The sequence below is a fragment of the Odocoileus virginianus genome, chromosome 26, assembly GCF_023699985.2.
Source record: "Odocoileus virginianus isolate 20LAN1187 ecotype Illinois chromosome 26, Ovbor_1.2, whole genome shotgun sequence".
In the NCBI taxonomy this organism is placed as follows: Eukaryota; Metazoa; Chordata; class Mammalia; order Artiodactyla; family Cervidae; genus Odocoileus; species Odocoileus virginianus.
The window spans coordinates 6258690-6392572 of NC_069699.1; the positions used below are offsets into that span (position 1 = coordinate 6258690).

Here is a 133883-nt window from a genome sequence, read left to right on the forward strand (position 1 = left end):
TTTCCCTTCTTCGATTTTCTTGTCTCTGTTGGTTGCTCTCTAGACGCTCTGTACTACCATTACCCTAGGACTTTCTTCTGTCAGTCTTGGAATTCTCTTTGTTTTTCTTCTGGGTTAGATTCCCTCGGCCCTTGATCTGTATTTCTATATTTAGATTTATTCTCTGTTTAGCGAAGTAGGTCCTCTAGAAGTTTCATCAATTTAAAAGTTACATTGGCAGAACCATGGTGAGGACCACCATTGATCCACCTGTCTCTCCTGTCATTGTGCCAATAGGTCCCTTGTGCTCTTATCTGGACATTGTGGCTTCATCTTCATCATGGAGACTCCTTTCCTTTGCTCTCCTCTGCTGAATCTATTTTCTGTATTCCATGTCTCCCTCTTTCCCAGATTACTCCCTCATTTTAGTGGAGGAAACAAGGTGATTGGTATAGTAGACAGAATAATGCTCCTCCTTCCCAGATGACCATATTCTTATTATATATAAATGGAATGTTACTCAGACATATAAAAGAAAGAAATCTTGCCATTTGTGACAATATGGATGGACCTCGAGGACATTATCCTAAGCGAGGCAACTCAGACTGAAAAGGACAAATACTGCATGGAACCACTTACATGTAGAATCTAATGCTGCTCTTCTCACCATGTCCTTTTGGTACGAGGAGTTTGAAGGTTGAAGAGAAAGGGTCAGCAAATTTCCCCAAAGACTAAGGAGTCTTCTGGGGAGGAAGTTATTGAAATCCTGACACTGATTCTTTGGGAGGATCACTTTTACTGTTTCACCTCCAATGTCCTGAAGCATCGCTGACCTGGGATGGCAGCAAAAGACACCAGGGCCTACTCAGAAGAAATTCACCATGAAGGATGGGGAACCTGGGCCACTCACCTGTGCTTAACGTTGCTGGCTAGGAGGACAGGTGCTAGCTGTCCTTATAAACGTTGCTAGCTCAGCCCTTATAAATTTCCCTGAAGCATCAGAGGTGTGTCCTAGGAAAAAGAGTCCTTTGAGTTTGCAACCTCAAACTATCAGAGCAAGTTAGGTTTTAGTAACTCCATCCTGTGTTATAGCAGATCGTCTGTGTTTCAGTAGTGACACCTTATGGGCAGAGGTAGGAAACTGGGGTCTGTGGGCACTGCGGCAATTTTCTTTTCTTCTGTCCTTTTACAGACTTAAAAAAAAAAAATTATTTTTGGCTTCGCTGAGTCTCTGCTGCTGCGCAGGCTTTTCCCCAGGTGCGGTGTGTGGGCCTCTCTCGATGCTGAGCCCGGGCTCTCGGGTGCCCAGGCTTCCGCACTTGCAGCACGTGGGCTCAGGCGCAGCTCGGCTCCAGAGCACAGGCTCAGCAGTGTGGCGCAGAGGCTTAGCTGCTCCGTGGCATGTGGGATCTTCAATGGCCAGGGGTCAAACCCGTGTCTCCTGCATTGGCAGGCAGATACTTTACCACTGAGCCACCGGGGGAGCCCAATTCTGTCCTTTTCTTATCTCTTACTTTTCAGTGTTTCCAGCCTTATTGAAAAATAATGACAAAATTGTAGTATTTTTAAAGTGTACAGTTTGATACACACATACACTGTGAGAAGTTTTTCACCGTCTAGTTAATGAACAGTCGTCCTTTTTTGCAGGGGGTGGAGGAGGGGTGCGGCGTGAACACCTTAAGTTTTACCCTCTTGACAGATTTCAATCATACAATACCATACAATTAACTATAGTCACCATGCTGCACATGAGACCCTCAGGCCTTACTTTATAACTGAAATTTGCACCCTTTATCAACCTGTTCCTACTATTCCCTTCTCTCTTAGCAACCACCATTCTATTTTATGAGCCCAACTCTTGTTAAATTTTTTAAATTTATATTTCACATAGAAGTGGTACCATGTAGTATTTGTGTTTGTCTGGCTTATTTCACCCTGCTTGGCTATTCAGGGCCTTTTGTGGTTCCAAATTTTAGGATTTTCTATTTCTGTGAAAAATGCCACTGGAATTTTGATAGGAATTGCACTGAATCTATATCTTACTTTAGGCAGCATGGGCATTTAGCAATATTAATTTTCCAACCCATGAACACCAAATAGCTTTCCATTTATTTGTGTCTTCCTAAGCTTCTCTTATCAAGGTTTAGTAGTTTTTAGTGTACAGATTGTTCATCTCGTTCATTAAATTTATCTCCTAAGTGTTTGTCTTTATGATAATCCTAAAATGAGATTCTTAACTCATAGTTCATTGTTAGTGTACAGAAATGCAACTGATTCTTATATAGCTATTTTGTATATTGCAACTTTACTGAATCAACCCATCTTTCATTATTAAAGCCTGTGAGAAGCAAGACGAAACGTTCGGACCCCCTTCCTGAGCCTACCGTGAGAGTGAAAGTGAAAGCCACTCGAGTGTCTGACTCTTTGCGGCCCCATGGACTGTAGACTGCCAGGCTGCTCTGTCCATGCCATTTTCTAGGCAAGAATACTGTGGGTTGCCAGTGGGTTGCCATTTCCTTCTTCAGGGGATCTTCCCAACCCAGGGATCAAACCCAGGTCTCCTGCATTGCAGGAGGATTCTTTACCATCTGTGACACCAGTGCACATAATTACTGTGTACATCTGTTTTATATGTATACTGATAAAGACCACAGTACCAGGCTTCCCTGGTGGCTGATTGGTAAAGAGTCTGCCTGTCAATGCAGGAGACCAGGTTCAATCCCTGGTCTGGGAAGATCCTGAGGAGCAGCTAAGCCTGTGTGCCACATCTACTGAGCCTTTGCTTTAGAGCCTGGGAGTCGAAACTCCTGAGTGCACGGGCTGCAACCGAAGCCCACACGCTCTAGGGCCCACGCTCTGCAACAAGAGAAGCCACCACAATGAGAAGCCCACCACGGCAACTAGAGATAGCCCTTGCTCACTGCAACTCGAGAAAAGCCCATGAAGCAACGAAGGCCCAGCACAGTCAATAAAAAAATACAAGTATCAAAAAAAAAAATCTATAGTACCAGACATGCCCATGCATGAAGTAACCAGGTCCAACCCTGCTTAGCTTCTGAGATCAGGTGCATTCAGGGTGGTGTGGCCAAAGACACACCTGTTTAATTTGAATATTAAAAAGATATACATACCAAATATACAGATACACATACCAAAAGACAAAATGATAATGCAAAACACACAACAAAAAAAATGACTTTCTTAATAATTTCTTTATTCTTAAAATAAAGAATAATTATAAGTCAATAATAAAAAGATGAATAATCTAATAAAAAATGGCCAAAGGATAAAAATCAGTATCTAACTTAGTTTTAATTTTACTTATTAAACATAAAGACTAAAAGTGTAATGAATGAATGCTACTTTTCACTTAACAGGTTAATAAACATTTAAAAGGAGGATAAACCTTAGTGTTAGTGATGGTGTGAAGAAATTCTCATAAACTGCTAGTGGAAATAAACATTAATGTAAAATTTTGGAAGGTAATTTATTAACATATATCCAAATGTAAAATGCACATACCCTGCAATCTAGTAATTCCATTGTTAAGAATTTAGGAATATTTTCCAATTGTTTCTGTTTATACATCATTTTGGATGCATTTCTTTGTTAAGTAACATGAAATTCAGTTTAAAGAATCCTGGGGGTTTACTAGGCTATGAACCTAGATCTCAAGACATAGGGTGGGCTTAGTTCTGGTTTGATTCAGCACCTCAGTGACATCGCTGTTGACTCAGTTTCCCTCTAGCTCTCCTTTCTGACTTCTGGCAGGTCAGTTTCATCTGAAGATGGATCCTCCATCAAGGCCGTAAGAATGGTTGCCAACAGCTTCCAAGGTATAGTGGACATATGCATTCTTATTGGCTGCAAGGCACCTTTGAAACCTTTCCTGGGTTTGGAAGGAATTTCTCCATCTCTTGATTCCTGCTTCACCAATGCAGAATTCAGAAATTCTGTTTCCCAGCCTTTCTTGTAGCTCTGTCAATATATTCAAATGGTTCTTGGTGACATGAAGATGCAAAACCATGCAGAGACTCTTCTGGCAGAGGTGACAGTACTACCTTCAGAGGCAGCAGTGGGGGGGTTGAGGTGGAATCCCTAATGGACCCACATTCTCTACCAGCAGGGCTGTGCACAGTGGGGAAGCAGTAGTGTTTTCTCTGGAGCAATAGGACATATTCTGCCTTCTGTCCTAGGATTCTCTGGCTTTCGCAGAGATTCCATGAAGGTCCTGATATTCTTTAAAAAAAAAATTTTATGTATTTGGCTGCACTGTGTCTTAGCTGCGGCATGTTCAGTCCCAACGAAGGACTGAACCCAGGCCCCCTGCATTGGGAGCTCGGAGTGTTAGCCACTGGATATATCCTTCAATATATGTGGTAGAAAACAATAGAATGGGAAAGACTAGAGATCTCTTCAAGAAAATTAGAGATACCAAGGGAACATTTCATGCAAAGATGGGCTCAATTAAGGACAGAAATGGTATGGACCTAACATAAGTAGAAGATATTAAGAGGTGGCAAGAATACACAGAAGAACTGTACAGAAAAGATCTTCAAGACCCAGATAATCACGATAGTGTGATCACTCACTTAGAGCCATATATCCTAGAATGTGAAGTCAAGTGGGCCTTAGGAAGCATCACTATGAACAAAGCTGGTGGAGGTGATGGAATTCCAGTTGAGCTATTTCAAATCCTAAAAGATGATGCTGCACTCAATATGTCAGCAAATTTAGAAAACTCAGCAGAGGCCACAGGACTGGAAAAGGTCACTTTTCATTCCAATCTCAAAGAAAGGCAATGCCAAAAAATGCTCAAATTACTGCACAATTGTACTCATCTCATACACTAGTAAAGTAATGCTCAAAATTCTCTAAGCTAGGCTTCAGCAATACGTGAACCATGAACTTTCCAAACTTTCTGGTTTTGGAAAAGGTAGAGGAACCAGAGATCAAATTGCCAACATCCGCTGGATCATCAAAAAAGCAAGAGAGTTCCAGAAAAATATCTATTTCAGCTTTATTGACTATGCCAAAGCCTTTGACTGTGTGGATCACAATAAACTGTGGAAAATTCTGAAAGAGATGGGAATAACAGACCACCTGACTTGCCTCTTGAGAAACCTGTATGCAGGTCAGGAAGCAGCAGTTAGAACTGGACATGGAACAAAAGACTGGTTCCAAATAGGAAAAGGAGTCCGTCAAGGCTGTATATTGTCACCCTGCTTATTTAACTTATATGCAGAGTACATCATGAGAAACGCTGGGCTGGAAAAAGCACAAGCTGGAATCAAGATTGCCGGGAGAAATATCAATAACCTCAGATACGCAGATGACACCACCCTTATGGCAGAAAGTGAAGAGGAACTAAAGAGCCTCTTGATGAAAGTGAAAGAGGAAAGTGAAAAAGTTGGCTTAAAGCTCAACATTCAGAAAACTAAGATCATGGCATCTGGTCCCGTCACTCCACGGCAAATAGATGGGGAAACAGTGGCTGACTTTATTTTTTGGCACTGCAAAATCACTGCAGATGGTAACTGTAACCATGAAATTAAAAGATGCTTACTCCTTGGAAGGAAAGTTATGAACAACCTAGACAGCATATTAAAAAGCAGAGACATTACTTTGCCAACAAAGGTCCATCTAGTCAAGGTTATGGTTTTTCCAGTAGTCATGTATGGATGTGAGAGTTGGGACTATAAAGAAAGATGAGCACCAAAGAATTGATGCTTTTGAACTGTGGTGTTGGAGAAGACTCTTGAGAGTCCCTTGGACTGCAAGGAGATCCAGCCAGTCCATCCTAAAGGATCAGTCCTGTGTGTTCATTGGAAGAACTGATGCTGAAGCTGAAACTACAATAGTTTGGCCACCTCATGTGGAGAGCTGACTCATTTGGAAAGACCCTGATGCTGGGAAAGATTGAGGGCAGGAGGAGAAGGGGATGACAGAGGATGAGATGGTTGGATGGCATCACCAGCTCAATGGACATGTGTTTGAGTAAAGTCTAGGAGTTTGTGATGGACAGGGAGGCCCGGCATGCTGCGGTTCATGGGGTTGCAAAGAGTTGGACACAATGAGTGACTGAACTGAACTGAACTGATATCCAGTTTAAAACTAAATATTAAAAAAACTAAGATCACGGCATCCAACTCCATTACTTCATGGCAAATAGAGGGGGAAAAGGTGGAAGCAGTGACAGATTTCCTCTTCTTGGGCTCTAAAATCACTTTGGACGGTGACTGCAGCCATGAAATCAGAAGATGTTTGCTTCTTGGCAGGAAAGTGATGACAAACGTAGACAGGGTGCTGAAACGCAGAGACATTACCCTGCTGACAAAGGTCCGTACTGTCAAGGCTATGGTCCTCCCAGTGGTCATGTAGGGTTGTGAGAGCTGGACTGCAAGGATGTCAGAGTGCCAAAGAATTGATGCCTTCAAACTTTAGTAATGGAGAAGATTCCTGAGAGTTCCTTGCAGAGCAAGGAAATCAAACCAGTCAATCTTAAGGGAAACCAACACTGAATACTCATTGGAAGGACTGATGCTGAAGTTGAAACTTCAGTAGTTTGGTCATCTGATGCTAACAGTTGACTCATTGGAAAAGTCTCTGATGCTGGGAAAGACTGAAGGCAGAAGGAGAAGAGGGTGTCAGAAGATGAGATGGCTGGATTGCATCACCAATGCAATGGACATGAACTTCGGCAAACTTCAAGAGATGAGGAGGGACAGAGAGGCCTGGCGTGCTGCAGTCCATGGGGTCACAAAGAGCCGAACATGACTGGGCGGCGGAACAACAACTACATATCCTTCAATACATTCTTTTCTGCCGAAACTATAGACAGTTGATTTCTGTTGTGCACAAGAACCCTGACGTACAGAAACATGCTCCCTCATCCACATCTAGGGAAAGAACAGTCACTTTCAGAAATCTCTCAAAATAGCCAAGAAATTTCCTTCTCTGAGACCTCTGACAAACCTCTTTATATGTCAGCAGCCAGAATTGGGTCAATTTTTTTTTTCTGAATCACTGGGGCTTGAGGATGGGATTGCGCTAATGAGCTAAGGCCTGAGCCTTATCCGTTAAGGCTTAAGACAAAGGACAAAAGAAAAAAAGGACATAGAGAGAAGTGAGGATACCCAGGTGAGGACCACGATACTTAGAGAAGGGGAATGGGTGAAGGTATATGAAAAGTAGGATGACCGCAAAGTCCACCAGATTACAGTGGTCTCTCAGTATCCATGGAGAATTGGTTCCAGGACCCCCATGTATATAAAAATCCAGAGATGATCAAGTACCTCATCTAAAATGGTATAGATTTACATATATCCTATGCACATCCTACCATATACTTTATTTTTTAAAAATATTATTTAATATTATTTAAAAAATTTAAAATGTACTTATTTGGCATCAGGTCTTATTTGCAGCATGTGGGATCTTCTTTGGGGCATGCGGGATCATTCCAGTTTCGGCATGTGAACTCTTAGTTAATGGCATGTGGACTCTAATTCCCTGCCAGGACTCAAACCTGGACGCTCTGCACTGGAGCACAGTCTTAGCCACTGGGCCACCAGAGAAGTCCCCTCCCATATATTTTAAGTCATCTCTGGATTATTTATAACGCCTAATACAACGTAAACACTATGTAAACAGTGGCCATGGTGGTAAATTCCAGTTTTGCTTTTTGGAACTTTCTGGGGAATTTTTTCCAAATATTTTCAATCTACTATTGGCTGAATCCATAGACGAGGAACGCACACATACAGAGGGTTGACGGCATGACCACACGCTTCTCAAGAGTGACTCTCACCCTGGGTACAACGGACGTTTTGGGCAGGACACCTCTTTGTTGTGTGGGGCTGTCTTGGGTCATTGGAGGTAACATCCCTGGCCTCTACCCACTACTGACAGTAGCACTCCCCTAACCTGAAAGTTGTGACAACCAGAAATGTGTCCAGACATGGCTAAACGTCTCCTGGGGGCAAAGTTACCCGAAGTTGAGAACCACAGGGATAGAGAAAGACCCTGGGAGGGAGTGTGGTGGGTGAGGGCAGGGTGGGGAACTGGGACTATTCAGATCCTACAAAGTACAAGGTAGGGGAATTAACTTGAGGTTACTCTGAGTTGTATATGAGATTCTTTTTGTTTCTATGAAAGGTGCTACAGGGGACTGTTGAATCACCATCTCCCAAAGGCAAATATTACTTTTTATGGAGAATACAGCCTAACCACAAAGTGGAAAACATATACTTTTTCATCTGCCCTATAATATTCAAGGCCACATCTCTTATAATGAGGTTACTTTACATTACATAGTATTACATATTATTCAGAGAGGATTTAACTCACCTACCTTGCTTTCAAATGTATCTTTTCCTTTTAATTCTCTTAGCTACTCAAGCGTTTGACCAAGAGATTGAAATTAGTTCGATACATAGATATTTTGGGCTCCTGATACATAGGTATTAAAAAGCTATACTGGCTTTTCAGTCCGGCACTGAGTGGTTCTTCGGATCATGTCTGGTGGCTCCGCGGATTATAACAGAGAACATGGCGGCCCAGAGGGAATGGACCCCGATGGTGTCATCAAGAGCAACTGGAATGAGATTGTTGATAACTTTGATGATATGAACTTAAAGGAGTCTCTTCTTCGGGGCATCTATGCTTATGGTTTTGAGAAGCCATCAGCTATTCAGCAGAGAGCTATTATTCCATGTATTAAAGGGTATGATGTGATTGCTCAAGCTCAGTCAGGTACTGGCAAGACAGCCACATTTGCTATTTCCATCCTGCAACAGTTGGAGATTGAGTTCAAGGAGACCCAAGCACTAGTATTGGCCCCCACCAGAGAACTGGCTCAACAGATCCAAAAGGTAATTCTGGCACTTGGAGATTATATGGGAGCAACTTGTCATGCCTGCATTGGTGGAACAAATGTTCGAAATGAAATGCAAAAACTGCAGGCTGAAGCACCACATATTGTTGTTGGAATACCAGGGAGAGTGTTTGATATGTTAAACAGAAGATATCTCTCTCCAAAATGGATCAAAATGTTCGTTTTGGATGAAGCAGATGAAATGCTGAGCCGAGGGTTTAAGGATCAAATCTATGAGATTTTCCAAAAATTAAATACTAGTATTCAGGTGGTGTTGCTTTCTGCCACAATGCCAACAGATGTGTTGGAAGTGACCAAAAAATTCATGAGAGATCCAATTCGAATTTTGGTGAAAAAGGAAGAATTGACCCTTGAAGGAATCAAACAGTTTTATATTAATGTTGAAAGAGAGGAATGGAAGTTGGATACACTTTGTGACTTGTACGAGACACTGACAATTACACAGGCTGTCATTTTTCTCAATACAAGGCGCAAGGTGGACTGGCTCACAGAGAAAATGCATGCCAGGGACTTCACAGTTTCTGCCCTGCATGGTGACATGGACCAGAAAGAAAGAGATGTTATTATGAGGGAATTTCGATCAGGGTCAAGCCGTGTTTTGATCACTACTGACTTGTTGGCTCGTGGAATTGATGTGCAACAAGTGTCATTGGTTATAAACTATGATCTACCTACCAATCGTGAAAACTATATTCACAGGAGTCGATAGCAGCAGTTGATGACGAGATGGCACTCAGAAACGGCGTTGACGTAATTTAGGACGTGGAATCATAAGCGAAACAGCACACTGTTTGAATAAAGAGCGAAATTGGCAGAGGGGGTCGATTTGGGAGGAAAGGTGTGGCTATAAACTTTGTTACTGAAGAAGACAAGAGGATTCTTCGTGACATTGAGACTTTCTACAATACTACAGTGGAGGAAATGCCAATGAATGTGGCCGACCTTATTTAATTCCTGGGATGAGATAGTTTTGAATGCAGTGCTCGCTGTTGCTGAATAGGCGATCACAACGTGCATTGTGCTTCTTTCTTTGGGAATATTTGAATCTTGTCTCAATGCTCATAACGGATCAGAAATACAGATTTTGATAGCAAAGCGACATTAGTCGTGAGCTCTTGTGAGGAAAGTCATTGGCTTTATCCTCTTTAGAGTTAGACTGTTGGGGTGGGTATAAAAGATGGGGTCTGTAAAATCTTTCTTTCTTAGAAATTTATTTCCTAGTTCTGTAGAAATGGTTGTATTAGATGTTCTCTATCATTTAATAATATACTTGTGGACTAAAAGATATAAGTGCTGTATAAAATCAGCCAATTATGTTAAACTAGCGTATCTGCCTTTATTGTGTTTGTCATTAGCCTGAATAGAAAGGCCTTTAAAATTGATTTTTTTTTAGCATTTGAATGCATTTTGTTTGGTATTATATTTATTCAATAAAGTATTTAATTAGTGCTAAGTGTGAACTGGACCCTGTTGCTAAGCCCCAGCAAGCAATCATCCTAGGTAGGGTTAAACCCCCAGTAAAATTGCCATATTGCACATGTCTTAATGAAGTTTGAATGTTAAATAAATTGTATATTCACTTTAAAAAAAAAAAAAAGCTATACTGTAGTTTTAGGTACCTTTTTTTTTTCTGGACAATTTTATCCTTTAGCATTATGAAGTGTCCTTAATCATATTTAAATCTGTTTTTTTTTTTGGCTTCAATTATCTGATATCAAGATAAGAACTTCTGCATTCTTATTGTTTCCATGTGGCTGGTGTATCTTTGTCTATCTATCCTTTCTGAACCACTTTACGTGTATTGCTTGTATGTGGCATGTTGGTGTATCAGTTAGCTTTTGCTGCACAACAAACTGCAACGAAACTTGGGGGCTTAAAAGAAGAGTCATTTGTTTAGCTCATGGTTCTGTGGGTTGGGCATTTGCTGTCTAGGCTGGCTCAGCAAAACTGATGGGCTTGGTCATGTAACTAACGTCAGCTGGGGGTTGGCTGGTGGCCAAATGATCTAAAATACCCTAATTTACTACATGGCGCTAATTGTAAAGAACCTGACTGCCAATGCAGGAGATGTAAGAGACTTGGGTAAGATCCCTGGGTTGGGAAGATCCCCTGGAGGAGGAAAGGGCAACCGACTTCAGTACTATTGCCTGGAGAATCCTATGGTTTGACCTCTGGGTCGGGAAGATCCCCTGGAGGGGAAAATGGTAACTCACTTCAGTATTCTTGCCTGGAGAACCCCATGGACAGAGGAGTTTGGCAGGTTACAGTCCATGGGGTAGCAGAGTCAGACACAACTGAACTGACTTAGCACACCACACCTGATGATTAGCACACCACTTGTGAGGGCTAGGGGGATGACTCGGAGAAGGCAATAGCACCCCACTCCAGTACTCTTGCCTGGAAACTCCCATGGACGGAGGAGCCTGGTAGGCTGCAGTCCATGGGGTTGCTAAGAGTCGGACATGACTGAGTCACTTCATTTTCACTTTTTTTTTTCTTTTTTCTTCACTTTTCACTTTCATGCATTGGAGAAGGAAATGGCAACACACTCCAGTATTCTTGCCTGGAGAATCCCAGAGACAGGGGAGCCTGGTGGGCTGCCGTCTATGGGGTTGCACAGAGTCGGACACGGCTGAAGCGACTTAGCAGCAGCAGCAGCAGGGGGATGACTGGGCCATTCTTCCCTAATCCAGCGGCTTAGCTACACACAGGGAGGACACAGTTTCTAGTACGTCAGAAAAGACAAGGTCTGAGGGCGGAAGTATCTGTTGGCATCCCAATTACTAATGCTCTATTGGCTGAAGCAATTTATAACAACCCAGACTTAAGGATAGAGAAGTGAAGTGAAAGTCTCTCAGTCGTGTCCGACTCTTTACAACCCCAGGGACTATACACAGTCCATGGAATTCTCCAGGCCAGAATACGGGAGTGGGCAGCCTTTTCCTTCTCCAGAAGGATGGAGAAGCAGACTCCAGTTCTTGATGAGATGATCTATAACATCACACTGCAAAGTTATAGCCGAAGGGAGAAGTTGTAGCCAGTTTTTACAATCTATCACATATGGGTTTTCCTTTTGATTCAGTCTAAAAGTTTTTTCTTTCAATGTTGATTTAAACCCAATTACATTTATTACATGACTATTAGGTTTGATCTCAATTTGCCCTATCATTCTGTGCTATATTTATTCTGTTGTTATTTTTATTATGTTTCTGCTTGTGTGGTCGGTTTGCTCTTTTAAGTTACTAATTTTTTTGGCTTTAGGGGAAAACAAAATATATATACATACATATATATATACATATATATATATTTGGTCATGCCATGGGGCTTGTGGGATCTTAGTTCCCTGACCAGGGATTGAACTCATGCCCCATGAAGTGGAAGTGACAAATCTTTACCTCCAGATTGCCAGGGAAGTTCCCTCCATCCTTAATGTTACTCATTTCAGCAAGCCTATTTGAACATTTCTACTCCATGCCTCCTTCCCTTTAAGTCACCTCCTGTGACCCCATGCAACACTTTTAAGTTTACCCTGAGAGTGCTGAGTAAGGAAGTGAGGACACCTCCTTTGCCTTCTGTCCTTCACTTTCTTAGACCCTTCCTCTCAGCAACAAAAAGGGCTTTCTCTTTCTTGCATTGCATGGACTTTGCTTACATCAAATCCTTGTCTTGTCTACTCTCTCATTTAGTATAAAAACTCTTTCTTATGTCTTCTGGGCTTGGCTTTTACAAGCTTCTTTTCTCCTCCACAAGGCTTCCACTTCTTCCAAAAACCACAAGCACTTACTTCCAGGCTGTTGTTTCAACATGGACTTGAAAGACTCTATTTTGAAACTCAAAGCTTTTTTCACCAGGATTCTGTGTATCCAAAGAGGATGCTTTCCATTAGTTCAGCAGTAGGGATAATGACGGGCCAGACCAGAACCAGGGATTATCAGGGAGGAAAAATTTATTGATTTAATATTCCCCAAAATGTTACACTGTGGATACACTGTAAGAAATTTTATGGAGTTTCATTACACAGAGGGCTTTCCAGGTGACACTAGTGGTAAAGAACCTGCCTGCCAATGCAGGCAACATTAGAGACAACGGGTTCGATCCCTGGGTTGGGAAGATCCCCTGGATGAGGGCATGGCAACCCACTCTAGTATTCTTGCCTGGAGAATCCCATGGACAGAGGAGCCTGGCGGGCTACAGTCCAGTGGGTGGCCAAGAGTCGGACATGACTGAAGTGACCTAGCATTACACAGATGGAAAATCAATGTTATCATCAGTGAGTCTGGAAGCAGTGAAACATCTTTGGAAAGCATCACCAGGGCTCCCTAACATTCTCTGGGCCCTCATGGGCATACAAAAGACCATCGCTCCTGGTGCGATGGAGTCATGTGAGGAGTTCTAGCCAATGAAAGGTAATGGAAGTGAAAGGGCTGAGGCAGTGAACAGCTGCTGATGTGACAGGTTCCCTCTGCCCTTTTGAAACTGGAGTTTCATGATGAGATGGATGAGCTGAAGGATCAAACTAGTCTGAACTATAGAGACACTGCTTAGAGGACAACTATCTGCCCTGGAGAGTTGCTGGTCCCACAGAAGACTCCACATGAGCAAGGAACAAATGCTTATTATGTTAAGATGCTGAGAGTTTTGAAATTGCTTATTATTAGACCCTGAGCTGGCTTATCCTTATATACCCTCCTTCTTTGGCCACTGGCCTAAGGCCTAATAAATGAGGGTACAAGCTATTGAGGGGAAAGTGTGTACGTGTGTGTGTGTGTGTTTAATATGGGCCATTTTCTAAGTCTTCATTGAATTTGTTAAAATACTGTTTCTGTTTTATGTTCTGGTTCTTTGGCCAAGAGGCATGTGAGAATCTTAGTTCCCAGATCAGGGATCAAACTTGAACCCCTTGCATTGGAAGATGAAGTCCCAAACACTGAAGGGAGGTCCATGGAAAGTGTGTTATTTTGATAGTTGACTTTTTCTTTCTTTTTTGCAAGCAGTGAAACTCATTCACTCATTCAAAAATATTCACTGAGTTGCCTACGAAGTGCTAAGAGCTGGAGATTAATAGTACACAAACAAACACAAAAATTTTTTGCCCTTAAAGAGCTTATATAATAGTCAGAAAAAATTAAATCAAGGAACAAAATATTTGCTATGAGGTAAGTGTTATGAAGCAAATAAACAATGGCTGAGTTGGACCTTAACAAGAGGTGGGGGTTCTACTTTAGATGGTGTGCTGGAGAGGAGACATTTCTTCCAGCATATGAAGAAAGGGGTCAAGTGTTCCAGGTCATATGAGGAAAGAACGATCTTAGAGTTTGAGGAACTAAGACCGATGTGACTAGGAAGGAATAAATGAGGAACAAGAAGCAAACATGAAGTTGGAGAGATATACGGAGATAGATCAGGTTCTGTCAGATAAGATCATCTTAATCTCCCGGGGATCAATGCCACACTTAACCGCACCAATGTTCATTTCCTTTTTCCCTCCATCTGCCTCAACGAAGGACACATCCCTCATCTTTCTGACAGTTAATCCGTCTTCTTAGACCATCCCTGCTCTGGTCACACTTTCCTCTCCTCTTTTCAGGCACTTGGCTCCTTTGGTTATCCTCAGCTCTTCTGAATCTTCATCCTCTTCCCAGTGCATCAGTCCTGTCAGCCAGCGTACAAAATTCTCTATTTCTGTCTTAAGAAAAACATAATCTGGTATTATATTTCCTGAAAGCTTCTGATCTATTTTGATTTCTTTTGTGTTCCTTCCTGGGCTTGCCTGGTGGCTCAGACAGTAAAGAATCCACCTGCAATGCAGGATACCTGGGTTCAATCCCTGGGTTGGGGAGATCCCCTGGAGGAGGGCATAGCAACCCACTCCAGTGTTCTTGGCTGGAGAATTCCCATGACACAGGAGCGTATAAAGCTACAGTCCATGGGTTCTCAAAGAGTCGGACACGACTGAGCGACTAAGCACATCCCAGCATAGCTTCCGATCAATTTCGATTTCTTTGTGTTCCTTTCTAGTCTCAGAGGTTTATAATTAATTTGTATGCTCGCTGTTGATTCCCAAATAAGACCTCTTCTTGGAGCTTGAATCTCATATACCCAATTGTCAGTTTAGGGACTCCATTTGAAGGCTTGGTATAAACACTTCCCATCTTCTGAGCCCATCGGTGGATTATCCATCAGTTTTTCGTTTGTTTTTCTTTTTGGTCATGTCATGCGGCTTCTGGGATCTTCCTTCTCCAACCAGGGAATGAACCCAGGACCTAGGCAGTAAGAGCAGGGTCCTAACCAAGGGACTGCCAAGAAATTTCTCATTTGTTTTTTGTTTTTTAATATATCAGGCAATGATCCCACTGACAGCTCAGAGGTTCAGGCCCCAAATCTGGGAGCCTGGCTCGCTGCTGCTAATGCCAGTTTTCATGATCTCTTGCCTGAATTTCTGAAATGGTCTTATGGTTTGGCTCCCTGCTTCTACCGTGCCTTCCTCTAATGCATTCTCTACATGGCTATTTTATTTTAACCTGGAACATTTTAACTGAAATAAACTTTAAAAAATTAAAGAAACTGTGGCCAAATTTCCATAACAAAAGCAGTATATATGCTGTAAAACTTACACAAAAAGGGACTTCCCTGGTGGTACAGTGACTGGAAGGAAAATTTCCTTGGAAGGAAAGTTATGGCCAACCTAGACAGCATATTAAAAAGCAGAGACATTACTTTGTCAACAAAGGTCCGTCTAGTCAAGGCTATGGTTTTTCCAGTAGTCATGTATGGATGTGAGAGTTGGACTATAAAGAAAGCTGAGCGCCGAAGAATTGATGCTTTTGAACTGTGGTGTTGGAGAAGACTCTTGAGAGTCCCTTGGACTGCAAGGAGATCCAAGCAGTCCATCCTAAAGGAGATCAGTCCTGGGTGTTCATTGGAAGGACTGATGTTGATGCTGAAACTCCAACACTTTGGCCACATGATGCGGAGAGCTGACTCATTTGAAAAGACCTGATGCTGGCAAAGATTGAGGGCAGGAGGAGAAGGGGATGACAGAGGATGAAATGGTCGGAAACCATCACCGACTCAATGGACATGAGTTTGGGTAAACTCTGGGAGTTGGTGATGGACAGGGAGGCCTGGAGTGCCGTGGCTCATGGGGTCGCAAAGAGTCGGACACGACTGAGTGACTGAACTGAACTGAACTGAACAGTGACTGGAACTCTGTGCTTCCAGCGCATGGCACCCAGGTTTGATCCCTGGTCAGGGAACTAGATCCCACATGTCACAACTAAAACTATGCATGCCACAACTAAGGATCCCAAAACTAAGATGCAGCACAGTCATATAAATCAATGAATTTAAAAATATTACACAAAAAGAAAGGCAAAAATAAAGGAAATAAAAAATAAACAAAAATATATATACATTTTCACTTCCAAAGAGTACAGCTGCTAATGAAATCGTGTACAAGCCCCTGCATCATTTTCTTTTGAAGTAAAAGGCTGACTCAAGAGTTAATGATTGGGAAATGTGAAGATGTAGAAACAAAGAACAGCTACTGGGCTGGGGAACTGGTAACAATTTAGACTATAATTCAGCCACATGGCAGAATCACTCAACTCACAGTTTCCTGAAAGATATAGATAAAGGCCTGACACATATTCCTAAATTTTGTAACAGGAAGCCGACCCCCTCCAGATGGAAACTGCTGACCATAAGAACAGGGGCTCTAGACTGAACTGATGATGCTTGAAATTTCACCTTGACGTCAACTAGTCCAAGAACTGTCCATGAACTGAGCACACCCTGCTCCCTGACTAGTATAAAACTCCTCACTACCCCCTCACAGTGGGTCACACAGTCTTGATGGCAGAAACCCGCTGTGGCTCCCTTTGCCAGGCAAAGCAATAAAAGCTACTCTTTCTACCTCACCCAAAACTCTTCCCCCCTCTCTGTGAAGAGATGGGCCAAGTTTTGGCAACACTAACAACTTAGGTGAAATCCTTCTTGGTCTGTTCTCACACTCGGTAAATATACATATGTGCATTTTGTAATCAAAATGAGATACTGTAACATACATATTGTTTTGTGACTTGCCTTTCAGTTAACGAACTCCACCTTTCCATGGCGCTTTGGTTCCATTTCACATTCAGCCCATCTATATTCAAATTTCTTCAGTTGTCCTGAGAAGGCATTTCAAAGGTAGTCTGTTCAAATTGGGATTCAATCCAGACTCCATGTCCCTCAAATTTCTTTTTATAGAGCAGGAGCTTTTCCCCCTCAACTCTAAATTTTTAAAGAGATGGGACCAGTTTTTCTGCACAGTGTTCCACCGTCCGGATTTGCTTGGTTACTTTGTATGGTATCATTTAATTTGCTCTTTTATGCCCTGCATTTCTCATAAATTGTGTTAGATGCAAACAACTGACAAGAGTCAAGTTAAACATTTTTGACTGGACTAGATAACAGATGATGATATTGTAGACTTCATATGACACCAAGGTTGATGCACAGGGTGGTCTTTTAAACATTAAGGGTATCATGTCACCATTGCTTAAATGCTATTTATAGCTTCTTTTCTATTTATGCTACATTACCAACTCTTCAACTTGGCTTACAGTGTTCTGAAAGATTTGATGCCTTACTCTTCCAATTTAATTTCATCCAATCTCTACTTGCTTTTTAAAATTTTTGCCAGGCTGCTTCCACTCCCTGAACATGGGAAGTGAAAGTGCTTGCCTTCTAGGGCCTTTGCCCCTTGGTCTGGGAGACTCTCCCCAGCCACTGCTTTCTCTTCTTCTCTTCCTTTCTCTTAAGGTCAAGCATCTTATCAAACTACAGGCCTTTTATTTTATTTTTTTTTAATGTACTTTATGTAACTATTAGTAACTTTTTTTGCCACTTGGCTTGGCATCTTCCATCCAACCTGAGCCCTCTGCAGTGGAAGCATGCAGTCTTAACCACTGGCCCACCAGGCAAGTCCCTCAAACTGCAGGTCTTTTAAAGTTCACTTCCTTGTAAAGTAATTAGCCTCCAACTAATAAAAAAAAAAAAAAAAGAAAGAAAAAAAAATAAACACAAGGGGAATAGGATAAAAAAAAAGTTCACTTCCTCCGAAAAGCTGTCTCTATTTAATAATTGTAATTATTTAAACTAGCTTCGTTGGAGGGACCCTCATACCCTACATCCCAAGCACCCTGCTTTTTGTACCAAGATATGTTTCGCATTGGCAGGTGATTCTTTGCCACTAGCGCCACCTGGGAAGACCCCCAAGATACTCTTTTTGGTCCACCTTAGCATCTGTGTCCATACCTGACAGTAAGCTGCACAAGAGCAAGGGCCTGGTGTGTTCGACTCACTGTGAACACAGCATGTGTGCACAGCACCCCGCCGAATCAATCACCATAGGTCACAATAACCCTGAAGCAGCCAAGTCTTGGGCAGGAGGCCGCTAACTCGCGCCAGTGCCAGTGACAGGAGTACTTCCCTGGGACATTGTTCAAGGGCAGGAAGTTATTTTTACGCAAGTGCTCAGCCCAACTGCCGAAGCAGTAGAAGGAAAGAGAAAATTCCACAGAGTGGAGCTGGCTAGCACCTCAAGGTTTAGCCCAGGATGAATGGGGCCCAGGTGAGCAGCGCCGGCTCCTCGACTCCCTCACGTGACCCCGGGCGGCGCGCCGAGTGCGCCTGCGCCGGAGCTCCCGGAAGTGGCCGGACCCGAAGCGCAAGCGGAGCGCACGTCCGTCAGCCCCTCAGTCCGCCCGTCCGCCGGCTCGGTACTCCGCGCGCCTCGGCCCTCGTCGCCGTCCCGTGGTGTCTTTGGCCCGAAGGGCGGCCGAGGCGCTCGCCATGGCGGCGTTCATCTCAGTACAGCTGAAAAAGACCTCAGAGGTGGACCTGGCCAAGCCGCTGGTGAAGTTCATCCAGCAGACGTACCCGAGCGGCGGGGAGGAGCAGGCCCAGTACTGCCGCGCGGCGGAGGAGCTCAGCAAGCTGCGGCGCGCCGCGCTCGGCCGCCCGCTGGACAAGCACGAGGGCGCGCTCGAGACGCTGCTGAGGTGGGCCTGGGGCCGGGTGGGGGAGGCTGGCGGCGGCCTGCCGCTTGCCTTGCTTCCTTCGCCCTTCCTGACTCCTTCACACCCACGGCCGGGCCGGCCGCCCCACCCCGGCTTGGCCCAGCGCGTAGGTGTGGCCTGCATTCCTTCCTGCTGCAGGCCCCGGTGACCCTACCCGCTTCCCCTGGCTGCCCGCCGCCGTCCTCCGGGGCCCGGTCGACCGGCCACCTGGTAGGAACGGCCCACCACGTATTCGATCTCTTACCTCATTTACCCAGAACTAGTTTTCTTCACTTTTTTTTTTTTTTTTGAGAGGGGGGGCAGTCTGTGAGACTCCTCCCTTCTTCAATTTTTGCATCACCGCAAAACTTTGTTGGCCAGGTTGGGATTTCATAGTAGTAATTGCTTGAGGGAAGTGGCAGAATTGGGGTCCTGGAACTCATGTTTAGTACTTACTCCATACGGTCCACTTTGAAATGAGCCGTCTTCCTAAGTTCATCGCAACCTAACGACAGACAGGTGGAGAATTCCATTGGTTTAGGAGCTGCCATTATTTAAAATTAAACTTGAGTGACAGAATGTTCCAGATAGGTTGCTTTTAATCAGTTTGTTTACAAACAGGTATGTACATAATGGAGTAAATTTGTTGTCTTAGTAAATGTTTATTGAACTCAGGATGTATTTAATGAGAGTTTCTTCTGTAGTACTTTCCAGTTAGGATGGCAGGACATTTTTATAGCACTCTATAGTTAAAACTTCTTTCGCCCACCTTTTTAATCACATTTCCTGTGTCTAACGTAGTCTCGTTTCATAGGAAAAACAGTTATATTAGGACACAAGTAGGAGCTGCTCAGGTTAAACTCAGTAACTGAAAAGGCAATGAATATTGCTTCTTTAGCGTTAGGCATTTCTGGAGATGATTCTGCCTCCAGGATGTTTCCATTGTAGGAGAGCTTTGTTCCTGTAATCGGGAGAGGTGGCCACTGGCTCTCCTGTAATTACAGTGGTCTTAACAGTCAGGATCTTAACACAAGAGTGCTTTTCTCCTGCGCCCTGGCAAAAGTCCATGGAAGCCTCTGATTGGATTGGCCTGTGCCCATGTGCAGTGGTGAGAAATGGCCTAATTGCCCTCCTCTGAGTCACTCTGCTGGTTTAACTTTCCCGTGCAGCATGGATTAAAGTAGTATTAGTATGGAATCAGTTTTCCAGAAGGAGGGTGCTGAATAGATCACTTAGATTACGACCCCTTGGTGTAAATTTTAAAAATACGACTTGGGTTTCGAAGATCATTAGGTGGATACTTACTTTAAGCTTTTTAAAAAGTTAACCTATGAATACTTAGACATTCTTTAGAATTAACGTACTTAAAATTATTTCCAAAGCAGTTCTTACGTAGACCTGAGTAGCGTTCAGTGAGGATTTTTCACTAGTAGTATTAAAAAAGCATGGGTTATGGTATAATGAAAACAAGAGTACATTAGGTTTGGTCTCAACACTTAAGGAGCAGTGGAGGCTTGAGACTTGGAAGAATAATGAATATCGGTAATGTGAGTAGTGTTAGTATTAAAAAAGTTTAAAACATTTTTCATTTGTTCATTATTTTAGTAGTTTCCCAGGCTTAAATGTGAGAAGTGTTCCTAGGTTTTAGGGCTCTTTGAGAGATAGTTTCTTTGAAACGGTTTCTTTAGGCATCTCTGCATTATCCTCACATTAGCAGATTCTTGCCTTTGAAGTTAGGGTAAGCTGATAGTAGTACAGTGTATTACATTTTATAATGGAGGTGTGTACAAAAGTATCTTTGGTATGCCTCCTGTTAATGGGGGGTTCATTCAATTACGCAGAATATTTTACTTTTAATAGTTATATTTCTGTAATTGTATAAACTGAACATGAATTTACATATTTTAACTTAATAAACTTTTTGAAAAAGAAGATTTAAATTAATTCCTAAAGAATAGAAACTAGCTTGGTAAGTACTGGCACACAGCTCTACATATGTAGGTCCAGTGATGGACTTGCTTTTTTGTTTTTAGACGAACTCTTAAAATTTCCTAAAATACACGTTTATGGGTTGTAATATTAAAAGTGAATGTTATCCTTTGTAAAGTGACTTTAAGTACAAATTGGTTAGGAGAGCCTCAGTAAGTATTGAATCTTACACTAGGTGATCAGATGGGATGGTTTTTTGGGCAGGGAAGCTCCAGATAACCAGCTTATACCAGTCTTTTGTGGTGATTAATTTCTTTGTAGAGAAAGCTTACAGTCTCCTTCCATGAAAAAGCCTGGTTGTCAGCTTTCTGAAATTTGATTGAAAAAATGGAGGGTGGGCAGCATTCATGTATGGAGTTTTCTGTATCAGCCTATTGTAGCTTTAATAGCATCTGTGTTGCTGTATGAGGGTTGAATTCAGCTGTATGTGGGAGATCTCAGATTATCAGTGAGTTAAGTTATGATTTTAGTCTTCTGTAAAAAGTTGGTAGAGGGGTAGTTTAGATAGCTTAGGGATGGTATGGGCTTCCCGGGTAGCTCAGCAATGCAGGAGACCCCGGTTTGATTCCTGGGTCGGGAAGATCCCCTGGAGAAGGGATCGGCTGCCCACTCCAGTATTCATGGGCTCCCCTGGTGGCTCAGACAGTACAGAATCCGCCTGCAGTGCAGGAGGCTTGGTTTTGATTCCTGGGTTGGGAAGATCCCGCGGAGGAGGGCATGGCAGCCTACTCCAGTATTCTTGTGTGGAGAATCCCCTGGCAGGCTACAGTCCATGGGGTCACAAAGAGTCGGACACAACTGAACGACTAAGTATAGCACAGCAAAGGGATGGCGCTGTGAAATTCATCAGGCTCAGGCTCCTTTCAGCTATCTTTTCTGTAAAAGCTAGAGTCCTCGTTCCCAGGGTCCAGATAGCAGTTAAACTCAACTTTTAGACAGAATGGATGGAGGGAGAGGAGAGGTAGAAGGCTCAGCCTTTAGGATGTTACCTGAAAACAGCCCCACAACACCCTGCTCATGTTATTAGCCATTATGTATGTCCACATCTCAGAAGGGTAGGAGAGGTAAAGGAATTTTTATTAAGGGCATGCATATACCCAGCTAAAATGCGTGATTTCCTTAGGAGGGAGAGGTCATGATGTGGGTGATCAGCACCGTCAGTAGGCTTAGCTGGTAAAGACTCTGCCTGCAACATGGGAGACCTGGGTTCAGTCTGTGGTCAGGAAGATCCCCTGGAGAAGGGAATGGCAACCCACTCCAGTATTTTTGCCTGGAGAATCCCATAGGCAGAGAATCTCAGAGTTAGACATTTCTGAGAAACTAACTCTTTGACTTCACTTTCAATAGGCTCTCAGTTCCCTTTGTCCCCACTCAGCTGTGCTCATTGCCCACCTGAGCTGTGCTTGCTGTCCTGAACATTTTCCTGAGGGTGAGCCTGTCCTCATAGTGGAGGATCTGGGAGCCCCAAAATTTCTTCCAAAGATCTTCAAATGACCAGGAATGGAACCCACATCCCCTGCAGTGGAGGCAAAGTCTTAACCACTGGACCACCAGGGAAGTCCCCTCAAGTTTCCTGTCTGGCTTCTTTGCGCAGTTTGCCTGCTTTCTCTCTAGTCAGTTAGATTTTCACCTTTTTCTGCTTTATTTATTCACTTTTCTTTCACCTTTTAGAAACTTTCATTGGAACTTCTTGTATGCTGTTGTGCTCTTTCCCATTCTTTTTGTCCTAGGGCAGTTATATCTTTTTAATTTTTATTGTCTTTCCAGTGGAAGTTTGAGAGAGGAAACAGAGAAGAAGGTTTATTCAGATCTCTTTGTTTAACAAATAGGGTATTTGCATTTTCAGCTTTCTTCTGTTTTTATATTAGTTTGCATTCTCTTTGGCAAGTAATTTTTTTTCCTCCACATCCTCATACTCACTGATTAATAATTTCAATAAGTTCCTTTTTGCCGAATTGATGGGTGCGAGATGGTACCCAGTTTTAGGTTGCATTGCCTTGATATCTCTGAGGTCCAGCATTTTTTGTTTGCTGGCTGGCCACTTTCTTTTTCTGTAAATTGCATGGCCTTTTTTTTTTTTTTTGCCTCTTTTCTACATTGTGTTTTCCTTACTGATTTTTAAGAGTTCTGTACCTTTTCTGGCAATTTATCCTTTTTTCTGTTATTTATAGTACAAATATCATCTTTAAATCTGTTTTTTGTCTCTTATGTTTATGGTATATTTTGTCACACAAAACTCCTTGCAATTTTTTTTTTTTTGGCTTTGCCTCCTGTCACGTGGGATCTTAGTTCCCCATATTGGGATCAACCCTCACCCACTGCAGTGGAAGCTCAAGAGTTTTTAACGAGTAACGAAATCTCGGAAAGTGTTTTATTCTCAAAATCTGTTGTTACAATTTTTTTCTTATTTCTGATGTTGCATATGATTACGCCCAACCCCCCAACCAGATCTCTTGAAAGTTCAGAGCCATCTTTTTTTTTTAAAAAACCAAGTCTGCTTAATTTTTTGGTTTTCTGCTGTCATTCACTTGTTTCTTTTTCCTCTTTTTGTACAGAATGATTAGCTTCTCATCTTTTTTTGTTTTTCTAATACATTTATTTTAGGACTATGTTTTCTCTGAATTTGCTTTCAGTTGCATCCAACTGGTTTTGGTATTTGGTATGTAGTATTCTTGTTGAGATTTTAAAAATAATTTGTGATTTTAGTTTTCTTTAACATGAGTCTTTAATATAGATTTTGTAAAATTTCTAAATTTGTATGTCACTTTTTTGTTGGTGAATATTTAGTTTGCTGCCTTATGGTACTGTCTTTTTCTTTGTAAAATAAAGTTGATGGAACTAGTTTCATAATTTCTGGAAATTTTCCCAAGCACTAGTGTTTTATAAATCAAGAAAGAAAATATTGCTGTTCCATTTACTTCTCAGCTGTTGCTTACATTCTGATTGGTGGTGAAGATATTGAGATAATATTAGCCCTAATGACATTGCTACAGTTTGTTAATCAAAAGAGTATGGTGGATATAAAGATAATTAATACTTGACCTTTGATCTCAAGGAGTACCTGTAGTTGCCAGACCTTAGTTTGGCTGAGTTAATTTTATTTATTCTACATAAATGAATAAACAGATTTAACAGGAAGAGTTAAAATCTTTGTTTGATAAATAAAATGGCTTGTCAGGACTTGTCAGGTCTTCATTCTTTGTAATCCTAGAGGGAATTTGCTGCCATACTCTACTGCAGCTTTGCCTCTGTGAGTGATTCTTCATGAGATAGATTGGGCAAAGAAGAAAGTGTGAAAATCAGGTGCAGGAGGCATCTACTGACTCTCATCAATATCTGGCCCAGCTCTCTGGTCTTCTGTATCTTTGGTTGGTGGGCTTGGAGTTGACCAGCCCTAGTACTGACTGGAACTGGATGGCTTATGTGAGTTTGTGTTGCAGTATCACTTTCCTAATGTGGATTGGTTGTTCTTGGTCTCCATACCATCCCCCTAAAAATTTTTTTTTAATTAGAGATTTTGGAGAAGACTCTTGAGGGTCCCTTGGCCTGCAAGGAGATTCAACCAGTCCATCCTAAAGGAGATCAGTCCTGGGTGTTCATTGGAAGGACTGATGTTGAAGCTGAAACTCCAATACTTTGGCCACCTGATGCGAAGAGCTGACTCATTGGAAAAGACCCTGATGCTGGCAAAGATTGAAGGCAGGAGGAGAAGGGGAATAACAGATGAGATGGTTGGATGGCATCACTGACTCAATGGACATGAGTTTGAGTAAACTCCAGAAGTTGGTGATGGACGGGGAGGCCTGGTGTGCTGCAGTCAATGGGGTCGCAAAGAGTCAGACACGACTGAGCAACTGAACTAAACTGAATGGAAATTTGTTTTATCTTTGGTATATTAAAAGAAATATATTTGTTTGCTATTTTTTCCCCCATGAGATTTAAAAAGTTCTTAGATATTTGCTCTAAGCCATTGAGTTTTTAAAGTCCTGGAGAATATAAAAACACTTCTGCATGTTTGCAAAATAAGAATCCATAGCTCCTGTTTTTCCAACGTTTGCTGTCTGTCTGGAACTGTTTGTTTCAGGCCGGGACTGGAACCCGTGTGCTGGGCCTTGAACCCAGCCAGAATCCACACTGCCTGGTGTCAGTGCCTGATGAAGCTGAGAGAATACAGTGAGAGACAGAGTGATCGGTAAGAGATGGACTCACTGGGATTCAGAGAGAAACACACTCCACAGACAGAGTGTGGGCCATGGACGAGAGCAAGTGCTGCAAAATGTGGCGTGGTTAGTTTTTATAGGCTGGGTGATTTCATATCCTCAAAGATGATGCTGTCAAAGTGCTGCACTCAATATGCCAGCAAATTTGGAAAACTCAGCAGTGGCCACAGGACTGGAAAAGGTCAGTTTTCATTCCAATCCCAAAGAAAGGCAGTGCCAAATAATGCTCAGACTAACACACATTTGCACTCATCTCACACGCTAGCAAAGTAACACTCAAAATTCTCCAAGCGAGGCTCCAACAATACGTGAACTGAGAACTTCCAGACGTTCAAGTTGAATTTAGAAAAGGCAGAGGAACCAGAGATCAAATTGCCAACATCCATTGGATCATAGAAGAAGCAAAGGAATTCCAAAAAAATATGTACTTCTGCATTATTGACTACACCAAAATCTTTGTGTGGAGCACAACAAACTCTGGAAAATTCTTCAAGAGATGGGAATACCAGGTCACGTTACCTGCCTCCTGAGAAATCTGTATACAGGTCAAGAAGCAACAGTTAGAACTGGACATGGAACAACAGACTGGTTCCAAATAGGGAAGGGAATACATCAAGGCTGTATATTGTCACCCTGCTTATTTAACTTATACATCATTTAACTTTTACATCATGAGAAATGCTCAACTGAATGAAGCACAAGCTGGAATCAAGATTGCTGGGAGAAATCAGTAACCTCAGATATGCACATGACACCACCCTTATGGCAGAAAGTGAAGAAAAACTTTAGAGCCTCTTGATGAAAATGAACAGGGAGAGTGAAAAAGTTGGCTTGAAACTCAACATTCAGAAAACTAAGATCATGGCATTCAGTCCCATCACTTCATGGCAAATAGATGGGGAAACAATGGAAACAGAGATTGTATTTTTTTGGGCTCCAAAATCACTGCAGATGGTGACTGCAGCCATGAAATTAAAAGACACTTACACCTTGGAAGAAAAGTTATGACCAACCTAGATAGCATATTAGAAAGCAGAGACATTACTTTGCCAACAAAGGTCCGTCTAGTCAAAGCTATGTCCAAAGAGTCGGACATGACTGAGCAACTGAACTGAACCTGTGGTTAGCAATGTCTCCTTTCTTTTGAAAAGAGTTAGTTTCTTTGTGTAGTTTACTCCATACTATGAAATCAGGTATTAATGATTTCCAGTGAGTACTGTACTTATGTTTCAGTTTTTCATACTTATATTTCATGTTACCTAACCTAATCCTAAAGTGAAAGTTGCTCAGTCATGTCCGACTCTTTGACCCCATGGACTATACAGTCCATGGAATTCTCCAGGCCAGAATACTGAAGTGGGTAGATCTCCAGGGGATCTCCCCAACCCAGGGATTGAACCCAGGTCTCTGCATTACAGGTGGATTCTTTATCAGCTGAGCCGCTAGGGAAGCCCTTCCTCCCTTGCCAGAGAGTCCAGCCATCTCAACCTGGACAGCTGGCAGGAGATAAGGCAACTTTCTGAGTCACCAGTTCCTGGTTTGTGTCAGAGTCATGTCACTCTTTGCGACACCATGGACTGTATCTCGCCAGGCTTCTCTGTCCGTGAATTCTCTAAACAGGAAAACTGGAGTGGATTGTCATTTCCTTCTCCCGGGGATCTTCCTGACCCAAGGATCGAACCTGGGTCTCCTGTATTGCAGGCAGATTCTTTACCATCTCAATCACAAAGGAAGCCAACCTATCCTAAGACACTTTATTTTGAGAATTGCATCACGTAGCTTTTAGACATTTAAATGTAGGATATAAATATACTGTTACCCACACAAGTCAAATTTTGAGAGTTAACCCCAAAAGCTTTGGAGTAAATAGGATAGATATTAAAAAATTTGGTACGTTCTGTATAGCCTTTCTTTTTTCCTTGATCCATTTGCAGAGCTAGTATTTTCATCTACTTCCTTCTGGTTTAGAGCAGAGGTCAGCAAACGAAGGCCTGTCCAGCTGCCTGTTTCTGTATGGTCTGGGGCACTCTCCAGCGGGTTGGCGCTGGGAGCCTTGGAGAGCTGGCTAGGGTGCTTCCCTCTGCCCCATCTTCCCTTTTATTTTCTGTGTCTGCCTCACTGGCCAGTAGCCAGGCCTCACTGCTGCTCAGGACTTGCTTAGGTGTCACTACACATTGGGTGTTCTGCTTGCCAGTGACTTGGCAGTGAACGATATAATCTTGAACCAGGAACTGGTGACTCAGCAAGTTGCCTTATCTCTTGCCAGCTGTCCAGGTTGAGATGGCTGGACTCTCTGGCAAGGGAGCAAGGCGTGCCGGAATTTGAGTGTCACTGGGGCAGAGAGCGAAACTGACTGCATTGACCACCGCCCACCTCTGCCTCTTGGGCTTCTCACCTCCTGACTGAATAATCTTCCTTCAAAGAACTTCAGCTGATGGTAGTTAGATAACTGTCCCTAGAGTTCCCATCATCTGAGGTAAGAAGGGTGCAGGGTAGGGCAGATGTTTTCTCTTTTGTTAGGCTATAAGAGGTACTTGCATGTTATCCTTGATTTTTGCCTTTTTCTGGCAAGGCCTAGGATGTGCTCAGTCATGTCCAACTCTTTGCAACCCCGTGGACTGTAGCCCGCCACATTCCTCTGTGGAATTCTCCAGGCAAGAATACCAGAGAGGGTTGCCATTTCCTCCTCCAGGGGATCTTCCCGCCCCAGGGATGGAACCCACGTCCCCTGCACTGGCAGGTAGATTCCTCACCACTGAGCCACCTGGGAAGCCCAGAGACCAAGTGTGGGAGTCCCGGCTCTGGAGCCCTGTGACCCCCTTGCCATGCTGGCTCGCCTTTAGGGGCTCTGTGGCCTCAGAGTCTCTGTACTTGCTTGTCTCTCTTTATGGACACTTTCTTTAGTAGTTCCTATTTGTTCTCAAAACAGAATCTCAGCTTTTACTTTTCTGAGATAAAAAAGCTGCTTTTTAAAAACTTTGCATTTTGCTGATTCGTTTGTTTGGAGCTAGCAGTGAAGCTTAGCATATAAGACCCAGTTCCTGCTCTCAGGGAGTTTAGAACCAGCTAATACATGACTGACTGTGGTAAGTTGTGAAGGGAAAATCAGGGGCCTAAGAGATTGTAAATGGAGAGGCATTTAGAAAAGGCATAATATTGCCTGCTGCTGTACCTTGTGCCACCGCCGTGCATCACCTCCTGACTGGATCCGTGTAGTAGCTTTCTGACTTCTCTGGACTTCTGCCCTTTGCACACCTGTGAGTCAGTTTTCTGCAGAGCATCCGAGGTGACTCTGAAAATAGTTTCGCTCGTGTTAGTCTTGTCCAGACCCTTTGGTGCTTCCTCCTCTTGCTCAGTACTGGAAGCCGCAAGTCTCACAGATTGCACTTGAGGCATCTTTACTTCCTTGATTTCATCTCCTGCTGTTTTCTGCTATGCTTGCTCTCCAGCCACATCCTCCTTATTGTGCAGAGGTATTTTCAGGCATACATTTGTCTCGGATTCCTGGCACTTGTTCTCCCCTTGACTGGTGATGCTTTTCCACACATCCCATCACTTCCTTCATGCTCTCTCTATTATACATGACATTAAATTTTTTTTTGTTTGTTTTACTTTCATGTAGTCCAATGACCATGTTATTAAAAAAAAACAAAAAAAACTATGCCTTTTCACATCACCCCATACACATGACCTTATCCCTCTCACCTCTATATTTCCCATTGCATTTAGCACTATCTCCTATTCTGCATTTTTACTTAATCTTGTTTTGCCTCCACCTCTAAAAGTAAGCTTGACAAGCGTGCAGATTTTTTAACGTTTATATACTGCTGAATTCCTAGGTTGTAGAACAGTGTTTGTTGCATAGCATACTGTTAGTATGGGCTTCCCAGGTAATGCTAGTGGTAAAGAACCCGCTTGCCAATACAGGTGTCATAAGAGATTCGGGTTTGGTCCCTGGGTTGGGAAGATCCCCTAGAGGAGGGCATGGCAATCCACTCAAGGATTCTTGCCTGGGAAATCTCACGGACAGAGGAGTCTGGCAGGTTAGCGTCCTTAGCGTTGCAAAGAGTTGGACATGACTCAAGCGACTTAGCATGCATGCAAACCATTAGTATGTCTTTGTTGAAAGAGTAAACGAATATGACCCAGCAATCCCACTCCTGGGCATACACACTGAGGAAACCAAATCTGAAAGAGACACGTTGCACCCCAATGTTCATTGGAGCACTGTTTGCAATAGCCAGGATATGGAAGCAACCTAGATGCCCATCAGCAGACAAAGGGATAAGAAAGCTGTGGTACATATACACCATGGAATATTACTCAGCCATTAAAAAGAATTCATTTGAATCAGTTCTAATGAGGTGAATGAAACTGGAGCCCATTATACAGAGTGAAGTAAGCCAGAGAGATAAACACCAATACAGTGTACTAATGCATGTATATGGAATTTAGAAAGATGGTAACGATAACCCTATATGCAAGACAGAAAAAGAGACACAAATGTATAGAACAGACTTTTGGACTCTATGGGAGAAGGCGAGGGTGGGATGATCTGAGAGAACAGCATCAAAACATGTATATTACCAAGTGTGAAACAGATCGCCAGTCCAGGTTGGATGCATGAGACAAATGCTCAGGGCTGGTGCACTGGGATGACCCAGAGGGATCAGGCGGAGAGGGAGGTGGGAGGGGGGATCAGGATGGGGAACACATGTAAATCCATGGCTGATTCATGTCAATGTATGACAAAAACCACTACAATATTGTAAAGTAATTAGCCTCCAACTAATAAAAATAATTGGGGAAAAAAAATCAGTACATACATTAAAAAAAAAAGTAAAAAAAAAAGTAAATGAATGAGGACAAGAAAAATGGGAAATTTTGGTGGGAAAGTTTCTGGGTGAAGGAGAAAAAAATGGGTGAATGCCCTGAGCCAGGAGAGAGCACAGAATCTTAATGCCTACAGTGTGTAGTGAATATTAGTTGAGGCTGGAAAATTGGGTAATGAATGATATCACAATTTTTGGATGGAATTATAAGTATAGTGGACATCCAAGAATACTCTCCTACATAACCACAGTACAGCTTTCAAAGTCAGGAAATTGACATTGACTAAATATTACCATTTAATCTGTTCTACTCATTCAAATTTTGCTGACTTTCCCATTAATGTTTACAGGTCCAGTATCTAATCCGAGATCTTGCATTGCATTTAATTGCCTTTTTAGTCTCCTTCAATCTGGAACAGTTCATCGGTTTTTCAAGACTTTGGCAGTTTTGAAGTGTAGGTACAGGCTGCTTACTTTGTAGAATGTCCCTTAGTAAAAGGGCTTGCCTCTATTTTCTTGGATTTTATGCATCTTGGGGCTGTAGTACCAACCCAAGTGAATGCTGTGTTCTTTTTAATGCACATTAAGAAAAGCATGAGGTTGATTTGTCCCATTGCTGGTAATATTTGATGTCTGTCAGTTTGTTAAGATGGTTTCTGCCAAAGTTTTTGACCTTACAGTTAATAAGTTATACTAAATAGTAAGTATTTTGTGGGGAGATACTTTGAGATTCTGTAATATCCTCATTCCATCAAACTTATGTTATAGCTTCCGTTAATGATTTTACCTGAATCAGATACTATATTATGAAAGGGGCCACATTGTGACTTCCCTCACTTCATTGTTTCTTCTATATTCATTAGTTGGCATCGTATATTAGGGTAGAGTTTTCCCTGTTAGCTTGTTTGTTTTGTTTACTTTAGAATGATCTTACTTTCCTCAGTGGATTATGACTTGCTATTTATTTGAATTATTCTGGACTTGGCTAGTGGGAGCTGCTTTCAGCTAGTTCCTGTATACTTTTGACATTTCCTCCTCATGTTTTAAGTACTTCCTTAACTTTCTGGGATAGCTGGATGTTTAGGCTTGACTTGAATTTTCACATTGTCAGCTGTGGGGTCCGTCATTTCTCTAAGGAGCACTGACTCTGTTTGTTTATTATTAATTAATTCATTTATTTAGTGGCTATACCACACAGCTTATGGGATCTTAGTTCCTGGACCAGGGATGGAACCTGTGCCCCCTGCAGTTTCATGCAGAGTCCTAACCACTGGCCCACCAGGGAAGTCCCAACACTGGCTCCATTTAATGCAGAGCATTATTTATCTGGACTCTAGGTGTGCTTTTTGCTATTTAGTATTATTATTGCTAGAACCTCTCAGCATATACATTTAGGAAATACGCATGCACATTTATACCACTTTTTGTATCTCTATTACACTGTGTTAAAAATGAGTTCACACTGATACCTCCAGTTCCAGTCCAAAGCCAGTTCTTCTAGCTGTCCACCATCCCATATTTGTAACTCTTTTTTTTCCAAGATAGTTAGAAACCTGACTCCCATTATTTTCAGTGTGTGTATTTATTGTTCTGTTCTTCCTGTTTGTAACCAAACTTGTAGCCATGGCAGCCATAAACTTGACCTCTGATTTGTCCTGTTGTGCCCACCCCTCCGGAAAACTAGGCTTCAGAAATAACAATTGGAATTAGCCCTGATGACTTGTGGGAGGGGATGGGCAGGGAGGTGATAAGGGGAGGAAGAAAGATTAGAGGCCAGTTAGAAAGCTTGTCCTTGGACACCCCCTAACCCCCACCTTGCTCGCTCAAAGGTCAGCGTGATAGAGGAGGGCTGCATCACATTTCATGGTCATTCTGGCTGCTGTATGGAGAACAGATTGAAGAGAATGAGAAAGAAGAGACAGGGTGACTGGTTGGGGAACTTGTGGTTAGTCTGCTTTCAGGGGAGAGGGGAAACTTTGACAACTGTGTAGCACTGGTGGAAATGGACATACTGAAATCACATTTGAAAGCTGGGAAACCTGTTTTTAATCAGTAGTTTACCAGAGGTGTTAATTTGTCCAGTGTACCTTAATAAGAAATAGTATTTTAAGAAATGCATTGGTTACCGAGGCAGAGGTTAGTTTGCTTTTAGCCAATGATAGTAGACAAATATTTTTCTTTGGTGCTAAGAGTTTTTTGTTAACAGTTTTTTCATTGCATGCATTTTAGCTACAGGTTTACACTATGTTGATTAATTTTAAAACGGCTGATTGAAATCTATAATTTGTGGGCCACTCAAAGTAAGCATGCATAATTTTAAGTATACTCTTAAACCAGTTGTATTCATATAAATGTGTGTAATATTTAGCTTTGGTAATTTTAGGTTTTGACTGGTTTTTACATTGGTCAATTGTTTTTTATCGTTCCTTTGACACTTAGCTCTGTATAAGTTTAAGGTGTAGTACAGCATAAGGATGTGATGTAAGTCATGAACTGGTGAGTACTGTCAGTTTAGTGAATACCCATCTTTTATAGACACAAAGTTAAAGATGAAAGATGTAGAAAAGAAATCTTTTTCCTTGTGGTGAGAACACTTAAGATTTACTCTCTTAACAACTTTCATATATAATACAAAGCAATGTTAATTATATGTATCATATTGTGTTTGACAGCCCTGGTATCAGTACTTAGTTACCTTTTGACTCTAAGTTTGCACCTTTTGACTGCCTTCATCCGGTTCTTCCTCCCCTCAGGTCCCCACCTCTGGTAACCGAAAATTGGATCTCTTTTTCTGTGTTTGTTTTTGAAGTAGAATTGACCCACAACACTGTGTTAGTTTCTGTCACACAGCATAGTGATTCAGTATTTCTGTACATTTCAAAGTAATCCCAGTACGTTTAGGTGCCATTCGTCACCATACAAAGATATTACATAACTATTGACCACATTGCCCACACTGTACATTCCATATCTGTGGCTCATTTATTTTCTATTAGACATTTGTACGCCTGATCTCCTATACAATAGGGAAAAGACAGCTTCTAAAGTAAATGGTGTTGGGAAAACTGGACTACTTCTCACACCATGAACAAAAATAAATTCAAAATGGATTAAAGGCTTTCCGATGTAAGACCTGAAGCCATAAAACTTCTAGAAGAAAACAAAATACACTGTTTGATTTGAGTCTTAGTAATATCTTTTTATGTCTCCTCAGTCAAGGGAAACAAAGCAAAAGTAAACAAATTTGCTCTCTTTTTCAGATACTATGACCAGATCTGTTCCATTGAACCCAAATTTCCATTTTCTGAAAACCAGGTAAGTCATTAATTTTAATTTGTTTTAAAGTTACATGTGATAATGGTAAATCACCCATTTCCTCTTATCCATGGTATTTTATTAAAATAAATGGTGTCTCTTCACTATCTCTAGGTTTTTGTAACACTTTTAAAATGAGAAACTTTGAAACCCACCTTCTATGAATCTGTGCTGCTTTGAAGTGTCTGTTGGAAATTCTGTTCATGCCGTTCCTCTCAGTCACTTCTGTGATCATGTAGTGCATTGGATTGCATTTTTCTTCCTACATTTTTTATCTGTAGGAAGTATTGACCAAGATAATCTGTGATGTCCTTTCCTTTGGTTTTTACAAAATAAAGTAGAAAACTATATGATTCAGGATGTGTTTAGTTTCAGTGTATGTGCTTTAAAAATTATTTGCCAAAGTTGCATTTGCATATAAATTTGAAGATACTGTTACAGTTAGGTGTTACACTGTAAGAATGTCAGTCTTTCTCTTAAAGGATAAATATTGAAAGTGGTGATGATTTCTTGCAGTTATATTTGGGAGACCCGTTAAAAGTTTTTAATTTGTGTGACATTTCTAAATTTTAAAATAGTTTGTACAAAATACTTTAAGCATAAAGTTTTTACAAGTCACGTAATGTGGTGAGACTTGCTTTAGAATACTCCGGGAGAAAAAGTACGTGTGTGTTGGTGTTTGGGCTGGAAAGTGCGGGTAGATGAACAGAGAGGGGGTGTGTGTATGGGGGTTCCTTGTGTTACTTTTAGGAGTACTGAAAATTTCTCTCAGCCGTAGCTGAAAAGTTTTCTATTGGATTGCAATACATAATTTAAAAGAGGCTAAGTTCTTTTTAACCTTCACACTGTGGAATATTTTAGAGTTAGATGCAGTTTTTAATTAAGTAAACTTTTTATTCGTGTATAACATACACACAGAACAGTTAACAAACGGTGTATCGCTTGAATCATCACGAAGTGAATATAGATGTCTAGCCATCACCCAAATCAAGAAATAAAATTTTATCTCATTCTGGAAATTCTCCTACTTAAGTGCCTATTCTATTCAGGTCATTGTGTATTTGTAAAGATGAGCAAGACCGTGTTTTCTGAAGAAGATAATATGTGTGTAATTACTGAGGGAGAATGACATTGGAAATATCCTAGTGCCAGTATTTTACTTTCAGAGAAGGAAAGTTTATGGTTCACAAAAAGGAAAAGGAGTTGGTTGGAGAAGATAGTGTTTTAGACAGATTGAAGCTTTTGTCCTTTTCTTCAGTGTGGATTTTTCTTTGAAAGAGACTTAATAGTTAATGAGATTCAGGAAGGTAACATAATTTTCTTTTTTCCCCTCTCTTTCTATCAAGATCTGCTTGACATTTACCTGGAAGGATGCTTTTGATAAAGGTTCACTCTTTGGAGGATCTGTAAAACTGGGTATGTAATTTTTAAATAAAAACAACAGGAAATTTGTTCTAACTGTTTTGTATTGTTTAGTCTCCAAAATTGCTCTTCTAATGACTCTGTAAATAATGAAAATTTTTATGTTTTGTTTTCTTTTTCACTTCAACTTTTAATGCAATTTCCAAATACTTGTAGAGAGCCTACGTCTTGCCAGGCACTGTCCTAGTTTTAAAACTGAACAAGATAGTTTTGTTCAGTCTGATTGTAAGATAACTGATCATTTTGAAGTATAGTGGGAAGTATATTAATCTCTGAAGAAACGTATGGGCACTTAGACAAGGAAGTAGTTAATTTTGCTTTTGAATGCACGTGATGTTTGAATGAATCCTTGAAGGATGAATTTTGTTTTTCCAGGTAGAAAGTAATGTTACAGGTAGAATATCATAACCAAAAGTCAGAAGAGTGAAGGCTTTTTTTATCTACCAGCTCATCATGTTAAACTTTGTGTGTGTTAATTTTCTCATCTCTGAAGTGGGATTAGTACTATTTCATTGGTTTATTTCATTGGTTTCTTGTGTGGATTAAATGAGTGGAATACATGTAAAGTCCTTAGAATAAGGCTCAATAAATATTAGCTGCAATGAATAATATTAATATTACATATAATTATAATATATATAATGTTTATGCGTTGTAGGATATATACTATATAATATTATATAACAGTGTCATATAGTATAAGTTACTATACTAATATGTATTAATATGATTATTGGTAAGAGTTGAAACTGTGGGTGATTTGGGGATTTTGGAGGGTGAAGACATTGGAGAGTAGATTGTGAAAAGTTGCAAGTGTGCTATCAATTTGTGTTCTTCCCTCATAGCTTATTCCACCTGGGTGCTGTGAAAGGGCTTTACACATACTATCTAATTAAATTCCCTCTTAGCACAGTGAGAAAAGGCACTATTGTTTCTAAAACTGTTTTAGAAAGATAAGTGACTTTCTAAGATTTAATGAAACTGGATATGACTCAAAAAGCCTAAATCCAGAGACTAGAGAGAAACAGACCTGTTAAACTGGTGAGAGATGAAGAGATTAGACCAAGTATCCTATCTGTGGGTTGGGGAAAGGATGGTTTTGAGAGAGGATTCAGAGATGAAACTGATGGATCTGCTGGCTGTCTTATCAGAAGAAGGAGTAGGAGTTGATGATTGACTTTAAGATTTGTAACTTGGTTTGACCGGTGGATAATTATTCCTTTCAACAGATAGGTCAAGTTTGACTTTTCTGTGTTATATCTAGGTAGAAATTTCTCTGTGGCATTTAGATATAATGTATTTAAAGCTCAAAAGAGGTGGAGACATAGATTTAGGAACAGTTTCCTTAAAAGATAATAAATTTATCTCCTCTGGTAGACTGTAGTTTGGAAAAAGTATGAAAGCCAAACTAGGGAGTATAATTTTCAGGGGAGATAAAAGGAAGAGTTTCCTGGAAATGAGGTTGAGAAAAGGCTTTCTGATCTCTGAAGAACCAGGGGAAAACAGAGACGGGATTGAATTCCAGAAGAGTTTCAGAGGTTGTGCAGTCCAGTGGTTCCCAAACCTGGCTGCACGTTGCAGTTACCAGGGGAAAGCGTTAGAAATACTGATTGTATTTACAGACAAGGATACAGTATGCCAGATGTGAAAGGAGGACCTTGCAGGGTGGGCCACTGGAATTCATCTCTTTGCAAATGCCTACATGTGACTTTGCTGTTGAAACATCGTTCTCAGAGTTGTTGTGGCAGAGGTCAAAGAAGGTTGTAAAATTCGCTAGATTCCCGACAGCTCAGTCGATAAAGAATCCACCTTCAATGCTGGAGATCTGGGTTCGATCCCTGGGTTAGGAAGATCCCCTGGAGGAGGGCATGGCAACCCACTCCAGTATTCTTGCTTAGAGAATCCCCATGGACAGAGGAGCTTGGCGGGCTACTGTCCATGGGATCACAAAGAGTCAGACATGACTGAGCGACTAAGCACAGCGCAACACAGGAGGAGAAAGAAGTTTCCCTAGGGCATGCTGAAGTCAGGTGGTGTTGGGTTGAGGAATGGACCGGAAGTTAGGAAATGCAAATAGCACGTGTGGGTGCTGAGCAGCTCAGTTCAGAAAATACACAGTGACGATTTGGGGACAAAGGGATCCTTATGCTGGGAGAGAGGAAAGATCAAGAAAAGGACCTCCAGTGCTGCTGTGACAAGCAGATTCTGTGGCTGAGAATAAGGAGCGGTATCGATAGAACCAGGAGACACTTAAGTGAGATAGGTAAAGTTGATGAACCGAGATCCTAGAGGAACTGGGACGGAAAAGAATTGGGTGCATATATAAAACAGGAGGTAGAAATCATCAAGGCATTTCTAGTAGCAGTTATGGGGGATTAAATGTCCATCAGTAATGTTTAGGGTGAATGAAGCATAGGCTGCCCATTCCTTAGAATATTGTGTAATTTAAAGTATTAAGAATGATAATACAAATATATATTTCTTGACATGTAGACCTGTGTCCACTGAATATCCAATAAAAGACATGTTACAGGTGAGACCTGCTGTATAACTTGGGGCCCCACCTTTTGTATAAAATCCAAGGTGATTGCTACTTCCTTGATGAGAAATATGTCAAAATAAAATGGCAGACTACAACCTGGGGGTGATAATGTTTATGGGAAATATAATAGGCTGGGATATATATTTTGTATATAAAAAGTTCACTTTTATCTGTTGCTTGGAGTATATTTCATTTTTCTTGACGTCTACTGACTATCGTATATTGGATGAGCTGTTTTCATATTTACATTGTCACTTTCTTGTATGGCTCTGTGTGTGCGTTTAAAAGTTTAATTGCTCCACCAACACATACATTCTGTGCTTTTATCATATTCTCAAGATTTTCCAAACTCTCAGTCTTATTATTTATCTCTCTCGACTCCCCTTTTCCCGAGTGACTCTTCTGTTCCCTTTGGCCTCTTCTGTTTCTTCAGTCTGAGCTGTTTGCTGTCTAAAGCTGCTCCATGACTATTATCCTTTAGGTTAGAATCATTGTTTTCTGAATATTGTGTGTTCCTCCTTCACTGGAATATATCTTTTCTTTTTTTTTAATTTTATTTTTAGTTTTGACTGTGCTGAGTCTTGCTGTGTGTGGGCTTTTTATAGCTTGGTGAGTGGGGCTACTCTCTAGTTGCAGTGTGCAGGCTTCTCCTTGCCGTGGCTTCTCTCACTGTGGAGCGCAGGTTCTAAGGTGTGCAGGCTGTAGTAGTTGTGGCCCACGGGCTTAGTTGCCCCATGGCATGTGGGATCTTCCCAGACCAGGGATCAAACCCGTGTCCTCGGCATTGGCAGGTGGATTCCTAACCAGTGGGCCACCAGGGAAGTCCCTGAAATATATTCTTAGATAACTGTCTTAGAAAAGGTAAAATTTCTGCATCTCTTCTTGGGTGAAAATGTCTGTGGTTTGTTCTCACATGAATTTGGTTTGAAATCCTGGCACCTAGTGCTTAGGTCAAGAATCTTGGCATCATTCTTGATATTGTTTCACTTCATTGTGCACATTCAGTGAATTCATCAGCAGATCCTATCAGATTTTCTATGAAAGTTATTCAAAATACAATCACTTCTCAACACTTTTGCTGTTGCCTTTGTGGTCAGAGCCACCATCACCCCTTGCAGCAGCTGACTGTCCTCATTTCTGGCTTCCACCGGTACTGCTTCCCTACAGCCTGCTGTCCCCTGGGTGGGCTGAGTGCATCTCTCTTCAAAAGTGTTTATTTTACTTCCCACCTCACTCAGAGTAAATGCTAAATCATTGCAGCAAAAGTTGACTCTCTTACCTCCCTGACAACATTGCCTCCCATTTTGTCCCTTGTTTCCGCTTTCTTCAGCTATACTGGCTTGAATATATATTAATATTTGTTGAATTAATTAGAATTATGTTTCTTCTTTGATAATCTCTTCATTTTTTCTTCTCTTCTCTTTGGAATACTGAATTAACCAAGCCTGCTTTTCTGAGCTACTCACTCAAAAACTTTCACATTTTCCCTTTCTTTCCCTCTTTATGGGCTGCCTAGATATTTTCTAACCTTTCTTTTGAAAAACTTTTAGTAATCAAATTTTCATTTCCAGGGGCTTTTTTTTACTCATGGATTTTCTTATTTATAATAACATCCTGTACTTGTTTTATGGGTGTACTATCTTTGAGTCTCCTTTAAGGATGCTCATGAGGATCTTGGAAATGTTGCTTTCTATTACTGGAATTGTTTTTGTTTATTCTCGGTTCAGATTTTCAGTTCACCTTGATCTTTATTTTTTTGCATGTTCTACTCCTGGTTATTGTAGATTGTTAATACATTTATTTAAGAAAGTAGGTTAGAGTATTCTTCAGTAATCTTGCCTTGAGAACCCCATGAACAGTATGAGAAGGCAAAAAAAATGACATTGAAAGATGAACTCCTCAGGTCGGCAGGTGCCCAGTATGCTACTGGCGAAGAGTGGAGAAGTAACTCCAGAAAGAATGAAGAGACGGAGCTAAAGCGAAAAAAACGCCCAGTTGTGGATGAGAGTGGTGATGGAAGTAAAGTCCAATGCTGTAAAGAACAATATTGCATAGGAAACTGGAATGTTAGGTCCATGGTTCAAGGCAAATTGGAAGTGGTCAGACAGGAGATAGCAAGAGTGAACGTTGATATTTTAGGAATCAGTGAACTAAAATGGACTGGAATGGGAGAATTTAATTCAAATGACTGTTATATCTACTACTGTGGGCAAGAATCCCTTAGAAGAAATGAAGTAACCCTCATAGTCAATAGGAGTCCAAAATTCAGTACTTGGGTGCAATCTCAAAAATGACAGAATGATCTGTTTGTTTTCAAGGCAAGCCATTCAGTATCACAGTAATCCAAATCTGTGCCCTAGCCACTAGTGGCAAGGAAGCTTAAGTTGAGTGGTTCTATGAAGACCTACAAGATCTTCTAGAACTAACACCCCAAAGAGATGTCCTTTTCATCATAGGGGACTGGAATGCAAAAGTAGGAAGTCAAGAGATACCAGGAGTAACAGGTAAGTTTGACCTTGGAGTACAAAACGGAGCAGGGAAAGGCTAACAGTTTTGCCGAGAGAATGCACAGGTCACAGCAAACACCGTCTTCCAAGAACACAGGAGAAGACTCTACACATGGACATCACCAGATGGTCAATACTGAAATCAGATTGATTATATTCTTTAAAGCCAAAGATGGAGAAGCTCTATACGGTCAGCAAAAACAAGACTGGGAGCTGACTGTGACTCAGATCATGAACTCCTTATTGCCAAATTAAGACTTAAATTGAAGAAAATATGGAAAACCACTAAACCATTCAGGTATGACCTAAATCAAATCCCTTACAATTATACAGTGGAAGTGAGAAATAGATTCAAGGGATTAGATCTGATAGACAGAGTGCCTGAAGAACTATGGGTGGAGGTTCGTGACACTGTACAGGAGACAGTGATCGAGACCATCCCCGCGAAAAAGAAATGCAAAAAGGCAAAATGGTTGTCTGAGGATGCCTTACAAATAGCTGAGAAAAAAAAGAAAAGCTAAAGGCAAAGGAGAAAAGGAAAGATATACTTATCTGAATGCAGAGTTCCAGAGAATAGCAAGGAGAGATAAGAAAGCCTTCTTAAGTGAACAGTGCAAAGAAATAGAGGAAAGCAATAGAATGGGCAAGACTAGAGATCTCTTCAAGAAGATTGGAGATACCAAGGGAACATTTCATGTAAAGATGGGTACAATAAAGACAGAAATGGTAGGAACCTAACAGAAGCAGAAGATATTAAGAAGAGGTGGCAAGACTACATAGAAGAACTATACCAAAAAGATCTTCATGACCCAGATAACCACGATGGTGTGATCATTCACGTAGAGCCAGACATCCTGGAATGCGAAGTCAAGTGGGCCTTAGGAAGCATCACTACGAGCAAAGCTAGGGTAGGTGATGGAATTTCAGTTGAGCTATTTCAAATCCTAAAAGTTGATATGTGAAAGTGCTGCACTCAGTATGCCAGCAAATTTGGAAAACTCAGCAGTGGCCATAGGCCTGGAAAAGGTCAGTTTTCATTCTGGTTCCAAAGAAAGGCAGTGTCAAAGAATGTTCAAACTACCGCACAATTGCACTCATCTCACACACTTAGCAAAGTAATGCTTAGAATTCTCCAAGCCAGGCTTCAACAATACGTGAACTATGAACTTGCAGATGTTCAAGCTGGATTTAGAAAAGGCAGAGGAACCAGAGATCAAATTGCCAACATCTGCTGAATCATCAAAAAAGTGAGAGTGTTCCAGAAAAACATCTATTTCTGCTTTATTGACTATGCCAAAGCCTTTGACTGTGTGGATCACAACAAACTGTGGAAGATTCTTAAAGAGATGGGAATACCAGACCATCTGAGCTGCCTCCTGAGAAGTCTGTATGCAGGTCAAGACGCTTGCTTCTTGGAAGAAACGCTGTGACCAACTTAGACAGCATATTAAAAAGCAGAGACATTACCTTGCTGACAAAGGTCCGTCTAGTCAAAGGTATGGTTTTTCCAGTAGTCATGTCTGGATGTGAAAGTTGGACCATAAAGAAAGCTGAGTGCCGAAGAATTGATGCTTTTGAACTGTGGTGTTGGAGAAGACTCTTGAGAGTCCCTTGGACTGCAAGGAAATCCAACCAGTCCATCCTAAAGGAAATCAGTACTGGGTATTCATTGGAAGGACTGGTGCTGAAGCTGAAACTCCAGTACTTTGGCCACCTGATGCGAAGAACTGACTCATTGGAAAAGACCCTGATGCTGGGAAAGATTGAAGGCGGGAGGAGAAGGGGACGACTGAAGATGAGATGGTTGGCTGGCATCATTGACTTGATGGACATGAGTTTGAGTAAGCTCCAGGAGTTGGCAATGGACAGGAAAGTCTGGCATGCTGCAGTCCATGGGGTCCCAAAGAGTGGCCATGACTGAGCAACTGAACTGAACTGAGGTTAGAGTAGCTGGTGTGTATTGTCTGCTTTATGCTGCAGAGGCTAGAATTAGGTTGGAGGCAAGCTAAAAGCTGGCTATAATTGCAGGGGAGACTACTAAAGTGCTATGTAATAACGAGTGTTTTACTTTATGACACTTCTTTATGGCACAGACACACAGTTGTAATGTTATTCTGATTTTCCTAGATGGTTTGTTCAGTGGTTTTGTCAGAAGCCTAATGATTATTTTGTTTGGTTTTCAATATCTGGCACATTATGTGAGATCTTGAATGTAACTATGATTGAATTTGTTCTTCTGGGTGTGTGTGTGTGTGTGTGTGTGTGTGTGTGTGTATGTATGTATAAAAAAACCCATAACATAAAATATACCATCTTAACCAATTAATAAAAAAATTTTTTCTCTTGCGTGGCTTGTGGGATCTTAGTTCCCTAGCTAGGGGCTGACTCTGGGCCCCAGCAGTGAAAGCACTGAGTCATAACCACTGGACTACCAGGGAATGCCCTGTCTTAATCAATGTTAAGTGTATAGTTCAGAGGTGTTAGGTGTATTCACATTGTGAAACATCTGAACGTTACTGATCTTGCAAATCTGAAACTCTGTGCCCTTTAAATAACAACTTCCCTTTTCACGCTTTCCCCAGTACTTGGTGACCACCATTCTACCTCTGTTTCTGGAAGTTTGACTGCTTTAGACACCTCACGTGGGTGGGATCAGAGTGTTTGTCTTTTTATGACTGGCATGTTTTGCTTAGTGTAATGTCCTCAAGGTTCATCCGTCTTACAGTATGTGATCGGATTTCTCTACTTTTTAAGCTGAATAATACTCCATTGTAAGTTTATACAATGTTTTGTTTCTGTTAATGAATCAGTGAATGGGTGAGTTGCTTCTACCTTTTGGCTACTGTGAATCATTCTGATATGAACATGGATGTACAGATATCCCTGAGACTAAACCCTCCTGCTTTCATTTCTTCTGGGTTTATACTCAGAAGTGAAATTGTTGGATTATGCAGTAATTTTATTTCTAATTTTTTGAGGGATCTTCATAGTGTTTTCCACATGGCTGCAACATTTTACATCTCCACCAACAGTACACAATGGTCCTAGTCTCTCCACATGCCTGCTGACAACTATTACATGCAGTTTTGTTTCTCTTTACTTAATTTTGGTTGTCCTGGGTCTTTGTTACTGCGAGAGGGCTTTCAGTAGTTTGGGCGAGCGGGGGCTACTCTGCATTGCAGTGAGTGGGCTTCTCATCGCAGGGGCTTCTCTTGTGGAGCACAGGCTCCAGGTGCGTGGGCTTCAGGCGCCGCAGCCCTCAGGCTCAGTGGTTGTGGCTGATGGGCTTCGTTGCTCCACGCATGGCAAGTGGAATCTTCCCGGACCAGGGGTTGAACCTGTGTATTCTCTGCACTTGCAGGCAGATTCTTACCCACTGTACCGCTAGGGAAGCCCTCTATTTTGTGTGATAGTAGCTATCACAAGATGTGAGAGGTGTAGATTCTTAGTCAGAGTTGTATTTTAACCAGATGGTCTTCTAGTCCTCTGAGAGATACAGTATTAACATAAGAACGTGAGACACAGAGGCCAGGTGGGAGGTGCTTCAAATTGTCATAGGTTTGCAGCAAGTGAGAAACTGGTTTGAATGTCATGGGAAGGTGTCACTTTGAGAGAGCTGATGGAAAAGTGGGAAGAATTTCTTTGAATTGAATTTGAAGTGATATGAGAATGACTTTTCATTTTGAATCTAATAGTGTGGATGTAAAGGGAAGGAAAGATGAATTTACTGATCCTTGAATTTTAGGTGATGAGAATATTGTGGAAATAGATGCCTGGCAGGGCAGCTAGAAATATGGGAGCAGATCATGGGTGAGAAAACAGGTCTGGAAACTTGTTTTTGTGAGAGCCAGTGGGATAGAGGTCATAGTATTTCTCTTTGAAACATTCGTTTTCTTTAGAAAAATAATCTGATGAATTTTTCCTTCTCAATCTTTTGCAGCTCTTGCAAGCTTAGGATATGAAAAGAGCTGTGTGTTGTTCAATTGTGCAGCCTTAGCTAGCCAGATTGCAGCAGAACAGAACCTGGATAATGATGAAGGACTGAAAATCGCTGCTAAACACTATCAGGTACGCAGAACGGTAGTTGCTACCCAACTGTCAGCACTGGGTTGGATTGAATTGAAAATGATTTGCATTTAGGGTTTATAAATGTTTCTTTACACACACACAGGTGCTTCCTTGAAAAGGAATGTACTTTTTAATGAATTGATATGTTTTTTTTAAGTCCTGACCTGAGATAAAAGAACATACTTGTGAACCCAGCTCTTGTTTTTCCTCACCACTGTACACCCAGCACCTAGCACAGTGCCTGGCACATGATAAAGGCTCAATAAACGTTGGGAGAAAAAATGATTGTTTGAGATAAAATCTTTGGCGAGTGAGTCCCTTTTAAATGCATGACCTCATTTAAAATATTTGTACATTATTTTTGCATAATTTTTCTTAGCGAGATATAGTTAAAATTTCACCAGTGTCACAAAAATTAAGACCTCTTGGCAAGAAAATTTTACCTCTGAGACTTGTGAACAGGTCATAGTTAAATGTGGTCAGATACATAATGTTCTTAACTAAATGTAGGTTTTACATACAGTCGGTTACTAATATGGCATATTATTTGGTGATAGTGTATTGTTGACTCAGCTTTTTTTGCTTCAACTTAAGGAAAAATAAGTGATAGTTGTTAAGTGGTAATCTATAATTATGTCTTCATGTTTTATATTGCTTTATCATTTACAGGGTATGTTCATGTTCTTTTGAAAACTTGGCGATGCATGCTGCATAATGTATTCTCGTTTTCCAGACAAGGGGACTAGAGGGCAGAAGTGTTAATACAGTGGTCCCCTGGGGTTTCAGGTCTTCTAAGTTTTAGGGAATCCCAAATGGTCCTTGCACTGTCTCTCATGGTTCTGAAACTTGCTTGTTTCAGAGGTGGAGTTCGGTCTTTTCCATTGTTTAAGATTAGGGGAGTTGAGGAACGCTGTTCTGAGAAAGTGAGAGGAAAATGACTTGAAGCACACTGCATGCTCCCAGGTTTGGATGGGCACAGATGGCAGTCCTGATGCAGACCTTTCCTTTGTGAGGCTATAAGTGGCAAGTTTTTAAAAATGTGAAAACGAATTAAAATTTTATTTAGTTTTCTATTCATTGTAAACTCCAGTTGTTGGCATGTGAGATCTTAGACGGCATCCTGAATTATTGAGGATACATTCCACTCTTACTCACAGCAAGGTTCCTAGTGTGAGGGAAAGAGATTCTAAGTCTCTTTCCAAGCCACATGCTGCCAAGAGACTCTGTGCCCTTGGGTAAGTGCTTTAATCTCTGTAGCTGTCCAGTCCTGTTTTGTGAGTGGGAGACCAGATCCCTTGCGTTTGTAGTGTGTGATTCTGTTAGTTTACTGAGCGTGTCAGCTGATCACTCCTTGGAATCATTCATCTAGTTTTATGGTGCTTTCTGACTGCAGCAAATGTGATGTTTACTTCAGTACAGTTTAACCCTGAGTTAGCTCTCTGTAGCTTAACTACATAACCCATAGCTCCTTTTGATCCCAGATTGATGTCTGTCTTTTCCCCGGGATCGGTTGTTTCATAAAAGCCAAGTTATTTTAGTGTTAGCCTCAGTGCAGTGCTTGGTTGTGTCTGACTCTTTGTGACCCCTGTGGCCTGCAGACCACCAGGCTCCTCTCTCTGTGGGATTCCCAGGCAAGAACACTGGAGTGCGTAGCCATTTCCTTCTCCAGGGGACCTTCTGACCCAGGGGTGGGACCCGGGTCTCTTGTGCCTCCTGCATTGGCAGGTGGATTCTTTACCACTGTGCCACCTGGGAAGCTAAGCAAAATATAATTGAGAAGAAGAATCTGATGGGAAACGTTTTACCAGGGAGCTCTGAAAGCCAAATAAAAAATCCTTGGCCATGGATCATCCTGCTGTTCCCCAGAGGACTAGGTATCAGTACTCTTTAATTATCAGAGAGATGAATTTGGGACCGAAGCAAGAACACTTTAGGACTAAAAACATTTTAATAATATCCCTGCCTCTGTTCACATGTTGGATTTTGAGGAAGTATTTGCAAAAGTTGAATCAATTTGTCGCATCAGTTTACTTTGTTGCATTGAATGTCGAATGCATGTTAAATCTTATTCTGTAGTGTTTTTAGAAAAATATTCTTACCGTTGGTAGGTGAGACGTCTTGGGTCTGTTTTTCATAATATAAAAACTTAAGTACAGTAACTTGACCTGAGTTAACATTTAAAGTGGTTTTGTGTGTAACAGTAAAAAATTGTCTTGCTGAGTCCTTTCAGATTTTAATGAAATTCTCCTTTTCCTCCCTCTAGTTTGCTAGTGGTGCCTTTTTACACATTAAAGAGACCGTTTTATCTGCCTTGAATAGAGAGCCCACTGTGGACATATCTCCAGACACTGTTGGGACCCTCAGCCTTATCATGCTGGCCCAGGCCCAAGAAGTGTTTTTTTTAAAAGCCGCAAGAGGTAATTCCACTTTGTTCTCCATTTTGTTGCATGGGAAAAGAAGTGACAGGCTTTTAAAATAAGGTGATTATAATATGTTCAGTGTAGAACTTTCATCTTTGCATCTTTGACCCGTGTTTCATCGAAAAATATCAACTCTCCTTTTCTGACCTTAAGGTGCTACAAACACACAGTTCAGAATGTAGGCTGTTTTTGAAGTCTTTTATGGCTTGAAAAGTCCTAAGATGTGTGTTATCATTTTAAAACACTGAACCCTGGAGTAGTAGTTAATGTAGGTTTGTAACATCTAAAATTCATTCATTCATGAAATATTGTAATTACTGGGTACAGCTGTATGCCGGTCCCTGTGATAGGCTCTAGATGGAGTCAGCAGACAGAGAAGACTTCTGTTTTTAGGAAGCTTGCAGTTTATCGTGGGGGAGATGATAAACAAGAAATTAAGTAGCCAATGTAATTTTAGAGAGAGAGAATTGCTATATGCAAAATAAGATGTGATGATGACTGGTGGTCTGGCTGTGGGATAAGGATGTAGGGGGAGTCATGCTGTTTTTCATTCTTCAGTCAAGTAGAATTTCCTTGAGGAGGTCTTGTTTAAACTAGACTTATAACTAACAAGGAGGAGCCGTCCCAGCAGAGTCCCTGGCCCTGTGAGTGAGGGAATAAGGACACTTGTTCTAAGGCATGTAAGTTAGAATGAGAGATAAGAACAAGGACTGAATGTACAAGTATAGAGGAATTGAACATGAGAGCAGTCCAGCAGGTGGAAGCTGAATGAACTGGAAAAGTTTTTCTTTGAAAATAACAGCTTATACTGAGATAGAATTCATATACAATAACATTTACCCTTTTAACATGTACAGTTCATTGGTTTTTAGTATATTCAGAGTTTGGCAGCCATCCCTAACTATCTTATTTTAGAACATTGTCACCCCCAAAAGAGATGCCACAGCTACTGTCAGTCACTCTCCAGTCCGGCTTCTGACAACTGCTCGTTTATTCTAACTCTCTGGATCTGCCCATGGAATAGTTAAGTTGTACGCAGGAGAATCAGTTTCATCAACAAGGATTTTGTAAGACATATGTATAAACTTGTGATCTTCATGTCTTCACTGAGTTACCATGACATATCAGATTATTTTATATTTATTTTCATTAAAATGATCAATTTAATATTTTATTCCAGATAAAATGAAAGATGCCATCATAGCTAAATTGGCTAATCAGGCTGCAGATTATTTTGGTGATGCTTTTAAACAGTGTCAATACAAAGATACTCTCCCCAAGGTCAGTTATTGTTTTTTGTGAATACTTGGTTGCTTTGCATGTGGAACTATTCGGACATTTTTGTGTCTTAAGCAAGTTGAAAATTATGATTTCTAAAGAAATTTGAAATTTAAGGGGAGGCATTTGAAGAGTATGTTTGTAGAAATAGTTTTTAATTTAAGATGCATGACACTTTCTCTTTCTTATTTAGCAAATGCCTTTGCTTCTGTTCTTTACTAAATTTTATTTTTCCAAGCTAAAACTCTTCCTGGAAAATTGTGAATACCTGTCTCCAGTAATTTTATCAGACCAGGGCATTGTTTTGAATCATTGGTCATTTGGTGCAGCATGATACTTGAGCATGTTGATTATTCACCCTTTTAATTATTGTCCTGTTTTCTTAAAGATGAATCTTAAAGCACAAAAACAGACATAAAGACAAAAGGAAAAGGAAACTTAACAAACTCACCCCGTACTTTGATTAGAATTGAGTTTTGCCAACAGGGATAGAAACTTGGGCTGCTGTTGTACAACTAAGGAAAACAGCCGTCTAAAACCACGTGTCACAGGAAGTATTACCTGTTTTAATATTAACCTTTCTGAAGCAGCATTTGAAGAGACTAGTCAGTGACGAGCATTTGTAAATGATAAAGCAGATGATTAGACTGAGAAGTAAATTCAGTATGCTTAAAAACAGAAGCTTACAGATTGAAATGTCATACGAGTCAACTGCTCTCTTTCAGAAATGTTCAAGGAATTCATTTTGTCTGTATGCTAGCAAATGGTATTTGTTACGTGCTTTTTTTAAGGGAAAATGATTTGTAAGTTGTTTAGGAATCTTTATAAATTATGAAATTGCAGATAATTTTGTGGCAAAATAAAAAAGCATGAAAATACATCAACACATGAGTGTTGAGAATGAGCAGAATATGAGCACCAAGGAATTCGAAGTTTGCTGGAGATTAAAAATTCACCAAGAGATCAGTAGAAGAATGTGCCTAGGACTCTTGGGTAGTAATAGTGTTGCTGTTAAGAGACTTGGGATCTCTTCTCACCTTTTTTCATCTGGAAGACCTCGTGATGAGCTGCACAGTGTACTGTTAAATCCTGTGGGGCCGTTAGTTCAGTGCTGTCCTGGCGAGAAGACAGTGTCACCTACAAAGACTTGGAAACTACCTCTGCACCACTCCTGGTATTCCTTGAAAAATCTCCTGTTTAAGTACTCAGTTGCTCCAGACTTAACCTTGAGAACTGGCATGAGTGCACTTTGAGATTTTAGATGTCTTTTATTTTTGCCTTTTGACTAATAAAGCTCATCAGGTATTTTCATATTCTAGTTATAAAACTGGAATATCTGCAAGTAGTGACCCAGGAAGCTAGGAAATTATTCCCTGGGAGACAGGAAAGCACACAAGGTAGTAATTCAGTTTTCATTTCTCTCATTATTATTTTTTCTGTCTAGACAGTGATTGTCTAGTATATTTCTTGGATATTATATGGCATGTACTTCCTAAAAACATTGAGCTTATAGGATAGGATTTGATATTTTGGAAGACCCTCTGCTGCTTTTTTGGTTCATGTTTTTGGATCTTCTAAAATCAGTTTTGGCTGGAATTTTTTCCTAAACAAATTAGGGCAAAGTAACACTTTATCATATTAGTTATTAGCTCAGTGCATTTGTCTGTCTGCTATGTGTTTTTGAGTGTATGGTATTGAAATGTTAGTCTTTATGTGATGCTGAGTAATTTCTATATGGCTTAAAATCATTGTTATTAAAAGTCTCTTAGATTGTGAATTTAAGTGGGAACTTACTTCACTGTCTTTTGTCTTTTAAACATGATGAAACAGTCAGCTATAGAGCAGTTTCATTAGTATATGTGAGTAATGGTGTCTTAGTTAATGGAGAGCTGGGTAAGGGCTCACAAGAAAGCTGCTAAAGCCTGTGCTTGATGTTCCTCTGTGAATGTCTATTCTACTTCTCTTTCTAATGCATGCTTTCCTTTTTTCTTGGTAAACAAAATGTTGACTTCATGGCTTAAAGAGAATTGTAAAAACTTAAATTGGCTACATTTAACAGTTAAAAAAACCCAATTGTTAATTCTAATTGGAAGAAAAAAACCCCTGAATTCATTGAATCCAGTCCACGCAAAATCATGTGGTCTTCTCTGTTTACACCTAATGACTAACCTATCTCTAAACTATTAATGGGGTGATTCTAATTTCTGTCTCCTTTTCCTTTTTCTTCCTGCATCCCATGTTGTCTGGTGGTTTGTGTGGTTGGACTCTCCCTGGTCAGTATTTTTATTTCCAGGAGGTGTTCCCTGTCTTGGCTGCAAAGCACTGTATCATGCAGGCCTATGCTGAGTACCACCAGTCTATCCTGGCAAAACAGCAGAAGAAATTTGGAGAAGAGATTGCACGGCTACAGGTGAGTTTCTGAGAAATAAATATTTAAGTCACCTGAATACTTGGATTTCCTTTTTCTTCTTTTTTTTAGTGAGATTCCGAAGTTTGCTCATAAAAAGCTTTCCCACTCATTTCACCTGTCCGTGAAGATGGGTGATTGTTTTTATTTTTTAGACTATGAAGGAAATGGCAACCCACTCCAGTGTTCTTGCCTGGGAAGTCCCATGGACAGAGGAGGCTGTGGGCTGCAGTACATTGCGTCACAGAGTCTGATGTGACAGAGCAACTGAGCACAGCACAGCATACCTACTGTGTGCTTTTTGAAGTTTCCTATTTTATCTAAAAATTTCACGTTAACTTTGCATTCAGTTCTCTTTTATTTACTCATGTTTATTTTAGTATAAAATACTCTAAATTAATTTTCATGCTCCAGAAAGGATGTGGAGTGCTTAACTTGTGGCATAGCCTTGGTCTATATTGGGTCATAAATTCCATAGTTTGAGAAGGACAATGGTAATCTATGTAAATAGGTCTTGTAATCTGCAGACTACCTTCTATGCTGTTGTATTTGCCCTAGGCGTATGAGTAACTTGCTATGACATCTGGGGCAGCAGGGGTGAGTGCTGTTGTACGAATTGTTTGTGTTTTGAGAGTTGGTCAGCAGGTGGCAGGAAGAGGACTGTTAAGGAAATTTAAGTATGGACTAGTATTTGAAGATAAATGCAACTGTTACTTAGGAAGTTCAGTGTAATTAGTCTTTTCATGAGAAGAGAAACCCAAGATTTATTAAAAAATAAAATACATGCTTGTGTTATACTCCACACTGACAAAGTCAGAGAATGGCACACTCAGATTATCAAACATTTATTTGTCCAGGGATTCACTTTGGTTGTAGTAACTTAGCATCATATGAAAGCAGATGAAAACATATGCTTCTGAGAAAGGGGTTTCTAGGGGAAAGTTTTTTTCAGGGTAGCGTATTTAAAGTCTCAGGAGCACTGACTGAAAGAAAAGCACACAGCATAAGAGTTGGAGTGTAAGTTTGATTCAGGGACTTTACTGAGGACTGTGGCCTGGGGGGTGGCCTTTCAGTAGCTCCGAGTAACCCTTTCTGAAGAGGTAGGGGAGAAACCAGCTCATATTTGATTTTGTCGAGCGAATACCGCCAGTCAGGCATACCTTTCAGTAAAAGATTACCGCTAGTCACAAAGAACAGATATCCCAGGTTAATGATTTTAGTGCTTTTCTGTGTATGGGAATATAAGGAATCTGGATTCATTAAAATTCTTCCTGAGATAGACATCTGTCTAAGGGGCCTGTTTTTCCAGAGCATGAGGAGTGTCTCATCTTGTTTTTCATCCTGAATTCCTCTCAGGGTCCACTGTTGGTCAGCCACTTCAGTGGGTATTGACTGGATGGTAAATTGGTCTTTGTTTTACAGAAGTGTAGCTTCTTTATTTTGGGGGAATTCTGGAACTTTTATATTCAAAGGAGTATTCTCTATAAGCCAGTTATATAAGATCTCCTTTTGAAATGTTAATCTAATTTTTAAAACCTCTTTGGAAAAAGGAAGCTATTTCAAATTCACACAGGAGATAAGGACTTCTTTCACTTTTAGACAGTTTTTTCAGCTATACACCTGAAGAGTGTATAGCTTCAATTACACAGCTTTAGTCATAGGTCGGAAGTTAACAACATAAATACGTACTGATTCATGTCTCCAGGGGCTGTTCCTCTTTCCATTAGGCATAAGATATATTTTTTTACTTGATTTGAGCTCAGACATAGGCAAACAGAACAAAACAGACAAAGAAGATGAATGGTAAGTCATATTCTATGCAGTCTTTTGCTCAGAATGCCCCATGTTCCTGATGGTTGCACCATTCAGTCAGTTTTGCAATCATTGTTAACAGTAATGGAGGAAAGCTTATTAGTCATGAGCAAGCCAGAAGTAAAAAACAAAATCACAGGACTTGGGAATATCACAGCAGTTGGTAAGATAGCAAAGGGAAAATTGCTGTGGGTGATTCACGTCTGGGCCAAGAAAATTGTACCTGGGCTCACATAGCTCATGAAGTGCATTTCTTGGACAATGTAGTTATTAGGCTCCAGGAGGTGGGTCTACTTGATCGTCCCGGCAAGTCTCTAAAGCTGCCAAGGCTCAATTTTAAAAAAGACATAAAGATACAGTTGACCCTTGAAGAATACAGATTTGAACTGTCCAAGTCAACTTATATGCAGGTGTATTTCAATGAATAAATACTTGGCTCTCCATACTGGCAGCTTCTGAATTTGTGGATTCAGCCAACTGCTGGTTGTGTACTGTGTTTAATCTGGAGACACAGAATCTGTAGGTACGGAGGTCCAGCTATAGGACTGGAACATTCAGATTTTAGTGCCTGTGAGGAGTCCTGGAACTGATCCCCCACAGATACTAAGGGATGCCTCTATATACATATAAAATTATGACTCAGATAAAATGGATACATACAAGATATTTATTTAATTCATTAATGAGGAGTCTAATAGGGTGATAAAACTGATTTTATGAAAGTATTGGCCTTTTTCTTTGTTAGATACTAGTTTGTAGGTATTAAGGAGAGTGTCCTCATTAGATATGTGCTGAGATATTTAGGGATGAAGGGTTGTGATGTCTGAACTTCAGTTTCAAATAGTTATGTAAAAAGAAAAGGTCTGTGTATATATGGGAAAGAGAGCAAATATGACAAAATTGGTAACAGTTGTTAAACTTACCAGAGGAGGTGTTTTTTCTCAGTTGTTCTGTTCTTTTAATTTTTCTATGAACTTGAAAATTTTCAATATAAGAATTGGGAAAAACAGGTATACACTTAGCTGATCTCTACTTTTTCTCTTCTGTTTTATTCCCTACATCCTTTCCCCCCACTGCCTCATAAGTAATTTTCATTTATTTCTTGTTTAATCCTTTCAGTGTTTTTTTTTTTTTTAAATTCTGTTTGAAAATATAAGCAGATATGTACACACGTGCATGCACACTTAATGCACATTCTTAACTTTCCTGTTCTTTATAAGAGCTCGTATGCCTTGGGTGGCACATTGGTAAAGAACCCACCTGCCAGTGCAGGAGACATAAGAATCGCAGGTTTGATCCCTGGGTCGGGAAGATCCCTTGGAGTAGGAAATGCCAACCCACTCCAGTATTCTTGCCTGGGAAATCCCATGGACAGAGGAGCCTGGCGGGCTGCAGTCCCTGGGGTTGTAAAGAGTCAGACATGACTGAGCAACTGAGCACATGCATGCTATGTGTAGTGTTGTGCATCTTATTTTTCTCATATAGCATATGGAAGCCCTCTCCATTTTATACAGCAGCAAAGAGACCTTTCTCATTTCTCTTTAGAGCTGCATTGTGCTTCATTATATAAACCACATGTTATTGCTGGATACTTGTGTGTGTCCAGGGTTTGTTATTGCAAACCACACCGCAGTGATAAATTATGTGAATGTGGCATTTTGTGTTTCAGTAGTTGTCTTCGCTCAGGCTTCCATAACAAAATACCATAGATTGGGTGGTTTAAGCAACAGAAATTTATTTTCTCATAGTTCAGGAGGCTGGAATTCTGAAGGTGTCAGGATGGTTGGCTTACATGCTGCTAGCCTGACTTCTTGCTGTGTACTTTTATGGTAGGGAGAGACGGCATGCTTTCTGGGGTCTCTTCTTACAAGGGCACTAATCCTTTCACGAGGGCCCCACCCTCGTGACTTCTCTGTGATCTCCCAAAGGCTCCATGTCCAAATACCACCTCTTGGGAAGTTAGAGCATCAGCATACAAATTTTGAGGGCGTGGGGGTGGGGACACATTTCAGTCCATAGCAGAAGGTATATCTTAAATTCCTAGAAATGGGATTGCTGATATCAGAGTATAAGTACATCTGTAATTCATTGTATATTATATTCAATGGATCAATCTTTGATCCACTTGGAGTTTATCCTGATAGCTGATGTGAAGGATGGATCCAATTTTAATTTTTTCAAATGGCTACCCAGTTGTCTTCAGATCATTTACTGCAATGACTTTCTTTACCCCATTGCATATTGACTTTATCACTTACTAAATCCTTCATATGTATTTGGGTCTCTTTTGGAGCTTTTTATTCTGCTACATTGGCCTGTTTTATCTGTTCATGTTCCAGCTATACCATTTGAATATTGACACTTTAGAATGTTTTAATACCTAATTGGTATTGATCATCTCTCATTTCCTGAATTTTCTTGATTGTTACTGCTTCTGCATCTGTATGAATTTTATTTAAGTATTATGGAAAGCTTCATATATATATATATATATATATATGTATGTATATATATATAAATAAGAATCATCAAATATCTATTACCCAGTTTCAATGATTATCAATATTTTATGTGTCTCATCTGTTCCCACTTCCTCTTATTTTTTTTGATGTATTTACAGCTATCTCACGTATCATTTCATCCTTAAGTTACTTCAGTATATGCCTCTAATAGATAAGACTTCAAGAAATTAAAATCATGGTGTATTAAAATCATGGCCTATCTAGTACAGTTAATACCAGTTCATAAGTTAGTAACCTAATATTACCCAAACCTAGTTTAGTTTTCTTTAATTTTTTCTAAAATGTGCTTTTATAGTTTGTTCAAATAAGGATTCATGTACCGTCCTCACATTACATTTGGTTGATTCGTCTCTTGATTTTCAGTTTGTAATGGCCTCTGCTCCCCAGCTGCCATGTTGAATTGTCTTTACTTTTTCTTGTTTTGTATGTTTCTTACAGTGGTTTCTGTGATACCTATTATCCCTTTCATGTTCTTTGCATAAATATTCCAGTCTTTTCTTAAATGATTTACATTTTTCTTCACTGAGTTCTTCGGGTCTCGTTTCACATTCTGTTGCTATCAGAATATCACCCACTGTTACCTGAGTTTTATCTGCTGTTATCTTGCTATCCGAATATCACCTCTATTCATATTTTGTGTCCTTTTCGTACTGTGATTGCATCCTTACATCTTTTAGCTTATTTTACCTTTTTTAGTAGGCTGTGTTCTTTCGTCTGTGGCAACATTTCTTTTTCTTTTTTCTTTTGGCTGTGCCGCACGGCTTGCGTGATCTTAGTTCCGTGACCAGGGATTTGAACCTGGGGCCACAGCAGTGAAAGTGCAGAGTCCTAACCACTGGACCACCAGTGATTGCCTGTGGCAACATTTTCTTTGGTGAATTTTCGTTATCTGTTGAAAAGTTAAACTGCTCATTTCCACCCTCTTCCTTGAGGTTTCTTTGTGTTGAGGCAGATGGAATGCCTTTTTGGTTACTTGTGTTTGAATGAGCTTGATTTTTAGTTGAAGAGATTCCTGGGTGGGGGAACACCGGGTATCTTTCCAAGCCTTCTTGTGTATGGCCCCTCCCCTCTGTTTCTCAAAGCCTGGTGTAGGGAGGATTCTACTTTTGTGCCTATATTTCCCAGACTTCCGCCCAGCTTTTGCTTTTCCAGGTGGTTTATCTGCTATAACAGTTTGTATTTTGTGGGCGTTTTCTGAGTGCTCATCCCTTTTCCTCCTCCCCACTTTTCTGCTTACCCAGTATCCCTGCTCTTGTCATTATCTGCCTTGTTGGGACGAGGCCCCTCAGTATTCTGTTTTTCCTTTGACCCTTGCGTGGCTCTAGGAGGCCATTTGGCTTTTCCTTTATCATCAGCTGGCAGCTGTCACCTCATTGCATTTCATTGTTTTCCAATTTGCTTAACTAAGCACGTTCCCCTCAGGGTGGGCCCTTAGCCTTCCCTTGTTTCTCCTGCTCTGTTCAGCATTTCTTTTGCACCTAAAACCAATTTTGCTATTTAGGAGACTGTTTGATCACATTTACAAGTCAAATTTGATGTACAAATTTAAAAAAGTGGTTTAAATTTGTGTGTTTTCCCATCTCCTAGTTTACACTAAAGATGTAGCTTTTGTTTATTTTGGTTATCCTGATTTCTATTTCGTATTAATCTTGCACAAATATTTTAAAATTTCTTTTTTTCTTTCCTGGTGCTAGTAACTGGATTTTTTTGGGGGGGTATCTTTTCAGATTGGTGGTGGTTTATCTGTATTTTCTATGTTGATTTTGTATCTAAGCTACCTCCTAAATTAAGTTGGTTCTTTTAGATTTTTCTGGTATGCAAATAAATATATCACCTGTAAATAATAAATTGTTCCTTTGCTAAATTTTATACCTCTAATTTCATTCTTTTGTCTGGTTATTTTTACATGGTCAATGTTCATGATGATACTGGTGATCTTTGTTTTATTTCAGCTCTAGGAATATTTTATTTTTCTGCTAAGCATGATATCAGCATTGAGGGTTAAGATTTTAACATATTAAGGAACTGGATATTTATTTTTATTTTACTAAGATTTAAGAAATGTCAAGAGTGAATATTTTATCAAATGATTTGGCAGCATCTATGAGATAATTTGATTTTTTTTAAACTTAAATTTATTATTTGGAGAATTATATAAACAGGTTTTCTAACATTAAGCCATTCTTATAATCTTGTAATTTTGATGTTTTTATCTTTTGGTGTTTTTGCTTTATGTCTTCATGTGGTCACTACAGATGTTCTTTATAAGCCTGAGACTATTATGTATTCTCTAATTGTGGAGTCCAGGGTTCTCCATGTCTGGTAAATCAAACTCATTAATTGTGTTGTTCAGAACTTCTGTAATCTTAAACTTTTTTGGTTTACTTGTTCCATTTATTGCTGAGACGAAGAGTGTTAAAATCATCCACTTTAATGATAATAAAATGGATAGATTTATCAGTTTTTTATTATAATTGTTTATGTAGATAAAGGCTTTCAAATACAACATTTGTGAAGTTTATATCTTTCTGGCAAATTGTCAAATGTTAAACATATTACTGAATTTATCCTCAGTATTTTTTGACTTATCTATTTTATTTGGTATTACTGTACCTAAGTAATTTGAGCCCTAAATTTTTTATGTTCATCTGTTGTATCAAAGGGGCAACTTTTAAAGGAGAAATTCCGATTGTTGCTGACATGACATGCTTCCTTGTTGTTTTTCTGTGTTGCAGAGTTTTTCTCTGACCCACCATTTTCATTCCACATGTAGCCCTTTGAGGTTTCTGTCTTCATGTGGGGTTGGGGTGGTGAAGGAGATGTTTCTTCTTTCTAGTTTATTGTCTTAGGTAGTTTCAAGACTCCTGTCTAAAGTCTCCCTGAGGGCTTTTAATGCATTTTAATTGCTAGTCCTTTGGATACAGAAATACCCAACAGCCAGAGACAGCTTTCGTCAGTTTATAGTTTTGATTTCTTTTACTCTCTTGGTAATTCACTCATGTCTTAGAGGGGTGTCTGCTATGTATTCTACATTTCTGATATTTTGGTATTTTTTGATAAGAGAATTGCTAGGTTGTTCTGTTGATCACAATGCTAGTAATGCTAGTCTTTAAAGATTTTTTTAAAAATCCAAAGCTTTGGTATTTGTTGGAAAAAAAGAAAAACTTTTGTTTTTCTTTTTTAACATTTTCTTGCTAGCATGCAGCAGAATTGATAAAAACAGTGGCATCTCGCTATGATGAATATGTCAACGTGAAGGAATTTTCTGACAAAATCAACCGTGCCCTTACTGCAGCAAAGAAGGACAATGACTTCATCTATCATGATCGAGTGCCAGACCTTAAAGATCTAGACCCTATTGGCAAAGCCACACTTGTGAAATCTACTCCAGTCAATGTACCCATCAGCCAGAAATTCACCGGTATGTCAGCTATTCAGAGGCACTTTAGTGTTATTTATTTTTTCTCCAGTTTAATCTATTTTTTGTAGCTAAAATCACATAGTTGCAATTGTGTGCTTTGTATATAATTTTATTCATGTTCAAAATGAATTTTATTTATGTTAACAGTGAAATTTTAAGATGGACAGTAAATGGTAGTAAAGCATAAAGTATACAACAGAGTCAGAAAACTTGAAACTGAGTAATTATAAAGACTTAAATGAGCACTTGTCTTTTTGTTAACATTTGTTATTTAAGATTCTGGTATTAAAAATAAATACATAAAAGTATGACTTTAAACATATAAGCTTCTGGAGTCATGTCATAATATCATTGACTGTTGTAGGTCTGTGCAATACATGGTAGGTGAGAGACCCCAAGGACCTAATATTTCTAAATTATTGGATGGTTATTTTATAGTTGGCCGTCTGTATCTGTGGTTCCGCAGTCCTGAATTCAAAGCAACTGCTGACTGAAAATATTCACAGAAAAAAATTTCCAGAAAGTTCCCAAAAGAGCAAAACTTGAATTTGCAATACTCTGGCAACTGTTCACATAGCATTTACATTGTGTTAAGTATTATAAAAAAGTTAGAAATGTTTTAAAGTATATGAGAGAATATGTGTAAGTTATATGCAAACACTATGCCATTTAATGTAAGAGACTTGAGCATCCTTGGAGTTTGGTACCCACTGAGGGTCCTGGAACCAGTCCCCTGAGGACACCATGGGACTACTGTACTTACTTCTTTTTTTTTTTTTTTTTTATTTTTTTCCATTTATTTTTATTAGTTGGAGGCTCATTACTTTACATCATTACAGTAGTTTTTGTCATACATTGAAATGAATTAGCCGTGAATTTACATGTATTCCCCATCCCGGTCCCCCCTCCCACCTCCCTCTCCACCCGATCCCTCTGGGTCTTCCCAGTGCACCAGGCCCGAGCACTTGTCTCATGCACCTAACCTGGGCTGGTGATCTGTTTCACCCTAGATAATATACATGTTTCAATGCTGTTCTCTTGAAACATCCCACCCTCGCCTTCTCCCAGAGTCTACAAGTCTGTTCTATACATCTGAGTCTCTTTTTCTGTTTTGCATATAGGGTTCTCGTTACCATCTTTCTAAATTCCATATATATGTGTTAGTATACTGTAATGGTCTTTATCTTTCTGGCTTACTTCGCTCTGTTTAATGGGCTCCAGTTTCATCCATCTCATTAGAACTGATTCAAATGAATTCTTTGTTTAACAAGCTCAAAGTGTTTACCATGTGCCAGAAATTCTTTTAAGCACTTTAAAATATTAGTTCATTTACTTCTCACAGCAGCTACATGAGACAGGTATGGTTATTACCCTCATTTGACTGCTGAGTATACTGAGGCAGAGTGGTTAAGTCATTTGCTCAAGGTTGCAGAGCCAGGAAGTGGTAGAGCTGCAAACCATGGTACTGTGGTCAGTTTTATCAGTGAATGAATATTTTCTCTTCTGTATATCTTCTTCACCAAAGATCCCTCAAACTTAATGATAAACACATCTTTAAGAAAATTAAGTTCAGAGGAAAAGCCTTCATTATCATTGCCCGTGAATACAGTGATCTAAAAATTCTCTTTATCATTGTTTTTTCAATAGATTTAGTTTTGTTCTTTAAATGTTTGAAGACTTTTAATGTGAATATTGGAAAGGAGATATGCATAGTCCCTTTACAATTTGAGTTTCTCTTAAAATTTCATTGAAATTGACTCCTCATTTTAGACCTGTTTGAGAAGATGGTTCCTGTGTCAGTGCAACAGTCTCTGGCTGCCTATAACCAGAGGAAAGCTGATTTAGTCAACAGGTCAATTGCTCAGATGAGAGAAGCCACCACTTTGGCAAATGGGTAAGTAGGGCTTAGCTTTCATAAATTTATCTGAATTTCTGATGTTTCCTGATGGATTATTTATGAACATTGTACTTTTCTGAGTTTAGAACTGAATGTTAAGGATATTTGAAATAGCAAATACGGACACACACACATTTCTTGGGGACACTATATTTACTGAGCCCCAGCAACAAAGCAGATATAATTGGAAGAAATTTAATTACTGAAACAAAGTGAAAATACGTGGCCACTAATTTGTATTTGGGGGGTATTTATTTGAGGGAAATGAGAAGTAGAAATGAACTATTAAAGTTCAGATAAATGTACATTCAGTATTCTGAACAAGTTCTTTTTGGTGGACTGAAGACAAAATAATTTATCGTTTTAAAAAAATATATTAAGTGTAATTTTACACAACAAAATAAATCCATTTTAAGTGTATAGTTGTTTTTGCTAAATGTGTGTGGCCATGTAACTACCCTCCATGATCAAGATAGAGAACATTTCTATTACCCTAGAAAAATTCCATCATGCCTTTCCGTTCAGTGTCTTCTCTACCCTCTAGCCTCGTCTGATCTGCTCCCTGTCACCATAGGTTAGTTTTACCTTTTATATAATTTTAATATAAATATAATCATTATAGTGTGTGCAATATGTAGATTTGATAGTGTTTTGTGTACAGTAAATAGTACATTGCATATATATAGTATGTTATATATAGTGTATGGTATTGTATTGTTATAGTAATGTGTAATATGTAGAATAGTATATACAGCATGTAACAGTATATATTAAAAATATCTTGGGCTTCTTTCACTTGTCATAATCATGGTTTATGTATCAGTTTGATCCTTTTTATTAGTAATATTCCTTTTTATGGTCACATAGTCTGTTACTTTTACCTATTGATGGACATTTTGGTTGTTATGAGCATTGATGTCCACATCTTTGTGTGGACAGGTTTTATTTCTCATGAGCAAATAACCTAGGATTACAGAATTGTTGAATTGTGTGGTTAGTGTATGTTTACTTCTCATGAAATGGCCAGATGGTTTTCCAGAGTTGTTGTTCCTGTGCTGTTTGAGAAGTGCACTTTCTTGGCACCTCGTCAGAACTTAGCATTGGCAGTCTCTCTAATTTTAGCTGTTTTAGTGTGTGTGTAGCAGTGTCTCATTGTGGTTCAGTTTGCATTCCCCCTGATGACTAATGATGTTGAGCAACTCTTCATGTGCTTATTAGCCATGTCTTTTGTGAAGTGTTGAAATCTATTGCTCATTTTTCTTCTTAATAATCTTTAATGAGTTCTTTAGATATTCTAGAGGTAAATTCTTTGTCAGATATGTTACTGAGTTTTTTTTTCCCCCTAGTCTTGTTTGCTTTTTCATGTTTTTAATTTTGATGAATAGATAAGTTTTGACCTCATTATTCTTTTTCCAGCAGGAAGGCAGCATAAGTTTACCCTAATATTCCTCCCACTATGTAAATGAAATAATAGAATAATAGTTATTGTGCCACAAAACAAAACAAATGGAAATTCTGTATTAATATGTACATCAACTTTGTCCTCTTGACATTATGCCTAGATGATGTGAAATTGGGTGTTAGTTCTAGAAGGTCTTGTAGGTCTTCATAGAACTGTTCAACTTCAGCTTCTTTAGCATTAGTGGTCGGGGCATAGACTTGGATTACTGTGATATTGAATGGTTTGCCTTGGAAATGAACAGAGATCATTCTCTCGTTTTTGAGATTGCATCCAAGTACTGCATTTCTGACTCTTGTTTACTATGAGGGCTACTCTATTTCTTCTAAGGGATTCTTGTCCACAGTAGTAGATATAATGGTCATCTGAGTTAAAGTCACCCATTCCAGTCCATCTTAGTTCACTGGTTCCTAAAATGTTGATGTTCACTCTTGCCATCTCCTGTTTGACCACTTGCAATTTGCCTTGGCTCATGGACTTAACATTCCAGGTTCCTATGCAGTATTGCTCTGTACAGCACTGGGCTTTGCTTCCATCACCAGTCACAGCCACAGCTGGGTGTTGCTTTTGCTCTGGGTCTGCCGCTTCATTGTTTCTGGAGTTACTTTTCCACCGATCTCCAGTAGCATACTGGGCACCTGAACTGGGAAGTTGATCTTTCAGTGTCCTGTCTTTTCACCTTTTCATATTGTTCATGGGGTTCTCAGGGCAAGAATACTGAAGTGGTTTGCTATTTCTTTCTCCAGTGGACCACATTTAGTCAGAACTCTCCATCATGACCCATCTGTCTTGGGTGGCCCTACATGGCATGGCTCATAGTTTCATGGAGTTAAACAACTGTGTGGTCCATGTGATCAGTTTGGTTAGTCTTCTGTGACTATGGTTTTCATTCTGTCTGCTCTCTGATGGAGAAGGACAGGAGGCTTATGAAAGCTTCCTGATGGGAGAGACTGAGGGGGAAACTCGGTCTTGTTCTGATGGATGGGGCCATGCCCAGTAAATCTTTAATCCAATTTTCTGTTGATGCGTGGGGCTGTGTTCCCTCCCTGTTGTTTGACCTGAGGCCAAACTATGGTGGAGGTAATGAAAATAATGGTGACCTCCTCAAAAGGTCCCCTGCATGCACTGCGACGCTTAGTGCCCCCAACCCTGCAGCAGGCCACCGCTGACCCGTGCCTCCGCTGGCGACAACTCCTGCACACTCTGGCAAGTCTGGGTCAGTCTCTCGAGGGCTCACTGGTCCTTTCTCCTGGGTCCTGGTGTGTACAAGGTTTTGTTTACCCTCCAAGAGTCTATTTCCCCAGTCCTGTTTAAGTTCTGGTGTAAGTCCCTGGGTCCCGGTGCACACAGGGTTTGTTTGAGCCCTCCGAGTGTGTCTGGTGGGTATGGGGTTTGATTCTAAATGCCATTTTGCCCCTCCTACTGCCCTGCTGGGGCTTCTCCTTTGCCCTTGGACGTGGGGTATCTTTTTTGGTGGGCTCTAACATTCTCCTTTCGATGGTTGTTCAGCAGCAAGTTGTAATTTTGGAGTTTTTGCAGGAGAAGATGAGCCTCTTTTCATTATAGGGGACTGGAATATAAAAGTATGAAATCAAGAGATACCTGGAGTAACAGGAAAATTTGGCTTTGCAGTACAAAATGAAGCAGGTCAAAGGTTAACAGAGTTTTGCCAAGAGAACGCACTGGTCATAGCAAACACCGTCTTCCAACAACAAAAGAGAAGACTCTACACATGGACATCACCAGATGGTCAACACCGAAATCAAATTCATTATATCCTTTGCAGCCAAAGATGGAGAAGCTCTATATAGTCAGTAAAAACAAGATTGGGAGCTGACTGTGGCTCAGATCATGAACTCCTTATTGCCAAATTTAGACTTAAAGTGAGGAAAGTAGGGAAAACCACCAGACCATTCAGGTATGACCTAAAACAAATCCCTTATGACTATACAGTGGAAGTGAGAAATAGATTTAAGGGACTAGATCTGATAGAGTGCCTGAAGAACTATGGACAGAGGTTCGTGACTTTGTACAGGAGGCAGTGATCAAGACCATCCCACAAAATAAAATGCAAAAAGACAAAATGGTTGTCTGAGTAGGCCTTACAAATAGCTGAGAAAAGAAGTGAAAGGCAAAGGAGAAAAGGAAAGATACACCCCTTTGAATGCAGAGTTCCAGAGAATAGCAAGGAGAGATAAGAAAGTCTTCCTCAGTGATCAGTACAAAGAAATAGAGGAAAACAGTAGAATGGGAAAGACTAGAGATCTGTTCAAGAAAATTAGCAATACCAAGGGGACATTTCATGCAAAGGTGGGCACAATAAGGACAGAAGTGGTAGGGACCTTACAGAAGCAGAAGATATTAAGAAGAGGTGGCAAGAATACACAGAAGAACTGTACAAAAAAGATCTTCACGATCCAGATAATCACAGTGGTGTGATCACTAACCTAGAGCCAGACATCCTGGAATGTGAAGTTAAGTGGGCCTTAGGAAGCATCACTATGAACAAAGCTAGTGGAGGTGATGGAATTCCAGTTGAGCTATTTCAAATCCTAAAAGTTGATCTGTGAAAAGTGCTGCACTCAATATGCCAGCAAATTTGGAAAACTCAGCAGTGGCCACAGGACTGGAAAAGGTCAGTTTTCATTCCAGTCTCAAAGGCAATGCCAAAGAATGTTCAAACTGCCACTCAATTGCACTCATCTCACATGCTAGCAAAGTAATGCTCAGAATTCTCCAAGCCAGGCTTCAACAGTACGTGAACTGTGAACTTGCAGATGTTCAAGCTGGATTTAGAAAAGGCAGAGGAACCAGAGATCAAATTGCCAACATCCACTGGATCATCGACAAAGCAAGAGAGTTCCAGAGAAACATCTATTTCTGCTTTATTGACTATGCCAAAGCCTTTGACTGTGTGGTTCACAACAAACTATGGAAAATTCTTAAAGAGATGGGAATGCCAGACCATCTGACCTGCCTCCTGAGAAATCTGTGTGCAGGTCAGGAAGCAACAGTTAGAACTGGACATGGAACAATACTGGTTCCAAATAGGGAAAGGAATACATCAAGGCTATATATTGTCACTGTGCTTATTTAACTTATATGCAGAGTACATCAGGAGAAAAGCTGGGCTGGATGAAGCACAAGCTGGAATCAAGTTTGCCAGGAGTAATATCAATAACCTCAGATAGGCAGATGACACTTCCCTTATGGCAGAAAGCAAAGAAGATCTAAAGATCCTTTGGATGCAAGTGAAAGACGAGAGTGAAAAAACTAGCTTAAAACTCAACATTTAGAAAACTAAGATCATGGCATCCGGTCCCATCACTTCATGGGAAATAGATGGAGAAACAGTGGAAACAGTGACTGACTTTATTTTTCTGGGCTCCAAAATCACTGTGGATGGTGACTGCAGCCATGAAATTAAAAGACACTTGCTCCTTGGAAGGAAAGCTGTGATCAACCTAGACAGCTTATTAAAAAGCAGAAACATTACTTTGCCAACAAAGATCTGTCTAGTCAAAGCCATGGTTTTTACAGTAGTCATGTATGGATGTGAGAGTTGGACTGTAAAGAAAGCTGAGTGTTGAAGAATTGATGCTTTTGAACTGTGGTGTTGGAGAAGACTCTTGAGAGTGTCCCTTGGACTACAGGGAGATCCAACCAGTCAGTCCTGAATATTCTTTGGAAGGACTGATGCTGAAGCTGAAACTCCAAAACTCTGGCCACCTGATGTGAAAAACTGACTCACTAGAAAAGAACCTGTTGCTGGGAAAGATTGAAGGCAGGAGGAGAAGGGGACGACAGAGGATGAGGTGGTTGGATGGCATCACTGACTCGATGGACATGAGTTTGAATAAGCTCCAGGAGTTGGTGATGGCCAGGGAAGCCCGTCGTGCTGCAGTCCATGGGGTCACAGAGTCACGACTGAGCGACTGAACTGATGTGAAATTATAACTATTTTGTGTATTATTTCTCTTTTGTCACTGACAGTATAGCAATCAGGAGTGTGATAAAAGATCGCATTTTTAAAATAGAATTTTTGACTTTTAATTACTTAGAGTGAAAGAAGTAAAGTTTAACCGGTGAGCCAAAGGTATCTAGTATTTTTTAAGGTAACTTTTTTACTTTTTGGCTCTCGGTTCTGAACTGTGAACCTAATTTAATCCTCTAATGAGTTTTTGTTTAATATTATCAATTCCTGATTTTGTGTTTTTCCTTTGGGTTTGCTTTATGTTTCCATTTGCAGCGCTTATCCACTTCTTTGGAGTGATAAGTCTGCTGCTAGTGTTTGAAAGATGGATTAGACCTTTAGATGACATAGTATCTCATTTTTTCAGGGTGTTAGCTTCCCTTAATCTTCCAGCAGCAATTGAAGATATATCTGGAGATACCGTACCTCAGTCTATATTGACCAAGTCCACATCTGTGATTGAACAGGGAGGCATCCAGACTGTTGATCAGTTGATCAAAGAGCTACCTGAACTTCTGCAAAGAAATAGAGAAATCCTCGATGAGGTATGTTTTAAGAGATTTGCTTTTCAGGTAAATAAAATACTCTTTGGCCCCTTGGTGTCCAGCAGGGATTGGGACAGGAGGTTTCTTCCTGTGGTTTCACAAGGTAGCGCTCATCATTCAGGTGAATTTATTGTGGCCCATAGTCTGCCCTTCAGCGTCAAGAGGAATTCTGAGTGAAAATGGGTTCATATGTCTTAAGGGTATGTAAGTGCGCATTAATGAAACTTACGTGACCATTGTGTGAAACTGGTATACTGTGAGAAATTACTGTCACACAAACTGTTCAGACTTTTTCATTATTAAGGACTTTTTTTTCTTGTGAAAGATTCAGTCTCTGGTGAACAAGGAATCAGACTGAGGAAGTTAGGCCATCATGTGTTTTCTAAGCCCACCATACTCATCTTTAGGTGGAAAGGGCATTTTATCAATAGGAATGTAGCACTAAAGTTTGTTAGCTGAAGTGAACTATTTGCCAGTGTTATTCTGCTTTTAAGGTGCTTTCACCTCTTTCTACTAATTGATACATTTGTTTCTTTAAATCTATTCAGACTGGTTATTTTGGTTTTTGACAGTTTAGGAGTCTTTTAGGTGACTTCTGTTATGGATGCTTAATCCATGGTGTTTCAATCTTTCAGTTAACTATATCAGAGGAAGTTGTATTTACACTGTTTCCAAATACTTTGGGGCAAAGACAGAGTACTTATATAGTATGACAGTGTGAACCTCGGGAATGAGAGTATATACCTTCCAGGGTCACTTAAGGGCTTAACTAAAATAAAACAAATATTAATGTGAAAAAAGCTCATCTCATAATTGAGGAAAAACTGGCTTTATTAGTGTGTATGGTATGTCTGTTGTCTGCCTCTCTTATGAGGTATTTTTATTTATTTTACCTTCCTAACAGCCTTATGAGTTAGACTCATTATTCTTTTGATACTATTTTTGAGTGTTTATGTCTCTGGTAGCAAATTTAATTCTAGTCTTGGTTTTCAGATAATTTGACGTGTCCACTAATTTATTTTTTAAATGATAAATTTATCTTGTTTGGTATCTGTTGGACCCTTTCCATCTTAGATTCATGGGCTCTATTTCTTCAGTTATTCTTTTTTCTCCATTCTTTCCTAATGAATTCCTGTTAGATTGATGGTGGTGCTTCTGAGTCAGTTCTTCGCATCTCTTAACATTTCTGCTACTTTTTCTCTATGTGGGAGACTGTCTCAGGCTAGCCTTTCAGCTCATTAATTGGCTATTTAGCTCTGCCTTTTGTTCTTCAGCCTTTCTATTGCATTCCCCCCCATATTTTTCATTTCCAGAATAAGGATATTTAATTGGTTCTTTTCATAAATCACCTACATTTATCTTACATGTGTCTTTTTTTCTTTTTTTTTGAGGTAAAATTCACAGAACATAAAATTTCACCATTTTGACCTCTTTTAAGTGGACACCAGTGGTTTTTAGCACATTCACAATATTGTGTGAGCACCAGCACAGTCTAATTCTGACACATTTTCATCACCTCCAAAAGAAAGCCTGTACTAGTTAACAGTCACTCCTCCTTCTTCCATTCCCCTTGTTCTTGGCAACTACAAATCTGATTTCTGTTTGTATAGATTTATTTATTCTGGACATTGCAGATAAATGGAATCATGCCTTTGAAGTTTGCCTTTTTCACTTAGCATCTTTTCAAGGTTCATTCATGTCACAGCATGTGTCAGTACTTCATTTCTTTCTGTGGCTAAATATTCCATTGTGTGGATGTATCATTAAGTATTTTATTTACCCATTCATCAGGGATAGACACTTGGGATGTTTCCACTTTTTGCTTATTCAGAATAATGTTGTTATTTGTGAACAGGCTATGTTTGAACTCCTGTTTTCAGTTCTCTTGGGTTATATACACAGGAGTGAAATTGCTGGGTTGTACAGTAATATTGTGTTAACTTATTGAGGAACTGTGAAACTGGTTTGCAAAGGTAGCTGTGCCCTTTTATGTTTTACCAACAGTGTATGAAGGTTCCAAATTTCTCCACATCCTTGCTAACCCTTATAACTGTCTTAAAAAAAAAAAGCCATCCTTGTGGCTATGAAGTGATATCTTACTATGATTTGATTTGACCTTATATGTAGAAAATCCTAAAATTAGTAAGACTTTAAAGACGATTGTATTGAATGTTTAGATCAATTTGAGGAATATTTTGCTGATCTTTAACAGTACTACAACTTCCAGTCTATGGACGGAGGCTGTCTTTCCATTTCTTTCAGCAGTGTTTTATACTTTTCACTGTACAAGTATTTTACTTCCTTGATGAAACTGATTCTTATTTTCTTTTTGATGCTACTATAATGGAATTATCTTAATTTCCTATTTGGATTCTTCATTGCTAGAGATAGAACCACAGCTGATTTTGTGTGTTGATTTTGTTTTTTGCAACTCTCCTAAATTTGTTTATTATCTCTAGTAGTTATGTTATGGATTGCTTAGGATTTTTCATATGAAAAGTCATATCATTTGCACCTAGAGGTAGTTCTTCCTTTGCACCTTTGGATGCCCTTTATTTCTTACTCTAGTTGCACCACCCAGTTCAATCCTGGTTTGAAGCAGTGAGAGGCCACAGACTTTTCTTGATCGTTATCTTAGGGGAAACGTTCCAGTTTTTCCCGTTAAGCTGTTAAGTTTTTCACAGATGGCTGTTCTCAGATTGAGGAAGTTCCTTTCCGTTCTTAATTTGTTGAGTGCTTTTATCATAAAAGGGTGTTAGATTTTGTCAAATATTTTTTCTGTATCTCAAGATAATCACATGGATTTTCTCCCTTCATTCTACTAATACGGAGCATTACATGAACTGATTCTTCAGTGTGAACCACCCTTGCATTCCTAGGTTATCCCACTTTGTCATGGTATAGAATTCTTTTAATGTGCTGCTAGATTTGGTTTGGTAGTATTTTGAGCATTTTGCAGTTATCTTCATAAGGGATACTGGTCTATAATTTTCTTGTTGTGTGTTTGACTGTCAACTTGTGTGTTTTTGTGATTGTGTCTTTTGTAAATAGCATATGGTAATAAGATTTTTCCTTTACTTTTAGCTTGACAATATCTCTTTGTGGAGGGTTAAATCCATATATATTAGCTGTCATTATTCATATATTTGGAACCATATTTTTCTATAAGATTTGTCTTACTATTTTGATTTCTCTCTGTTTTCTTTCTTTGGTTCCTCCTCACCCTCACTTTTTATGGTTTTATTGAGTTCCCTCCATTTTTAATTTTTTTCCCCTTTTTAACAGCATGAAAGTTGTATACTTACTTTTCTTTTTTATAATTTATTATGAGGTGTCTGGGTATGGGTTTTCTTTCATTTAAATTGCTTGATATTCCATTGTATTCAGTGAATTTGAGAAATTGTGTCTTTGATCCATCCTGGAAAGTTCTTAGTTTTCACTTCTTTGAATATTGCTTTTTCCCAATTTTCATTATTATGTCTTTCTCCATCTCTGATGTTGTGTCTTCTCGGTTTATTTTCTGGGTCTTCCAGCCACTTGTGTTTTCTGTTGCTCTGCGCTTCCTTGTGCCTGATTTCTAGTTCACTAGTTCTCTTCAGTTATATCCCAGCAGTGTTTTAACTATCCATTAGCTTCCTAATTTTATAATTTCTTTCATTTCTACAAATTTTATTTGGCTCTTTTTAAATTCTTCTCATTTTCTTTCTCCTGTCATACTTTTACTCTAAAACATATTAAATATGTTTAGTTTATATTCTTTATCTTACCTCAGGGTCAGTAGTCTTTGTGGTTTGGTTCTGTGATTTGTTGTTTTTTCCTGATTTTTTTTCTCATACCAGTTTGTTTCCTCTTATTTCGGTGTTTTTGTTTGTGTGTTTCCTGTGTTTTAAAACTTTTTTGGAGGGTTTTTGTGTGTGTGTATATGTGTGGTTAATGTTTTATTCTAAAGTTCATTTTAGGAGTTTGTGTCAGTCATTTCCAGTCCTAAGGTCAGGCTTTTGGTTAGGAATCTTAAGGTGATACTTCTTTTCTTTTCCACATAGAGCCAGGGTTCAGATGGGCAAATTCCCTTCAGTTGGTCAGTTTCCCTTTAAATACTCATCCACTGAGTGTCATCCATTTGGAAGCCCCCGTTTCAGGGAACATAGTGCCTTTGATCTGATCTCCTACTCATATTACCCCACCTGTGTTTCTTGTCTCCCATTAAATGCACATTCTGAGCCACTAGAGAATGTGTAGTTGGTGAACTGTGGATAGTAGGCCAGCTCCACCTTGTGGCCTGTTTTATATGGTTCACTAATTAAAGATGATTTTTACCACTTTTAGAAAATTGTTATTAAAAAAAAAGAATGTGTGAGACTGTAGTCCACAAGCCTAAAATATTTACTCTGACGTTTGACACAAAGTTTGTAGATCTCTGCTCTAAACTGTCAGGCATTAACAAGTACCATTGACTCTAGCACTTGAGTCCATCGGTGGATTAGCACTTTCTTACTTTTCTGCCTCTACTGTCTTGTCTTCTCAGCTCTGCATTCGAAAGGCTTTTTTTTTTAAATGTTAATTTTCAGTTTGTTATATTGGGTTGACATCTAAATCTTTTATTTGTATGAGTTAATCAGTTTTTTCTTTTTTTTTAATGGCTTCAAAGTTCTAAAGGCTTTCTGTTTATTTAAATAATCTTAAAAAAAATCTTTGTTTAAAAGTAGTTTTGGTATATGGATGTACATAATCTCTTAGTCATCTTAATTTTACTGAGTAAGGTAATGGCTAATTTAGCCTTAAATTTTACAAGATGTTTTGTTAAGTATATCATGACTTGGATTTCTGCAGTGGAAATTATTGTACTAATTTATATTCTAACCAGTACTGTAGGAATAGTCCCAGCTCACTAATTCTCACCTATATTGAGTATGATCATTTTAAAAATGTTTTAAAGTTTTTTATACCAGAAATGATATTTCACTGTTGCTTTGCCTCCTTTTTAAAAGTCTTTAAGGTTGTTGGATGAAGAAGAAGCGACTGACAATGATTTAAGGGCAAAATTCAAGGAGCGTTGGCAAAGGACGCCATCCAATGAACTTTATAAGCCTTTAAGAACAGGTAAAAATGTCCCTAAATGACTTTCACTTGAGTAAGTTCTCATTTCGTATCCACAATTTTGAATTAGGCTCCATATGAAAATCCAGGTGTTTTTCTTCAGTTTCATGTAAGATTAAAAAATAACAAGGATGTTCATTATGGTAAGTTCAGGTTCTTAAGAAAGTGAAAATTAAAATGATCCTGTAACTCTTACTTCCTGTTCCAAGTTTTCTGCATATTGTAAAAAAAGATAAATGAGATATTGTATAAGTATATGGTATTGTGATTTCATTTCATTTAGTAGTGATACTACCAGGTAGTAAAAGATGAGTTTTAAAATTTACCTGAAGCCAAATTATTATTTTTAAGACTTTGATTATAAAGATTTTGTGCTTGTTCAGATAAATGATATCTAGACTTACTTTATTTCTCTGTAAAAAGTATTTAATACTATTGTGATTTTTCTAAAAATATATCTGCTTTTCTTATAAGTCAAATTTAAAGAGTGATCCTTTGAGACAGGAACATGTTTGAAGTAAGTTGTAACAGTTTTTGGAGTGGATGTTATCTGTCTGTCTTCATTAGTTGTAGAAGAAGGTTAATGTCAGTTGGCTTTTATTTAGTGGACCGTAACCACAGAGGTGTTTAAGGTTATAACTGTTTTGCTTTACAGTTGATTCTGTCATTTTTCTACCACTGATGATGCCGCGGCCGACAGGAGCTCGGCTTCTGGCATCTCGTGCTTTGGGGCTGTCAGGGAGACAAGTAACATTGGAGAACAAAACTGAGAGTACAACCAGCTTGTGTACTTTACCGTTAAAATCATTGCTGTGCTCTGGTAATATTCTTTTCTTCTTCCGCAGAGGGAAACAACTTCAGAACCGTTTTGGATAAAGCTGTGCAAGCAGATGGACAGGTGAAAGAGCGTTACCAGGCTCACCGAGACACCATTGCGCTTCTGTGTAAGCCGGAGCCGGAGCTGAACGCCGCCATCCCTTCTGCTAACCCGGCGAAGACAATGCAGGGCAGTGAGGTGAGGATGTGACTTTGATGTGGGTGGTCAGCCGCTTCTGAAAACTATTACGTACAATGAATTGCCCAGTTTTTTTCTTACTGACTTTTTTTTTAAAATGATGATATATATTGAGGGTGGTTGTGTTTAGAGCAACATGATATATATACACTGTGTAAACGTTATATTACTATCCATTTATTGAATGCTTTCTCTATGAACTCGGTACTGTATATATTCAGTCTTTAATTCAGATTTGATAAGAGGGAGCAGCTTGGAAGTAAAAGCACTTCCTTAAGGTGAAAGGACTGGATTGGTGAGATATTCCTCTGACCACAGATTCTTTGTTTCTTACACCTTTCTATATGCCACCTTGTATCATATTCCCCTGGGACTACCTCTGAAGGGAGGGTTGTCAAGGTGTGCATGTTAACAAGTGGATCACATTGGCATGATGTTTCTACTGGTTACAGGCTCACGGGAGCGTGGTTGGCTGAGACCCGAAGGGGGTGGGTGTGACTGATCACTGTGAGGTGAGATGGGGGCCCTGAAGTATGGGAAAGTAAGCCAACGGGCAAGAGATACTGCCGAAAACTTCTTGAAAAAGGTGTATTTCCTGTGACAATAGTTCTCAGAAGTTATCATTGTCGTTTCTTACTTGTCTTTGCTGAGAAGCATTTCATGTATTCATTCAGCCAGGACTTAGTGGATAGGTATCTACTGTGTAAGGCACTGTGCTCGGTACACACGATGGCCAGCCCTTCCTCTCCATTCACCAGCAGGTGAGGAGGAGACGCACACAAAGATAACTGGAATACCTGGTAGGAACTGAAAAGTGTGAGGCCTTTAGGTGACAGGATACTGAACGTTCCAGCATTTGGAGCCCGTCGCCCAGGAGGCTTCTTAGGACATTGGCACATTATGAGAACAGTGGACAGGCAGCACGGTGAACAGGAGTAGGATCCGAGAATATTGAGTGAGTGTGTGCAGAGCAGCTGCCAGAGGTTGAGTGGAAACCGGCCCCTGCAGTGAAGGGAGAGCAGCGTCGGGATTTGCACAGGACCTGCATCTCTGGTTGGGGGCCAGAGAGCGCGACGGCTGTCCAGTCAGATGCTCTGAGGATGTCGGGGAGAAAAGGAAGGTGGTTGAAAGGTTAGCTTGCAAAGAGGAGACTGCACACCCACAGAACAGCAGCATGTTCTGGCCTCTTGATTTTAGGAGAACTCTCTTTAATGTCCCCCCTTGTTTCTTTTTAGTGTCACATACATGGCTCAGAACTTACATGGCTTTAGTTCTTTGGTTCTGCTTTCTATAGAAAACAAAGTTTTTTTTTTTTAAATTTATAATAGCTTCTCTGTTAATCCAGAACAGTATTACATAGGGGAAGAAAAGTTTGACAGTCAATATGAAGTTATTTTATTGAAACTAGATTTTCTGCATGGAGGTAACCAAGAATTTTCAGTGCTTTATATATTCATTCATCATGTATCTTTTATCAGAAAAGGCAAGCATCATTTGTTTATTAAAGCTCCTTCAGATAGTTGTCCCCATAGTTGATGACACATTAACAGAGTTTTTATGAGAAACACCCAGCCATTTGGATTGCTGATTATTAACGTGATACAAAGAACACGTTTTATTAAGAGGTCCAAGCATAATGGGTAGAGCTGTTTTTTCTTTCATTCTGAAGAGGCTAACTGTCTAGTTATTTATCTTTGTTCTGTTTGGGCAGCTGTTTTTAGGTACTGAGAAGATGTTAGTTTCTATACTATATAAGACAGCCTGTTTCAAGATATTCCTGACTTTCAGCTTTGTTTACTAGACTATTTTTTAAAAATTAATTCTGCATATTCCTATTTCTCCCCTAGCTTTATTTCACTTGGCTTCTATAAAATTTTCAAACTTCTGTTAGGCATAACATACGTATAGAAGAAAATGACATTTCTTACTTTCCTAATGGCCAAGCAACCTTCACATAGCGTTAAAGTCAAAGTTGAGGTTCCATTATCAATGTAAATTTACCAACAGGTAAAGCTATCAAAACCTTTTCGAATTTATATGCTGCTGTATCCCCCAACACAAAGTGTGTTACATGATTATTGAAATCCTTATAATTCAGCAGAATAAAGGATACTTTAATTCTTGGTCCGTTCCTCATTTTTCCTCTGTTCTTGTCTGAGTGTTTACATGCTTAAGCCTCTTTAGTCCACAGTGCATGCAAAGTAGAGAGTTAAACCGTGAGATATAACCAACAGTTAATAATAATGGCTCCTACTTATGGAGCACTTAGCCTGTGTTAGAAATTACATTGAGCACTTACATGGACTTACTTCAGTCTTTACAATGGTCTTGACATACAGGACAAGACTATTATTCTTGTTTTGCAGATGAGTTTTCCAGGTAAACCGCCCTTGGTTACACAGTAACTAAGCCCATGATATTCACTAAGGGAGTATAATCAGAGTTGAAATATTTATTTTATGTTATCATGTTTGACTTTGCTGGACAGCTAGATTCCTTCGTTTCTGTGTTGAAGTTTTGATTTAATTTTGTGTTTTGGAGGGGCAGAAGAATGTTGATAGTTCAGAAGGTTCTACAGAGAACCCTCTGCCCTGTTTCCACCTTGTTCCCGTCTGCTCCGTATGCGTTACAGTGTTCGTTAGTGTCTGGTCTGTGCTTAGTGCTTTTGCTTTTGTGAGAAATACATACGCACACAGATATATGTAATATATTATATGTGTGTATAGCTTTATATTCTGATTTCCCTTCTTATTCAAAATGCGACATACAATGTATATGCTTTTGCACCTTTTTTCATTTAACAGTATGTCCTGGAAGTCATTTGCAAGCAAGACTGACTTGCTTTTCTAGCGTCAGACGCTACTGGGCCCCTTTAATAGACTTTGCTGTGTCCATCCAGCCGTGATTCTTTGTCCTCTTCCTCCTTTTACAGTGTCTGTGGTTTGATGCTTCTTGGACCTCTGGGAGTCACGTTAGAACATATTAAGAGACTCTGCATTTAAGATAGGAGGCCTGGGAGATACAGTGGTTACCAGAGGCTGAAATGTAGAAGAAACTTGAGGCTTTTCCTCAGGTTTTGGTTTTCACATGGGAAGGTCGCTCTGGACCCTCTTGTCAAGGAGCTGATAACTAAGGCCATGGGCTGCGGAGCAGGACAGGGCTTCTTAGGCACGGGCAGTATGTGAGGAGATCTTTGGAACGGAAACTGCTGCTGGTAAGAAGCGAGTCAGGAGTGGAGATGGGGTTCTTGGACTGTCCCTTCTTTGCCCACTTTCTTGCTCTGAGCATTCTTGGTCAAGCAGATGGGGGCTTGGGGTCGCCCAGGTGAAGTGTGAAGAGCTGTGAGTGAAAGGGAGCAGCTCACAAGTGGTCTTAGTGGGCACTTGAACCCTGAAACACTACTACTGCATAGGGGTGTTGGGCATTTATGAATCATGTGGCTGTTAGGTGGAGACTGCCTGGACTGACTGAGAGGCGGAGCTCATGATGTGGAGAGAGATAGGACCTACCCCTTCTCTCCCAGGATTTAAAACCAGCCTGTGACTTAGAGCTTTCCGTCTGTCTCTCTCAAGTGCTGTCTCCATGCATCTCTCTCTGTTTTTATCTCCACATCTCCCTCTCTCAGTCTCCCTATGTTGGCAAATAGGGCATCTCTTGACAAAATGCACCTTCCTCTCCATCATCATGAGGACGCAGTAAGGTGTACACGTGGTTAGAGAGTGGTTTGGAGCCAGGCAGACTTAGGTCTCAGGTTTCCCCTCTGCTCCTTCAGTAGCTTTGCAACCTCAGGCAGGCTACTTAAATTTCTGAGACTCAGTTTCTCCATCTGTGGAATAGAGGTAATAAATACATACTCTATGGGATATTCTACGGAGTACATTAAATTAAATCTGTGAAGTGTTTAGGACCGTGCCTGGTCCTAAACTGATAACTGTTCAATAAATCTGTTTTCATTATTGCTGCTGGCATTGCAGGCTGAATCCACTCAAGGTACAGCAGTGTCTGTATTTAAGTAAACCTGATGTCTGAATTATACTTGGCTCTCTGAGAAATCATCTCTCCCTTACCCTGGTGAACCTTTGTATAATTCCCTTCTGGTAATTGTCTTCTGCTTTTTGGGCAATTCAGCTAAAGTTTTTTAAAATTGTTTAGGTGGTGAATGTCTTAAAATCCTTATTGACAAATCTTGATGAAGTAAAGAAGGAAAGAGAGGGGCTGGAGAATGACCTGAAATCAGTGAATTTTGACATGACGAGCAAGTTTCTGACTGCTCTGGCTCAAGATGGTGTGATAAACGAAGAAGCTATTTCTGTTACTGAACTGGATCGAATCTATGGGGGTCTCACAACTAAAGTCCAGGAATCGCTAAAGAAACAGGAAGGACTTCTTAAAAATATTCAGGTAGAGTTTATATACTTCAGTAAGATTATTTAAAAAATTACAGAAGGGATAATCTGTATACAGGAGGGATAATCTGGATTAAATCTATCCATTTAGGATTGTGTTTTTGGCAAGTATTCCATATTAATAGAAACCTGTAAACTATTGGTTATATTTTCATGCCCACTAAATTTGGGATAATTTTACTAATGGAAAGCTATAAAGTACTGTGCTACTCCAAAGGGAATATATTAGGTAAATGTCTAGTAATAACTCAATGTAATCATAGATGATTTTCATAGTTGGGAAAGTATCCATAGAAATGTCATGAACAATATTAATTTCATAAATACATGTAATTGCATAAATCTTTCTTTTCATAAGGTCTCACACCAGGAATTTTCGAAAATGAAACAATCTAACAATGAAGCCAACTTAAGAGAAGAAGTCTTGAAGAATCTAGCTGCTGCGTATGACAACTTTGTTGAACTTGTGGCTAATTTGAAGGAGGGCACAAAGGTATGAAGTACACAAGAAACAAGAGCTAACTGACCAGTGTGAACGTGAGGATATAGTTTGAGAAGTTAATTGGTATTTCCAAATGGACCAAATCATTCTTCATCTTGAATTCCTTAGCTTTCATGGCTTTGGTCCCGAGAGCTTTATTATAAGTGGGAGAAAGCTTAATGAAGGTGGTGGATTTCATGGGAACTTTGCAGAATGAGTATGTGTAGACATTCATTTCAGGTAGCAGGAATTAGCAAAAATCAGCAATACTTTGTTACATGATAGAAAGTCGGCCGATCTGAGTGAATTCTGAGGGATAGGAGCAGTAGTCAGAGCGGATACGTGATGGGGAAGGGGGTTGGTTTGACTTTCATAGTCTCTGCTGATGGTCTAGATGATGATAGATTTGTGATATGCTTGTGTCTTAGAGTGCTTACTGAATATGTTTCAGTATTCCCTAGCCTTTCCTTTAAATATTTTTGGGGAAATGCTTATATTTGGTTTGACCAATTTTGGGGAACAAGTGATTTCTTGTTTTTCATATACGTAATTCCTTTTGGTACTTTAACTCCACAATGATGACTGAATAAAGTTATCTTGATGTTAATACAGTAGGTATAATGTAAAACCCTCTAAAGAGAGCATAGACATACTGCCAAAACCTTCCAAAGAGAGGATAGTAAAATGCCATTTTAATTTGGTTTAAATGCTTTGTTGAAATAGGTAAGCTGAGAAAACTCTGCAGAGTGCTTTTGGAAATTCTTTGAAAAGTTTCTGAAATGATGCTTGCATTTCTGAAGTGAACATGCAAATCTAATGCTTCCACTTAAAATAGGTTGTTTTTATTAAGTAATTGATTTTTCTCTAGGAATTGGGAACTTGTTCACGATCATGAAACTTGTCACTGAATTTTTGGTGACAGCACTTTCTAACGATGCTTTTATTTATTTATTTTTTTAGAGAATTTTAGGTCATATTTATGACTGTCTCTCATGCAAAGAGTTTTAGTTCTTTAACTGTTATTGACAAATGAGCTTTAAATGGTGTTCCTCTTAGATTAAAAATTGTTCTGGTTTATCACTGATGTTTGTTCTTTGCTTGTAGTTTTACAATGAGCTGACTGAAATACTTGTCAGGTTCCAGAACAAATGCAGTGATATAGTGTTTGCACGGAAGACAGAAAGGGATGAACTCTTAAAGTAAGTTTTATTTTCTGTATCAAATTGTACTTTTGAAGTATTTTTCTTTAAAAAAAAATCATATTCTTGCTTCCTCTTTTAGAAAAATCACACGTGGCTACTCTTGTGGTGGGTTGGCAGTGTGAGTTAGCAGTTTCCTTCATTTCCTCTGTGGTGGTTTACAAAGCAGCAAGCAACCAGCTGTGTGGTTCAAGAACAGCAGGGTGTAAAGGACCACAAACTCCAGATGGAGGGAGAATAGTGATGTCACAGAAGTGATGACAGCACAGCTCATGGAGGCAGATCTCAGGAAATGCCAAGACACAGGAGCAGGTTACCTTGAAGTGGCAGATGGGTTCCTTAAGTGAAACTGCAGGCACAGAGCACGAGGAGAGAGGATTTATAGCTCAGAAAATGTCAGCAAAATCACTTTCTATGTGGCCTGCTGGGCAAGCTACAGAGGACTTACTCTGTGGGGAATAATGGAGAGCTGACTCAGCACTGATACCCTTTAAGAAGAGAAAGAGAACAGAATTTAACAAAACTAATAGATGAAGAACATTCACCAGAATGACATTGTCACAGAACAGGTGAAAATTTTACTGTGAGTTAAACGGTTAGGGAACAGTCACTAAGGACTACCACAAACAAAGCCAGTACTCAAGGAAGATGGTAGGAAAACAAGAGGTCGTAGAAGGTGGAGTGTCAGGATTTAGGACACAAGTGGGAGAGACAGAGCCGTCACAGATGTAAGGTGGAAGGAGGAGGAGCCAAAGCAAGAAGAGACAGTGAAGAAAAGACAGGAGCAAAGAGCGGCAAAGAAGAAATCAAAGACAGTGAAACCAAAGCAGGGAACAGGATTAAGTAGAGAAGGTGGGCAGGAAGACCTAACATATGTAAAACTGAATTCCCTTCAAAGAAGAAAATCCCAAACAGTGAACAGAAGAAACTTAATGTTATTACTCAAGAATATTCTTAGAATAAGTCCTGTTGAAAGGGTGTACATCATTTGGTCAGGAAAAACGAGCAAGGACTGTTAACACTTATTTGTATTGAGGCATGTACATTATTAGCCTTCGAAGATAATGACAAAACTTCCCTGGTGGCCCAGCGGTCAATACCCTGTGCTCCCAACACAGGGGGAGTGGGTTTGATCCCTGGTTGGGGATCTAAGATCTGACATGAACATGGTGTGGCCAAATAAATGTTCTTTATAAAAGAAAATAGCAGAATCCTATTAAAGGCAGTCAGGAAGACAGATCAGCTCGGTTTATGAAAAGGTGAAAAAAACTTAGGCTGGCAGCACTGCATGCTGGAAGAGAATGGAATGATTGCTATTGAAACTCAGGGAAAGCAAATATAAGACAAAGATCTTATATCCAGCCAGCCTGTCCTTCAGGTATATTCAAAGTCAGGTGGTCGTTAGTGATGAATATGAAGAACCCAGAGACTATTATACTCAGGAGCCTTTCTTGAGCCCCTCAGATGACCTGACCATTATTCTTATCTGTCCATGCTTAAACAGTTTCCTATAGAAGAATGGGAAGACGTTAAGAGCTACTTCCTTCCAGCCCCAAGATAGAGCAGGGCCATTTGTTACTAGTTTTTCTACTAAACCTTTAAAAAGCAAATAATTAAAATCTTTAAAAAATGGTTTTAGATGTTAAAAAACAAAACCAAATTAGTTTTACTAGTAAGTAAATTTGAAAAGATTAAAACAGAGCAGTCTTTGGACCAGTTTTATTTATGAATATGGATGTGAAAGTTCTAAATAAAATGCTTGCTGTTCATATTCTCCAGTATATTATTAATAAAGGAGCATGACCATGACCAGGGAGAAGTGGGTGGTTATTCCATGAATACAGTGATTGGTTTAGCATTTTTACATCTAAGGAGAAAAAGATGATCTTCACAGATGAGGAAAAAGCATGAGAAAGTTAATGGAGAAACTATAAACATTCCCCCTAAAGACAAGTGCCAGCTATCAGTGCTGTTATTCAGTATTATATTGGCAGTACCAGCCAGCACCATTAGATAAAAGGCAATTAGAGATACAAAAATTGTAAACTGTCACTACTTACAGACTTTATGATTGTACATCTTGGAAACCTAAAAGAATCAGCAGCCAAACTCTGCAAATAATAAAAGAATTGGTGATTATAAAAATAATTTGTAGCAATCAATAGCTTTCATACAAATAAAGACAGAGAAGATACAATGGGAGAAAAGACCTCAGTTAAATAGACATGAGAAAGTAAAATACATAAGAATGAATTTGTCATATATGAGACCTGTATGAAGAAAGCTTTGAAACACTATTCAAGGACACGAGGGGATTTGAGCAAGTTATAAGACATATCATGTCCTTAGATAGGATGAGACAGCTTCATGAAGATGTCAGTTCTAAATAAATTTATGCATTCAACATAATTTTGATTAAAAAAACCAACAGATTTTCATCTATAAGTAGACAAGTTGTTCTAAAGCTCAAGGTGAAAAAAGTTAAGCAAGAGTAGCCAGAAAAACTGCATAAAAATAACAGTAATGGAAACTAATTTACCAGATTTTAATATATGTAATATTGTCTCTAATAAAAACACAGTGGTACCGGCACATGATTAGACCAAAGACAGAAGATAGGAATAGATTTAAATCCTTATGTGAATTTAGTGTTTAAAGAAAAAAAATATCCTAAATCAGAGAAGTTAAGAGACAAGTGCCTAGTCATTTAGGAAACAAAAGTTATTTTTACAGCAGAGTAAGTTCCAAAGAGATCATACTTGAAATGTATAAAATGAAATGAAAAGAAAAATGAGAGAAATTTTTAGTAAAGCTGAAATAGGAAAGGTCTTTGTAATTCTAACTTAAAATCCAGAAGCCATTAAAGAAAAAAGAGTAAGTTCATCATAACATGATCAGCAGAGTCAAAATGTAGTAAGCTGGTGGAAACTGTTTGAAACTTATTCATGGGACAAAAGGCAAATTGACCAAATTTATAAAGAACTCTGAGATACTAATGAAGAGGGAAAAAAACCCAATAGAAAAATTGGCAAAGGATGTGAACAGAAATTCTGCAGATGAAATAAAAGTGACTGTTAAGCATATGAAAAAATACCTCCCCTCATTCAATATAAATATGAGTTAAAATTACTCTGAAATGGGATTTTTCAGATCGTCAAGTTTGGAAGTTTGATAACGTGCTTTATCGGCACACTCTGGGGAGCACGTCTCATCTGCTGCAGGAGTGCACAGTGGGGCAGCCCTTTGTGGGACCAGAAAGGTCTGAACTGCAGATCCACACGTTATTTAGTCCAGCTTTTTTTTTTTTTTTTTTAAGGATGTTTTCTATTTACCAATATACAAAAATCTCTAAGATGAATAAATTATGGTAAAAAAAAAATAAGGTTACAGACGAGTGTAAAGTATGCTTTTTGTGTAAAAAGGGAGAAAATAAAAATGAACATTTGGATTGGTTTATTTCTGATCCGGAAGCTCTGGACAGGTTCATAAGAAGGAAGAGTATAAAAAAAAAAAGAAAGAAAGAAGAGTATAGTGTCTCTGTGTTTGTGGGAGTGAATGGTGGAATGAGAATTTGTAGATTGTGGTCTGTCAGTTTTTGAATCAAGTGAATATATTTCCATTTTGTAAAATTATATCAAATTTAAATAATCATGGAGATTCTGAATGTTTTTTATAGTCACCACCAAGTAGTCTATAATTCAAATTGTGTTCCCATCCTTGGCGCCCCAAGGGTGTTGAGCCCTTTGTTCAAATTCAGTCTTACAGAGAAGCCTAGTTCATGAAACAGATAAAAATGGATCTGTGATTTAATAGCTTTGTTTTATAATGGCTAGGAAATTTATATAGTGGCTAGGAAATTCTCATTTGTCATATAAATGTGTTATTTACTGCAACCGTGTCTGGTTTTTCAAAGGAAAGAAAGATGTTTTATATCTATATTCATGTTAGATATTGTATTTATGATTAAATATACTCAACTAAATAAATAAAGATAATTATTGATGAGTAAAATACTTAAAATATTAAATGTATTATATTTACTGTATATGGGATATATATACACACATGCATATACTAAATGTTTCAGAATCTGACCTTTTAAAATTTTAATATGGGCTAAAAACTTGTGGTTTATATTGTAAGCATTTATTACAGATTTATAAACATTTAAGAAGTATTTTTGATTTCTTGATGAATGTGTGTTTGTTTTATTTATATATGGAGTGTCTAATTTATCTTTGAACCGTGATTGTTTTTGAGAGTGAAAGTGTGGTCTGGGGAAGCTTGCTGGAATCGTTCCATCAGGACAGCAGGGCCTGCCGCAGACATTTGAGGGCATGTCATGTTTATTGTTCTGTGCTTGTGAATCAGCACAGTGAGAAGTTGATCAGTACCAAATATTTCATAAGAGTGTGTTTTACTTTAGGGTTTTGTTTAGTGGGATTTTGGGGTAAATTCCAATTTACTGTCAGAGGAGTCTTTAAATTGTTTTTTAAAAATTTTGATCTGTATTTTAATGGTGCTTTCAACATCTGTCTTTAATGTGATTACCTTATGTGAGGTATCTTTTAACATAAAATATCTCAGTGCCATCTTTTGGATATCTTCAGGAAATTTTCATCAAGAAATTTCCATTGTTTCCTGATATATAGTGATTAAGATATTAGGTAGGTGACTATGAACAGTTGTAATTTTCTGGTCATTTTTAGATTTTTATGTTAGTTTCTCATCTAGGGCTTGACCTCTTACTAGAGAGAGGGCAGTTTCTTAGGACCACTTGCTCAGTTTAACATGTTCCCTATTCTGGCTATAGTTATGGTCTCTGGAAAAGTTTACCTTTTCCTCTTGTTTTCGAAATAGAATAAAAAATAACTTTATTTTATTCAGTAGTAGGAAGAAAGATGATTTCAATTAGTTCTTGCTGAGAACAGAAATATATAGTATATTTTAAAATACTATCACTGTTTTGATTCTATTTTCTGTGTTGCATACATGAAGAAAAGAAAAAAATACCTGGTATTTTGCAGGTGTTGGTTTTCAAAATTGTGTTGGTTTCTAATGCTTCTGTCTTTAATAAGGGACTTGCAGCAAAGCATTGCCAGAGAACCTAGTGCTCCTTCAATCCCAACACCCACATACCAGTCCTCTCCAGCCGGGGGGCCCGCACCAGCGCCACCAACTCCAGCACCAAGAACCATGCCGGTCAGTAAGCAGCCACACCTTTTAAGATTGAAGTTTCATGGGTTTGTGACACTTTGCTAGCTGTAAATGGTAACACAGACTTTACATTGTAGAGGTCTGGTGGTCAGGCGACCAACTGTCTGATGTTTTGCAGTATAAAGAATACACATTCTTTATTCATGGATCACTTGTGGATTTTTGCTAAAAAATGTTTGCCTTGAGTCTAATGAAGTCTTTGGAACCAACTTCCAGTGTATAGCAAAGACAGTGATAAAACCATAAATCGTGCTGTTAGGAAACACTTGGACAACCTAGAACAGGAACATTCTTTGAGTCACTTGGCTTGGTTTTCTAAAGGCAAATGTTATAGAAAGAGAAAAGCTAGATGGAGAGGGCATGTTCTAGATTAAAAGAGAGGAAAGACTCATAAAAATCAAATGCAGTACATGAGCCTCAACTGGATCTTGGTTCATAAAAACTCTTACAGATGTTTTTATGAAGAATAAGGACACTTGAATGTAGGGTGGATACTCAGTGATACTAGAGAATAATTCTTAATTTTGGAGTAACTATTAATTTTCTCAGGGTGAAATGGTATTGTGATTATGTAGGAGAATATTAGGACTTGTATACTGAAATCCTTAAGGTCAGTGTCCTTAAGTTTGCAGCTTAACTTTCAAATGGTTCTGCAAATATGTAGAGATAAATATAAGAATATAATTACAGATAAAGCAAAAGTGGCCAGATGTTAATAATCAATGAATTTAATTGGTAAATATGTGATTATTTATGATAGTACTCTTTTAAGTTTTCTGGTGTTTGAAATTTTAATACGAAAAATCATGGGGCCAGGAGGAGGTAAGAGATAAACACTATCTGACCTGTTCCTTCCTCGTACCTCAAATGTCTGACCACAGATGGGAGCAGTAAATGATTAAATATTGGGCATCAGGAAAAGAGCAGTGCTATGGAATATCCACAAATTGGAGAATTATTTTTCAACTATGGTACATTCCTGGAGTGGTGAGCCCACATTTAAGAATGGGAATTAGAAATACATTCGGTTGGATTCTGGAGTTTCTCATATGCTCTCATTCATTTTAATTGATAGCAGTTTGACGGAACCCTGACATGTGTTGTAGTCAGTGCCGACTTTTTCTTAACAGCCTGCTAAGCCCCAGCCCCCAGCCCGGCCTCCACCTCCTGTGCTGCCAGCAAATCGGACTCCTGCTTCAGCTCCAGCTGCGGCTCTAGCTCCGGCTCCAGCTCCGGCTCCAGCTCCAGCAGGCACTGGGACCACTGTACCAGCTCCATCGCAGACTCCCGGTTCAGCTCCCCTGCCACAGGCCCAGGGACCCCCGTACCCCACCTATCCAGGGTATCCCGGGTAAGGCTGAAACTCTATGTCCCAATAACTGGCTGATGTTTCTAACTCTGGTTAGTCTTTTAAAAGCAAGGTCACCCATTCTCTGAATGGAGGTGTCATATAGGCTAAATTGTCAGCTCACACAGAAATAGAGTAAGTTATAGTCACTTTGAGCAGTTGAATAGCCATTTCCCAGGTTTATTTAATTTGTTTTTAGCTTTTACATGTTGTGTTTATAATAAACATACCTTCTCTATGGAATTCAGAATGTGTTTCCTTGGTCATCTTTATTTAGGTGATAAACAGGTAGGTGCCTTTCTGAACTTAGCAAGACTGATAAGGCCTTCTTCACATATCTGTACTGACGTTTTGACATTCCAATCAACTCTTGAACCAGAAATCTATCTAATTATGGCATATACTTAAAGATCAGCTGTCTTTGTTATTTTTTTAATCTTAAAAATCCAGACATTTAACTACCTTTTAAGATGTCTTCCAAACTTAGTAAGTACATTTTATCTTCCAAATGTTAAAACTGTGAAAACATTATAAATCTATGAGCATTACAGTAAACATTGAATCTTGTAGTATATGTGCTGCCGAAGCAAGCACTAAACATTGAATCTTGTAAAACAGAAATGTACATAGATTGCCACAGTAAAATGAAGAGTCTCTTTTTTTTTTTTTGAGTCTCTGTGTTTATTCTTGGTTATGGTTGAATATTTAATCTTATTTCCTTCAAGAATCTTTATTTTCTGGGTAGTATTAAATACTTTTTTTTCCATTTCAATTAATAATAGGATAGAACTCTTTTCTCTAGCAAGTACCTTGGAATAGCTGTTTTTTCTCTCTCCACTGTTATGTAATAGACTGAGAAATAGAGGAACATGTGGTTTTCTTGAAAAAAACTTCATTTTAGAATAATTACTGTATGGTTCATTTTCTAGTATTTGATTTACCAATCTAGCTTTTTTTTTTTTTTTGTTCTTCTTCCCATCAGGTATTGCCAAATGCCCATGCCCATGGGCTACAATCCTTACGCGTATGGCCAGTATAATATGCCGTATCCACCAGTGTATCACCAGAGCCCTGGGCAGGCTCCGTACCCAGGACCCCAGCAGCCTTCATACCCCTTCCCTCAGCCCCCACAGCAGTCTTACTATCCACAGCAGTAATATGTCAGCTCAGAAGCTCAGCTGGTTCAGTTCAAAGGGAAAGAAATACCAGCCCTGCAATAAGTGTACTAAACTCTACGCTCTGGTTACTGTAACGTCCTCTCCTGTGCTGAACACAGTGTATAATTTCTGTTTGCAGCTAGAAGCTGTGCCCCAGTTCCACACTTGATTCTACTTGGGCGATTTGCTGCTGTTGCAGTGTAAACACTAAGTATAATAGAATTTGAAGTAAATTGCATTACAGTTCATAAAAGCTGAAAATGAGAAACCCACCAGTGAAACATTTGAAATTATTACACTTAAGTCTACGTGATTGGAACATCAGATGCTTACAACGATGGTTTAAGTACGGATATACAAGAAAACTAAGTTATCTTTCTCTTTTGGTTTATTGATTTGGTTTGATTTTCCTTACGCTATTTTGCATAATCAAAACATTGTAAATCTTTTAATTTAAAAATAAATTCCTTAAGAACAGTTGTCATTGTTATGTTTTGTCATTGATTCTCATTGCTGTCTAATTTCTTCTTGGTACTAGTCTCATTTTATGTGTACATAAGTTAAGCAGATCCTGTGTTAAGTGCATGATTAATGCAAGTTAATAGTCAGGTTCAATATATCTTATAGGAAAACCAAAAGGATAATAACCATAATTTATCTTTCATATGCTGATTAGTATATTAATTTTGACATTTATTTTGAAAAACCTTATAATGTGGAAGAAACACAGTTGCTACCAAAGATTCTTCAAATATTCAAGTGAATATGTATATTTAATGTTTTATTAAACTTCTCCAAGAAATCAATACAAATTCTGATAATAATTTTTTTCTTTTTTTCATAATCTGGTTAAAATAAATACATGTCATTAACAGTACTGTCTAATGTAATGGAATTGTTCAAAGAAAATTGACTGTACCCTTCTGTTCCTTTTTTTCACCTTACTGTCTTAACCTAGTAACATTGAATGCGCAATGTGTATGAATAGATATGATAAGCCCTTTCATTTTTATGCTCCTGAAAGATTGGACTATTTTATAATTCAGGGAGTGCACAAAACAATTGTTGGGAGCATATGCCAATTCTGGAATAGGCTGTGTATTTAATACTAGTCTGTGCTGTTCGGATAACTAAGCACTGTATAAACCTCAGTGAGACTTGCCTGGTGGGATGCATAGATGTGCATCGTGGAATGAGAAAGTGAGAAGGGAATGAGTTGTCTTATATCCCAGTGGGGTCTGTTCTGTGTGAGGCTCATATCTGAACATACCAGACATCATCTGAGCAGAAATGACTGTGTTTATGCTCACTTTCAAAGTTTTAATGCTAACCTTTTCGTGAATCGTTGTTTCATTTCAGTGATACTGTCAGTTGCTCCATTGTTGTTTCCGTTTGACAGTTTGAGTTTATATTTTTAAATGCGGGGCTGAAGGTGTGATTGTAAAGGGAGCTAATTGGTTTAAAATATATGTATATTTTAAAAAATCCTACTTTGTTGTTGTATGTAGAAAACATGAAGGCATGTTACTCAGTATAAATGACTTTTACATGCAATACTGAAATTGCTTTAAAGTTCAGTAGTTGAAACCTTGGCAAAAATAGTTTTTTACATATCATAGCTGACTTCTATTAATATGGAATCATCAGAATATGACATGGACTTGTTTGACTCTTGTGTAAATGGCACTTAAGTTCCTCCTCCTTGTTATTCAAGGTACCATCACCAACAGAAGATACTCAGTGAGATTAGGGGTACCCCAAATTGCTAGTTTATAATTCTCACCAATGCAGGAAAAGAAACAAAATTGGCCTGAATATTCTCTTGGGGACAGAAGGCACTATTAGAAAAGAGTGCGTCAGAGGGCCAAAAGAGAAGTTAGAAGGCTGTTTAGCTCATTTCCTGTGCTAGGCTAGGCTTGTTGTCAGAGCCCCGGGAAGACGGTTCAGAAACTTCAGGAAAGGAGCCTCCGCAGAGCCTCGTGGCAGCCTCCCCGGCTCCCTCAGCTCTGTTAGCAAACCCAAGGCCATTCCCTCTTGTCTGTTCCCTCATCCTTTAGAGGATACAGGATGCTTTCTTTAGGTCACCTGTGTCCACAGATGACCAAGTTTTCACAGGCCGTCATTGGCTGGATGTGTCTTCATGGGGCTGTCTAGTTCCATTAAGGTGACACATGGAAAGGTTTTCTTTCGTCTGTTTTGCATCCTAACAAACAAGAAGGAAGCCCTTCTTGTTGCCAAACTTTTTTATCCTTTGCTTTCTGTGTTCCAGAAAACACCCTACAAAGTTATGGGTAACGCTTTTTATTTAGAGGAAGGAGAGTGTCACTCTGGTTCAGGTATGTTGTACCTATGTTTATAGTTAGGCTATTTGATTTCCTAAAGCACACTATTTCTGTTTTATTTCTTTATATTGGGCTTTAGAATGCTATTTTAAAATGGACTAAGTAATGATCTGAAAAGCTGGTCTGAAGTGGGGGAAAAAACTAACTTATTTCTTACTCTTAGTTTGAGACAGATGGCTTGATTTCTGAGTCTCGTGTCAAATAATGGTGTACTCCTGTGCCCCTTCGTCTTTATTCTCATTTAAGAATAATCGTCATGTGTCATTGCAAGCCAGTCAGTCTTTGTGAGATCTGTGCACCCAACTTCTTTGCAATTTCTAGTCTCCCTCTCCCCAAATCTAAGTAGTTAGAGAAAAAGAGTTACTGATTTTCTGTGCCAGTCAGCAACCTTTCTAGTCAGATTTAAAAAATGTTTTCCATTAGAGCTTTACAGTTGCAAAAGTGCATAGTACACAATTTCTAGTTTCATAAACATGGCAACATGCACTTTGTTAAGTAGGTTTCAGTTTGTTAATGGGGAGCTTTTTTTTTTTAAATCAGTATGTTTTAGGAGAATCTGGCTACAACCTAGTGCCATCTCTCTCTTTTTTGGACACATCTGCAATTATTAGTTGCTTCACAGTACAGAACAGGATACAAAGTAGGAGAAAAAACTGCATTTTAATTACAGGTTTAAAAATAGACTTTAGAACTAAATGGTTGATTATAAGATTTACATGGAATGGCAAAGAAGGAAAATTATATTTTTAAAGAAAAAGAGAATATTCAGGCTTTATTTCTGGTATGAAGTTTATATTTTTAAAAAAAAATCCTATATTATCACGCCAGAGATTTTAGATTCTTTTCTGGTTACAAACATTGCTGGTAGTTGGATTATATTTTTTATTGTATTCATTTCTCTTAGGGGGAAAATTGTAAAGAAAAGGGTCCAGATGAAATGTATCCTAGAAATAAAAGTTGAAAGATTTTTACTTCCTTGTAGTATGAATTCTTATTTAAAATATTTATCCTTCAGCTTTTATATTTCTCTTAATTTCTTCATTGAACAGTGGGTTGGGAAATTAACAAATAACCCACTTGAACTAACTGCATGAGACTTATAAAAAAGACGACAGTGTTTAAGTGTTTTCTTAGAGCTGTCAACCTTGTAGATGATCATGGTTTTCAAACGTCTCTTCTGATTGAACCCAGATCTTTCAGATGAATAATCTCTTCTTTGGGCTTCCCTGGTAGCTCAGCTGGTAAAGAATCCTCCTGCAATGCAGGAGACCTGGGTTCGATCCCGGGGTTGGGAAGATCCCCCGGAGGAGGGCATGGCAGCCCACTCCAGTATTCTTGCCTGGAGAATCCCCGTGGACAGGAACCTGACGTGCTGCAGTCCATGGGGTCGCAAAGAGTCAGATGTTACTGAGCGACTAAGCACAGCATAGCACAATCTCCTCCTCAGGTGTCATTTTGGGGGTTAATTTTTGGAATTGTTTGGCAAGATTACCATGGTCAATTGGTCAGAGAAAAGGGGATGGTGAAATGTGTTCATCTTCTCAAACATTTGCATTTTCTTACTTTCTTCCTGCTTCTTCCCTCTTTCGAGATCAGATGCAGATGTTTTACTATGTAGCTCAGAATACGCAGTTTATCAGAGGATGTGTTGATTCTGTATGTCTCTCAAGTATGTTGTAGTTGAACAAACTACCTCCAGGAATGAGTTGAGAGTCTGAATCCCTAATACGTTTAAAATCTTTGTTGGTTGGTTTTCACTTACCTGGCATCTAGGTTGGAGACTGTGAGTTCTCACTGAGGGGCTTGGGAACCTAGATGTGTGGGGTGGGAGGACAATGGGGATCTAACGGACCCTCCCTGTAACTGGGGTTCACCTGCAGCTGAGGGACAGCAGCTCTGCGCTGGGGCTGATAACTGCAGGGCGGGTGGGCTTGGCCTGAGCACTGCCTGTGCTCAGACATGAACTTTCCTGGAGCCAGTGCCCCAGAGAGCTCCTGGCCCCTGCTAATGAGGGTCCTCATCCACTGACTGATCTTGCCTTTGTAGTTAACTATCCGTCTGGGTCACATCCAAGTCGTCTGCCTTAGCACTCTGCCCACAAGGGACCCTGGCTTGTGTCGGCTCTGTGCCTGCTGAAAGCTTTCCTTTTCGCTTAAAAGTTGCTTATGTCCTTTTTAACCAATGACACCAAGTGAAGCGGGTAAATAGGTCAAGTCTATTACCTTTGTGTTTCTTTTTAAGTTTTCCTGTATTTATAACTGTTTTAGTCTCTACACCTTTTTAAGCCATGTGATTCATATGTAATGATCGTTTTCCATTTTCACTTAATATATTTTACTGTTAATACCACATTTTTTTTTTCTTTCTGGATGTATTAGTTATGTTTTTTGTAATCCAAGAGGAAAGTTTAAACTAATTTACAGCTTGGTTAAAGTAATTAATACAGTTATGTGATCTGACATTTTGTGTGTTTGGAGTATTTTGTCTTTTCTGTTTCCTTTTCCTATCTTTCATTGCTTGGATTATGTTTTCTTTCTTCTAGTAATTTGGAACACTACTACTATTATTTTCTTCCCTCCCATCCCCAGCCAGATTTTTTTTTTTTTAATATACGTTTGTAAACAGTGTTTGGACTTAGTGTTAATGTAGTATTATTCTTATATTATGACCTTTGGGTTGTTAGCTTGGTTGCTTCTGGTTTTTGATGACGAATAAAGCTGTTTTGTGCTCAAGTTTGTTTTCCTCCCAGATTTTGGCTCCAGTGGCTTCTGCTCCCAGTAACCTGTGATGCTGTATCTTCACCTGTGTCTCCAGTTGGGGGAATTTTGTCCCGTGATTTCAAATCTCATCTTTTCTCATCCTTTCTATCTGAAGCAGTCTTTAGTTATTCACCTTTCTGTCTCTAGGCCACTGCTGCTGTGTTCCATCGATGTCACGGTTGCTTCCTCTTATTTCATATATCAACTTGGTCAGCATCAGCTATGTGCTTACTGGTTCTAAGGACTGTACTGAGTCTTTAAGTAAGAATTCATTTGTTACAGAAGAACCCCATGAAATTGGTATTTTTATTCATACTCCCTCTACATAGAGAAGTCAACTTGGAGGCCGCCGAGTGGCTGAGCTGGGGCACTTTCAGCAGCTGCCTGTGATCTGAACAACTAATGACAGCCTCTTCCTTTGTGCTGTCACTACTGCTAAAAAGAGCCCACGTCCACTGAGTGCTCGCCACGTTCCAGGTCCTCTTCTAAGCATTTCAAATCCATCAGCTTATTCTAGTTGACCAGTCAATATTGAGGTAGTTGACCAGTCAATATTGAGGTGGCCACTAATTTCATTTTGCAGGACAGGAGGAAACAGCATAGAAGGACTTGATTCCTGGGGCTGGCTGGTGATGGAGCCGGGATCTCACTGAGATGAAAAGTTAAAGGCCAAAAAAAAACACCACCAGACAAACCCAAAGCAACTCAAAAATGGACAGGGTCACATTCCATTGTGTATATGTGCCACATCTTCATCTATTCCTCTGTTGATGGATGTTTAGGTTGCTGCCATGTCCTGGCTGTTGTAAATAGTGTTGCTGTGAACACTGGGGTGCATGTATCTTTTTGAATTACGGTTTTCTTTAGGTAAATGCCCAGGAGTGGGTTTACTGGGTCACAGTAGAAACCAGCATAATATTGTAAAGCAACTATATACTTCAATAAGAATCTAAAAAAACCTGAAAAGTTAAAGGCTTTCTAGAGTTCTTCCTGTCCCTTGGAGTATTTTTATTTTTAAATTTCTTTATTTGACTGCACTGGGTCTCAGTTGTGGCACTCAGGATCTTCAGTCTTTGTTGCGGCATCTAATTCCCTAACCAGGGATGGAACCCTGGTCCCCTGCATCGGAGGAGCTGAGAGTCTCAGCCACAGGACCATCAGGGAAGTCTGGCATCTTTGTTTTATAGGGCATTTGCTCTCATTTCTTACATCCATCTATCCATTCACCTATGCATTTTTTTCTCCCCAATAATTAAAAATTAAATATCAAAAGGCTATTGACTATTCTAGGTGCTGGGAATACAGCTGTGCCCTCAAGGAATTTATATTCCAGGAAAGAGTGAAACTGAATTGGGAACAATGATAGGTTTCAGTGTGAATTTGTGAGAATTCTCCCATTTCCTTCCTTCTTGCAGTGCCTACAAGGTAACTTAAATGCTTGGCATGTTTCTGACCCAGGGGTTGTTTGCTAGGTGGGGCGCAGAAGCTGGGAGTCTCTGGGGCAGGGAGTTAAAGGAAGCAACAACATCCCCGAGGGGAGAGGTTTTCGGATAGTATTTTTAGAAGGGTCACAGCGGGCCCAGAGGGTATCATGCTCTAGATGAGGCGAAGCTTCTATATCTGAAGGGACCGTGAGGCTGGACGGCATGGAATGGTAACCCAGGACCTGCCACTACCTTGGGTGTTAGTGTGGGAAGTCAGGAATGACTTAAGACTGAACTTCTCATCACCCTGCGGGATGGGCCTCAGAATCGGAAATGAATGACTTCAATCAATAAATAGGCATCTCTTCTGTACCTGTGCTGCTCCAAGTCATAGCTGCCTGCTGCATTTGGGCCATCTCTGGGAGAGCAAAGGATGTTGGTGCCACTCGTACCCACGGTCTGAGTGTCCAGGTTTGTGACGTCTAGAACTCCAGGAAAGGCCCTTCTGATAACACTACATTCGTATGGTTGGAGCAGCTGAGGCCCCACTGGAGAACTGGTGAGCAGAAATAGCAGGGCTCCTGGAAGCTTCTTGTTCAATCGTGTCTGACTCTGAGACTCCCTGGACTGTAGCCCGCCAGGTTCCTCTGTTCATGGGGTTCTCCAGGCAAGAATACTGGAGTGGGAAAAAAAAAAGAATTCTGGAGTGGGTTTGCCATTTCCTCATCCAGGGGATCTTCCCGACCCAGGGATCGAACCTGCATCTCCTGCATTAGCAGGCAGGTTCTTTACCTCTGAGTCACCAGGCAAGTCCCTGGAAGCCTCTATTAGTGTTCGAAAGAGTGATCTGAAAGTGAGTGACCTGCTGGTCAGATATGCGGTTGTCAGGATGGAGAGAAGGTAAAGCACCCATTGAGACACTGTTGAGGAGATTCATGTTTCTCTGCTTGAATCCTAAAGTGGCCCCAGCCCAGTCATGCCATGTAAGGCCCAGGCCAAGGTTGCCCCAGTTGTGGGGAAGCCTGTCATGCTCTGGTGGAAATGAGCCCACTAGAAGCTGTGGATGTTGAAGGATGAAGCTCCAACTTGGTCCCAGGAGAAGAGTCTGCATCTCCTTGTGGCTCATTCCTGTGAGGCAGCAGGTTGGTGGCTGAGAAACCATAGGCTTGAATGAAATCCCAGGGCCCCCAGGGCTGTGCTCTCTGAACAAAGGAGGCTCAGTGGGTGAGGCGGACTCCCCATCAGCTTCCAGGGGCTGCACCCTTGTAAACACACAGTGGGCTGCTGGAAAGTGTCAGACAGCACCCACCGGTCAGGAGAGGTCCGAAGGGCCTTCCCCAGAGAGTTCTGGACTTCACAGACAAACCTGGACACTCGGAACAGGTGGTGACAGACGTGAGCGGCACCTCGCATCCCAAGCTCTGTGTGACCCACCCTCACCCTCACCCCTTCTCCAGGCACCGATGCTGTAAAAGCTGGTACTAGTGAGTGAGGGAAACAAGGCTCTGCCACTGAGGCCAACACACAGGGATGTGTTTTCAGACCCTCGGGAAATGGGATGGATGGAGCCTGCATCCCAAGTGTAAGGGTGACCTTCGGTCCACCCTCATGGGGTGGCCTGGGCACCCTGGGGAGAGACCTGCTTAGGATGGACAGTAAGGTGCGGCAGGTAAGGGGCACCCTGCTTCAGAAAGTGTCCTGACGAGTCCACTGCATGCTGTGGGGGAGACCTGGGACATTAAACAGGCTTTCAGCCGTAGAGAGAGCTTGCGGTTGGTGAGAAGGCCGAGGAGGGCTTGGGAAGGGCCAAGAATCCAGGAGGGGCCTGCAGAGCCGAGGCCTTGGGACACCTCTGCTGGTTCTTCCCACCGTGTTCATCCGAGGTCTCGGCTCAGATCTTTACCATCATTGCTCTGACCTCTGTCGGGTAGATTGCCTGTCTCCACCTCACTTGGTTCTTCCTCTGGGGTTTTATCCCGTGCCTTTGTCAGGAACATATTTCGCGGCGGCGTCTTGCTTCCCTTCCTGCGTTTGCGGCCTCTGGTCTGCAGGGTGCGGGGTGGCAGCTCCTCTCCTCCGGGGACGGCCCCGGGTGGATGGGCGTGGTCCGGGGCTCCCGCGGACTTCCCGGTGGGCGGGGCCGGGGCCTCAGATACGTTTGCTTAGAGAGGGCTGCGGGCTCGGGACGACTGTAGGCAGGCTGGCTGCTGACGGGTGGAGCTGCGTTCCCGTCCTGTTGAATGCTGGGCCTGAGGGGTCCGGCACCGGAGCCTAAGGGCTGTGGGTGGGTGTCCGCCAGGTCGCAGGCCAGCACGGCGGCCTGCGGAGGGCTCACGCTGAGGAACCTTCCCTGTGGCCCCACCACCCGTGTCTGCTCGCGCCTTCCCAGGAGACCCTCCAAGACCCTGAGGTAGGCGCGGCCCAGGCTCCTGTGGAGTCACTGCTTTTGCCCTGAGTCCCAGCGCACAAGACGCCTCATATGCCCTCCAAGTGTGGAGTCTTTGGGGACTTCCTTGGCGGTCCTGTGGTTAGGGCTTCTTGCTTCCACTGTAGGGGTTGTGGGTTCAATTCCTTGATTGTCCTGGTCGTCGGGGAACTAAAATCTCACAAGCCAGGCAGTGTGGCAAAAAACATACAAGCAAACCCCATAAAAAGCAAAACCAAAAAAAACCCCCCACAAAAAACCAATGAAGTCTCTCAACCTGCTTCCCCTAGCCCTGTGTGGCACTCAAGCCACACTGGCCTTCAAAGTCAGATGTTCTCGGGGTTCCTCCTCCCGATGCCAGACCCCCAGGTCCCTGGAGCATGACAGGGGGCTCAGGACTCACTCTTGTGGGAGAACCTCGGCGACAGAATTCTTTTCCAGTTTGCAGGTCACCCATCCAGTGGGTGTGGGATTTGATTGTGTTGTGAAAGCACACCTTCTACTGTCTCACTGTGGCTTTGCCTTTGGAGTTAGGGGATCTTTTCTGGTAGGTTCCAGTCTTTTTGTCTGTGGTTGTTCAGCAGTTAGTTGTGACTTGGGGGTTTTCTGTCAGGAGATGAGCTCAAGTCTTGCTCTCAGCCATTTTGTCTCCTCCACCCCTTCCCGCTGTGTCTAGATGGCCAAGGGAGACCCCTCTTCACCTGTGTGTGTCTGTGTGTGTGTAGCAGGGAGGCAGTGGCAGGGCCAATTGGGCAGTGAAGTGTTTATTTATTCACTTTGGATCACTGTGTGGCTTGCAGGATCTTAGTTCTCCCACCGGGGATCGAACCCATGACCTCTGCAATGAAAGCCCGGATTCTTTTTTTTTTTTTGATGTTCTTTATTTCCTTCTGAATTATATTATTCCTCACAATTCTTTTGTTCTTTTGTTCTCTTTTCTTGTTGATTCTGGCTGTGCTGGGTCTTCATTGCTGCGTGCATACTTTCTCTAGCTGCAGCGAGAGGGGACGGCTGTTTGCTGTGCTCTTGCAGGCTGCTCACTGTGGTGGCCTCTCTCGTTGCAGAGCGCTGGCTCTAGGCACCCTGGATCGCTCGGCGTGGCTTGCAGGCTCTAGAGCGTGGGCTCAGCAGTTGTGGCTCACGGAAAGCCCGGATTCTTAACCGCTAAAGCGCCAGAGAAGTCCCAGCAGTGAAGTGTTTAGACAGAGGCCATGCGTGGGGAGTCCAGGGGTGTGAAAGGGTGGCAGCGAGAGAGCCCCGCTGGCAACAGAGGTCCCAAGAGGGTTTGGGTAGGAAAGGTGCAGCCCCGTGGGGTTTGGGGAGCCCAGCAGGGAGAAGGGACGCATCTGGACGTGCTGTGGAACTGCTTGGTAGATGAGAGGCTTGTGGAGAGTGGGTCGGACACTCCGGACTAGGGGTCCTTTGTTGTCATGCTCTTGGGTCGGTCTCCACGACTAGGGGAGGGGTGGTCCTTGGCTAACCCCTGGGTCCTGCTCACAGCTGCCCTTCCCAGAGGACAGGCTTCCCCTTCAACTTTTCATTCCAAGTTGGGGGTTCATTGGGGTCTTCTGGGGTCAGGGGCCCTCCCTGAGTGGCTGTTGATTTCACCCCGAAAGTCCCCAATTTACAAACCACCGGCGGCGCTGAGTGGAGGTTGAAGACTGGTTGGCAGAAGCAGCCTGACCTGGGCTGGGTCCTGTGTGATTCTGGGCTGGGTCCTCTGTGATTCTGTAAGCCTCCTCCCTGATGGCAGGAAAGGAGCAGCGTCCCCAGCGCCTCTGGTAGGTGCTCAGGGCTGCTGGCTGTTGTAATGGTTTCGAACACAAACTCCATCACTTGGGGAGAATTTGGTGAAAGTGTTGGTACTTCTGTGACTTCAGGCTTATTTCTATTTGGCTGTAATTCGCTTCCATTTCTGGTGTGTTTAGCCAGGATGCAACAGGAAGCTGGTGTCCTGCTTTTCAGAGTAGTGTTATTTCAGTTTAGGACTGGCTATTTCATCCAGATTCCTCAGTTCTCACACGCTGGAGCTAACACTAGCATTTCCCCCCTGAAATACTACAAAACTGGTAAACTCCATGCATGCTGAGGGTAAACCGCTCCATGGATAGATTAAGGTAGATAAACTAGTTGGGCCCCATAACCCCAAAGGCTCCTCAAGGGGATGGAATTCAGGAAGTCTAATCCTCTACTAGAATGAGAAAAAATTGGAGTTTTGTATTTACTAAGCTCTCACTGAAATATGGCTTCCTAGGTGGTTCTATAGTAAAGAACCCACCTGCCCATGCAAGAGATGCAGGAGATGGGGTTTGATCCCAGGATTGGCAAGGTTCCCCTGGAGAAGGGAATGGCAGCCCACTCCAGTATTCTTGCTTGGAGAACCCTGCGGACAGTGGAGCCTGGCGGCTACAGTCCATAAGATAGCAAAGAGTTGGACATGACTGAGCGACCGAGCATGCACACAACTGAAATACAGAGTTTCCTTCAATTATAAATGACAACAAAAGGTCAAATCCTGACTGGTGTGGTGTTACTGGTACCTGTGATATATCTCGTCTCGAAATCCTAGGTATTTGTATATCATACTATGGTTGCCACTGATTTTTTTCAAAATGTCATTCATACTCATCACTACTTGCATTTATGATAAATAGACCTGCCATGAGGTCTTGTTATTTACTGTTAAAAAAGCACATATTAGTATAGACCCCACTTGTTTATAATAATTGAAAAATAAATCTAAATATAATTGGTTCCCTTTGTAATTTTATATATTTTACTTTATGAATTTAGGAAGAGGTCCATAGGCTTTACCTGACTGCCCATTTGGTTCACAGCAGCACAAAAAGATGTATTAACCTCTAGACACCAGAAAACTTTCTGGGTAAGAGCGGCAATTTCCACTTAGACCACAGGAGGGAACTATTTCCCAACTAATGCTTTAAAAGATCACAGCAGGGATTTTTCTTATTCCTCTTCTAACTCTTGTTCTAAAATTGGTTCCAGTTTTTTTCGTTGCTGTTAACAATGTAATTGAGGCCCCGTGATGGGGCTCTGAAGCTGATATCCCGCCATGGGCTGAGGCATCTATGCGTTGTGAGTCTAGGAAGATGTGATAAGAAAAACTGAGTCTCCTAGACACTGGATGAGAACTTGTTTAGTGCCCACAGCTCGTTCGCTGCCTCCCCTATTCCCAACCCTGCAAACAAAACAAAACAAGACACACAACCCAATTTGTGAAGCAGAGGGTATGCTTGTCTTGTTCTGGTAGAACAGACCCTCCATTAGAATAGAAACAAAGCTGAAGGGTTTTCATTAAGTCAGCGGCTGTCGGAAGTGGCTGCACTTGTGTGGGAGAGGGGGAAGGGCAGAGGCGGGAGATGGAGTAGGAGGGAGGGACTTTATTACTTATTTTTTAAACTTTTTATTTTATGTTGGAGTATAGCTGATGAACAATGTTGTGATAGTTTCAGGTGCACATCGGAGCAACTCAGCCACCATGTAAACGTGTGTCCATTTTCCCCCAGACTCTGGGAGGGCCTTTATAAAACCGGAACTTTATAGGCACAGAGAGACTGTGATTCTATAACAAATCCGAGGACCCAGCCAGGCCTGCAACTTGCTGACATGGTGGTTACCCCAGGGCTGATTTTAATGGGAACAATCTTACACTACGTCCTTTGACCACACCCATCAGCACATAGGTCACTGTGTGTATTTAAGGGCTCAGAATGGAGGTCTGAGAGTGTCTCATTGCAAAGGGCAGCAGCCACTTTTACAAATGAGCCTGGGTCAGAGGAGCAGCTTTGGGAACCCTCACTTGCCCCCACATAGAAGCAGGGTGGGACCGGAGGAAAATGAAGTGGTGGATGGGGTGCCTACTGCAGAGGCTGGTTCTGGGTTCCAACCACCTGCCACAGTGACTCTAAAATTAACGTGTGTTTACTCTCCCTGCTCTTCTGACCTTTAAGGATTGTTGGCTGTTATTACATTTTTAAATGATAAAATATTGCTGTTCTGTGCTAAGTCGCTTCAGTCGTGTCCAACTCCTTGCAACCCTGCATGGACTGTAGCCCACCAGGCTCCTCTGTCCATGCAATTCTCCAGGCAAGAATACAGGAGTGGGTGGCCTTTCCCTGCTCCAGGGAATCTTCCCAACCCAGGGATCGAACCCAGGTCTCCCCACATTGCAGGCGGATTCTTTACCGTCTGATCCACTGGGGAAGCCCTATAAAATATTAGCTTCATTTAATATCACAATATTGAACACTCTCTAGGAATATGGGTACTCCATCCTTTTTGGTTCAATCTCAGCATGATTTTTAGAAAAAAAATTTTGGAGTATAGTTGATTTACAACGTTGTGTTAGGTTCAGGTCTACAGCCAAGTGAATTAGTTATCCATTTACACATAACCGCTCTTAAGATTCTTTTTCCATCAATGTCATTACAGAGTATTAAGTGGAATGCTATACAGTAGGTCCTTATTAGTTACCTATTTTATTTATAGCAGTGTGTATATGTCAACCCCAATCTCTCAACTCATCCCTCACCTTCATTTCCTCCCTGTTAACCATAAGACTGTTTTCTACACCTGTAACTGTTTCTGTTTTGTAAACAAGTTCATTTGTACCATTTTTTTGGGGTTCTGCATATGTGATACCATATGATATTTGGCTTTCTCTGACTTCACTCAGTGTGACAATCTCTAGGTTCATCCATGTCATTGCAACTGGCATTATTATTATTATTTTTTATAGCTGAGTAATATTCTATTGTCTCTACATACCACACCTTCTTTGTCCATTCCTCTGTCTGTGGACATTTGGGTTGCTTCCATGTCCTGGGTGTTCATTGCAGACACTGGGGTGCATGTGTCTTTTCGAATCATGGTTTTCTCTGGGTATATTTGGCTGTTATTTTAGTTACGAGCACCGCTGTTTCTTTCAGTCCTTCCTTCCTTCAGGCACGCATGGGGTGTCTTCATCTACCCGGCTGACCTTTCAGGCTCCATCCTGGGTGCTGAGACCACAGCAGAGACCCAAGGGCTGTGGCTTCTGGTTTCTTACAGAACTCTTCACACTGGGCCCAGGCCACCACTCTGAGCATGGTTCTTTCAGATGGATTACTGCATGCCAGTCAGACAGGTTGTAGATTTGCTCCGAGCCTCAGTTTCCTCTTGTGTACAATGAGAAAGATATTATACCTACCTCAGGAGATTCTTGTGAGAATGAAGAAAACCAAGGGTGTACAGGGCCAGCGCCATGCCTGGCTGTTATCACTGAGGACCATAGCCTTGTCCTCGTGTATGTGGTGTTCTTGGGGTGAGCACATAGCCCAGAGTATGAACGGCTGCAGCTTCAGCTGGGCTTTCTGGCCTGGGTACCCCAGTAACCCGGGGAACTTAACCAGTGCCCTTCACTATTATGCCCTGCATTTGTTTTGTGAGGTAACAGTGTAACACGGTGGTCATGGGCTCTGGGTGGGTCTCACACTTCCTAGCTGTGGGACTTGAAGCAAATCACTTGGCCTCTGTGATTCAGCTCCCCCAGATGGAAAATAGGTGCAGTACCACTTCCTGCATGAAGTGATTATGAGCTGACGCACGAACAGCTCTTAGAATGGTCTCTGGTTTGCAGTGAGCACTCAGAATTATGGGCTATTATGATTATTACTGTTATTGTCCTAGGCCACTTGCTTAGTGTTCTCTGATGACAAGTATAAAGGTTTGCGAGGATCTCATGGACAGTCTAGACCAGTCGTCTCAGCTCCGTGGACCCTGCCTCCTCGCAGGTTGACCTGAGAACTGCCACCCCCTCCCGTCCTCCCCTGTCCTTGGGATGTACATTCCGCCCATGGCCCCACAGTGGAGCCAGTTTCAAGGACGCAGCCTTGAGAGAGAGTAAGGTATTGGGATCGTCTGGACGGTGTATGTGACTGAACCCAGTTAAGGCCTCTGTAACTTGGAAGATTCTGGCAGGTGGGTGGGGGGATGCCCTCGATGTGAGGTGCCCCAGACCAGCCTCATGTGGAAGTTTCAGGCTTGTCACACCTGCTTCCTCCCCAGCTGGACTGGCTGCCTCTTTCCTTGGTCTTTCTCTGCCCTCTGTGTATAGGGTTAGTTTTCAAAACAGGGAGACTGGCCTAGGACTCTTTGCTGCAGTGCTTGCACCTGGTCGGGCTTCCCAGGTGACGCCAGTGGTAAAGAATCTGCCTAAGACTATGGTTTTTCCAGTGGTCATGTATGGATGTGAGAGTTGAACTGTGAAGAAAGCTGAGCACCAAAGAATTGATGCTTTTGAACTGTGGTACTGGAGAAGACTCTTGAGAGTCCCTTGGACTGCAAGGAGATCCAACCAGTCCATCCTAAAGGAGATCAGTCCTGGGTGTTCATTGGAAGGACTGATGCTGAAGCTGAAACTCCAGTACTTTGGCCACCTCATGTGAAGAGCTGACTCATTGGAAAAGACCCTGATGCTGGGAGGGATTGGGGGCAGGAGGAGAAGGGGACGACAGAGGATGAGATGGTTGGATGGCATCACCGACTCGATGGACATGGACTCCGGGAGTTTGTGATGGACAGGGAGGCCTGGCGTGCTGCGGCTCATGGGGTCGCAAAGAGTCGGAGAAGACTGAGCAACGGAACTGAACTGAACAAATGCAGCAAGAGGCGGGTTTGGTCCCTGGATCAGGAAGTTCACCTGGAGGAGGAAATGGCAACTCACTGCAGTATTCTTGCCTGGGGTACCCCATGGCCAGAGCAGCCTGGAGGGCTACAGCCCATGGGGTTGCAAAGAGTTGGACATGACTGAGCGCACATGCACATTTGTACCTGGCCACACCTCTCCTCCAGCATCAAAATACAAAGAAACTATATGGGGCTAAAAATAACTGTGTTGCACAGGCGGTTAGGGAAAATTCTGGATAAAAGATACAAAGAGAGTAAAGAACCCAACTGCCACTTTTGAAGAGCCCGGAGCAAAAGCAGGTACTGTGCATGCCCCCTGCACACACCACCTAAGGGGTGGGCAAACCATCTAAGCACCCCTCTGGTCTGACCCCGGGCACACCCCTACCCTCACTCCGTGTAAGGAATGAGCTCGCCTCTCCCCGTCCCTCCACTGCCCCCCCCCCCCAAGGGAGTGAGAGAGCAAGGGACTGCTGTTTGTTCTTGCCCCACCTCTTCTGCAGCAGGGGCCCCCGTAGAACCTTGCCTGAATTTCTTGTCTGGCCTCCGATCAATTTCTATTGATCGAGGAAGGCCGAGAACCCTGGTTGGTAACGCTAGCACATGCTCGTGGGGGTGGGAGGGTGATGGTCTGGTGGGTGGTGATGAGTATGGGTTGAGTGTTGGAGGTCTAGGCGGGGAATGGTGATGAGTAGCTGGTGGTGGTGGGGCGATGGGTTGGCAGCGATGGTGCTCAGGCTCCAGGAGGACTGGGAGGTGGGGTAGGAGGACCGACCCTTCCCTCTGACTCCCTGGAGGCCCTCCACGCTGTGAAATAAAACAGGACCAAGTTCAGGAGCCAGGTGTGTCCCCGTTTCCAGTGCAGGTCAGGTGCAGAGAACCTGGGCAGTTTCTGCTCAGGAGCCCAGGTATTCTCCCCGCCACCATCAGTCCTGGCCGGGCTGGCATTCTGAGCAGCAGGGCTAGTTGTGGTTTGAGGGCTAAGACTTGTTTCATTCACTGTTGGACATGCCTACACTGTATTTCACAGTCTCACCTCATACTCAGTTTTTTTTCCTCTGAGAAATCACAGGGACTTTAAAAGATATTGTATGAATGTTTCTTATAACATCCCTTTGATGTTAAGGTCAGATAAGAGAACCCCACTTTCCAGGTGACAAAATTGAGGTGATTCTACAGGTCACATGTTTCTTAAACTATTGAGAACCGGCTTCTGGTTTACAACCCTTCCTGTGGCTGCAGAATGAATTTTAGTTGGAAAAAAAAGAAAGGGGCCATTTTGTTCTATTTCAACCTCCCCTCAACTATGGCAAAAGAGATGACAAGAAAAAGTCTCTTCTCTTGCAGAGAGTCCTGCTGGGCCCCTTCTCTCCTGTGTGTGTCTGTGACCCCATTTCCTTTCTGATGAGAGCGAGGTATTGGGGTGTGGGGTCTGATATTGTAGGAGGGAGTGGGGAAACGGGAGCAGAGAAGACATTTTGTTTTTTAAAAAGAATTTTATTGAGGTGTAGTCGATTTACAAGGTTGTGTTAATTTCAGGCATACAGCAAGGTGATTCAGTTCTATGTATATATACATATTCTTTTTCATACTCTTTTCCTTTATAGGTTGTTATGAGATCTTGAGTAGAGTTCTCTGTGCTATACAGTAGGTCTTTGTTGATTATCTATTTCATATATATCAGTGTGTATCTGTTAATCCTAACCTCCTAATTTATCTCTCTCCTACTACCTTTCACCTTTGGTAACCACAGTCCATTCTCTATGTCTGTGAGTCTCTTTCTGTTTTGTATATAAGCTCGTTTGTATTACCCTTTTAAGATCCCACGTATATGCTGTGTCATAGGATATTTGTCTCCCTGTCTGAGTTAAGAAGTTTTAATTTTTAAATTTTGGTGAGTGAGTGGTGTTTGTACTACCCTTGTCATCTAGGGAACCGTTTCAGAGAGGGGAAAAAAAAAAACCCCGCCTAAGCTGTCTTTGAAAAAAATATTTGCTCCACATTCCATAAGGCTGAGCAAAATCACATTTTCCTTGTGAAAGCAGTTGCAGTTTTGTGCAGAGAACCTTGCAAGATGGACTGTGGCCGCCTTTCCTGGCAGTGTCCTGTCGAGCCAGGGCCGGGAGAAGTGAAGCTGGCCTTCACGCCCGTGTGTTTAAACTGGAAAAGAAATCGAAAGGCGCACTTCAACAAATGCTGCTCTCCAAAAACCTGCTTCCAAGAACTGCTACTTGTGCATGTTCAACCTCAATCCTAGGCTGCCAGCAGCCCCTCTGACGCCTCTTTGCAGACATTTTATGGATGTGATTTAAACCTCAGGACTCTTCCTTTCTTTCCTCTGCCAAAGGAGCTCGGTGCTCTCAACTCATTAACTTGTGCTCCTGTTATTTGCCTGCCGTTGCAGTCCTCTTGCAATAACGTGGCATCTCGCTGTCAGGGGAGATTCCAGTCACAGAGGTGGCCTCGATGGGCCATCGGCAGTGATGGCAACGTTGCAAATTTAACAACAGCGCACACGGCAAAAATGAGAAGCAGCAGGACAAGTGCTGATGAAGAAAGACTTTCTAATATTCCCGTCCTGTGCTTCCACGTGATGTGCGCGCCGGGAAGGGGGAAGGAGTTAGGAACATTTTGGTGTTTCAGGTCGAGATTCTCAGAGGCCTAGCCATGCTGCTTTGTGATGTGGGACCTTTTAAAAGAATATTTATTAAGAAAACCTTTTTGGCCATGCTGTGGTGCTTGTGAGGTGTTGGTTCCCCGACCAGGGATTAAACCTGGGCCACTGCTTTGAAAGTGCCAAGTCCTGACCACTAGGCTGCCAGGGAACTCCCAGTGGTAGTTGGTCTTGGGGCATTTGTTCCAAAGACACCCAAGGGACCTGTTCAGTGCAGAGGGAGACGTGGACCGCATCACGAGGGTATGAGCAGGCTTTTGGGAGAGAGATTGCAAGACAGTGGAACCAAGGAGAAGTGTTACAGCAGAATGTTCCAGATAGTAGATGTCCATGGGAGGGGAGATTAGCTCTGCTGGATTGGAGCAGATCAAAGAGGAAGAGATTGTCACCAACCACTTGCCAAGGGCACCAGGAATGCACACGGAGTTGGACTTGGGTTCGTGAGCTGCTACGTGAAGAGAGAACACGCACCCCGGGGAACCGTGCAGGGCTGGGTAAGAACGGCTCAGAGGCGCTTCGCAGTGGCTTTGGGCTTGTGTTTGGCGATCTGAGTACAAGGAAGTGGGGTCTGTTCTGGGATAGTGTTGTTAGAAAGAGGGGCAGTTTGATGACTGGGCATCTTAATACCTTTCGTCTAGGAGTTGGGAGGAATGGAGTGGGGGAATAGAGACGTTCTTGAAAGAGAATCCACGGCAGCTGTCTTCAGCCCCAGGAGGGGAGATGTGGTCCTTTTCCTGGTTGCACAGTGTCTGTTTCTCTCTATTCAGGTGTGATATCCATGTGGTGTCATTGTCAGAGTTCTCGACTGGTGTTGATATTCTGTGAAATTATTTATCAAGGAGACATCACAACCTAGCTGGTAGCAGCTGGGCCAATGGCTAGCTGCAAGCTCCCAGGGCTGCTTTTATTTTTCTAAAAATACTTGGTCTGGGCCCTGAAGGGTGGGTAGGAGTTTTCCAGGTCAAAGAGGGAAGCCATCTCCTACAGGGAGAGGGTGGAGCTGGATGAGAGAGAGGGCAGTGTGGAGCATCACAAGAGGCTGAGGACACTGGGTGGCTTGGGAACCAGATGTGGGGATGTGTGTGGGAAACGGGACGAAAGGCCCCGAGTCTAAGCCAGCCAGGTGGGAAAGGCTTTGGGCCCAGCTACAGAGCTTCGACTTCTCTTTTGGCCATCTTCATCAGAGTGCTCAACTCAGAGTGGCTGGTGGACAGGTGTTCATGACTTAGGATGACCTTCATTCTTTCTGCACATGGTTCTTTACTTCACACCCACAGCCATCAAAGCCAAAAAGGAATGCTACCCAGAGAAGGGATATCCTCTAGGAGTCCAGGTATGCTCTCTTGCAGTAACTCCTGGGCCCCCAAAGGCGCTGAGCTGAAAGGCTTCTCCCCGCACGTTTGGTCTGCTCCTCTCTTTCACCGAGGGGAGCCTGAAGCCACGCATGGCAGCCTACTGGCTCGAGATTCCATAGTGAATCATGAAAGGATGAAGACTTGACCTTATGTCTCCTGCTGCCTTGTCTCTGCCCTTTCAGAGTGTCTCTGAGTTGATGCTTATTCACCAGAGTAAATATTGGGGCTCCACCTGGCTGGGTCACTGCAGAGACACTCTTCCCCCCATTACCCACAAAGATAAAATGCAGCAGCCAGGGGTAATTGAGAAGGAATTCCACTGTGACGGGACCCTGCTGGCGACCTTTCAGGGGCTGTGATTCCTAAGCTCTAATAACACTTCCAAAGGCCTTTTCCTCTCACGTGATCTCTGTGCCATCACCTCCCTGGCTCCCTCATCACAGTTCAGGGCTGGGTCTTCTCCTGCTCCTTCCTTCCTCCCATCTACTTTCTGAAATGCACTGGCCTGGCCTTTCTGTCCGAACCCCCTTGTCCCATCCTCCTGTTTCTCAGTGCCCCTCCCACGTTTATATCAGTCATGATTGTGTCTGGTTACATGTTGCAGAAACCTCACCCCAGTGGCTAAAACAAGTACAAGGTTTCTTTTTCTCCCTCCAGAAAAGTCCATCCCAAGGTGTTCCAGCAGCTCCTCCTGCTTTTCTGCTCTGCCATTGAGGCCGTGTAGCTTTCTTCATTCTCACAGATGGACGCTGCACCTCTAGGCATCATATTTGCATTCCAGGCCAGAAGAGGGGAAATGGCCGAAGGCAGAAGACATATACCTGATGAATGATTTCTTTATTAATTTTTTTAAATTGAAGTATAGACGGTTACAGTGTTGCGTTAGTTCCTGGTATACAGCAAAGTGATTCAGACACACACACACACGCACACACACACGCACACACATGCTCACACACACACATGCACACACACGCTCACACACACCTGCACACACACGCACACCCACACACACACATATGCACGCATGCACACACACGCATGCACACACGCGCACATGCACACACACGCGCGCACACATGCACACATGCTCACACACGCACGCACACGTGCACACACATGCTCACACACACATGCTCACACACGCACACACACATGCTCTCACACACACGCACACACACGCACACATGCTCTCACACATGCACACACACGCACACACACATGCTCACACACACGCTCACACACACACGCACACACATGCGCGCGCGCACACATGCACACACACATGCACACATGCTCACACACATGCTCACACACGCACACACACACGCACACACACACATGCACACACACACACACACATGCACACACACACATAGAGAGAGAGCTTCCCAGGTGGCTCAGTGATAAAGAATCCGGCTGCCAGCATAGGAGATGCAGGAGACCGGGGTTTGATCCCTGGCTTGGGAAGATGTCCTGGAGTAGGAAATGGCAACCCACTCCAATATTCTTGCCTGGAGAATCACACGGACAGAGGAGCCTGGTGGGCTACAGTTCATAGGGTTGCAGAGTTGGACATGACTGAGCAACTAAACATGCTTATATATAAATAAGAATACATAAACATATAAGTATGTATATACATGTAAGAATGTGTACTCTCTTCCATTATGGTTTATTACAGGCTAATTACCTACTAATTCCAAAGTCCTCCTAATTTATTGCTGTCCAACCTCCTTTCTTCTTTGGTAACCATAAGTTTTTTTTCTACCTCAGTGAATCTGTTTTGTTCCCAGATGGCACTAGTGGTAAAGAACCCATTCCCAATGCAAGAGGCATAAGAGAGGTGGGTTTGATCCCTGGGTTGGAAGGATCCCTCTGGAGGAGGACACAGCAACCCACTCTAGTGTTCTTGCCTGGAGAATCCCATGGACAGAGAAGTCTGGTGGGCTACAGACCATAGTGTTGCAAAGAGTCAGACTCGACTGAAGTGACTTAGCTCGTAGCACTGTATTTTAGATTCCACCTAAAAGTGGTATTGTATGATATTTGTCTTTCTCTGTCTGACTTCTTCACTTAGGATGATCATGTCTAGGTCCATCCATGTCCATGCAGATGGCATTATTTTGTTCTTTTTGATGGCTGAGTAATATTCCATTGTATATATGTACTACATCTTCTTTATTTGAATTGTTTTTTTACATCAGGAAAACAATTACTTTCCCAGAAGCCCCACGCATTAGATTGCCACTTGCATCTCATTAGCCAGAAGTGGTCACATCATGGCCGTCACTAGTAGCAAGGGATCCTGGGGAAGTAAGTTGTCACCTTACAACGCTGAGAAAAAAAATCAGGGTCATGTTAATAAAGACAGATAGAATAGATATTGTATAAGAATTTGGCAATGTCTGGTACACACATCCTCTAGATTTTGTATCACAAGAATTTGGGCGTCTAGTTTGGCAGAAACAAGGCTCTTGTCCATGTTGGGTTGGGGGAGAGAAGCTGATGGAGCAAAGTTAACCCACATATGAATTAGTATTTACTTAAACAAGCATGGTTCATTCTAGAACACATTGATTTGTTCTTATTTTGTAGCAACCTTTTAAAAAATCACTTTATTTTTTTTATTTTCTAAAGAGAGCTTGAGAATAGGCTATTTAATTAATTTATTTATTATAGTTGTGCCATGCGGCATGTGGGATCTTATGCCCCCACCAAGGATTGAACCTGCACCCCCTGGTTTGGAAGCAGGAAGTCTTAACCACTGGACTGCTAGGGAAGTCCCCTTTAAAAATAAGTTAGAAATCTAAATAGACATTTAGGATATGTCTCCTGTATTTCTTCTTAATGCATTCTACCCAACATCAGGGCTTTGCTCTGAGATAATGCAATTCCAAGAAGACAAGGTGCCAAATGTATTCTACTTAGAGTTGCTTTTCTCTTATTATGCACTAAAATGAAATAATTACAGAGAACAAAAACACCCAGCTCCTGGTACTATAATATCGATTCTGTTTTGTTGTTGTGCACATAGGCATTTGATGTTATTACAATGGGTGCAGACCAGTTGGCAGTGATCTGTTCTTTTCCATTTAATATTATCTTATTGACAGGGCTTTATAGAGTGACAGTTCATATGATTATTTTTAGTGACAGTCTAATATTCTGATATGCTAGAGCTCATTTTGTCATTCCCCTTTGATCAGATGTTATTTGAAAAATATTTAACAACTGATACTTCATTAATATCGTTTAGTCAGGAGAGACCTGACTATAGAAAGAGAGTATGTACTTAAGACCCCTCTGAGCCTGGCATTCGCCCTTGTTGCTAGTTTGTAGAGTAGCCAGGGGTCTCTTTGCTGCTGGTGGGGGATTTGGTAGAATATTTAGTAACTGATACAGAAGGATGCCAGCAATTCAGTGCTGTGCTTAGTCGCTCAGTCGCGTCTGACTCTTTGTGATCCCTTGGACTGTAGCCTGCCAGGTTCCTCTGTTTATGGGGATTCTCCAGGCAGGAATACTGCAGTGGGTTGCCCTGCTGCCATGCCCTCCTCTGGGGGATCTCCCCAGCCCAGGGATCAAACCCAGGTCTCCCGCATTGCAGGCGGACTGTTACTGTCTGAGCCACTGGGAGAGCCCAACGGCTCAGTAACCAGTTGTCAGGGGGCTTTCTTCTTGGCTACCCCAGGTCTTCGTTGCAGTCTGCTTCTCTTGTTGTGGCGAGAGGGCTTCTCTTGTTGCAGTGCTCGGGCCCTAGAGTGCATAGGCTCAGACTGTGGCTCTCACTCTCTCTAGTTGCGGTGCATGAGATTAGCTGCACCAGGATCGTGGTTAAGAATCTGCCTTGCAATGCAGGGGACCAGAGAAATCCTCTGTAAATTAGCTTTAAGTGAGTAGTAAGCCATTCCAAAGCATAGTGACTTAAACAAAATACATCCCAACACATTAAGCTCATGATTCTGTGGTTCTGCAATTTGTACTGGGGTTTGAGCGGTTCTACTGGTCCTGACTAGGGTCAGTCACGTGCTTGCGGTTTGCTGCTGGTCAGTTAGACCGTCTGCTTCTGGGTGTTGCAGGTCCCCTTGGGTGATAGAGGTGACTTGACCATATGTATTTCATCTTCCAGAAGGCTAGATGGAACTTTCCACATGGCTGGATGAGCATTCCATAAAAAAGGAGCAAAAAAAAACACCCAAGGACTCCTGAGGCCCAGGCTTGGAACAGGAACAGTGTCAATTCTGCCACATTTAATTGGCCAAAGCAATTCCCAAGGTCAGCCTCAAGGACAAAGAAGTACTCTCCACCTCTGGAAGGAAGATGCTGCACAGTCACACTGAAAAGAGGTATGGATATGGGCAGGAGCACACTTGGGCCATTTTTGCAAAACCAGCAGGCTGTTGTGTAGCAGAATGGCAGACTAAGTGTCACCCTGTTAGAAATGAAGCATTTATAGTATGTATTATTCTGGACATTAACATATATATTACTGCTGTGAACATCACGTTCTTCCTGATGATTTTAGCATTCTTGACATTAGAAGAATGCTTGTAAACGGGAGCAGGGTTGGAAGACCTTCACTCATTCTGGAATCATTCATTCGGCATCTCTGTGCACACGGTCGGGGGAGGGCGGAAGCATTGAGCACATTTGTCTGGCGTTCACCAGGAGGGATACACAGCAGAGGACAGCCCAGTGTGGACTGTGGTTTCTGCTCTGACAGTGATACGTGTGGAGGGGTCTGGGGCACCTGTGTGTGGCCCAGGGGGAGGGATGTGTGTGGAGCGTGTGTATGTGTGTCTTGTGTAAGGCAAGGCATCTGAGGCATAGGTAATGACTGACTTTATTTTATTTATTTCTTTTTATTTCTGACTGATTGACTGTGACTGATTGATTGGCTGAGTCGTGAGCCTTGCGGAATCTCAGTTCCCTGACCAGGGATCGAACCTGTGCCTCCTATAGTGACAGCGCGGAGTCCTCATGGCAGAAGCACCAGGGAGTTCCCTGTAATGACTGGCTTTAGATTTGAAAAATGAGTCGGCCAGACGAGGAATGTGGTGAAGAGTGAATTCTAGTACGCACAAGGCATTTATTTCATCCAGATAATCAGTGAGGGCACTCTGGGGCAGGGAGTGAGCCAGAGGGGGATTGCACTGAAAAGCCGGGCCAGGTCCCAAGTGCCTTCAGCCTGCCTTTGACCTTCATCTTGGAGGCAGAGCAGGGCTGCTGGTGACTGCACGTTTTATTGTGAGGGTTCTCAGGACTGGAGCTGAAGAAGTGTTGACCAGTGCAAGCTATTTGATTCCTTGCAGTTGGGAGCTAGCTCTTGTTCTAGAAGCAAAGGAAGAATCACTTTTTTTTTTTGCTTTTGCTTTTTTTGGTGGCCATGCCTCGAGGCATGAAGGATCTTAGTTACCCCAGCACAGATTGAACCCGTGTCTGCTGCAGTTCTGCAGTGGAAACATGGAGTTCTAACCACTAGACCGCCAGGGAATTCCCTAGACTCAACTTTTCTTCTCCGAACACACCTTGGTTCTCTGAGAAATCACACCAGGAGAAATAAACTTGGCCTCGCTCTCACATCTTCCATCAAGATAAGATCTAGATGGAGCAGCAATTTAAGTATTAAAAAAATAAGGTCATAAAGTGTTAGTAGAAAATATGAAAATGGTTTTAATCTCAAAGTGGGCAAGACTTTCCCAGGAGTCATAATAAAAGAGATGGATGTATTTAACTACATAAAGCAAAAATAGAAATAAAAAAAACACCTGTATTGCAAAAAAACACCATATGCAAAGTAAAAAAAAAAAACACCAGCAAATTAGGAAAAAATATTTGCAATGTGGCAGCCCTGCTATCTGGTAATTTAGTTTTTCCTCCCTGGGTCCTGAAGATCTCTGGAGTAAAAAATGGCAACCCACTCCAGTATTCTTACCTGGAGAATCTCATGGACAGAGGAGCCTGGTGGGCTACAGTCCATGGGGTCACAAAGAGTTGGACGTGATTGGGCAACTAACATGTAACATTATTTTGTTGAAAAAAATTTTTTCTTACTGTTTCAAAATATCTTTATCGTATGTTAAATGTTTATTTATTTGTGAATCTTTTGGAGAGGGGGCTTTAAATTCTGTTCCTTTATCTGTCTATCCTTTCATGTGCCAGCACCATATTAACTTAACCACTGTAGTATTGTGTGTGTGTGTATGTGTGTGTGCGTGCGCTCAGTCATGTCCAGCTCCTTGTGGCTCCATGGACTATAGCCCACCATGCTCCTTTGTCCATTTGGAATTTTCCAGGTTAGCATATTGGAATGGATTGCCATTTTCTGCTCCAAGGGATCTTTCTGACCCAGGGATTGAACCCAGGTTTCTCAACTCCTGCATCGGTAGGCAGATTCTTTACCACTAGCATGACCTGGGAAGCCCCATAGTATTATAATGCATCTTAATATCTGGCAGTCCTCTCACATTACTTTTATTTTTTTATTGAGGTGCAGTTGATTTACAGTGTTGTGTTAATTTTAGGTGTACAGTGCAGTGATTCAGTTAAACATATATACATATATGTGTATGTGTGTGTATGTGTGTTTCTTATAGGTTACTGCAAAATATTGAATATAGTTCCCTGTGCTATACAGTAAGTCCTTGTTGGTTATCTGTTTTATATATGGTAGTGAGTGTATATTAATCCCCAAATCCTAATTTATCCCTCTCCCCTCTTTCCCCTTTGGTGACCATAAGTTCGTTTTCTGTGTCTGTGGATCTATTTCTCTTTTCACATGCTTTTAAAAAATTTTAGATTATTTTTGGCTGTGCTGGGTCTTCGTTGCTGTGCATGTGCTTTCTCTGGTTGTGCCGAGCAAGGGGTACGCTTTGTTGTGGGGCACAGGCTTCTCATTGCAGTGGCTTCTCTTGTTGCAGAGCGTGGGACCCAGCACACGGGCTCAGTAGCCATGGCGCACCAGCTTAGTTACTCTGAGTCATGTGGGATCCTCCTGAACCAGGCATCGAACCCATGGCCCCTGCATTGCAAGGCAGATTCTTAACCACTGGACCACCAGGGAAGTCTTTTCAAATGTCTCCTTTCCAAAAGTCTACTTGTAAAAGTAGACGTTTCTTCAAACCTTTGCTTGGATTTTGTTTTTGTATTCTTGCATATGAGGGATTTCCTGCTTGAGAATATGGTACATCTCATTAGTGCAAGTCCTTTCTTGGTGTGCATCCCTCAGGGTTGATTTAAATGTTTTTCACATCAACTTTGCACATTTAGATTATTTCTGTATAGTTTATCCTTTTTGGTTATTACAAATGAGATTTTCTTCCTTAATAATCTAACTGGCTGTTAAATTCTTTATATTAACTTTGTAGTCATCCAACCTACAAAAAATTTGTATTGTTTGGGGCTTTTATTAGTTAGTAATCATACCAACTACAAAGACAAATACCTTTGCTTCCACTTTTAAATTCTTCGTACTTTATATTTCTGTTTAATTGATTGCATTGGTTAGTATTTTCAGAACCACTGTAAGGGCTTCCCAGGTTTGATCCCTGGGTCAGGACGATCCCTTGGAGGCGGGCACGGCAACCCACTCCAGCATTCTAGACTGGAGGATCCCATGGACAGAGCAGCCTGGAGGGTCACAGCCCAGGGGTCACAAAGAGTCGGAAACCAGTAATCGACCTGGCACGCATGGACTGTGGTGGACCTTCTTGTTTCGTCCCTGGCTTTCTTGGAGTGCTTTTTGTGTTTTCCCATTAAGCATGAGGCTGGTTTAAAAATTGAAATAGATATATATCTATTATAATACATTAGGGAAGCATCCCTCATTAATAGCCTTTGGTATAGCCAACTCCTTCGGCTAGTCAAGTATCTGTGTACCTTTTTCCCTATATAGAGCCTCCCCACCCCTTAACTGGGGGCAGAGTCCCATTTGGTTCTGCTTCTGTGTGAAAGGCCAGGATCTCTGGGTGAAGCGTGGTCCTGCCCATCAGATCAAGACAGTCTTCCCTTGGGACTTCCCTCGTGGTCCAATGGCTAAGAGTCTGTACTCCTGATACAGGGGTCCCGGGTTCAACCCCTGGTCAGGGAACTGACTTGCATGCAGCAACTGAAGACCCGGAGCAACCAAATAGATAAATATTAAAAAAGAAAAGATAAGTCTTCTCCTTATTTGTTTTTCAGAAATTGTCAGATAGTCTGATCTTTATTTTGTAAGAGATTGTTTTTTCAATCCACAATATAAGATCAAGTTTAGAATCATAATTTATTTTGTCAAATTTCTGTCTTTTTTTAAATAAAATTATTATTGAGGCTAGTTGTGTCAGAGAGGTAACAATATACACTAGGAGTGAAAATAATGAAGAACTTTAAACTTTTTACAAATAAACTATTCAGCTCTTTATTGAAGAGCTTTGGCTCTGAATGTCACAGCACGAATCATACAGACTCACTTGATGGAGATACCTTAGGACCAACAGAAAACAGGCTGTTTCTTCAGAGCATCTCCCCCCACCCCAGCAAAAAAAAGAGATAGTCTTCCTAGATCTGGTGGTCTTTAAACTAAAAGGGAAGTGATCTAATCACAGCATGGCCGATATGTAGTAACTCAATGGACACAAGTTAATCACAACGTGAACCCCCTGTTGGAAAGGGAAGATGGGGAATATGATAGACATTGGTCTGCGCAGAGATTACACTGGACTTCAGGCTTCTTAGGTTGCGCAGGGGTAAAGAACCTGTTTGCCAGTGCAGGCCATGTAAGACTTGAGTTCCATCCCTGGGTCGGGAAGATCCCCTGGAGAAGGGAATGGCCACGTACCCCAGTATTCTTGCCTGGAGAATCCCCATGGACAGAGGAGCCTGGTGGGCTACAGTCCATAGGGTCACAGAGAGTCAGACATGACTGAGTGACTTAGCATGGTGAATGTTCTCTTTCATGTCAGACACATTTCATTGGTGAGTCCATTTGGACCACCTTTTTCTGCTCTCTGGAAAAATTCATTTTCCTCTGAAATTCCCACTTCTGCCTAGGTAAACTTTCTTTCTTGTCTTTTGTTCTTCAAGGTCATAAAAGTACTGACTTCCAGTCAACTTAGATTGCTGGCCACAGACAAAAAGTCCCTCTCCTAGCAAAATTGTGTCCCCTTCCATCTGTGTTTGTGACTGGCTGGCTCTCTACTGAGTTAATCACTCTTGTAACATTGGGTGGAAGGAAAGAAAAAGACAGCATTTCCCCCCCGCCCCATAGTTTGTATATTAACACATATATATGGAATCTGCAAAGATAGTTCTGATGAGTCTATATGCAGGGCAGCAAAGGAAACACAGACATAAAGAACAGACTTTTGGACACAGTGAAGGAAGGAGAGGGTGGGATGATTTGAGAGAATAGCATTGAAGCGTACACATTACCATCTGTAAAATAGACAGACAGTGGGAGTTTGCAGAGTGACGCAAGGAGCCCAAAACCAGTGCTCTGTGATAACCTAGAGGAGTGGGGGGGGGTGAGGGAGGTGGGAAGGGATCCAAGAGGGAGTAGACATGTGTATACCTGTGGCTGATTCTTGTTGCTACTGGCAAAAACCATCACAATATTCTAAAGTATTACAAACTAAAGATAAAATATAAATTGTATACAAAGGTAATAAATATTCAAAAAAAATTTGCAATTTTCCCCAGTGCTTCACTGGCAGGTTGTCTGTCTTCCAAGAAACCACCAGTGATGGTTTAATGAAGAGCTTTGCGTGGAATAGCAAGGGACCAGATGCCCAGCTTGTGAGGCCATATTTATGCAAGATATTCATCATTGCTGGGTACCTCTTTAACTCAACAGTGTTAAAATGTAAAATATGACACATAGCAATTGTAATGTGCCCTCACTGTAAGAGGAAAATCAATTTCAGAGATGTTAAAATGGGCAAAAAAAATGTGCACCAGAGATGTGATAAGATACCGCGTCTGCACCTTTTTAAAAAATTATTTATTAAAAAAATCCATTTGTTTATTTGGCTGTGTCAGGCATTAGTTGTAGCATGTGGACTTTCATTGGGTTATGCGGACCTCGCTGGTGCACGCCCTGTCTAGTTGTGGTGTGCAGGCTCCATAGTTGTGACTCGAGGGCTTGGTTGCCCTGTGGCACATGGACTCTTCCCAGACCAGGAATCGAACCCGAAAGGCAGATTCTTAACTTCTAGCCCACCGGGGAACTCCCTCAGGTCTGCACCTTTGCCGTGGGCTGTCCCACCAGCTCCACTTGGACAACATCTCATTTACGCTCTGCTGCCTGAGGCTCCCCGCCTGCGGGTACCAATTTTTGTTTCAGCTAGGGTGAATTGTTGCTGTTCTGTCATCTTCTAAGTTCCTTTTCCACTTGCGTCCCAAGTGGCTGCTCCAGTACTGGGAGCCATAACCACTGTTCTAGTAGCAGGAAGGAGGGAGGGGATGTTCTAGTAGCAGGAAGGAGGGAGGGGGTATACATGGACATTCTCCTTCCCTGTAAGTGTATGTCCAGGAAGTTGTTCAGACCATTTCTGCTTTATATCCCACTGTGTGTGACTTAGTTACACACTGGGAGAATGTAATTTTCTTCTAGGTTGCCAAGTCCCCGGCTAATATTCAGGTATTGATTACTGTAGAAGGAAAGGATGAAACTTGGGGACAACTATTTCTTATGGAGTATTTTATCACTGACCTTGTTTATTCTTTTATTTTTAACTGTGGAGCACAACTTGTGTGTTATTAGTTTCCTGACCAGGGATCGAACTTGGGATTCCCTCACTGAGAGCACCGAATTCCAACCAGTGGATGGCCAGGGAAGTCTCTCAACTAACTGTTCCTAAAGGTTTATAAGATAGTGTGTGAAAAATTCCTCTCTTTATTAAGAATGAAATCATCCTAAGAATGTACTCATGTATGTATGATTAGTCACTCAGGTGTGTCCCACTCTTTGTGATCCTTTGGACTCCAGCCTACGGTGCTCCTCTATGCATGGAATTTTTCAGGCAATAATACCGGAGTGGGTTGCCATTTCCTCCTCCAGGGGATCTTCCCAACCCTGGGATCGAACCTGCGCCTCCCATGCCTCCTGCATTGTAGGCAGATTCTTTACCTGCTGAACCATCATTAAATGCCTTTTAAGCGTCTCTGGAGATGATTAACCCCCAGCCCCCAACTCAGTCTGAGCCCCTTCTCCATAGGACATGGGCTGTCACTCTGAAGTCTGTAGCAGCTTTGCACAGCAGGATCAAGCATTCGTTTCTGTGATTCCTTAATTCAAATCTGGCCCCTGGAGCAGCGGATCCCACCAGGGTGACCACCGGGAGTCTAGCACCTAACTTGGAACCTGATACATAGTGGGCACTCAGTAAATATCCAAAGAATACTCGAGTGAACGAGCAGTTTGTGTTTTGTGTGAGGTTTTTTAGGAAAATAGCGAATCTTTCTCTGCCCTCTTCCACCCGGCGCCTGGCTCCCTCCCATACGCAGCAGCTTGGATGAAACAGTTAACAGGATGGGTGGGCAGCTTCTGGTGCGAAGCCTGCAACTTCTCGGCCCACCTCCTGGAGTCTGTGTGGACGCGAGGAACTTTGCATTAACAGTGGGCTTTGCAGACAGCTCTGGGTCGGGGAGCCCATAGAGCTGCTGGCGGGGCCAGGCTGGGGGCCGTTAGCACCGGGGACAGGGCCAGCTCGAGAGCTCTCGCCAGTTAGGGCCAGTGCAGATGGTGGGGGTTGGGGGTGCACCCAGGTTCACACGAGTCCCAGGTGGCTGGCGTGTTAGCTCCTGCTTGGTGGGGCAGAGAGAGGCTGTTTAGCATTTTTTGATGCTGGTGGGAGCAGCAACCCAAGCTGAGACATCTTTTCTTGCCAACTCATTAAGGATGGGGCTGGAGCCGCAGGAAACCTGCAAACTCAGGCCACTTAGCAGGAGAGAGGCCCCGAGGCATGTCCTCACCTGCTGCTACTCACATTTCTCCATGGCTTCCTTCTTGTTCTCTGGGGGTTGGGGTGGTGATGCCAGGGGTTACTGGGGGGAAAGAGAGTGGGTGGCAGGGAGAAGGCGGCACCCACCCAGGCTGCCTGCCTCCTTGAAGCCTCAGTGACTCCCTGCCTTTCCCAGAGATCCTCAGGTCCGAGGGGCTGCAGATCTGCAGCTGGAGACCTCCTATCAACCCAGAATGTTCTCTGGCCAAGTTGGTTCAGTGTCACCAGCATTTTTTTTTTTTAGATCGTTTAAAAACATTTAGAATTTTCTGTATGGCTGCACGGGGTCTTTGTCACTGCATGCGGGCTTTCTCTAGTTGTGGTGAGCAGGAGCTCCTCTTCATTGCGGTGCACGGGCTTCTCATTGCACTGGCTTCTCTTGTTGAGCCCAGGCTCTAGAGCATGAGCTTAGTCATTGTGGGGCACAGGCTTCGCTGCCCTGTAGCATGTGGGATCTTCCCGGACTGAGGATGGAACCCATGGCCCCTGTATTGGCAGGCAGATTCTTAACCTGTGGACCACGTGGGAAATTCACCAGCAGTTATGGAACATCTGCTCCTTTCTGGGACCTGTGTGTGGAGATCAGAGATGTAAGCAGATGCTCTGGATGTGAAGAGACCCAGGCAGTGATAGAAGCGAATCCTTGACAGCAGGTGTGCCCAGCAGAGGTTGCTTGGGGCCGAGACATGTATCTGGGAAACTTCTAGGGGGACCAGGGGCTTGCGCAGGCTTCACAGATGAGTGATGCCTGACAAATGGACAAGGGTTTCTGAACAGAAAAGTCACAGGGCAGCCAAGCAGCGTAGCACAGTTTGAGAGCTTCCATCCCTCACGCTACTCCTGGTTAAAGCATGCTGCTCACTTATCAAGCTCCAGGGAAGGTTCTCGGTGTTTTCAGTGGTCTTAGTCCTCAGAGAATCTCTGAATGAAGAACCAGTGTCCCATCTCACAGTTCAGGGCCTGGAGCACTGGGAGTTCAAATGACATATCCAGGATTCACCTAAGTAGGTGAATATGTAATTAAGGGACTTAACTATCTAAGAAGTTAGTAAGTAGTTTAGAGATTTCCCCAGCAGTCCAGTGGTTAAAGCTCTGTGCTTCCAATGCAGGGAGTGTGGATTTGGCCCCTGGTCAGGAAACTTAGATCCCACATGCCACACAGTGCAGCCAAAAAAAAAAAAAAAATTTGCAAAAATATTCAATAAATAAAACAGCTTTAAATGGATATGAATATTCTAAAAAAGTAGTTAATAAGCAGTGGACCAGGCTTGTTGAATCTAAAGCTCACAGGGATGATAATGATGATAGCAAGAATTAATCGTCCCACTCACTGCATCCTCACTAGGTGCCAGATACTGTGCTAGGCGTTATTTCAGTTAGTTTTCAACAGAGGCAAGTCTGCCCTGTTTTATCCCCACCTCATGGATGAGGACACTGGGAAATGGTTAAGTGACTTGTCCTGGAAGAAACGCCCTTGACCAGTGGGTGAAGGTTTGCTCCCAGGCAGCCCTAAGGCAAAGCCCATGCTCCTAGTCATGGTCCTTTTCTGGTTTCTTTTCCTGGAAGGGTGCAGTGAGGGAAGGCGTGTGGAGCCGCAGGCAGAGGCCCCAGAGCCTGGAGCACCCAGGTCTGCAGCCACGAGGTGAGGCAATAACAGCGCCGGGCTGCCCGCTGCAGGAGCTGCAGGGCCTGCTTTGGAAGAGGGGCCCCAGCGTCTCCTCCATGAGTGCAGCTGGAATCCGTTCTCCTTGAGTTCCATTTTCCTCCTCTCACTGGACTGTCTGAATCTCACGAGGTGGGGGCTGAACCATCCGCCTCTCCAGGGTGTCTTCAGTGGCATCACATCACGATCCGATGGTAGAATGACGGCAGGGGTGGGAGGAACCGGTCTCATTGCTCAGGCGTCCCTGGGTGGCCTTGGTCCCATCCACAGAAGCCTCTGTTCAGTGAACCCCGTGCTTTCTGAGTTCAACACTTTAGCCCACAAGCCTGCCCCTCTCAGCCACCCTGTTTCAGTAAATGGCAGTACCAGTGCGATGGTTAATTTTAAGTACCAACTTGACCTGACCACAGGGCACCCAGATATTTGGCCAGTCATTTCTCTGGATGTTTCTGCAAGAGTGTTTTTGAATGAGATGAACACTTTCATTGGTAAAGCTGATTGCCCTCTGTAATGTGGGTAGGCCCCATCCAACCCGTTGAAGGTCCAGGGAATAAAAAGGATGGGTGTGTCCATGAGTAAATAAAATTCTCCAGCAGATGGCTTTGGACTTCATTGTATCGTCAGCTCTCCTGGGTCTCAGGTCTGCCCGACCACACTGCAGATCTGTACTGCAGTCCTCATAATTTCATGCTCCAGTTCCTTATAGTAAATTTCTTTCTCTCTCTTTCTATATATACACATTCTATTAATTCTGTTTCTCTGGAGAAGCCTGACTAATACAGTTGCCTTCCTAGCTGCTTAAGTAGAGATGGAGGCGTCATCGCCTCTCATTACCCCTGTTATTGAATCAGCCGCCAAATCCTTGGATATCACTTCCTGAAGCACTCTTGTGCCCATCCTCTTCCCATCACATCACCACCAGCTCCTAGGTTAGGGGGTCATCCCCACCCCCCCTGGTGGCGGGAGCACCCATTATCTGGTCTCTGAGCTCCTGCCACTTCTCCACCCATTGTTCACACAGCAGCCAGAGGAGTTCTTACAAAGCCACACCTCACCCTGGCACTCAGCTGTTAAGTCTCTTCAGGGGTGTCCCTTGGTTCTCAGGAGAAAGCCGTGATATCACTTAGATTTTGCTGCCTAGCAAATGATGCCAAACGTAGTGGCTGTAACTAACAGGCATTTATGGCTTATGATCGGTAACTTGGTTTGGACTCGCTTGAGCGGTTCTGGGCTCATAGACAAGTCTGGGCTCACTCATAATTCTCGGGTCAGCTGCTGGGTCCGCTGGGAAGGGGCTGGTCTAGGCGGGAGTCAGCTTGGATGGCTGGACTTTGCTCTACAAAAGATCTCTTGCTGCAGGAGCTGGGAAGGGTTCCAAAAGAGAAAGAAGGGAGAGGTGTGTGTGGCGGGAGATGGGGAGAGAGACACAGAGAGAGAAAGAGAGAAAAGAGGCTCAAGGCACCTAGAAGCCCAGGCTCAGATTGGCATACGGCTTCCTTTGCATTCTTTAGACTCAAGCAAGAGAAAAGTCCAGGTCAGAATCAAGGGGTGCGGGCGTGGGTTCTACTTCTTGATGGGAGGAACCACAAACCACATTGTGGCGGGGCTAGATCTATGTTGGGGAATAACTGAGACCACCTACATTTTGTTTGTTTGGTTGGTTGGTCGTCCCAGGTCTTACTTACAGCATGAGCGATCTTTCGTTGCAGCATGTGAACTCTTTGGTTTTGGCATGTGGGATCTGTTAATAGTTCTCCCACCAGAGATCGAACCCGGGCCTCCTGTAGTGGGAGCACGGAGTCTTAGCTACTGGACCACCAGGGAAGCTCTGTAGCCACTTTTGCAGCTGACCACAGCCTCAGGCCCTTACCCTGGCCCGTGCCATTCTTTGTAATTTCGTCCTGTCCTCTCCTTCGTGGCATTCCAGCCCCAAAGGCCTGCTTTCCGTCCCCGAATCTGCCCAGCTCTTCCTGCTCCAGAGACTGCCCACATGCCGATCCTTTTGCCTAAAATGCTGTTCCTTCATTCAGCTGGACAGTTGGTCTTCATTTTTCAAGTCTCAGCTCAAATGTTGCTTTTTGGGGAAAATCTTTACTGACTCATCTGGACTGACTAGATGAGACGCTTCAGTTATAAATGTTCACAATGCACATCATTCTTTACTCAGTACCCCTTAACAACAACTAGAATTAAATCATTATTATTTTGAATGTTTGTGTCATATCTGTTTTCTCGTGGCCTGTAGACTCCATGGACTTTAGTTAACTCATCTACTTACCAAATGTTTATTGAATGCCAGTTCTGTGCTAGGCATTGTGCTGGGGATATGGGCAGTGATAAACACAGACACAGTTCCTTTCTCAGGGAGCATATGATCAGTTGGGGGCACCAACATTAAGAGATAACTACTGGTTTTTCCCTGGCAGTCCAGTGGTTAGGACTTTGTGCACTTCCACTGCAGGGGGTGCCCGTTCGGTCCCTGGACGGGGAACTAAGAGACAACATCCTGCATGGTACAGAAACAAAACAAAACAAAACAAGTAATTACAAAGCAAAAGTAAAATTGCTATAGAGGTAGTTCTAAATGATGCTGTGGGGGATTTGATAGGTAGGGAGGGCAAGGAAGGCTTTGCTGAGGGCTGAGATGTGAAAACTCAGTGTCAGCTAGGCAGAGGCTGAGGGTGCAGGGGTGGACCCTCTGTGACCAGACGTCTGGTGGCAGGGAGAAGGTGGGGTACGGATGACTGGCAAGGAAGGCTGAAGGGCAGGGAGAGAGCGGTTGGATTCTGTTACCGCACAAGCTTGGGGAGTTAACACTGAGGGTTCTCTGCTGAGTGGGGGCCTGCCTTGAAAAAAAATCAGTTGATTTATTTTTGGCTTTGCTGGGTCTTCGTTGAGGTTTGAGGGCTTCTCATTTTGGTGACTTCTCTTGTTGAGGAGCACAGTCTCTCAGGCACTTGTTCAGTAATAGTGGCGGTTCCTGAGCCTTTGAGCACAGTGGCACACGGGCTTAGTTCCTCTGCAGGATGTGGAATCTTCCTGGATCAGGGATCAGACCCGTGTGCCCTGAATTGGCAGGCCGGTTATTATCCACTGTGCCACCAGGGAAGTCCTGGGGGCCACTGGAACTTGGCATTGAACATGGTGAGTTTAGGGTAACTTGGAGACGTTCAGAGTTTCTCTTGAGCAGGTTTTGGCATTCAGAGGAGGGGTCTGAGCTAAAGACCTGTGTGAGATGGTGGTAACTAAAGCCAAGGTCATACATTAGTCTCCCAAGTGTGGCAGCTCTTCATTTTCTGTGTGCCTTGGATTCCTTTGGCAGTCTGGGTATGCCTATGATTTTAAATGTGTGACATAACATGTAGAAAGTAACAATGGAAACCAATTATGTTGAAACACAGCTATCAAAATAGCTAAAAATAAGTTTGTGATTTAGAAGTATAGATGCTTCTTTATTAACTCATTAAATAACGATACCCAGTGGCAGTTCTAATAATTGCTCTAGTTGCAGAGTGGTGATGGATACAGATTTTCAGACAACCGCAACAACTGTTGTGTGGGATGAAGATCCCTGGGATTTTTCTTGGGGATGAGGTGACAGGTCCTGCTAATTTGCATTCAGAATTGAAAGAATTGCTAACTTTCAATAAGAGGAGAGTGAAAAGGAAGATGCAGTTTTTTTCACATTCAGGTTCACTGACCCCCTTGCAAGGGGCTTGGGGACCTGAGGGTAAGACCCTTGGTCTAGAGCTAGAGGCAGAGAGTCTGTAGAATGTTAGGGTAGTGTCTTGGTCTAAGCAAAGAAGGAAAAGGCTGAAAAGGCCTAGAAGGGAGTCCTGGGAGGTAGGGAAAATGAGTTTTGTCTGTAAAAATCTATGGAAAACCAGTGATCTATGAAAGGGCTGGTCAATTGCATCAAATGCTGAGAAGCTCCGTGACATGAGGACTGATAAGTGTCTGTTGGATTTGGTGGCTTTGCAAAGAATATTTGTCTTGTTTGTGGCTTAATACCTGGCACATGTCAAGGCACGTGGGGGGCATTCATCCTCTATTGGGGAAGGGAAGGAGTCCCTCCTCGTCATATCCTGTGGAAACTTGTCTGCCTGGTGAGAACAGTAGTGGAGCCTGCAGACACTTGCTGCCATTGGCTTCCTGGCCAAGGGCTCCATAATCTTCAGAGACTCTGTCGGGATCAATGGACCCCCAGAGTTTTGGAGGCTTGCATTGGTGCACCGTGCCCTTGAGATGGAAGGTACAGTGGCCCTGCCCCCTCCAGGAGTGTTGGCTTTGAGGCTCTGGACCTCAGGATGGTGTTCACCCTGCCCACCCCCAGGCTCTGGGTCCTCCCATCAGTACTTGATACTCAGAACTGAAAGGGTCCCACTGGAGATGACTTCCTCTGGAACTCACCTGAGTCTCTGTGTTCTCCGCTAGTGCCTGGCGGCAGTGGGGTGAACCTCTATATTTGAGAAGTGCTCTGTGTTTGTGGGGAGGTCTGGATTATCACTGCAGATCTCAAGGCACTTGCCCAAGTCTCCCCACTTGACAGCAGCTTCCTGTGAAGTGGGTCCCTTCTGCTCCAGCGCCGTGGGCTGATGGACCCTCACTGAGTTGTGTGGGGTCATCTACAGTGAAGTGATCATTATGAATTTTTGTCAGGAAGGTCTCACTACTGTATGTCTGACCTGTTTAAAACAGTGAGACAGCCTGTGATGGTGGCTGAGCTGATGGAAGCAAGAACTTGGCAATGACAATAACATAGCTTGGGATTCAGTGAGGATTTAATACTCTCAGTTCAAGGGGTTTCAGCCTGTGTTTCTGTGATCCCAAGGGGCTCCAGAATGGAGGAAAGAGGCCCACCAGGTGGGACTCAGGACCTGCACAACCCACTGGAGCATCTCCCTTATATATTGGAGCATTTCTTCTGTGCCTTGAGCCCCTCTGATATCTTTGGTCTGAAGAAGGAATTCTGCTGCTCGAAATTTTGAAAGTCACTGATTTAGCCCAACTCTGTTATTTGATACAAATGAACTCAAAGAGGTAGAAAGCTGAGCCCAAGGGAGTGTAGATAGTTGGTAGCATAACTAGCACTGGAACTCAGATCACACAGATAGTCTTTTTTTTGTGATTTGATTACAGAAATACTTATGAAGTCATGCATATTACTGTTTGTGTATGTAGTCACCATGCCTCTACTTGACGAGTGCACTGTTTCTCCTAATTGCACATCCCCATGGTGAGTTTGTTTGCTCTGAAAGGTGTTGGGGGAAGGGTGTGCTTAGGATTCTTAAAATTTGGTAGGTGTTTTTTTTTTTTTTTCCAATTATTTTATTTGGCTGCACCAAGGCTTAGTTGCAGCATGTGGAATCTTTATTTGCAGCATGTGAACTCTTAATTGTGGCATGTGGGATCTAGCTCCCCGAACCCAGGCCCCCTGCATCGAGAGCTCGGAGTCTTAGCCACTGGGCCACCAGCTAGGTCCCTGGAAGCTCTTTTTGGCCTTTCTGGCTGAAGAAGCACAGGTAAATTGAGTAGATCAATGAAAATGTCAAGTGTTTTCCAAATACAGAGAACCCCCCCCCCCAAAAAAATAGTCTAACTGGGTTAATAAAGGCCCAGCATTCCTTGGGGACCTTGGAAATTAATCTGACAGCCAAAACCTCAGAGAAATGAATGAAAATTGTGAAGCAACAGCTCTGAATATTGAAAAGTCTATAAACAGCTCCTGAACCACCTCCTGAAGCTGTGACAGTCTCCATGCTAACTTCAGCTGCTTTGCGCCAGGCTGGCCCAACCTGAATTTCTTCCAGCTTATATCCAGAAAAGCCCTGCAGTGGCTTCAGCCTTGACCAAGAGTGGGGGCTGGGGCCAGGCACTAAATGGAAGGTGCCTGGTTGTGAATTATGCACCAAATCCCCTCCCACAGCCAGGGGTATGTGTCTGTGTGTGTGTGTGTGTGTGTGAGAGAGAGAGAGAGAGAGAGAGAGAGAATATGTCAGTGTGTGTGGCGTCTCAGTTGGACTGGAGCATACAGGCATCCTGAGTCTTACAACGTTTTTCTTTTGTAATAGAATTTGGAGTAATAGCACATAGTAGGCTCATTTATAAGCCTAGGGTTTGTCTTGTTCAAGCCCCTCCCTTTTCACACCAGGCCCTCTGTGGACCAGAGAGAGCTTACAGAGTTGGCCCCTTCCTGTCCTGCTCCAACAAAGCCCCATCTCAGCTGGTACTAGTCTATTTTCCCACGATCTGGATAGCAGGAACTCCTCTCATTCCACATTTTTTCTTTTTTTATTGGAGTATAGTTGATTTGGAAAAAGTGGGAAGTATTAGTCTCTCAGTCATGTCCAGCTCTTTGTGACTCCATGGACTGTAGCCCACCAGGCTCCTCTGTCCATGGAATTCTCCAGGCAAGAATACTGGAGTGGGTAGCCATTCCCATCTCCAGGGAATCTTCCAGACTCAGGGATTGAACCTGTGTCTCCTGCATCGCAGGCAGATTCTGCCTGAGCCACCAGGGCAGCCCAGTGGGTTAATTTCTGCTCTATAGCAGAGTGATTCAGTTATATTTGTCTATATATTTAGTTTTATATGTCAGTATATATGTATTTTCATTCATTTTTACATTCTGTTCCCATATAGGTCATTACAGAATGTTGAGTAGAGTTCCCTATGCTATACAGTCGGTTCTTGTTTGTTATCTATTTTATATATAGTACTGTGTATATGTCAATCCCAGTCCCCCAATTTATCCTCTCCTCCCTTCCCCCTTGATAATCATAAATTTATCCTCTATATCTGACTCTATTTCTGTTTTGTAAATAGGTTCATTTGTACCAATTTTATAGATTCCACATTAAGTGATACCATATGATATTTGTTTTTCTTTGACTTACTTCACTCCTCTAGATCCATCCATGCTACTGCAAATGGCATTATTTTGTTCTCTTTTATAGCTGAGTAATATTCCATTGTCTATATATACCACATCTTATTCATCCATTCGTCTGTCGATGGACATTTAGGTTGCATCCATGTCCTGGCTATTGTATATAGTGCTGCAATGAACATTGAGGTACATGCATGTTTTTGAATTGTGGTTTTCTCTGGGTATATGCCCAGGAGTGGGATTGCTAAGTCATATGGCACTTCTATTTTTACTCTTTTAAGGAATCTCCATGCTCTTCTCCATAGTGACTGTTACCAATTTACATTTCCACCAACAGGATAGGAGGGTTCCCTTTGCTCCACACCCTCTCCACCATTTATTGTTTGTAGATTTTTTTGATGATGGCCATTCTGACTCGTATGAGCTGATACCTCATTGTAGTTTTGATTTGTATTTCTCTAATAATTAGTGATATGGAGCATTTTTCATTGCTTATTGGTCATCTGTATGTCTTCTTTGGAGAAATGTCTATTAAGATCTTCTGCCCACTTTTTGATTGGATTTTTGATGCCTGGTGCCTGGCAGAGGGTCTTGGCATACTGCAGGTGTTCAGGAAATTTTTGTTGATGGATTGATTGAATGAGTGAATGAATGAATGAGATTTCATAGGAGAAATCTTCTGAGTCAGATTTTCCATAAGGAGAGGCAAGAGGTCATGGGAAAAAATTCTGAGCAGAAGTCAAGCACTGTTTCCCCTTTCCAAGTTAAGAGATAATAAAGCTTTTCACTTTATGATTTCCGAAAATGTTCATTTGATCCTCATGATAACTTGTGAGAAATATTGGGAGGTGTTTGTTATTCATACTTTCTGATGAGGAAACTGAGGTCCTGGGAGGCTCAACACTTGCTCAAGGCCACACAGCTACTGCGAGGCCAGGGTCAAGTCTTCCAGGCATCAGTTGGAGCCGTCTTCCTTATTCTAGAAGCAGGTGTCCTGTTGGACTGTCTTAGGAAAACCTTGTAGGAAACTTCTGAGTGAGAGAAATGATGGCTAGGCATTTGGTAAAAGAAAACCAGAGTCAGCATCTGTTTAGTGCTTTCCAGGCCCCCTTTGATGTGCTTTTCTCACAAGTCATATCGTTGGTCCCCACTGCACCCCTGAGATGTGTCACTCACATCGCATAGACAAGGTGACAGAATCAAAGCCATTGATTTGCTTCTGTTCCCTTATTGATAAATGATGGGGTTGGGGCTGTGCCCAGGTCCAGTCACCTGAGTCCTAGCTCCAACAACTGTGAGCCAGGCATCAGTCCAGAGGTTGACAGGGCAGGTCTGAGAGCAAGACCTCCTGTCTAAGGAACCTGGAGCCCATTTACAAGGTGGTGGACACTCCTGGACTAACAGCTTGATGCTGAGAGACTGAGGGGCGGGTATAGAAGCTGAAGATAGAAGTTGAGAGAAGACAAATCCTGCAGATGATGGAAAAGCAAGCAAAACTGGAGGGACAGGAAGGAAATCAGTGATTTTTTTCAGCAGAGCATGGGTGGGAAAAGATGATGTAAGCTAAACATATGTAGAGAAACAGAACATATAGTTCTCCCTGTGAAATGCCTTTAAGTGGCAGAATGTAAAGAGATGTTATTTTTATATTTGTGACATTTTAGGCTTCAGCTACTTGCAATTGAAAATGGAAAGAGAAAATCCCGAAGCAGCCTAACTTATTTGTTACCAAGTTAAGGAAAATGACAGAGGAAGGACACGATACTTAGCTGCTAATTACCGTTCTTTGACAACCCATGGAGACCATCCTTAGCTTATTTCAAATAAGCATTCTCAGCTAGTCATTTATATCACTGACATCACTGCTGAGGGGAAGGTGGTGAGAAAAGACCATGGAAACACATCAGGAATTATGAATCACAGCAAGTTGAGGAAAATTGGCAGTATGTCAAAGTGCCAGGTCTGAACCTAACGCGCAGCTCAGAGCATCGATTCAGAGCCAGGGATGGGGCCTTGGTGGGCCTTCCTGGCCGTTGAGTCCCCTCCATCCCCAGATGGGAAGCAGGGTGCCCTCCAGGCCTCATCCGTGCAATATAGTTCTTCTCTTTGTGTTTCTGACTGATCTCAGGTCTAATTTTGTCTTCTAGAACTTCCAATAAATCTCTGAGCAGGAAATAATACTTTTTTCCCCTTTTTTCTCTGTGAGAAGAAAGCAGGACCTTACAATAAATTTTTTTTTGTGAAAGAGGATGGAACCAGATGTTTGGGGGGTAGGAAGGAATTCAAAAGTGAAGTCTCTCAGTCGTATCTGACTCTTTGCGACCCCATGGACTGTAGCCTCCTCCACCCACAGGATTTTCCAGGCAAAAGTACTGGAGTGGGTTGCCATTTCCTTCTCCAGGGGATCTTCCTGACCCAGGGATCGAACCCAGGTCTCCAGGGTTTACCCAGGCGCTTTACTGTCTGAGCCACCAGAAAAGGAATTAAAAGATGATGGTAAATAAAATGAGCTTGGTAGCACCTAATGAGTGAATCTCAAACTATCATGAATAGCTGCTATGGTTAATTACTGTTCCCCCCACCCTCCAGTCATGCATTTCAGCTGCATCCCCACCAACTCCTCCTCCACCAAGAAATATTCCTGAGTCCCTGGACTTCCCTGGTGGGCCAGTGGTTAAGACTCCACGCTTCAAATGCAGGTTTGATCCATAGTCGAGTAACTAAGACCCCAAATACCACGTGGTGCTGCCAAAATAAGAAAAAAACCAAAGCAATATTCTCAGACCTTCTCGTGAATGGGTTCAAATGCAGACTGAAATGTAAATGCTGTTTAATGCTATTGAATTTGTCAAATATATAATCTTCAAAATGCTAAAAATGCCAGTCATACCAGTATAGAAGGAATATGTATCAAAGATTGATTGATTAGTTAGTAAGGGAATTGAAGGTTGTTAAGGATGTTCCCAAGAGAGGCTGATGATCTCGAGGTCTACAACTTCCCGAGGAAGGACTGTCCTTGGTGACAAGGCTCTGCAGTGTGGCCACAGCTTCTGTCTTTTGCTGTCTTGACCCCTGAGGAGGGGGCAGCTAGGGTGAAGGCAGTACTCCCCCACCCCATGCCCCGGGGTGCAGAGAGCTGCGGGCACCAGCTTTACAGTTGTTAGATTTGAAAGGAGCCTTGGCTTCCCCTCACAGCTCTGTGCAGTTCTTTCATACAAGATGTAACAGATTCTTCTGAGAGGCAGATGAGGCTGTTCTCTTGGGAAACTGAGTTGAATGGGATTGATTTTTAGGTGACAGCTCTTCCTCAGGTGGGTTGCAGATGAAAACAGTCAAGAGATGAGATTGTGAGTAAGCATTTTGAAGTCAGACTTGAGTGCCTTGCAAAGACTTTTTGACACTCACTTGATTCATCTGCACACGTAGTAGGCATTCAGAACGTGCTGAATGAATCATTTCAAGACTGTCCCTCAGGGCAGCAAAGATCCCTTTGTTGGGAGGGGGTGCAGAAGGGCAGGGAGGAAATGCGGGAGACGTCATGCTCATTGTTTGAGCAGTTCTTTGTCCTTTCACCCCTATTTCATATTCCACCTCTTTTGAGAAGATGGATTCGGGAGTATTTCCTCCTATTTTCCTCCCTTTATGATGACATCACTGTCATGATCCCCATGGCTGGCAGTTCTGGGTGACTCACCACTTTGCTATTTTGGTAGCTGTACATTTCAGGGGATAATTGCCTCCCCCTCCTCTTGAGCACCACACCTGCTCACATTTGGAGGCTTCCAGAACGGCAGCGCAGTGCCAGGCAGCAGCTCCTGGAGCCTGGTGATGAAGGTGAGAGTGATTATGAATGAAGGAGGGAAGTGACACAGTGGGTGACAAGACAGGACTGCTCCCCCAGCCAGGACCTGTCAGTCAGTCCCGACATCACCCCGAGGCTCAGCTCTTCTTAGACACAAGGACAAGAGGGAATCTGTTTGGGAATGAAGGCTGCTCCCCCGAAACTAAGCTTGGCGTGGGTGCTCCAAGTGTTGAAATTCTCACGGTGCTCCTGAGACAGAGAGGGGACCTCTGAGGGAAACTTCCAGAGCATGGTGTTCTGGAGTTTGGTGATGTCCTTAGTGGGAGAGAGGGTTCCTTCCCTTTCTGGGAAATCTATCCACTTTCAAGGGAGCCCAGGTTTCTTGGTAGGCTGTGTTCAAGTTGGCTCGGAGACCTGAGACTCTGGCTCAAATGTGTTTCCTTTCTGACCTGTCCTGCTTGAAGTGATACCAAGTGACCTGTTGCCTCCAACTCTCTTGTAATAACCTTCTCCAGAGGCCACAGAAGTAGGTGTTTTTCTGGAATTCCCTTGCTTTTTCGATGATCCAACTAAATAACAACAAAGAGGCCACAGGGTAACTTGAAACATACCTGCTCATGGTGTATCTTTTGTTATTGTTGCTCGGTCATGTCTGACTTTTTGCGATCTCATGGACTGAAGCATTCCAGGCTTCCCTGTCCTTTACTATCTCCCGAGAGTTTGTTAAAAACTCATGTCCATTGAGTCAGGAATGCCATCTAACATCTTATCCTCTGTCGTCCCCTTTTCCTCCTGCTCTCAATATTTCCCAGCATCAGGGTCTCTTCCAGTGAGTCAGTTCTTTGCATCAGGTGGCCAAAGTATTGGAGTTTCAGCTTCAACATCAGTCCTTCCAATGAATATACAGGGTTGATTTCCTTTAGGATGGACTGGTTGGCTCTCCTTGCAGTCCAAGGGACTCTCAAGAGTCTTCTCCAGCACCACAATTCAAAAGCATCAATTCTTTGGTGCTTAGCCTTCTTTATGGTCCAACTCTCACATCCATGTATCTTTTATAATGATTTAAAATTCTCATTTATTTTCTTTTGCTGATTTAGAATTAATTGTGTTAGTTTGACATGTACAGCAAAGTGATTCAGTTACATATATGTATCTATTCTTTCTCAGACTCTTTTCCATTATAGGTTAGTACAAGATATTGAAAATACAGTTCCCTGTGCTGAACAGTAGTCATTTCACTCAATACACTGAACTTTTGTGTGTCTTCCTTGTGCTGTCTCGGTAGCTGGACTGATGCACTAGTCCTGTCATATCTGTAAGATGGCCCCAGTCATGTATTAAGAGGACTATGTCATTTGGTGGGATGGAGAGCTCTTCAATGAGTAGGGATCGCTAATTCCATAACAGGGATTTTGTCTTAGAGACTGAAAAATCTCCCTAGGTCACAAAGGGTGAAATCCTCTGTTATTAACTTTCCTGACATCTGTGACTTGTCTTCCAGGGAAAGCTGTGTGAGTTTTGAAGCAGGGACAATGTATTCTGGCTCATTGACTTCCTCGTGGCATGAGGCATCCGACTTTGCCCACGGGGAGCACTCTGTGATTCCTCAATGTGATTTGAGGGTTTAGGCTTGGTCCTGAACCAACCTCGCTAATACATTCATTCATTCATTGCACCCAAATTAACCCAGCATCTACTAAGTACTGAGCATTGGGTTTTTTTTTTTTTTTTTGTATGGGCACCAGCTTTAATATGGGGCTGGCCTGTCTGAGGGCTAAGAGAGTCCACTTTGTTTTCTTGTTGCGAGCGGAATCTCAGGGAGATTGTCTAATTCCAAAATGAATTGTGAACTAGGGAGTCATTTCCATTCTTCCCAGTCTCTGCTTGGCTGCTGACAGCTCGGGGAGCTCTTGCTGGACCTGCTGGCCATCCTGGCAGGTCTGTTCTAGCAGGATTGGGCCTCGGTGTATGGCCCCAGAGAGAGGGAGCGGGCAGAGCTCCGAGAGTCATCAACCCAGCAGGCACGTGCCCCTCCTGATCCACCACACCCGAACGCTGACACAGAAGCAGAGAGGGCTTCACCCCGACATCTGCATGGAAAGTGGGCATGTCAGGGAGACAGACCAAGGCGAGGACCCCTTAAGCAAAGCCCCCGTGAGCTAATGAGAGCAGCAGGAAGGAGGGAAAGGGCAGAGCGGGGAGGTCTGAGGTGCCTTCCACAGAAGACAGTGCTGTGGAGACACTGGCCCGCGGAGCCTCATGACCCAGGGCAGGCGATGTGAGCAGCACCAGGAGTGTCGGTCCTGGCCACGGCCTGTGGGAAGCACAGCTTCAAAAGCTGCATTTGGCTGGAGGGTTTGAGTGTTGCCATTTAATTCAGAAATGAGAGCAGGACAGCCACTCTGTTAGCACCTGGCCCGCCTGGCCCGGCGCCCGCCTCCTGGGAGCCCAGTCAGGGCTGGCCACGCACCCAAACTCTGTGGACTCCAGTCCTCTGAAGTCCCCGAGAGTCTCACGCAAGAGGGCCGCGTTACAAGGTTGCCACCAGTAATATTCCTTTGTGTATATTTACCATGACTTTCGTATCCATTCGTCTGCCGATGGACATCTAGGTTGCTGCCATGTCCTAACTATTATAAACATGGCAGCCTTTTCTTAAAAATTTTTTTTTACCTAGGATTGCCATTCAAATATAAAAAAATTGAATGGAAAAGTCCTTGGGAAGAATCAAAGCAATGCACATGTGTTACCTGTCTGCTTCTAAGGCTTTGACTTGTGGCTCTTTCTCATGGCTAATTATGGCTTCCAATAACAAAGGGATGCAGTAGGCAGGAAACACTTTCAAGCCTCCAGATGAGGAAGCTGGAATTAGGGATACTCTTGGTTTAACAAAGTTTGTAGTTTATATTGCTTTATGTGGGAATTGTGATGCAGGTTAGTCTGGTCAAAACAACCATCCTTTTTTTTAAAAGCTTTTTTTGATGTGAACCATTTTTATCTTTTTAAAAATTTTTTCCTTTTGGCCACTTGGCATTCAGGATCTTCTCCGAACAGGGATTGAACCCATGCCCCCTCCACTGGGAGCACGAAGTGTTAACCACTGGACCACCAGGGACGTCCCTGATTTGGACCATTTTAAAGTCTTTATTGAACTTGTTACAGTATTGCTTCTGTCTTATGTTTTTTATTTGGGTTACCGGGCATGTTGTATCTTAGCTCCCTTACCAAGGATTAAACCTGCACCCCTGGCATAGGAAGGAGAAGTCTCAACCACTGGATCCTACCAGGGGAGTCTCTCAATGACCATCTTGAATAAGCACAGTCCCTAACTCTTCACACTCTCAGTCCCTTGGGGCCTCAGCCTGGGGACTGAGCAGAATTGTCTGCCGCCCACCTCTGTCCTGCTGCACCCTCTTCCCACTTGCTGTGCCCCCTCCACACCGCGGCATGAAGCCCCCAGGGCCGGGGGCTGGGTGCCTGCCTTTCTGTGCCCTGCATGCCTCCAGGGTGGGAACAAGGCCGACTGTGCAGAGATAAAAGCCACGAGCACCAAGGAGCGAGGTGGGGAGGGGGTGCACGTGTGTGGCCTGCTGACAGCCTCTGAGATGGGCCGTCAGTTGTCGCCTTCCCTGGAGGGCCATTCGCAACGGACAGAGCAGCTTCCGGAGGCTTTAGCAGAAATCAAAAGGCGGCAGCGGTTATTACCTCGCCTGCCTCTCACACCCCTTCTCCCACCTCCCAGCATTTTTTAATATCAGGGTCTGTTGTTTGGTCTCTGGAAGCCCTCACCTATTCGAATACTCATCATCTCTTAGAGCACAAACAACAGTCCAGGCCCAGCAGGAGAGGGAACTTGAGCCTGCCTGACAATGAACTTGCGTAATATGGAGCCACTCATCACCCACCTTGGGGCGAATGATTGGTTTCTGCGTGTTCTCTCTGAGGAGTAGCACTGTCTTCATTTGATAGAGGAGAGAGGGTCAGCGTCTTTCCCCAAGGCCACACTGTAAGCGGTAAAGTCAGATCTAAACTTCAAGGTAAGGTATAGAACCACCCCCCATACGGCCCTGGAGTAGGGGTTTCCGAGGGTGGGGTTGTGTGTGCAGCAGGCCTGGGCAATTCAGGAACAGAGCTGAGGACCAACTTAGCTGCTAATGTTTAATATCGATGAGTCCCTCTGGCGCCTCTAGCTCCTTGATATTCAGCCTTGTCTCTGGACCAACCACGTCTGCATCACCTAGATGCTTGTTAGCAGTGCAGAGTCTCAGGCCCCATTCCAGACCTGCTACGTCAGAATCTGCATTTTCACAAGACCCTCCTGTGATTGGAGTGCATGTGAAAATCTGATAAGTCCTGCTCCAGAGATGGCCAGGGGGCTTCTTCCAGAACGAAGCCTCAGACAGTGATGACAC

At 42.0% G+C, this 133883-nt stretch overlaps 1 protein-coding gene and 1 pseudogene across 2 annotated transcripts; both read left to right on the forward strand.

Moving 5' to 3' along the window:
• The first annotated feature begins 8463 nt into the window (after positions 1 to 8463).
• Positions 8464 to 9780, forward strand: LOC110136446 (eukaryotic initiation factor 4A-II pseudogene; annotated as a pseudogene).
• Positions 9781 to 18583: 8803 nt separating this feature from the next.
• On the forward strand, positions 18584 to 85947 carry PDCD6IP (programmed cell death 6 interacting protein). Of its 2 annotated transcripts, none has more exons than XM_020908845.2 (18): positions 18584 to 18924; positions 33223 to 33277; positions 34624 to 34693; positions 43689 to 43816; positions 46080 to 46233; positions 47417 to 47517; positions 49793 to 49924; positions 57454 to 57676; positions 59447 to 59570; positions 65373 to 65550; positions 70539 to 70650; positions 71493 to 71662; positions 75815 to 76063; positions 76427 to 76561; positions 77654 to 77748; positions 82827 to 82950; positions 84096 to 84316; positions 85296 to 85947. In XM_020908845.2, the coding sequence occupies exons 1-18, from the start codon at positions 18716 to 18718 to the stop codon at positions 85468 to 85470; spliced, it is 2655 nt and encodes an 884-aa protein (XP_020764504.1). In that variant the 5' UTR covers positions 18584 to 18715; the 3' UTR covers positions 85471 to 85947. The 2 variants fall into 2 exon arrangements, with proteins under 2 accessions (XP_020764504.1, XP_020764505.1); XM_020908846.2 differs by having other exon boundaries at positions 18585 to 18924; positions 49808 to 49924.
• Positions 85948 to 133883: the final 47936 nt, after the last annotated feature.

Excerpts from the sequence above, each read along its gene's own strand:
- PDCD6IP (XM_020908845.2), top strand. The coding sequence starts at position 18,716 with ATGGCGGCGTTCATCTCAGTACAGCTGAAAAAGACCTCAGAGGTGGAC. Across the intron at positions 33,278-34,623 it reads TTCCATTTTCTGAAAACCAG|ATCTGCTTGACATTTACCTG; the intron begins GTAAGTCATTAA and ends CTTTCTATCAAG. Across the intron at positions 49,925-57,453 it reads AAGAGATTGCACGGCTACAG|CATGCAGCAGAATTGATAAA; the intron begins GTGAGTTTCTGA and ends TTTTCTTGCTAG.